Source organism: Gymnoscopelus microlampas (genome assembly GCF_963454915.1).
Source record: "Gymnoscopelus microlampas genome assembly, chromosome: 21".
NCBI classification, from domain to species: domain Eukaryota; kingdom Metazoa; phylum Chordata; class Actinopteri; order Myctophiformes; family Myctophidae; genus Gymnoscopelus; species Gymnoscopelus microlampas.
Window position 1 is genome coordinate 28,131,389 of NC_139958.1, and position 144,179 is coordinate 28,275,567.

Consider the following 144,179-nt stretch of genomic DNA (forward strand, 5'->3'; position numbering starts at 1 on the left):
ACTATTACTAATAAATATTAAAATGAGCATTTTCTGTTGAATAACCATTGGGAGAATAAGAAATTAATTGCATGTGCAACATTGAAAGAGCTGGAGCTAAGCTGTGGTACTGTAACTTGGATTTAAGGAGGCAATGCTCAGTTCTGGCCCAATTTAACCGATGCCCACAATGTCAGAATCAACTTTATTGTCACATCACAGGTTTACGGGTGTAAACAAAGTGGGTGAAAATTAGTTTTTGTGCAAGCTCCATCATGATTCATCATGATGAATTCATCATGACTCATCATGATGAGTCATGATGAGTCAATGTACACCCATTTATGTATTTCTTCTGCACAATATCACCATTCTAATACAGTACAGGGGTGCAACAGGTAATCTGCGATGCGAGAGTGTGGACTAGCCGACACCAACTCTAGACTCCTGGATCGCTGCCCTCCACACCCTCCTATCCAGCATCAGGGTATTTAGCTCTGCAGTGTTGCTAGCTCCGCTGTCACGCCGCAGTGTGTCTACGTAGGTGGTGCGCCTCTGTCCCCTCCTAGCTGCGCTTTGGGTTGGCTCCCACAGTCAGTTTGTTCACGACCAGTTCCGGGTGCCTGACGCAGTGCCCAGCCAGCCTCATCCTTCTGTCCCTGACCTTGTCTGTGACCAATACGGGAGGCCTCCGTAGATGTCCACATTTCTAATGTGGTCCGCTCATGTGACGTCCAGTGTTAATTCTGACAGCACATTTTGATTTAGTTTTAGTCTAGTTTTAGTCAACGAAATATCATAAGATTTTGGTCGACTAAATCTACAGTTGCTTTTGTCGACAAAAATGTATTTTAGCAGGCCTTGATGGTGTCGTAATGCCTGATTTTACACTTGGCTCACACTTGGTGAGCTTGTAGATCTGCTATTTTCAGCATGCAACACCCAAGCGCAACCAAACATAAAATAACTTGTCTTAGTTCTATTGAATCTCTTCTCCCCTAGTCCCTCCCTAACATTATAGCCTCGTTTTTATTTGTCGACGAAATTGTCAATATGTATTGTATCATAGCTTAGTTTTCATTTAGTTTTTATTTAGTTTTCATCAGTGAAAAAAGGTAGTCGACAAAACATTTTTCATCATAGTCTATGTCGACGAAATTAACACTGATGAGATCGTAGCATTTTGTGTAGACACCATCCACGCCTTTTCCTGCTGTACTGTGAGCGTCCATGTCTTGGCCCCAATGTCTCGGCCCCATACTACTGATTCTACTCTTCTCATCCCATACAAGGCATTCGAGGCAAGTGACCCTCAGAACTTTCAGATCCTGTTCCGTCAAGGCAGTCCAGGCACTGATATATTTATTTATATATAGTATATTTATATATGATATATATAGTCCTTGACTACCTCAAACACCGTCCCACTGGCAGTAGCAATGGTTCTGTCCTCCGTGTAAAATGCCATTACTTTCGTTTTCTTGGCATTGAGGTTGAGGCCGATTTAGCTGCACTCCATTTGAACTGCCAGTAGTAGTTCCCCTCCGTTCTGTGTTGTGACAGAGACTAGAGCAATGTCATCTGCTTAGACTCGCTGATCGTGACGGGATGTGCTCGCTGAGTCTTCCTATTGGGACCAGTGAGAAACCCAGTGTCTCCTCTCTGCCACTGATTGCGAGTCTCAGGGCATGGTCCATCGCCACAAAAAAACAGGAAGGGGGCCAGGGTATCACCCTGTAGGATTTAACACTATTGTGGACCAGAACAATGGCACGATTCTGTCTATAGTTCGCCACTATCATATGCACCACCCTCCAGTATCGTCCTCAGAGCCACTCTCCGCCTGACTGTTCGCTCAGGGCAAAAGCCATTCTGTGAGTTTATCAGCAGAGGGTCTAAGATGGGTAAATAAATCACCTCTAAGTGCATAATGAGCGTGGCATGGTGGGAGCTGTGCATACCTCCACCAAGGCATCACAAATGGCATGGGTCAGTCCCACTAGCAGGCCCCTTCCCCTCTGTTTGATAGCTCTGAGCTTTTGTTAAATAACAAGCGGTTCAGCAGTTATTAAGTGTGAATCACTGTTCAATGAGGAAACAGGGTGTGGCAAAGCTACACTAATATAAGCACTACATAGGGAGCAGTACCAAGTGACACCCATGGGAGCCTAACGCCATCTCCAAGGACCCACAGTCTCAAACCACCCAAATGACCAGTGAACCGAACAACTAACATTGCCATGCCTGGAGCATCCCCGGAGCAGGTCATGGGGTCATCAAATAGCAACAGCACAATTGGCATGATGATGACCTGTGAGTCCTGAATGGTGAGGAAAGGGCAGGCAATTATTAGAGATATTACTGTAGTTCACAAAAAGGTTACACACATCCATTTTAGCTCTGGGGCAGGATAAAACAATTGACAAGATCACCAACAAAAGTCTGCACAACAGTGGGCTGCTCCACCACATGCACACTGTGCAAAGCATACCATTTTGACTACACGTATCACATCCAATATTCGTGCCATTATCATCAGGCAGAGGCACTCTGGGGGTTTTCTTTTTTGCGCTCTGGACCATTAACATATGTTGAACAATCCTCCTCAAGGACCATCCCATCCCTCCTCCCCACAATATTTATAAGAAGGCATAACAGTCATTTCTATTTAATTTTTTATCAATATTTAACATTACTGATCTTACAGACAGATTTATACTAAGTTAGGCGCAGTGTCGTGCACCAAACATTGCCGACCTGCAAGCTCACAACGCGTTGCATCGCAATGCTTTGTGAGCTTGTAGATCTGCTATTTTCAGAGCGCATATATCAAGTATAATAGCTCTTATCAGTCAATATTTTATTTTAAGCTTAAAAAAGAAAAAGTCAATCTTCATAATTATTTATTTCTATTGTGTGTTGTGTCCGGGTAGCTCAGTCGGTGGAGCTCTCACCTTTAGACCACAAGGTCATGGGTTCGATCTCGGGCATTGCCAACTGAGCGTATGAGTAGCGCGGCTTGGGTGTGGTAAGTTGTGTGGTACTGGGAGCTGATGGTAGGTGTGGCGCTCCACCTCAGCAATCCATCTCTCAGGGTTCTAGAGCATTGTAACAGGGACAGACTCCTGCATGTTACTCGGCTGATACCGACAATAAGCCTCTCCCGACCTACTTACGTATTGTTGAATCAAACTGCAATGGGCCATGGTCAGAAATGCACAGATAATGTGTTTCCTCATTTTGTGTAATCAGTTTAAATACATTTTAATTTAATGTCACAAATTGACAAAATATTCACAAATTTGACAGTTACTTTAAATGATATTACTTTAAATAAAGATATGGTATTGCTAATACTAAAGGTTGTGACAGACAGGAAGCGGTCCACACGGGTGTTACCACTTGGATCAGCGGTGATCGCGCCGCCATCATTGTTGTTTTGTCCTCCTGCGCGATGCGGGGAAAAGAAAAGCTCACCACAATCCAGCTCTTGCCGCCCGCGTGCGAGTGCGCAAACGAGCATGTGCGCGAGAATTTCACGGGACCGCGCCCTGGTCTTAGACCACTTTCTGTGTGACATCTGTGTTTTTGTCCAGACTCATATACATGTAGTGAAGACTTTGAATGCATTTGACATGCTTTGTGAGGTAACAGTGAACTTGACCTTTGGTCACCTACTTCTGATCAGTACATCCTTGAGTGGACATTTGTGAGAAATGCCATGAAATTCCCTGATAAATGTATGGACGGATGTAAGGATGTGCATACATCCCGTACGTACTGTATACATGTACGGTCGGACGGACGGACAGACAGACGGATAAAATGCTTGACAGTTAATGGGTGTGATGGAAATGGACTCATATTTCATTATAAAGGACACAGGCTCTATTTTGCGTAATTATCTCTGCTAGGGCATAGGCTCCTCTCGCGTGTTTGTGTGTGTGTGTGTGTGTGTGCGTGTGCGTGTGCGTGTGCGCGTGCGTGCGTGCGTGCACGTCCGGAGCAAATATCACTGCTGGACTGCAGTTCTGATCAGAACGTTCTTGTGCACACTGCCTCTATGCCACATACGTTCATGCACAACACACCTTTTACACTTTTTGAAATATATTATTTAAAAAAAAGTTTTGTGGGAAAAAGGAAACAAAAATATAGTAATCATATAGGCTAGACCAGAGTGTCTCTCCAGCTCTTAATGTAAATAGAAAATACATTTTCAGGACAGGATACCAATTTCATACAGAATAAACAAGGAAGTGATGGAAGTGTAAATGATGACACAAAGAATAGACAAAATTGGGAGGGGCTATTTCTTACAAATATCACCATATGTCAATGCAACATCCAATCAACCCCAAATCATCAAAACCAAAAACATTTTCACTTCTGGGCACCACAAAATATAAATAGCAAAGTTGCACCATATGTCGTATATATGCTATTTCCAATCAACGGTAACGGTAGCAGATAAGAAATTCTACCTCTAGGAAGCTCCCTCCCAGTAGCTTCCTCGAATCCTGACAGCTGCAACCCACGATAGCCCTAGGTATAGGCGATCCCGCCTCGCAGAGATATGCACTCCACGGAGCGCCCCCTTCTAGTTTGATCAGATGAAGTTAAAGCCTTCAGGGGAAACCCGGTAGCCTAGCTAATAGATTCCCAAATGCCATTTTTATCGACATTTCCGCTTTACCTTAAGTTCTCTGTAACTGTGACAAATCAAGCTGAAAATACAAATCGCCATCAAAATGTAATAACTGCTTCCTTGACATGACATGTGACTCTTGTGCAGCAAAGTTGTTAAGAATCCATGCACTGTTTTGAGATATTTTCTTCACAAACCAAAGTATAGCCTCCATGGAGGAGGTTCTGTGAGCAAAGCCGTAAAAAAAAGGCAAGTGCATATTGCTAGCAAAGTGATAACTGTGTTACATCAGTCCTGAACAATCTCTGACTGATCACAACCTATTTAATATTCTTAATACTATGCGGTGTGTGTGAACAACCTCTTATGGTCAAGGACATTGGAACAGCTCCACAATGCTGCAGAATGAAGGACTGCTGTGGACAACTCGGCTACATGGAGATATATGGCTTATGCAATGGGAACAAAACGACAGTGCCCTAAGCAATGATATGGGAGTAATTGGGTGGAGCAGCAGGCTGGTTAGGTCAGTAATGAGATTTATGAAATGCTCTTTATGGGAAACCAATGGGGTCATTTGAAATGTAATGTAATGCTCACAACGCGTAACAATGCAATGTTAGCTTGTAGATCTGCAATTTTTGCTGTTTTTCTGATCTTTATGAATCTCACCCCTGACTTCCCCATATTACAATAAATAACCAAAACTAACACTAAAACAAATAAAAACTAAATTTAAGCATTTTCACAAAATAACTGAACTAAACTAGCAAACCCTTTTAAAAACGAATGAACTGAAATTGAAAACATGAGGTCAAAATGAACTGTAACTGTAAACTTGTAATTGTGCCCTTTAAGGTTCATTCTATGTCACAACATAGAGCAGGACACTTGCTAAGTGCATGGGAGGCCGAGAACACCAGAAGACAGGTACCTGGCTGCACATGCGTCATTCATGGCAAAACTCTACCTTATGCTACTTACCTAGCGAAGACAATGGAGACCTAAACATAAAAGCGTGTTTTAGAAATAAAGATTAAGCTGAGAAAGTGAAGGCTTCCAAAATAGTGAATTTCTTCAAGATGAAAGAGGAGATAGCAGCAAGGAGTAGATAGTCTGCAACAGAAGATTAACTTCTGCAAACCGACCGGTCGATATTTACAAAGATGGCATAACCTTTGCATTTGTTATGCAACCGTTGTCACTCTGTGGGTAGTAAAAAGAAAGTAAAGTAAATAGACTTGGGAACCAAGGGCTCCCGAGTCATGTGGCCCATACTTGTAGGTCACTCAGGACCTGTTTCTGTAGGCAGCTTGATGTACAAGTACACTCCCCAGACATGATGCTAGTATGTTTAAGAACTTACCCCCAATCCAGCCCTTGATACTGAGTGCCAAGCAGTGAGGCATTAGGTGCCATTGTTATAGTTTTAGGTATGACTCGGCCAGGAATTGAACTCCCTCTCAGTCTCAGGGCGGACGCTTTAACCACAAGGCCACTGATCTGGTCATTCCTTTGGCGCTTAAGAGTATCTTTTAAAGTGAAAACAGTTCAATAGCCCACAAAGATGCTGATTGCTGAGAACAACTGCATCACTGCACGTGGGAAGCCTGCATGGTTTTAATGATTTTCTTAATACCAGAGACAGTGGCATCTGCTGAATGTTCCTTTTCTAAATTAAAACTGATTAAAAGTGACACATTAAGGAATATAGGAGCACTGCATGGGTCTGTAATTATGTGCAACTGGAATCAGGTTCAATTTGAAGAGGGTTAAGCAATTAAAGATAAAGTTCCTTTCATTTGCACAGAAAAAGTGAAGTTAACAAAATGATCCAAACTAAACTAAAACAAAGGTAGTACAGGTAGTACACGTCACTATATAGCGACTGTCAATCATCATAAATGGGGGTGGGGGGGACAGCCACATCGGACGGCACCACCTCGCACACCAGCTCCGAGGTCCCTGTGGAGGACAAGGAAGTACGCCAGTCACAGATTGAAGGCAAGGCAACGGTTCTGTCTAGCTAGCACAAGTTCTGGGGACCACGAGTATTGGTGTCGATTAGAGACTTAACGGCGAGGCGTATGCTCTGTACTATGTTAATGACCAAAGGTGACAGAGCCTTTCAGTCTGTAGCACCTAGGCTCTGGAATGCCCTTCCTGGTGGCCTGAGAGCTGCAGTGTCTGTGGATATTTTTAAGAATCAGCTAAAAACACTACCGTTTCAACATACATTTGGGGAATGTCATTGAGCTTCTCCTCCAGGTGTGAAATGTGTCTGCTGTTTTGTTTTCTCTGAGATGTGAGTTGTGTTTTTTTCCCCCGTTTCTTATCATTTGAAAGTTTCTTGCTGTTTTTATTTCTGTTGTATGTAAAGCACTTTGTGAGTTCTCTCTGTGAAACGTGCTGTACAAATAAAATGTACATTACTTACTCTGCCATTGCGGTGATTACACAATGTGCAATTGGGATGTGCAATTCTAGATTATAATTCTTGTCTTATCGTTGAGTCTAGGGGTTCGAATCCTGCATGGTGTATCCAGATTTAGCGAGCGTCCATATGAACACAATTGGCCAGTGTTCGGGGGAGGGTGATTTTTGTCACTGCGTGTACTCCTACGGGCTGGGGCGGCACCTGTCAGCAGGGAGTGTTAGCCGGGAGGAGTAGGACAGAGGCTCACAATCCATCACTGGCAGGTGAGCCAGTAGGTTACAACAGCAGTGACAACTTACAAAAATGTGTGTGGGGAGGAATTAATTGGCATAATGACTAAATCGGGGAGAAAAAGGGGTAAAAAGTACCTAAACAAAATATGTTGAGTCATCTTGTCTTGTTATACTTTGAAAGCATTGACTTTGCTGTTGTCATACACATAGGATACATTTAAATTACACATGTAAATAACATTGTAACACAGCCATGGGAAGCCATTGTAACACCCAGGTTTCGAATGTTGTAAACAAAGCATCAGCCGCTCATACAAAGGCGAACCCATTACACTGGCAACAATATGGTGAGGCAATATTGCCTCACCATATTGAGGCAATATGCCGGAATAAGCCGGAATAAGGTGAAGGAATCAAATATAATCAAAAGGAGCTGGACTGCTCCAATACCGTTCATACTGGTTATTTTGCAGATGACTGTAGCAGAAATTACTGCTGACTGCAGTCGCAGCCCCAATACTGCACACCTTTAATTCCCCACTACTTCAATTTCCCCTATAAACAACAGTGCCTCAATTAATTTGCCTGAAAAATAGAATTATTATGGTGATTAAGTAGCTAACCCAGGGTAGTGGGCCGGTAAACAGTAATGGGAAATTTCTACTACATCGACGATGCTTTGGGCCATCAATTAAATGTGGCAAGGTACGCAACACTTCACTGCATACATTGTCCATAAAACATTTTCATCCTTTTTATTTCACATTTTCTCTCACTGCCATAGGGTTTCAAACTACACAGGTGACCTTTTGTGGAATCCATGCACTGAATCAAAAGACAAAAGACAAAATATTTCAAAACAATTGAAATATGTAAAAACAAAGAAAGGTATCCTCCACCTGTAGTTATGGGTTTTGAACAATAGGTGCAAACCCCCCGATCATTCCAGGAGCATGCGATTAATCGAATTCCGCTTTTCCACTGCATGACACCAGCTCGACTCGACTCGCTTTTGGTACCAGGTACAGTACTTAATTCTTCCCTGCAGATAAGCCAATATGGAAAATCAATGTAGCTCAGTGGAAGTCCAACCATGTGAGATCGCTTAAGAACAATGTAGCAGCATGTGGGAGCCTCCATGCATGCAGTATTAATAGGGTAGGCCAGTGTGACACAATGATGCTAGAAACGATTCTCTCTGACCAATCAATTGTCTGCAGTGTTCTCACTCAATTTTGGTATCGCCTCAGCTCTCTTGGAACCTGGATGCAGGTGATAATTTTTTTTTCCACCAGTTACCAGATACTACTTTTGTCTGATAGAAAACACAAAAAAGGCAAGTCGAGACAAGTTAAAGGACCACTTCACTCATTTTCAATGTATCTTCATATATTTGCTCCTCACTAATGCTCATGCAAAGATGGTAAAAAATAATTCAGTTAGGTCTGTGTCTCAAAGGAGGGCTGTGGACAGTCCAGAAACCAGCGTACCAGTGACAACATTGGTTTGGTAATTTCAAACAATTTATTTATATTAACTTTAAATATTTGCAAGAACAATTCTATTTCAGCATACTAACTTTCCGGGAAGAATAAGGCTGTAGTATCCCAATTGATGATGTCACTAGTAGGCAGCTGTCACAGCCCTCCTCTGAGACACAGAGTGAATAGACAGAAATTGTGCTATTTCATAATGAGCATTAATGAGTACCAATTATATGAAGATAGGTTGAAAGTGGATGAAGTAGTCCAGTTGGTACCATGCGGTGGTACAGGTATGTGTGGTATAGACACTGTGGGCCTGTGCCAGCGTACCTACTGCATAAGTCATTCTCACATCACAGTGTGAGGTGCAGTTGATTCTGCACCGTGTCTCACCTACCGCTGTAGTGTCAACCTCCATGACAGTTGCTTCAAAGACAGTCTTAATGCTTACAAGCAAGGCTGCGCCCACTCTCAATGCTTGTCGTGCCCCACCTCCTACGTTGCATACAGAAGCATGGACTGTGTTTTTTTTTTTGCAGCAGAGCACGCTTGCATTATGGGAAGTGGATTTAGGGCCTCGCACTATGAAATATTGCACCCAACATGAAAGAAATTCAGACTATTAGTCACATAACCCCATAATAGGCATTGTTTAAGAGAGGCTAAGAGGGAGAAAAGATAGACAGAGAGAGTGGGAGATTGAAATTGTGAAAGAAAGGGAGCGTGTACGGTAAATTAGGTGGCTTCCTGGCGCCTGTGTGTAGTGCACTGCCTGAGACATTTTAATTGAGGCAGATTTATATAAGTGACAGAACGGAGAAGAATGAGGTGCACTGAATGAGTTATTAATAAAACATGTTACAGCTGAGTTCACCCACACATCTCTTTCCTTTGGAGATGAAGGCTCTGTCTTTTAACATTCGTGCTACCTGGGTGCAAGAAAGAAAAGCTGGCTTCACTTATTGTGCTTTCTTGTAACTTGACTTTAATTACCCTGTCACTTTGAGACACACAATAAATATGAACTTGAAAGGATATTATGCATCACTGACCTTGGGTATATAGATTAAAATATTATGTGAGTGCCTTTTTTTAATGTTTTATGATTTGTACATTTGTTATGAAATACTTTGGAGAGAGAGAGAGAGAGAGAGAGAGAGAGAGACAGACAGACAGACAGACAGACAGACAGACTGGATGCATTATAGGAACAGGGCCATTAAATGATAATGGAATGAAAAGGGGATTTTCATGAGGGAAGTACATTATTTTTGGTCTTTATGCAATGCGGAGGTGATTAAGGGTGAACACATAATTAATTGCAGAATAATGCAGCTGTATTTAGGGCCTTGTGGCCACAACTTGAGAAACTTTAGAATTGTTTGTCCACACTTCACTTTAAGTACCATATGTTATGCTAAGCGCACTGGCATTAAAGCCCCGCAGTATCTCTGATACAAATATCTTACATGGCCTCAGGCTTGTACTCGGATAGTATAATATGCAAAACCGCAAACATAATTTAAAGATTTTTGACTTCCTTTTGCCAGTTGTTCATCTCAAAGACAACTTGAGAGTCCCACGCTGGAAAATAATGCGAAGGACATCTATGCTTGGCTTATCAATGATGAGCAAGGCACCACTTGCTGTTAAGGATGCAAAATAGTGGCAATTGTTTTTCAAGGAGCCAGGCTCATTATACATCATATAATTCACCTCTTGTTCAAAACAAAAACAAACACAAGTTCATGCCATACTGGTTATCAAACTATAAATTGTACAGTAAAGGGCACAGATTCACTTACGTATTAATACAGGTTATTGTATACAGTAGGTGGGGACCACATCACTGTCTATTTTCACTCTCAACCTAGAATTATATTCTCACTGTAAATTAGGTAAACACTCAGATTTGCCTGGGCAAGGCTATCATGATTATACATGATCACACAATATATCAGAACATTTGAGGTGTCCCGGTGGCTCAGTGAGTTAGAGCAAAGACCTTTTAACAAGACTATAATCCTTATCGCAACTGACCCTGGTTCAAATTCAACTCGAGGCCCTTGACTGATTTTTTTCTCTTCCCTTTCCTCTCTCTCTGCCTGTCTCTCTCTCACAAATCACCATTTCAGGATATCATCTTCTTGAGATTCTGTCTTATCCCGTTCACCGCATAAGCACGGAGATGAGGCTAAGAAAGCAAATGTGCGATACTATCTCCTAGTTTATCTTTGGGCTTCTAAATACTGCTTTAGTTTGCCAAAGTGCATCATTCTCAGTTGAACCTTGAACTACTAACAGAATGTTGGTGGAGGAGCCAGGGGCTCAAGTGTCTTGTTAAAATCATAGAGTTGAAAAATAATAGAGGGCACCGGATATCCCCTCCCATCCACTTGCATTGAGTTGCTCACCCAGCGCATGAAGCGAAATCACCCCTTCTTCCGGGTTGGAAATGTGATGGGCGAGGCCTACTTGGGGCTTCTGTTTTGCGCAAGCTCGTGAGACGAGCCCATTGGTCAAAACCGTTTTAACTTGTTCATGTACAGTGGCCCCAGCTGCAGTACCTGAATGAATGAATGGCCAGCATGTTCAATGCGCATCAATGCAACCACTGGGTTCTGGAGGCTTGGTTAAAATGCCAGCTATATATTCCCCTTATACACAGCAGTGGATATTTGGTGACTGGAACATTTAATTAGTAAACAGACCATGCGACATGTTTAGTCCAGAGGCAATAATTTGAACACCATCAACATTCACATGTTCATCGTTCCGTGCTTGAGTACAAAGGCATTTGAAATGACACGCGGCCCATTAACTTATTTGTGAGTGAGTGATCGCATAGTGACATTGACTCATTTCTAATGACTTAGCTGTCCATATCTGAGCAGTAGCGTACAGGAACAAGAGCCACAAACTGGAATCACAAGGAAGAACAACCCAAACAGATTTCGATTTGCTGGTGGGCATGGTGGGAGTCCATGCCTCTGCTCTGTTTTGATATCTGGTCATCTATTTTATCACCGGTATGTTGTCCCTGCTTCTGGTCAGACTGAATGAAATACATGCATTTCCTTTTGTTTTATTATGTCACAATTTTATAATTTAAGTTAAAATGTACGATATGTTAACCACATTATGACATTAACCCCATCATTCCTATTTTGGGGACATTTCTAAAGTAGTAAAATTTGTACACAATCAAAAAAGACGCAAAAATAGCACATCAACGACGATGTGAGCTTGTGAATCCGTTATTTAATCTATCTGTCGTACGATGAAGTATATAGGGCTTAAGTGGGAAAAAAAATGGTCAAACCCTGAACCCAATGGTGACAACTTTACTATATTAAAAAAGGTAATTATTTCATAAATTATTATGAATTATGAATGTGGCTATGACAGAGAGATCATGAATATAGACCAGTGCCGGAAATACTGTATGCAATATTTGCAACATAATGTAGAGCAAATGCCTTATGAGGCACTGTAATTTGTCTCATTTTAATTGATTCTTTGGTGTAGCAGTCCTGAAATGCATAACAATTAGCTGTGCTGATGGACAACCCTAACCCTAAATTATTTTCAATTTCATCATTCCCTTATGGTAAAAAACAACAACAACAACAACAACAGCCCAATAACATACAACATTGCGGCAGTTGCTTATTACAAAAATGTATTCCATGAAATTGTCATGTTTATGATTTGCTTGACTAACCCTGACGGGTATTTCATCTTCTCAGAAATTGGGATAAACAAATTGTATCTTAACCGCCTCTCTGTTTATATAGAAGACGGCGGTTATCCAGATTAACAGCTTTCATGCTGGCAAGCCTGGGAATGCAATGAAAAGATGTATGTAGGGTTTTGGTTTATACAAGGAGATATGTTGAACATGCTCGGTGTGATTGAAAAGGGTACTGTAAAAAACAAAGAAAGATAAGGCGTAGAGGGCATATTTCATTAAAGAAATGATAGAGAAAAATGGAACAGGAAATATCTGAATAACGTGTGAATACATTGCCTCTGCAATGTGTCTGTTTATGCCTGCAGTGAGCACTATAAGCAGTAGTTGCGCCTCTTTCCAAAGCACTCTCTACAACTTGGACATCTGTTTGCCTGGAAGGGTTAGGGAATGAGCGTAAAGTCAAGACATGTGGTCAGCTCAGCCCATAGAGTGTATGTCATATTAGTCATTTATAGCTTGTACCCTCCTGCTGGCTTGGGATCCATCCAACAGCAGCAAATCGAGGAACAAACCTTATTATATGAGGACAGGGTTCTCCTTTCAGGCAATGTCATGGGGCAAGAAATCAATGCACCCTTATCTTGTCTGCTGTCGCAAGACTGGAACAGCGGTTGAAAGTGGCTGGTACAGCAGTTGAAAGCGGTTGCTCTTCTTTACAGAGTCAGATACACAGGGTGGCAGGGAGTTTTATGTTGCTGTCTGGCCGAGGAATTCACTACGCCCCTGTACGTCTCTGAAGTATCACCGCACAACATGGTTTATACTTGGAAGCAAGAACACAGTTATTGCTATCCGTTCTCCAACTCAAAGGAAAAGACGTCTGTCTTTTCCTTTGAGTTGAACAACGGATGTAGCAATAACTGTGTGCTTGCTTCCAAGTATAAACCGCTGTCAAGCAAACATGAATGTTCAGCACTGAAAGTAATATAGAAGGGGCCAGATTCAGGTCAGGGTGACAGGTGTACTGTATGAGAGTTCCCTGCTTGATAGCCACCGAATGCCATTTCTCTAAAGCAGTGGTTCCCAAACGCTGTGCCGTGACACGCGTCCAGGTGTGCCCTTGGATTTTGTGACAACCACACATTGTACAAAAAGTTATGAGTTATGTTTTTATTTACTATGTCAGTACTTTGTGCACACTAATTTCCCATTACAGAAGCAAATTCTATAGCCTAAACATATATTTTAACCACTTTCAACATGGCTTCCCTTTTTTGGGCATGTCATTATAGGCATTACACTTTAAATGTATTTTTTTCTTTTATGTTTTCAAAACATGTCAATAATAGTGAAAACGCACTGCATCACGATATGTTGTGAGCAGTGTTGGGTAACGTTACTTTTAAAAGTAACTTGTTAAGTTACAGTATTACCGCCATTAAAAAGTATTCCGTTACATTACAGGATTACCATCTGAGACAAGTAACTCGTTTTGCGTTACCGATGATTAAAACCCACCTGCGAGGAAGTTTGATAAACATAAAATCAAGAGTGCAGCTGCAGGACCACATTGGAAACAAGTGTTTCCTTCTCCTTGTAATGAGGATAAGCTCATGCTTATCCTCATTGTGGTATATACTGGCTTTAAGTTAGTGTGAATGATTTTACTTGTATATCTTTTACCAAAATCAAATCAAATCAAAAGCAAGCCTACTTGAGTGACCACCAGTGTTGTGGAGCTGTGCTGGGCTTCACCATGGCTAATTGCATTGGTTCTCCTGCTTTCACCAATAAATCAAAAAATAGTGTGAATACTTCCACAGCCGTACTAAAGGGTAACCTCTCTGTCAATATCTGCCATGATGCTGGCCTGTGTGTTACACCAGAAGTTGTGACCCTTTGAGCAGAATGATTACGCAATCACCACAGCCTGCTGGCCCGGTCACCGATTTCTGTGTAACACCCGGGACCATGCAAGTCTCCCTTGACAGAGACGAGCTGTTCATTGATCAGGAAACAGTGCAAATGCGTCGGATGGATTTTCCTTTTCCTTTGTGGCAAGTCTGGCAACAAATATAGGTCTTAAATGTACAGTAACAAGTAAGTACTAACCAAGTACTCTAATTGCAAAACTAATGCGTTAGGATACTCCATTAATCCAAAAAGTATTCTGTTACAGTAACAGCGTTATTTCTAACGCCGTTACCCCAACACTGGTTGTGAGCTTGTACATTGGCTATTTTCACAATGATTACTGGTGTGCCTTGAGATTGTGACTTGCTCATTGGTGTGCCTTGGCCACAAAAAGTTTGAAAACCATTGCTCTAAGTACCAGCTATCTGCCACTCACCATACATATCACATTTGGAAGAATTTACTCTTATTTTCGCAAGCTATCTTCCCTCCGGCTGTAATTATTAGAGCATCACTTGTGCTCCCTCCCTCACGGGGCATGATATCAAACCAGAACATGAGCACACACACAGAGTTTCTGAACAAAAACCCTTTCACAATCAGATGAAGAAATCTTTATTGCTAATCCCGAAAACAGAAAATCTTATGCATACAGCAATGGCATCAGTGCAAATTATGTAAAGTACACATGCTTTCTCCCCCACCATTGTTTATTCCACTGCAGTGTTGTCTGTATTCCCTCAGTTACTCAGGTACTTACCGCATCGGATAGATATACTATTTGTAAATATGCAGATAAATAGTTGTTTTTTCTCTTTTCCCCTTGCCCCCCCTTCTTCTTCTTCGATGGAGCTTGCACAAAAACTACTTTCACCCACAATTTTACACCTGATGTGATAATAAAGTTGATTCAGTTGATTCTGATTCTGATTAGTAGTAGTGGGTTTGTGGTTATGCTTCAAAATCAGAAGGAGAGATGCTCTCTGTTGTGGTTATGCTTCAAAAGCAAAAAGGAGAGATCGATGCTCTCAGGGCAACAGAAGATGAATAGTGTGTCCCACTATGAAAAACACTGTTCAAATATGTGGCACACAGTCACTGCCAATTAAAATGCATCTCAAAGGGGTGAAATAATCTAGCAAAGTGCATCACAGTTCAGCATGTTGAAATAATAAATTGCTTCCTTAAGGCCCTTTCACACGGGAAGTGCCTGACGCGCCTAGTAATTCATTTTCAATGAGAGGGGAGCGTTCAGTTAGGGGAGACCAATCTGACAGGCGTTGCGGCAATCGGGCGTTCGGGCTCGTCTCGTGCACCTGCCCACCCACATCTAGAGTCGAATTGTGTTTAAACTTTTTTCTACGCGATATGTAGTAACGCATCCATTCACATGAGGAGTACAGTGTGACCCTGCATGGATCGAAGCAGGTACGTCAAAAAAACAAACAAACACTTTACCCTTTCTTAGATTATTAAATAGGCTAAGACTTGACTTGACTCTTAGATCAGTGATTCTCAAACTTTTTCATTTCACGGACCCCCATCTGAAAATAATACTACAAACTCACAACAAGTCACAACCTTGTGCGTTGTGAGCTTGTAGATCAGCTATTTTTCAATAGCCATTTGAAGTGGTGAAACTGATTTTGATGCTATCTTAAGTAATTTTGCTGGGGACCCCCTCCAACCCCCTCACGGACCCTGGGGGTCCCCGAACCAGAGAACCAGTGTCTTATTATTATGCTTATGCATGTCTATTGCTATCTGTAAAATGCAGTACATCTAAGATACTCATTATTGTGTGGAATTCAAGTTTGTTGTTTATTTGGATCCCCATAGGGCATCGCAGTTGCGGCCACTGCAAAATTCTCAATGCATTTTTCCCATTGACTTTTCCATACATTTTTATATCAATTAATTTAAGCCTAGCATCAAGCCATCCAGGCTCCTGGTGAATCATGACCATTAAACATTTTTTTTCTGTGATTTATTTTATTTTATATTTAATTATATGATATACTATATTTAATAAATACCCTTTGTTTTGCCTTTTTCAATTTTTTCACAGAATCAATCGTTTTATGGTCATGATTCACCAGGAGCCTGGATAGCTTGATTCTAGGCTTAAATGAATTGATATAAATATTTTTGGAAAAGTCAATGGGAAAAATGCATTGAGTATTTTGCAGTGGCAACAGGGAGTGGGCGGGAACTGCGATGCCCTATTGGCTATTACTTTAGCTACCTCAGCCACTCTTCCTGGTGAAAAGCAAGGTTTGCCACAAAACAATTATATTTATGTAAAAGCACCGCTGCTGTGCTCCATTAGGTCATACTTCTGTTCATATTTTGTTGTGTAGGCAAAAAAAGGAAAAAGTGAAAAAAAATGGCATTAATTCCTCCCTCCAGTAGTAAAAAAAAAATAATGAAAGCAGTCTAATGTTTTCCTTTGCCAACCTGTTGTGCTATTATGCTACATAGATTTCATTTGCACCATAGACCATTTTTGTCAAATAAGTGCATTTTGAGTACAAGGCCTTTAGTCAATGTGTTTTGATGATCACAATCGCATAGTCTTGAGACAAATGGATAGTTGTCAAATCTAGGGTCTATACCATCTTGGATTGTATTAAATTATATAGTTTAACTGCTTAAACCCTCTATACTTAAACTAATACTTTTCTCTGCAAAAATAGCCGATCTATTAGCTGACAAAATGTTGTGTTGCAACACAATTTGAGCGTGCTATATTTCTGTGAATGTTCACCCCAGAAAAGGGATGCTAGATTTAGTCTAGCAGTAAAAGAGCAATCTTCCACGCCAAAACCATGCTCTGAGACGCGCTTTCTGAGTGCACTTACATAGATTTGAAAATCAATATACAAGTAGCCCGCCTGGTTGCCATATTACGTCACATAAGATTTAAAACCTGGATGTGGTTTGGTTACAAATATTTGGATGGATAAACACAGCTGAATGGAATACCGTTAATTGCGGGTGTTTCATTTAAGTATTATTGTGTGCCGCGCCGGCCCGGTGTGAACAATTAACTCCTGTTCGTTTAACCTCATGCTGGTTCTCTAATGTTATCACCTTCAGTTGTGTTTACATGTCAAATTGCCTGCTGTCAAAGTGGACCATTAAGGTGAAACACAGGAGTAACATTGCCTGGAGGGGGCCCTTAATCATTTTATAGCCCTATACTTGGGGAGCAGTTAGGGGTTTAGTGTCTTGCTCAAAGTCCCTTGAAAAAAAAAAGATACATTTTTTGGGCTTTATTATGGATAGGACAGTAGGCTAACAGGAAATGGAGAGAGAGAGATGGGGAGTGACACGCAGCAAAGGCCGTTGGGATCGGGACTGGAACCGCTGTCAGGCTACATTGTAGCCTAGGTGCCCGGACCGCTACGCCAGTGATCCGGGCTTTGCTCAAAGACACTTTGACATGAAGCCACAGGGAGCCGGGTATTGAACCGTGAACCTTCTGATACCCAGGCGCCCACTCTACAGTATGGGGTGGCAGTGACTGCTTGGGAAATGTAATCTTCACGATGTGATCACCGGCTCCCCCTGGCCTTGTGCTGAAACGTCCTTGAGCAAGACACTAATTGCTCCTGATGAGCAGGTTGGTGATGACAATATGTCTGTGAATGGAATCGAATGGACGTTGAAAAGCACTTTGGAGAAAGGCGCAAAAACAATGGTAAATGGACTGCATTCATCATCTTTTCCAGTCTTTCCGACCACTCAAATGTGCTTTACAATGTATTACACATTACAGTATGTTCTTAATGGTACACATTCACACATCGATGGCAGAGGCAACCATTCAAGGAACATACATGCTCATCGTGAGCAGTTAGGGGTTGAGTGTCTTGCTCAAGGACACCTTTACCATGACACAAACCTTGAACATCAACACACAACCAGGAGAAGCCAGGGATTTGACAATCCTACTGTGATTCAATAAACAATAAAACAAATATATATAAAATCAGTCCAACCTGCAGCCAGTCCACATAATATGCTCACAGCCTGCAGAGGCTGTTGTGCCAATGTCTCCACATCATGGAAGAGAACCGATTAGAACTCTTCACAGGGTTGAAATCTCTATTAACACAGTTTTCAGACTCTTCTAAACGACACATGAATTTGTACATACAATTTCTTAAAAGGGATTGACAGGTAGGCACCCCCAAGTTAACAAACAGCTGGCTGGCACTGTGCCATCTTGGTATCCTCACCAGCAACCGCAAAGCATCATTGTATACAACATTAAGTTTTTGCGAGCTGCTAGCCCTGTAGTTACTCCACAGGTGAGCAGTATTCAACGGTGTACAAAATGCTTTAAAAAGTGAAACCTTCACATCAATTCAATTATATACTGTAGCTTGACATCTGAAGAGCACATCTGAAGAGCACATCTTAATGAATGAATGAATAAATGAATACATACATACATACATACATACATACATACATACATACATACATACATACATACATACATACATACATACATACATACATACATACATACATACATACATACGCTATTGCAACAGTAGTTCCTTTGTGATCACTACAGAAGAAAACTTACTGTATTTTACACCAGTGCAGCTAGGGGCATCAAGCAACCCAGGCAGGGAGGCAATGATCTAAAGCAGGGATTCCCTGCTTTAGATGCAACATCCATGCAACGTCTGCAGGCATACTTTAATTTACAATTTAGGTATTTAGTAGACGCTCTTAATCCAGAGCGATTTACAGTAAGCAAGGACAACACAAGGTAATACATCAAATGTGGGGAGTTCATTCCATAGTTTCGGAGCCAGAAGGGAGAAGAGTTTGGGACGTGTGGAGCGTTGTCCTGGATGTTTTAGCGAAGGTTCTGACAGCTTCCCTGTGTTAGCTGATCTGAGAGAGCGGGAGGGGTTGTAGGGTTGGATCAGGCTTTGAAGATATGGGGGTGCCATACCCTAGAGCGCATGAATGATACATCAGGCCGTGTTCCCCACCCAGGGCTATGTAAGTCGTGGGTTGCAAGTGTCAAGACAGACCCAAGGAAGCTGCATGGGGAAATAGCATTTTTATGACATACAGTATGGTTCAACTTTTTGTATTTAGCATGCTCCCTACGGTCAGAAGTGAACATGCTTGCAGATGTGTGCTCTATACAGGCCCCTCAATAAGTGATTCCAATTTGGCCCTTGATGTTGTGTTCATGATATATGATCTTTTTGGTAACGAACGAACGAACGAACGAACAAACGAATAAATAGGCCCAATAAATAGGGCGATGACTACATCATAAGCTCGACTTACAGTTTACAGTTTCCTACGTTGATAACCAGAAGGTTATCAACGTAGGACAAGTAGATAACCCTGGACCTTTCGGTTAACGAGTCAACCTGCATATCTTGCTGCACCTCAAACACTGAGATTGTAAGGTGAGGAGCTCATTTGAAAAATAAGCATGGCAGATTGTCATCTTTATCTAATTCCAGTGTCAACATCTACTGTTACCTACCAACATCTAGTCTTTGAAATATAGGCACTTGTGTCCTTGTTCTCTCTTTTGGAAATTGGAGCTGAGAGACGGCTATGTTGGCTATGTTGGCTGAGTGTCACATATGAAAATATTTTGCTTGTAAACAATTAATTCAATTATGTTCTGAAAGAGAAGGATAAGAGTACTGGTTTGTGTAAATACAAATATATTCTGTGGTTTGGTATTGCATTGTGTGTGTGTTCTCTTTGAGGTTATCGCTTATCAGAGTGCCATGTCTTGCAGTTCATTGCATCATGGGAATAGAGTCCTGCATGGGTCCTTTTTTTATTTCTTTAACTGCCCCACATTACATCAATTCCATCAGGACAAATTCTGTTCTAAAAGCTGCTCACCCTGCATAATGTAGATTCTTATGACATCGGAACTGATACCTGTTGGTTCAGGTATCAAACAAATCGGCATACAGTACATATACCTCTGTAGTCATGTGATGAAGATGTAGCCATTAGATGATCCGTATTCCATTCCAATTGGCTATGATAGACTTCCAAAGTTTGCAGGCCCTAGTTAGGCAACCCGGCCTGGCGGAGATCTGCATTCGGAAGAGGGCACTTTTCTAATCTATTTTCAAATGGCTTTTCACATATTCACATTTTTGGCTATAGAGATTAAGCTTGAAGAAGATGTTATTGTAATGTGTACCCCTAAAACACTAGACTGATGTGTGTGTATAGCTGCCAGAGGTAGGGAGGCCATCACCTGTGAGTGGCATCAGAAGCAATGGGGTGTAGCACTTTCTAGACAGGCAGATAGGCAGAAGTCAATGTTTGGGTCCTCACTAGCTGACACTGGTTACATGAGGGGATTGTTTGGTTGCAGTCCTGATTAATGGTAAGCCCACTTTATCATGTTTCTTGCTCATTTTAGCTTTTTGTTTAGTGATACGATGTGTACATCTGTACCATTGCTGTTGGTTAAGATGGTGTTAAGATGAGAGGAGATTAAGCCGTAGCTTCGTGGGTAGAGAATCCATCTGGTAAACAGAAGGTCACTGGGTTGCCTCATTGGTGCATTATAAGGTATCAAAAACTACACACACACACACACACACACACACACACACACACACACACCCATACACACACTGCTTTATTTATTTATACTAGACCATACCCGGTGAAGGGCGCCCTTCACCATACCCGGTGAAGGGCGCGCGTCCCCTCGTATATATATAAAAATTTGCTATATAAAAGAGCAAAATAGGCTTGCTATTTTCTGTTGCCCTGCAGCAGGCTTGAGTATATTTTTGATGGCATTTTACACCACTAACAACATTAATCAGAGAATCACACGTCTTTGTCACAACTCGTGTTTTGTCTTTTTTAACCAACACAGTACAAAGTACTGGACACACAGATGACACACAGGTCATAGATGACTCAGGTCATAAACCTGGAAATACAGGAAAATAAACATTGTATTACCATATATTCATAGCATATATGATTCACAATTAAACAGCAGGTAATGTAGCACAGTCTATCACAGTAGAACCGAAATAGCAGAAAATGACTACAATACCCATGAGGCATTCTGAACCATGAGCCAACAACGCGTCGCCCCAGCTACCATTAAGTTACAGTGTCCAAGTTACAATACACAAAATACACCAAAATAATACTTTTCAATTGACTACTTGGGTAGCACTGATAATATTAACCACAGTAAGGTTCATAAAGTGTGTTGATGAAACGTTTACATTGTTGATTAAGTCACGATGACGACGTTAGCATTAGCGTTAGCCGCATGCTAGCGCCAAACGTCCGTTAGCTTAGCATCACGCTAACGGCTCATAGTAACTTGGTTTGGCTAATAAACATTAATCCCAACTAACGCCAACACAGTAATGGATGTAAACATACACAGACATTCTTTGGACATTATTATCAGGTTGCATGTTGGTGGTATGGGGTTCGTTTGGTTTGGCCTCGTTTTCATAGACCTCGTTACTTGTTTCTCTCGCGAAACCTGTGGCCATGTTTCCCATTGAACCCGGAAAAAAACCCTACGTCCGCTGCCACTACTGCTCCCGGTTTGGCTACAATGGGAAACATGGCCACAGGCTGACTAAATAAGCGATTTAAACGGGTAGTTTCGCTGGCGACCTAAAATATTATGCAGCCGACCAAAACCTTAAACATCCGTGCGGTTTAGAATCTACCATTAGTTTTGGGATACGATGTATACAAAAGGGTAAACAGCGGAGCCTTGGCGGACGTTCGCCCGATCCTGGAAGAGAACGACATAGAACCGTTCTTTATGGAGCTAATGTGCATCGTGTGTGGGGGGAAAAAATCTGGAGTGTTGACTTTCAGCAGTAGAGAGTGGGCGGGGTCTATGGTGTAGCGTCGGCGTCGGTGTTGCCATGTCCGCCGATTGTAAGCGCTTTAGGGCCAATGTTGGTGTTATAGGGTTCGTTTGGTTTGGCCTCGTTTTCATAGACCTCGTTGCTTGTTTCTCTCGCGAAACCTGGCAACGACGCATGCGCAGTTTGATCGGAGACCCAAGACCCCATCCACCCACCCACCCACCGTCAGCTTACTAGAATTATAGTAGGATGTACATTAATGGGTTGAGAAAACATGTGACACTGACATATAACCTGTTGATGTGGTGTCATCTCATTAAACAACGGTTGGAGATGTTGTGGCTACTGCTGGTCGGCCTAACCCTAGTTTATGAGCAGTTTTTTGTATTGCTGTGTACGTACATTACAGTATGGCTTGGTTTTATCTATTTTGTATACTGTTTTTAATTGGCTCTGAAGAGGTGCAGTGTGACTATTGTGGTCAAGTGTTGTGTGATGGTTGAAGGTGTGATTCACATTGCTTGTGTTTGTATCCCCTTCTCTAATCCCGCCGTAAGACTGGAGCAGTAGTAGACAGAGTGGAGCCCAGGCCAGCTGGGAAATCAAGTTGCCAATCGTTGGAGGAAAAGTATTACTTGTCATAAAACCTTTTTGCTACTGATATTGTCCAAAACTCACAGAAATCATTACACACAATCTCTGGAGTCATGTGATGAACATTTTTGATATTGATATTCCATACCGACTGCCTATAATTGGCTTCCAATGTTTGCGGAGTGGCCTATGTTACACAACATGCCAAAAACCGTGAAAGCAGCATCTGATCAATCCCCAATTTGAATCACGTATTGACGGGCCTCTACACAATGATATGCCCCCCCCCCTTATTATTATTTTTTTTAATAAAGTGCTAAAGATCCTCCATAACTGGAATAATTCATTATAGGGTGGTCTATCTAAGAATAACCTGACATTGAATGATAGATGGTGCGGTCACTGAAATCATAATTTCATTTCGTTTCAGTAACCGCCCAAGACATGACCAGATACAGTGTGTTATCAATTCTCTCATCTACTTATCTACGCTGCTCATTTTTCATGGACAAGTCCTCAGTAGAAAGATTGGTGAGTCATAGGAGACTTTTTTTTATTCACAAATTGATCGCCAATTTAATAAGCTAGGAGAAAGTAAGTCCCAGTAAATGAGCAAACTTCCCGATACATTTGATAGAGAGAGCCAGGTAGGGACAGGGAACATTATGAGCACAGAGAGGCACAGGGCATATCTTTGCACCTCAAAAGTGACTTTCCATTACTCTGACTCTGATTCTGAGTGCTCCTTGAAAATGAATGGAAAGTAGTGCATTCTTTCACCAAGTTCCCTCATGAAAACAGCCATGGAAACCTTTTCTTTTCTTTCGAGACAATGTTTTGCACCCTGTCCGTCCGTGTGTGTGTGTGTGTGTGTGTGTGTCCATCCGTCCGTGGAAAGCTAATCTCCGGCACCGTTGGCCCGAACAACGTGAAACTGTGCACACACACTCCCTGAATGGCAGAGCAGAACCTCTGCCCAAAATGTTTCACATCGGCCTGTTATAGCGCAACCAGGAGGCTGATTTTGTCCAAACATCACGCAAATTGATACACAGTATCTCTATAGTCATGTGATCAAGACGGATCTGTCCGATTTTTTATATTCCATCCTCATTGGCTAAGATTGACTTCCAAAGTTTGCAGGAGTGGTTCGCTTTGAACAATATGCCTCAAATCATGAACACAGCTTGCGATTCCACTCACCTCTATAATGACTGAATTCCGAACGTTGCTGGCCCACAATAACCTACCTGGCCTGGCGAAGACCTGTGCTCCGAGGAGCACTTTTTCTAGTTTTAAAATGACATCACAATGCCTGGTCATTGCAAGCATATAGGCCATGTACCGTAGCTCATGTAACCTCGAAAACACTGAGGTTTGAATAGGGTTCAACACAGTAGTAGAGTTTGGATCTGTTGGTCATGATGAAAACAGCAGAATGGCACACAAGCCTATGGCAATTACTTTTGCATTCTCCATTCATAATAGAAGTCTATGGAAGTGTCATAATGATCTCTTTCAATGTCTCTGGCCTCCATGCTGAAAAATCTCTCAATCTTTACTTGGGTTTTTACTGTGTACCTTCTATTCCCTCTCTCGGTCGCCCACTTTCTCACTCCGATGGATGATGTACAGTAACATTGTGAGCACATGGTTGCCCCTCCATATTCACTCTCAGTGTGTGTGTGTGTGTGTGTGTGTGTGTGTGTGTGTGTGTGTGTGTGTGTGTGTGTGTGTGTGTGTGTGTGTGTGTGTGTGTGTGTGTGTGTGTGTGTGTGTGTGTGCGTGCGTGCGTGCGTGTGTGTGTATTAGACCTTATATTATATATTATATTTCAATTGAGTTTTTAGTTTGTACAATAGCCATATTTATATGATTAGTTGTTATGTATCATGAAATTTTGTTTTTTTGTTTTTTAAGATAAAAATAACATGTCAAAGACATTGCAAAGCCATTAGGTATAATCGTCTATGGAAGTGTCATAATGATCTCTTTCAATGTCTCTGGCCTCCATGCTGAAAAATCTCTCAATCTTTACTTGGGTTTTTACTGTGTACCTTCTATTCCCTCTCTCGGTCGCCCACTTTCTCACTCCGATGGATGATGTACAGTAACATTGTGAGCACATGGTTGCCCCTCCATATTCACTCTCAGTGTGTGTGTGTGTGTGTGTGTGTGTGTGTGTGTGTGTGTGTGTGTGTGTGTGTGTGTGTGTGTGTGTGTGTGTGTGTGTGTGTGTGTGTGTGTGTGTGTGTGTGTGTGTGTGTGTGCGTGCGTGCGTGTGTGTGTATTAGACCTTATATTATATATTATATTTCAATTGAGTTTTTAGTTTGTACAATAGCCATATTTATATGATTAGTTGTTATGTATCATGAAATTTTGTTTTTTTGTTTTTTAAGATAAAAATAACATGTCAAAGACATTGCAAAGCCATTAGGTATAATCATCGATGGTGGAATTGGCTGCAATGCCAAGCTAACATCTTGCTAAAATCTTGCTTTTGGCACTAAATTGGTCAGGGTCAATCTGAAGGTCTGGCTTTTGCTAGAATTACCTCGGGTAGCTTTTGATATTGCTATGTTGTTGCATGAACATAGACTCTCATGCAATTGCTCTAGCGCCTGGCTGTGGTTGGTGGACGTTGTTCTGAAGCCCCATGAGTAATTAAGGATATGCCAAAATGTTTACCCACACTGAACAATTGTTTGTGTTATAAATTTGGCCAGCAGCCAAATTTGTTACAAAAATGCAATTAAGGGAATTTGACACGCTAAATGTCTTGGCTACTCTAACTATAGCTTTGTTCAGGCTTGGGCAAATCTGATTTTGCCACTCAAATTTGACACTTACTTGAGGCAGAGCTTAAAGGACAACTTTGTTTTTTTACAACCAAGGTTTATGTTTTAGATTGTAATTAAAGTAAATAAAAGATGAGTGTTAAAATTTTTAAATTTACTGCTTTCTATAGTTTTAGCAATTTTCACAATCTTTTTTACAGTGTTTTCACAGTGGGCGGGGGCATTCTGTCCGGTGGCTAAATATGTATTTTTTTAACACATTAACCCGGCGTTTTCTTTATTATTATTTACAGTAGCTCTTCTAGCCCCCAATAACTCACATCTGGCCATCTCAGACAGCCGGACCTTTTTTATTGTGTAAAAAAGGCATATTTAGCCACCGGACAGAATGCCCCCGCCCACTGTAAAAAATATCGCAAAAAATGCTAAAACTATAGAAAGCAGTAAATGAAAAAAAAATTACACTCATCATTTATTTACTTTAATTACAAGCTAAAATATAAACCTTGGTTGTAAAAAAACAAAGTTGTCCTTTAAGGTACTTAACCGGCAATAATCACCTATAAATCCAATGCAAAAATCCAACTGACTTTTTCAATAGAACCAGGGAGGTGCTAACATCCTTCCAAATATAGAAATACATCATTCCTGGAACACTCTATACAAGACATGGTGATCAATTGTTCCTGTTTGATCGTGCCCAGGCAAGAGTTGGTATATTGAGGTTTGATGACTCCATTGAGTAAAGGTAACACAGTCAGCTTGCAGATTACAGTACTACCAGCAACAATGCAGTGAGAGCAGCAAGAGAATAAAATGTAAGAGATCATACTTCCTCTATATGCCATTTCTCCAATAAATTGGCCTTGGTTGGCCACTGATTCTGGGTTTGTTTTATAAAAAATAACTTGAATTTAACTTAATAGCTGTGCAAACTGCCTCGCTGTCTGTCCGCAACACCATCTTGATAATATTCTCCCACTCACACTAACACACCTGTTGAAAATATAATACTATAGGTACAATTCCATTCAATTATGTTCCATATCTATTACACTGTTCTGTAAAAGCCAGAATCATACTTTAGTTGTACCTTCGCCGAAAATAGCTGATCTACAAGCTCACAACATGTTGTGCTGCATCGCGTTGTGGCCTTTTAGATCAGCTATGCTCGGTGCGTGAGGAAGTATATCAAGCCCTTAACAGACATTATTTCCCACACTATTAGTTCAGACAGTTTCTTTATTATTTTAACATATTGTTTTATACATTTAACAAAAGTACAATATATCTTTTAACTTTTTAAAACGATTCCCCCATGGACCACTATTTGTCCGAGGACCACTGGTTGAGAAACAGTGCCGCAGAGCACCTCAACATCATTGGCAATGTAAGTGGGCAGCTGGTTAACTGTCGTCTCTATCTCTCGCTCTCTCTTATCCATCTCCACCAGGCCGTACGCCAGGGACAGAGATTACATATTTTCTGCCCTGTGTTTGAACCAATCAGTGCCAAACCTTTTGTGCACGCTGCCAGTATAGGCCAAGGAAGACACACAACACACACCCCTGCTGCACCTCTCCTCCGATATCGGTGCACTGCATGTCCCCAAAATAATCAAACATATCCCTGTGTAGAAAAACACGCCACTTCACCTCGGGAAATTGTCAAATTTGTCTGCTGCATGCCTCACACCAATCTGCCTGCCCCAAAATATTGGCCTTAAACTCATTGCTGGACAGTAATGAAGTGGATTTTCTTGAGTACTGTATACTTGTAAATGCTTTTATTGACATTTGTCCAGTGTATTAGTGGGTGAAATTGGTTCGAGTTGTTGCTTTCAATTGTCGAATCAAGTCATACAGCTGCCGAGCGTAAAGAAATAGTTATATGTGGGGTAAAGTCATTATTGCCAGATAATTTCCGTATTTTAATCCACCGGCCCCCACGCTGGTAAAGATTCCGGTGTCTTTTAACGATTGTAAAATAATTGCCCAGTAAGAAACAGGCCCAGGTTGTAGCAATGGTTAGTTGTCCTTTGGGTGGTTGTATTCCATTGACTAACCTTTTTTTATCGCAGTTCACAAATCTTGCTGCTGTGTTCGCACATTGTTGTATTTCTCCCAGTAGGTATGGGAGTTTTTGACGTTGGTCATGTTTTCAAACTCACTTTGGGTGTATGTAATCTGTGGGAAGTATGTGTAGTCTGATGTCTTGGTATAGTGGGCAGTTGGTGCCCACTATACCAAGTTTCCGCCACATTTTGTGTGCAATGGGTGCATAGTCTGTCTTCCCTTGAGAGCTGGGTCTGTCTGTGGTGGCCTTGCTCTATTGCAAGGCTGTGTTCACGAACATTTTGGGTCGTTCACCGTGCTTAGGTATTCTGCCAATGTATATTCTCTTTTTAGTGCTAGACAGCATTCCATTTTGCTTTGGTTTTGGGTTGTCTCTTTCCAGTATGTCATGTATAGCTTTCTTTTTGTTTTCTTATAATCTGGTTGTGTCCAATGGGTTTTCCGTCTGTTAGTTGTGCTTGCGTTTGTGCACTTAGTTTGTGGACCAGCTGACTGATTTCACTGACAAGTGTGTCCAGGTTTCGGTACCCAGCCAATGCCGGGTTGTTGCTCTCTCCCTCCCTCACTGTGTGTGTGTGTGTGTGTGTGTGTGTGTGTGTGTGTGTGTGTGTGTGTGTGTGTGTGTGTGTGTGTGTGTGTGTGTGTGTGTGTGTGTGTGTGTGTGTGTGTGTGTGTGTGTGTGTGTGTGTGTGTGTGTGTGTGTGTGTGTGTGTGTGTGTGTGTGTGTGTGCGCGCGCGCGCGCGTCTGTGTCTCTCTCTGGATTGATTAGACTTGAATACAAACATTGCACCACTGCTCAATTAAAGATCTGCTACTCTCTGGTTGCAAGCTGGTTCACATCAATCTGCTCTGCTACATGATCTGGACCCTTCAGCCTGGCAACTGAGTGATGCGGTTTACAGCATGGCTGAAACCCACTTAGTAGAAAACTAAATTAGTTGAAACAGCTTTTGATTAAGCTCACCCTAACTGTGGATTATGGCACAGTGATATCAGGGAGTGAGAATGTGATCCGAGTTGTTGAAGTGCAACCTCCCTTTTCAACTCAGTTCTTTAGCCTCAGCTAAACACCATTTACATTCGGTTCTGTGTTCTACTGTACTGTATGTCACTTTAACTTAAATTAAGCCAATCCTAGCACTACCATATGCATGCATGCATGAATGTAGAAAATCATCTCATGCATTGATAAATTAGATTTCTGTTTCTGTCGATCTGTCTCTCTCCACAGTACATCGTTCACATATGCACACAACATACACAGCTACATACAACACAATGCACACACAGCCAATATATATACTGTTTTGTATACATGCACACACACACATAAAATCACAGAACATAATGCATGCATGCATACACGCACAAACACATTCTGTACACACATATATAGTCTAAAGATTCTATTACGATTAACCTGTATGAAACTGCAGATCTCCATTTTTAGTTCAGAATACAGGATGCCCTGCTAGAGGTTTTCTTTTAATCAGTTCAAAGAGAAGGAGCTCTATTCTCCGACGATACACAGAAGGTTAGTGAAGCAGAGTGGCCGACTTGCCGGCTGTTTGGAACATCTACTGTATATAGTGCATTTGTTAACTGTAAAACATTTTTAGCTCTTTTTGCTGAAGTTGTTCCAGAATATATGGAAAGCCGTTTGTATTCCACCATTTAACAGAGGAGAGAGCATAAAAATGCCAGAACGGTTCACTCAGGTCTATAATGTTTGGATAAGATAGTAGAAACTTGATCTTAAGTTCTATTGTTTTAGCCAGAAACTGCATTTTGCTGGGGACCCCTTGGTACCCCCAAGGACCCCTGGGGGTCCCCGGACCCCACTTTGAGAACCAATGTTCTACATCATGGGTGGGGTGGCAACCCCTTTTCAGCTGATGTCTTTGAGAAAACTAAACTTTCTGCTAACTTTGGTAGGGACCTTCAATTACTAAGACTGACCTCAAAATTCGAGTCGGCACAAATTTAGAATTGTCCAGATATCAAACATCATAGCTTTAGGGAAGTAAAAAGCCGTTAAAACGTAATCAACAAGAGAATCGCATTTCGTTCATATATTGTGGTGTCCAATATTGGAGAACAATCATATATTTTAAAGTCACAGAGCGTAGTCACATGAGCAGTTTTATTCACATTCCACTGTTCTTCATGGATCTGTTCAGTTGCAGCTTCATATTAGCCACTCCTGAGGAGAGTTCCTACAGGTTCGTGAATTCTTTAGTTATGCTATCTTAAGGGTCCATTTGGTTAGAAGAACAGAAGACATTATTTGGGTCCATTTCGTTACAAGAACAGAAGACATTATAATGCATCTTTCTGTGTTCATAACTGTCCTATTGGGCGATAAGGCTAGACCATATTGTTTCGAGAATTAAGCCTAGAAGTTTATGATTCAGTGAGAAAGTGTCACTTTCTACCTGCCAGTTTTAACACTTTTTATGTGAAGAAAAATTAAATGCCTTTTTGAGGCATAATTTAAAAAAATAACAAAAAAACATGACAGTTAGCTTAAGAGTGCTGTGTGACTAAGATGCTCGAGTCATCTGGACAAACTGACTGTGCATCTATTAAATAAATTCCATAACATCACTGAAGCTGGCTCTACAAAACTTGTCTCAAGACCATTAGTTCCAGGATGCGAAGTAGGTGTGGTTTGCTGCAGAACCTATTATATATTACATATAATATATTAAATTGTGCACACACCTACATATTTCTCTGGCACATGAAACTTTGGATTAGTGAATTCAACAGTGGAATAGAGAATAGCAGAGAAATCCTCCAGGTCGGCACAGAACCACTGGCAGTGATAAAGTAGCATTGGAACTGTTTCGGCTGGAAAGCGGCATAAGAATATCTAGTTCTATTTTAGAGAGAAACGTACAGTATGCAGATAAGAACGTAAACGTTTTAAACACCAGCTTAAATTACAGACATAGGGAACTTAAGGGAAGATTGTGTGAAACTCAAGCTACTATACAAATTCAGGACTTGCCTGCGCAAATGGGCATTGTTCAGCAACAGTTTGTGCTGTGTGTGATGTCTGACCGAGTGTGGGTTGAAAAGACAGACATTGAGATATATTGATACGTTGAAAGTGATCGAGTGACAGAGCGAGAGAGGGAGTGAGCCAACGAGAGAGAGGGAGAAAGAGAGAGTGAGGGTAATTGTGTGAATGTATTTCAGTGGTGTAGAAGATGTTGAACACAGTTCGTACTGAAGTAGGCTGGGCTGATGGCTTTGCCCTACCCATTTTAAATGCTGAAAACAAAGCTTTGGAAGATGAGATTCAAAGGAAAGAAAGATTGGGGATACAGTTGGACTACGAACTTGGAGGATGGAAGGACAGAATACAAGCCATGTCTGAACACTTGAAAAACTTGGATCAAGCGCTGTCACAAACTCACGCTCTCCGCGTGGCTCGACAGAGAGGGGCAGATTCAGAGAAGCACGTCAGAGCCCTTGCAGAAAAAGAGGCGGGTCACCTGCGTCAGGAGATCGGACGGCTACAGATTGAGCTGAATTTCTTTAGGGAGAAGAAAAACTCGGAAGAGAATGACATCTTCAAGTCTAACCAGAAACTAGAGAAGCTCCGTAACCAGCTGAACTGGGACCATGAGACCCTGGAGGCCTGGCTGGACGACTCGGCACGCAAACATGAGGACACCATGGCCATCATCAAGTACGCCCAGCAAGATGAGAGCAGGATCAGGTTTCTCACAACAGCTATAGAAAATAAGTCACTGGAAGCTAATAAAAAGCATAAAATGCTGGACAATGCAGTGACTGAGACAATATCAGCACAATTCAGTTTCGACAACGCTGCAGAGCATTTCCGACAGGCTCACCTAGAGAGGCAGGAACTCATCTGTGGGTGGGAAAACACCATTGCACATATGAGGAAGCAAGATAGTGAGATGCAGCAGTGTTCACTGCAACTTGCCCAAATCAACCAACAGATTAGGGTGAGGAGCCATACAGTTGAAGAGAAGAAGACGTTTCTGGAGAACGAGATAGAGGACAGCAACAAAGTCCAGAGGAAGATAGTTTTGGCCAACCATCAGATGGAACAATTGGGACAACGATACCACGAGCAAGAGAACAAATGTGCCAGTGTGAAAGTCACATTGGAGACTCTCAAGCCCTCAGTGAGCAGAACTGCCACAGACGTGGAGTCTATGAGGTTGCAGATAACTAGTGAAAAGAAAAGTATCCAGGACAAAACCAGCAAGCTGAAGGAGGCCACGCTCCACAATGTTGCATTGGGGGAGAAAATGATGATGATAAGGGAAACGGCCCTCAGCATGGAGGAGCTGGCTGCCCAGATGGAGCAGCTCTCCAAAGATGAAGAGGAGGCCATGTATGAGTTGAAGGTCCAGATAGCACGCCAGGTGGAGGCGCTGGCCTGCGCTCGTGAGGACCTGCAGAATCTAAGGATGAAGGAGAAAGACCTGGTTGCCCTGCTGATAGCGAGCAGGGCAGCACTTTTGGGCCTGGACAGCGATCTCGGCAAACTGGACCAGGACCTCCTCCAGAAGGACACCATCATTTACAAGCAGGACTTCCAGATCCAGCAGTTGCAGGGGAAACTGGCTCAGCAGAAAGACGACAAGAGCAAGGAGGAGTTGATTTTGGTGAAGAAGACAATGGTGCTGGATGATGCTGTCAACAAGAGTAACAAAACAGCCAACATGCTGAAGGCTGAGCTTGGACAACTGGAGACCGGCATCCTCCACATGAGGAATGCATTAGAGAAGGCAGCAGCAGAGACGAGAGATCTCAACAGTACGATAGAGGAGCTCCGACATTTCATTGAAAAAAGAGACGTGGAGGTTGGGAGCATCACACGTGAGAAACAGGACATAATGGTGGATCACAAATTCATAAGTTTGCAAATCAAGCAGCTGAGGGCCCTGCTCTACGAAAACGAAGACGGAGTGCTGTCTCAGGAGACGAGGAGGCAGAAGATGAGAATGCTCATGAGGGAGAGAGAGAATGAGATCAGGGAGCGCAGGGAGATGCTCAGCAAGCAGGTCAAGATTAACGACCAGGAGAGGCAGATGGTCTGCATGAAGGTGAACGAGACACGGTCTAAGATTGACTTGATAAGGAAACGCTACGAGGTCCTGGCTTATTCTATGTACACTCCAGAAGGAGAGATGATGTCAGAGGCTTACTTTATCATGACAGCTGCCCAGGAGAGAGAGGAGCTCAAGCGAAAAGGAGACAGCCTGGACAGGGAAATCCACAAGAAGGAAATGGAGATAAGGGCATTCGAGAACTTACTGCACCTCGCACACAGCTGTAACTCCAGGTACCGCAAAGCTTTCACCAGTGTCACTGAGTGTAGGGCAGAAAACCTGAGCAAGCTGAAGTTGGAGGAGCAAGAGAAAGTTGCCAATGAGAAAGTCAAACACAAGAAAAGACACATCAAAGAGCTGCAGGAAGACATACAGCACATGGGCAATCCTGGCAGTCTTCTGCAAAACAACGTTTATGTGCAGAATGAACAGATAGAGCAGACCGAGGCACATATTGTTCACCTGAGAAAAGGGCTGGCCTCTCAGAATGAGAAACTGGTCAGGGTCACAAAACAGTGCTCCAGGCTGATCAAAGAGATCCGCTCATCCGGTATGACCACAGAGGAGACGTTTACGGAACGAGACATTAGCCTGAGGGAGCTGAGAGACTTCAATAAGACAGTCAACAACATGCTGCTCGAAGTTACGGATGAATACCCAGATCTTAAGTTGGCACTGCAGATGTACTTTCTCCAGGCCAAACTGCCCCTTCCATCTGCATCCGCATCCAGTAGAGGCTCTAGGACCAGCTCTGCCCGCAGCTCCATCTCTCTGATGTCTTCCATATCCTCAGCCAGCAGAAGTCCCATGACGTCTGTCATGTGATCCTCCACAGACAAGGCCATGGACCTGGGGCTGGGCCTCTCTGTGGCCCTACTGGACAACACCTCATGGACAAGATGGACATCCAGCGCTTCAAGTGGCCTCGCCAGCAGTGGCAGCAGTAGGCAGCAGAGCATAAGCTTAAAGCCCTGAATAGCTGAAAACTGAAGCAAAGCACATTTAAATACTATTATATATAATAATATAAATACCCAGCTATAGTTAGGTACAGTTGAGGTGATCCCGGCAGGATCTGATCCTCAACACACACTGCAGTGTCAGTATCGGGGCATCTGGGCATCCAGTCTCGTCTATAATAATTCAATAAATAATAAACCACGACGTGGTGTCTAATAATGGCGTGGTTTATGTGGATCTCGGGCTTCATTTGGCAAGTCTATATCCATGATGTATGACTGCGTAAGGTTTCAGCCCGATTTGACGGCCATTGACTACCATTATAAAATGTAAGCAAAGTAAAATATAAAATCAAAAGAAAATTCAAAAACAATATTCAAAAACAATATTCAAAAACAAAGAAAACAAAACAAGACGTTGGTGCTCTCATGTGCATCTCAGACTTAATGATTTATATTACATATCTAAGTATCTATGTAGACCCATTGATTTCCATTTAAAAATGAAAGTGAAATATTTTTAACAAATATAAATTCTTTAAAAATGCAAGAAGATAAATCCTTGGCCTTACTGACAGCATCCAAAACACTTGGCGCTGATCAGACAGACAGACAGACAGACAGACAGACAGACAGACAGACAGACAGACAGATTGGCGCTGATAAGACAGACAGACAGACAGACAGACAGACAGACGGGGAGACACAAGGAAGGGAAAACATTAACAATATAACACAAGCCACAAATACCACAATATTCCAAAGCATCATAATTATACCAAAATAAACCAAATACAAATATATAATAATAAATACTAATATGGCTGGCCTTAACACCCCCCTCCCTAAAGAAAACTTACCCCCAAAAGTTCTCTCCAGAAGGGGCTAAACGAGAGACGCATCGAACTCACCATCCTAATTTCAAATGAGGTCCCTCAACCTCCAAAGCTGTGAATATGCTCAAATCAGTGATTAGAATAAATGGCAAAACACATGAAGTACACATCGCTGTTTTCTGTAACATGGAGGATGTATTACAAAGCCTGAGTGAGATAATAGCATACAAAACCATCGGAATGATAAAAACAGGACTACAAGTGTATGTGAGGGTAAAAGGGGTCTGCCAAAACCTTTTTAATAAAAGAACCAAACAAAAAGAAGTTACTACGAAATGTCTGTGCATGTTCCCCTAAAGAAGGCTCTTTATCTTTTTTTTTTTTTAAACCAAAAATGTAAGCCCTTTAGGGGAATAAAGTGCAGGTGCAACAGACAAAACAGAGACAACGGCAGAGTTATTTCCAAAATCCTTTTTTTGCATATTTACAAACGAACGAAGTTCTCGAGTGGGAAAAATCGGGGGCGTTAAGGTCATGTGAACCCTGTGATTCTAATTTTCCTATAATCAGCAGAAGTGAGAGTGTCAATTCCTTGTGTCAATTGTGTTTATTTTTTTTTTCTCATTAATATTTTTATTAGAAGTTAGGTACAAGATCAGTTCACTTCTGTATTCAATTGTGTTTATATAAGATGATAGTCTATTCAAAGAATACAATTTGTGCTGCGCGCGATGCCATGCGCTCCAAATTACACACAACTTTTCACATTTGCGGCGCCCACTACGGGCATAAGTGAACCCTTTTGGAGGTGTGCTCTATTAGAGGCTGCTTAACTTGCAATTGCAGTTTGGGAATGATTGTTGGCTGTTACATTCATGATGCCGTTTTTGTGTAAGAAACCAGCTCCGCCCACACATTTTTTGAAGGCAATTACAGGCAAACAATAGCGAATATCAAAACCCTGTTTGTCGGGCGTTGTCACATGACTCACAAGACCATTTGTACCTAATTTGATGGGGGGGGGTCTACTTCTGTATCATTTATGGCACACATGGGTGTAAGTGAAATCACTTTTGGCATTGTGTTGTTTAGAGGACACTCAATGTGTGAATTAAATTTGGGCTAGATCTGACACTGCATTCATGATTTGTTTTTATTGTTGTAAAATAGGTCCCTCCCGCAAAATTTGGAAGGCATGGTTCAAGAGTTATAGGCTAAACTTTTTATAGCACTACCATGTTGCAGTTAGGGGGGTTAAGTGATATTTTTTGGTTAAAACAAGTTTTTTTTTCGTTAAAAAGTCTATATTCTGATAATAATCATTGCTATAGAGTGTTTGTTCAGTAACAGGGGTATCCCATCTCTCCATCGCTTTAATAAACAGACAATACATTTCGAGGTGGGTTGCCAATTGCCAGAGAATACCCATTATCAGCTTCAGTTTTATAGTGCTCCGGTAATATTATTATTATTATTATTATTATTACTCTCCGCCAGGAGAGTATTGTTATCACTGCGTTTTCACTTTCTAAACATGACACACCGATTGGTCAAGCCTCACGTGACACGTGAAATACTGTGATCTGATTGGCTAGTGACGCCACCGGGCCTATATATACATGGCATCACTCTGACAGTGTCTCCGCCACTGTCAGAGTGAGGTAAGACGGGAACCATGAAATGGCTGCATGGCTGATACATAATTGGCAGATAGGACAGATAGGACATTTATATAGACAGGAGGGATATGACATAGGACACTTATACAGACAGGAGGGATAGGACACTCACACAGACAGAACGGAAGAGGACACTTACCCAGACAGGTTGGATAGGACACTTACATATACAAGAGGGATAGCGACCTATAAATACATGTGTCACTGTGATAAGCCAGATTCCAATACCGAAAATCCGGCCACTAGCTCACTCCCAGACCTTCGAACCGGAAGTAGTCAAGTAGTCGCGGTCCAATTGTTCCTATCTGTCTTATTGGACAGATAGGACAGATAGGACACTTATATAGACAGGAGGGATATGACACTTACATAGACAGGACGGATAGGACAGGAGGGATAGGACACTTACACAGAATGAACGGAAGAGGACACTTACCCAGACAGGATGGATAGGACTCTTACATATACAAGAGGGATAGCGACCTTCGCGACCTTCGAACCAACACAAGTCTTCTGGCGGAGAGTTGTGCTCCGAGGAGCACTTTTTCTAGTTATTATTATTATTACTCTCCGCCATGAGATAATAATAATTTAATAATAATAACTAGAATAATAATAATAATAATAATAATAATTATTATTATTATTATTATTATTATTTATTGTATTATTAGATCACATCTTTGTCCCCTTCCAGCCCAGGGCCTTTGAAATCCTCCTATAATTTGACAAACCTCTGTAGTGGTGGTGTAGTGGTGAGGCCAAAGTTGGTTCTGCCCGGTTCTCAGTGGTTGGAGCTGTTGATCTGAATTTGCACACACGGAGGGGGGGTCGGGGGTTCGCGACGCGACGGGACGCGTGTGGGGGGTGGGGGGGGGTGGGGGGGTGGGGCTCATATCCCCCCACGGGTATGGACTAGTCTTAAATATTCACTTTTCACCCCTGTTTGGCATCATTGGATGTGACAGTGAGGTTTTCTGCACTAGTTGAAATAAACTTGGCTCGTGCTCAAGAGTGGCTCATGGCCAGATTTATTCATGAACTAAAACTGTTAATGCTAAGTCTACGCTAGTTTTTAACACATGCGTTCTTCTGACTCATTTTCAGTCCTATTAAAATAAATTGTCCTCTGTGAATTGAAAAGAGTGAGTTTGCTAAATAATTGTTTTGTTTTGAATGCCCACTGTGCATGGTAGAATGGCTGCTTAGGCCTATATTACTTTAAGAACCACACAGCACTGTGTGCCAAGGCCTGAATTCTGTCATTGACCTTCTACTGTGCCTCTGCTACGTTGTCTCCCTTTCAACTTTAATAGAAAAAGAAAAAAACACAAGACATAATTGACTACTCTCTGCCCTTTAAAAGTGTAGTTGACCCAAAAATGGAAATTCTGTCATTATCAACTAAGCCTCATGCCAAGTTGAAACTCAGATATTTCCTTATCCACACAAGGAATTTGCCAGCACAATTACATTGTAGCTTTCCCTAAAACAGTTTATGATTATAACACCGATTCTTTTTCATAGTTCCAAAAACTGCTCAAATAAATGGTATATTCCCTTGAGGGAGGGAAGCTCACGTCTGACAATGCGCTGGGCCGTCTACTCCACCATCTGTAGTGTGTTCCGGTCAAGGACGGTGCAGCTCCCATACCAGGTGGTGATGCTGCTCTCTCGATGGTGATTCTTTTGTAGAATGACCTCAGTATGCGGGGACTCACACTGGATTTTTCATGCGACTGAGGTAATACACAGCTGAGACTCTTGAGACTTTTTGACGAAGTGCGTGGCCTGTTTGTGGTCCTCGGCTATGCCCAGGGACTTCATATCACTGACCATCTCCACTGCAACACTGTCCATGTACAGTAGATAGGGGCCTCCTGTAGTCCGCATTCAGCGATCCTTGGTCTTTCTGGCGTTAAGAGTAGGGTTCGGTTGGGATCCTTTAGGATTATAACCATTCCGGTTCCTTAACGATTCCCTCTTTACGGCCCGATTCCTTAGCGGTTCCCTTTAACGATTCTTACAAGGGGTTCCAAATGAACACTTACAGGTCTGTAACGAGTGTGCATAAGGCCATTTGGTTCCATTTGCACACTCTCAGAGTTATGGCACGCTGGGCAAGACCTAGCCGATTGAGTGTCTAAACGGAAGTATCGCCCAAGGAAATGACGTTGACGCTTTACAAATCTGTTTACATTCTCCGAGAATGAAACGAGTGTTGTGATTGGTCGAAAAAGATCGTTTCCGGGGGAGCTACTTACGACGGAAGTCCCGCCCCTACAGACACTCTCTGCTTTAGGTCGTGACCAGGCTTTTCTCTTCGCAGATGAATAAGGCTGGCAACAAGGCTATAGGTCCTTGAAATTGTATAGCAGACGTGAAGTCCCCATAGCCGCTCTGACAGTGTGATAAAAAGCGGTTCCGGAAACGGCTCCAAATGTGATGGAACCGATTCCGGTTCCACACTGTTGGATCCGGTTCCTCCGGTTCCTTTGGTTCCGAATCCCAACCCTAGTTAAGAGCCTGGTTGTTCTCCTGACACCAAAGTCTCAGTGATCTGACCTCGTCCCTGTAGGCCGACTCATCGTCATTGACACTGCAGGCCCACCTGTAGATTAGCTACGTTCTAAATGAGTTGAATATGAAAATGAAGCTTTGCTTTATATAGGAAAAAAGCTGGCATACAAAAATACAGAAACAATCTCTTGGCATCACTTGGCATTCACGTGTGCTCTCTGGCAAGCTCACAATAACAACAATAGAATCCTGGGATTTTCTTACATCCGGTTTTAGCCGCAAAGCCTTATAGTACATGCAGTTTCTTAAGTTAACCCTTTGTTAGGCAATACAATAGAACATGTATGTCAAATCAATATCAATCAATATGATACAAATTAAATCAATATCAATGGACTGTATTAAATTAGATCAGTTATTTTAACTCTATTTTTAACTATACATAATGATATACTTTTTAGAAGCTTTCAAATAAATGATGCAAATGAAACCCATTAAGTTACACCACCACCACTGTCATGTCATCACCATACTTGATGATGAGGTTGGAGCTGTGGGTGGCTATGCAGTCGAATGTATACAGGGAGTTGAGGAGAGGCACGCAGCCCTGAGGGGCTCCTGTATTGAGGGTCAGAGGGTCTGGTGTGATGCTGCCCATTCTCATCACTTGGCGGCGGCTTGTCAGGAAGTCCTGTATCCAGTTGCACAGGCCTATAGGTCTCTGAGCTTTGTATTGAGCTGGGCATGAACTGTTGTGTTGAATGCTAAATTATTACTCAGCATGTCTGAGCATCTTTGAACATTGTGCAATCCTGAATGTTAATTTAACTCAATTTAACTTGAGTTACACGTGGATACATTATCGCTGAGGATTTGACTGTGTCTTTCTTGTTCCATTATACTCTGTTCGTACCACCTGCCATTCCAATTACAGATCACACGAATGAGCTTTAAGAGTTTAAAGGGAAAGAGTTTCAATTAGGTTCTTTGTGAGAGGACTTTAAAGTATCCCATCCTGTGGGAGGTGCCTCCATATTGTTTTGAAGTGCAGTAGGCATAGTTGAAAGACTGCATGGGTTGTAAAAGCTTTTTGATAAGATGAATTAATTGCGAATCAATTGGCGCTGGACACAGAGTGAAAGAAACACAGTTTAATTATCTATAATTTGGTGACTTCTGGTTTTAGCTTTGTTGTCAATACTATTGTGTAAGAGCCTAATAGCAACACTGAAACAGAGGTAGTTTCTTGTCTTGCCCTGCCCACTTTTATTTCAATGTTGTGTTGTCAGAAATTAGTACTAATTCCTGACATGTCTCATTTATTTTTCTTCACTTTGTCATTCTATACCTGAATATGAGTCATCCATACTGGCTATAATAAGCTGAATTGCTGAGCTGTATCGGAACTTGAAATGAAACTTGATTAAATACTGCACAGGGGAAATAAATCAAATATTTAAAAATCAAAATATGGGCTGTGGCTGAAATATGACAAGAACGTCTGCAAAGAACTGTAAACCTTCTCCCTGAAATACACACTGCACAAAAATGCATGTAAGAGCCGAGACTATGTTTTGCCCCCTGTCTGTCCGTCTGTGTGTCCGTCCGTCCGTCTGTGTACAGCTAATCTCCGGCACCGTTAGCTCGATCGGCGTGAAACTGTACACGCACACTCTCTGGAGGCCAGAGCAGAACCTCTGACCCAAAGTTTTCACATCGGCCTGTTAAAGCGCCACCAGGAGGAGGCCGATTTTTGCAAACACTCATTTTTTTATATTACTCCTACAGATTTCGTCCAAACATCACGCAAATCGGAGCACCTCATCTCTATAGTCATGTCATCAAGACGGACCTATCCAATTTGTCATATTTCATCCTGATTGGCTAAGATTGACATCTTAGATTGACTACTACCTGGCCTGGCGGAGACCTGTGCTCCGAAGAGCACTTTTTTCTAGTTTAGTATAGTCTTATGTAACAATACATGTATGTTCTGCAATATCTGTTATTGCCAACATCATCATGTGAGACGTACATGCAAGGCAATGGTAGTCCCTTGTTAACTGTGCCACTTTATGTTTTATCTTGTGTCTCTGCAGGGATGCCATAAATAATATTCCTTGTATGTTAATCTCATACATGATATTAAAGCATTTCTGAATTCGTAAAAAATAAGTAAAGACAGTAAAGGCCCTGACAGATAGAAAGCATCAGTGACGTTTGCCACATGAGGCCCCTTGCTCTTAATTTGAACCGCTCCGCATTGGCCCAAATGGAACGTGGGAAATACTGTAACACATGCATGCTCACACTGACTGGAATGGACTGTATTTATATAACGCTTTTCTCCAAGGCATTTACAATGTATTTTACATTTAATTATCATCAGACAGCTGCTTATGAAATGCAATTAGGAAGAAACACCACAGGGGCTTGGATACTGTACACATCTAGTCAGCTTCTATCATGTCACGTAACATGCCAGAAAAAAGTGATGCTCTTCATGACCTTTTTTCTCTGTTTACTGTGGATCATGTCTGACATGTGTCCTAATAATCAGTGCAACAGCTTGAAAATGATCCTGCGTGTCTCACCACAGGATAGATCCGAACATTTTGCCCTGAAAGGCTTGTCAGGCAGCATGCCGTCGCTCTAGCTACGGATGCAACCTGGAATCAGACCTAAAAATCCACAGCAGGCCTAATTATGCAACATGAGATCATGCTAGGTACCCACTAGAGTTGTGTCATCATGATCACTGCATAGCCCTCTGCATCTCCTGCTAAAGAAAACCCCACCTGCTAAATGTAACCATGAAAGTGGAAAACATCACAAAAGGAGAACCTGCCATTGGGTTTTCAAAGGCTACAACATAACGTGCTTATAGGCTTGGATAAACAACAGAAAGGGAAATCTAATCATAACCAGTTATGGCTGGCAGCAGCTGTTGTTAGCAACTGTACTGTCATCTCTGATTAATTGATTGAATACTTTATTAACAGTTTGCAAAAAAAGCACAGAAAGTACAGTTCTACACATAAGGATGCTAAAAGGATGAAACCCAAGAAAGCACTATGGCTAGTTTGCATTGGGGTCCTGTGTATTCAATTCATCGAATATTCTGTATTTTACATTTCTACCTCTTCTTTCACCTCATATATTCATATTCTCTCTCTCTCTCTCTCTCTCTCTCTCTCTCTCTCTCTCTCTCTCTCTCTCTCTCGCTCTCTCTCTCTCTCTCTCTCTCTCCAACACACACACACACACACACACACACACACACACACACACACACACACACACACACACACACACACACACACACACACACACACACACACACACACACACACACACACACACACACACACACACACACACGCCCGTTCCCCCCCACGAATTTGTGCGCGCACACGCAACCTGCTCACAAATGCACACAAGCCGTCACAGTGCCAGCTTGGTCCGGCGGCAAGCCTGCCTATCCAAGATAGATCGCAGCACTGCATGTACCCTCTCCTCTCCTCTCTGGATGTTTGCGCATAGAATGACCGTCCTGGCGTCAGTCACTACGATCAATTATTACTAATCAACATAGCTTTCTTTTAACTTTGACATGAGAGTAATGGGGATCATTTTCGCGCAGCTGCTCTTCTCCCCGTGAATGTTTTCGGTCGGATAATAATCCTTTCCAGGCATTTTTACTTCAAACTTGTCAATAGGATTATATATAGCCCTATTGCTATGCCATTTAGACATCTTCAAAGTTGTTTTGGTGTGTCTGGAACCAGGGGCACAAATTCGAATGTCAGGGACATGGATTTTTTTCCGTCATCGGTGCTTGAAATGTTAAATTAGGAGGATGAAGGCAGGTGAGTCAGCCTTCGTGTTTGTCTAAGCGACGCGCACTGATCATTAACGGTTAACGGTGCGTATTGCTGGAGAACAGAGTCGTGCATCTGTGCAGCGGATTGCGCCACGGAAAAACCCGGGGGAACGGACCGATGAGCCGACATGGGTAAGTGTATGGACTTTATATTACATAAACGATGGCCACGGCCCACGGAAGAGTATTATACTGACTACTGAGTCAGGTAATTTGACAAATTATCACCATCAGTCATACAGGAGCGCAGTTTGTGGTCTGCGCTTTACTGCACAAAATAGGTTGATTTTTTGGCACAAGTCCACCGTATAGCCCAGTGCTGGGTTGGGACCCATTTGTGGGTCGCAGACACATTTGTATTGGTCGCCGGTAAATATTTAAAAAGACCCCCCCCCCAAAAAAAAGAAGGGGAAGACAATCTATGATTTTATGAAGAAATTCCATGAAAAAAATACAATAACACCTGGAAGTAGGCTAATGAAAATAGCAGATCTACAAGCGTGTAGATCTGCTATTTTCACTAGTTTGGGTCCCGGCAAACGCCTATTTCTCTTTGGGGTCTTGAGCTAAAACGTTTGGGAACCCCTCTTATAGCCTAACTGGGTGTATACATAGCGGGGAGAACGACTTTTTTTTTTTTAAAGCACACTTATTTGCTCGATTCCCGGCTCTTTGATTCCCACTCTACCTTAAATAGAATAGGCTGCATCCTGATTATGTTTTCAAACTGTTCAGGATCTTTCTTTCCAAATGGAAAACTGCTTAAATGATGCTTTCCTATTTCGTATAGGCCTATTTGCATGTGCAAAACAACCCTCAAGACGGTTCCTGTTCCCTTTAGAAATGTTAAAAACACCTACAGGAATGCTGCAGATAGTTGTAGATTCTCTGTCTAGGCTATTCTTGAAATTCAGTGGACAGTGGACACCATATAGTGTTAAAACATACCACAGCATGGTAGACTTAAATTGCATAGAATCTAAAATGTTTAACTGTGTGGCCTGTTGCCCCCTCAGTCTCAGGCAAATGCATGCACTAATAAGGATGAATTGCCCACTCTGCTCAGTCAGATTATATTATCTCTTGTAATGATATGTATTATTATTATTCCTTTATAGTAGGCTATAATCACTCACAACTAGGCTACTTTCAGACAATCACAAGCTAATTCAGGGATTGAATAGTACAATTACAGTGAGATTTACATTCAAGCTATGGCCCATATGAAAACCCCTTCAGGCAGTTAAGCTGCCAGGCATCCCTATATAGGCTGTGCTTCCTCAACACGCCTCCACACCTCACCACCAGTTGGGCACCTCATGAGGAGGATTAAATTGAACCTACAGTTTTAGAGTTAAAACAACTCTCCAGATTTCACTGTGTTGGGTATCAAGCCAATCTACAATTAGACCCATTTGGCCCATGACGCCTTTGTAGGACAAACTATAAGTTAAACATTACAGTAAAAATGAGTTATTATTCAGGTCTCTCTCAATCTCCAACAGAATCAGAATCATCTTTATTGTCACATCATAGGTAAACCTTACAGGTGTAAAACAGTGGGTGAAATTCGTTTTTGTGCAAGCTCCATTGTTTTTTGTTGTTTTCAGAAAGAGAAAGACAAAAAGAAGGGGGTGCAGGGGGGAAAAGAAAAAACAAACAATATATATTTTTATACATCCATACAATATGAGGTTTACACACACACACACACACACACACACACACACACACACACACACACACACACACACACACACACACACACACACACACACACACACACACACCACACAGGTGAGTTGAACTGAAGAGCTGTCATGTAGTGTATATATAGGATATTTAGTTTGATATGTAGTCTGTGTACAAAGCTCATAATTCAGTGACAGGGCATCTCACTTGTTGGAGTGTTGTGGCTGCTTATTCTATGGTGATGGAAGAAGAGGGGGCACCATGCAGCCAGACGGATGCACATCCTCTGATTACAATTACTGCCATTATAATTATGGATGCAACTAACAATTATTTTCTCTAGCAATTCACTTGATGATTATTTTTCAGATTACAGTATTTGATGAATGACTTTGACTAAGATCATAAAATTATGGTGAAATAATCGGCAATAAAGTACAAAATTATGATAAATGCTTAATACATGATACTTAATGCACATAAATTGAATTTGATTAGTTCCACACACTAACTAATCAAACTAAGATTAGTTAGATTAATTTTCTCTCATCATTTCACCCCAATACTTACAGTTCAACTTGTTATAATTACTGTGCAAAACCTTGACACTGAAGCTACACATAAGTGTACTGTACCTTAACTCTTTTGAGAATATTGCAAACTTCAATGTTCCACCTATACCCACAGGTCAGAGGCTGGTTATGGCTTGTCTAGTCTTGCATAGTCAGAGGATCAAGAATTCCCACCTACTGATATGTCTGGGGAAATCTAACTTAAATTAAATACCATTTACTGCCTGGGCTAGAACAGTGTCCACTTACAAACCTACACCCACTGCCTGTAAAGAAAATCACCATAAGGAATGGCAGGAGAATGGCAATCATCATGTCTATGTTTGACAAAAGCTGAAAGCATTCAATAAGAATCATCCCATTCGCTGAATAGGCCTAGACATCAATTAAGTTTAATTTACACTTCCTCATTGGATGCTGTTGCGTACCAAAAATAGCCGACCTACAAGCTCACAACACTTCACGCTTATCTGTTTTTGTTTGGCACCGTACTCCGTCCGTATAAATCAGTGATTCTCAAAGTGGGGTCCAGGGACCCCCAGGATTCCTTGAAGGGGTTCCAAATGGACCCTTTCAGGTCTATAACTGATCAGAGTATAAATGGAACCAAAAGGACATGTAATGGGGGTTCATTGCCTCTAATGCATATCAAAGTGGGGGTCATTTAAATGATTATACCACTGGAATAAATTATAGTTGTGGATGCACCAACTACTGTATGCTACACAACTTCAGGTTCTCTGAATTGGGGCTTTTGGTCCTCCCACTTTCAATGATTATGGTAATTTGAATCTCTGAAGATTCATTTGCATCTATTTGTATCATTATGATAGCCTTTGATGTTGCTGTACAATATATCCAATCTGAATGCCATAATCACTGTACTAATAGAATAATAGCATTTTTAACAGCCGATACATAGCGTTTGTACTGCTTTTCAAATACATTGTGTGCAAAATAAAATTTGCCTCGCATTTTAGTAGGTTAGGGCTAGCATTAGGCCTATGGGGTTCATTTACCCTGTTTATAGCCTAAGCAAGATTCAAGGAGTTGTATTGTCATTCCATAACATACGGTTATGGAAGGACTAAGCTAGTACTATTCAATTATTAGTGTTACAACCTATCATTAATGAATTATGATTTGTAACATAAAACATGAATATTGCCTGTTGCTTGGCTTGTTCACTTAATCCAAGGCCAAAGGATTCCTCCCCTTCTCCTCTGATATGGGGAAGGACATTGACAGCAGTGTGGCTGGAAATTAGGAGATATCATTTTAAATTGGCACTGCCTTAGTAGAAGGCCTTGCGGCGAGGCCTTACATCCAGTTAATGGTTTATTTAATTTGTACTTATTCAGACTCAGTTTTAGCTTCTTCTTCCAAACCACATACAATTAAAACAAAATCTCCAAAACATCATATTTTCTTTTTAAATTAATTATATATCTGCATAAAAAACCTTTCCTGCACTGGAGTCCAGTGGCATTTCTGGCCATTCTAGCTCTTCTCATGATCCAACCGGCATCCCCCTTGCAGATGGCACCCTAGGACCTAGGGTGACCCCGCCTAGGTTGCCTTTGTCAAATTATTACAGTTTGAACAATGGTTAAGCCAGTGTTTTAGCTGTTACTATTTGTAATTCTTTTAAGGTGTCACCTGGATCAGGGTTTGCCGCTGCATCCCCTCCACCAAAGTAGACCAATCAAAGCTCATGCCACGACGTGCATGTCACAAAACTGTAACTGTAACTGATAGCTGAGAACAGACCATGAAATTGCACAAAACGTATTGATTAATTTGTGGACTGAAGGCCACATTGCAATTTTGGTGCAGCTTTGTTCACCAACTACAACTTGGACAGGGAGGCCGTATCTTCTGTATGTCTTGCTTTTACTTATAAATGAAGAATATTGTTATACAGAAACAGTTATTCAGTAACTAATGTGGATACTGGCAGCAGATGGGACATCATCATATGTAATCATGATAAGCAGATTACATGTATCTATGGCTCTTTGTTGAAACAATTGTAAAGTGTTGAAGACAAATGAAGACAAACATCGCTCAGCAATAGAGAAAGACAGATATGAAACTTGAAGACAGATGGGCCTATAGAAAATGCACCACTGGAGGGTAGACTGATTGCGATGTTGTTTCTGGATGAGGTCTGATAGCAGCAAAATACTTTATATTCAATAGTGTCTGAAAGATGTTCTGTTATTACTGCAAAGAAGTCTGAGCCCTGAATGATGTTCATGGTTCCTTATTCTGAACATTGCTGAATGCCCTCATGTGGGTTACTTTTCTTAGTTATGTCTTTATGGTAGTATCACATTCGCCACATTCTATTGATATGAAGTTTCAGTTCAACTTAAGAGAGACTTCACACCATAAGATGAATGCAATTATATTTATTGATAAATACAGATGATAATGACATGAATGCAGTTGTATGTTTATGAATAGTAATACAATTAATTTGATATGTTTGGCACAGGCTCCATCGTAGGAGAAGAATCAGATCAGATCTGTCCTGATCAGATCCTGCCTGCGGAAGGCAGGGGGCTCTTCAGGAGCCGGCCCCCTGTAGATAGGGCTAACCTGGTGATGCCTGCTGCTTGGGCGGTGTCGGGGAGGTGGTGGGTGACCTGAACAGACAGCATGAGTGAGACAAGGAAGGAGGAGGAGCCCTTTTAAAGGGACTCTGTCAATCAGCTCAACTGATCTGATTGGAGCAGGACCAGTGAGGTGATAGGAGAGGAATGTAAGGAATTACATTTTGCTCAGTCTCTCTGTTTAAGAGAAAAGCTTTGATTTATATAGGCTAAAAAAAGGTAGGATGAAAGAATGCATGACATCAAATATGATTTATAATTAATGTATTAATGCGTTATTGTTTATTAAAGGTCCAATATTCCATGAACCATTAACACTGCTCGACCCACAGTCTATCTGTCTGACTGTTCGCAGTCTCTTTCCTTGACTGGACCTTTTTGCGTTCTTCTCTGTGAGAGCTTCTCAGGTGAACTTTCAGATTAGTGTTTTTTTCCCCGTTTTAGCTGCATCCCACAAATGTCACCATCACTCTTCATCACAACACATTTATTTTTTGTTCACTACGGGGAAGTCAAGTCAGTCATATACTGTAGGACTGTGTTGATTTATGCCTACAGCTTTAGCTGTTTTCAGAAAGTCTCATTTGCCTGCATACTGCACAATCACACCAAAGCATGTTCCTTTTCTTCTTTGGTGGAGTTATACAGCACCTGGCATCCACTATGTTGCATTGCTGCCATCTTACTGTGTCATTATTTTATGAAAGCAATCAGTCCACCAGGTATAGTGACCACAGTGGAAATTGAGGAGGGTAAACTAAAACTAAGCTTTTTTTTTTACCTAATGTGGGTGTCTCTCCCCTTTTCAATGCGCTAGACCCGTGGGAGATGGATTGATGAGGTGGAGAGCAACACCTACAGTACCATCAGCTCCCAGTACTTTTACTGCGACTTACATGCTCAAGCCGTGCTACTCATGCACTGAGTTGGCGGTGCCCACAACCCACAACCTTGTGGTCCAAAGGCGGGGGCTCTACTAACTGAGCTACCTGGACCTGCAGTTTTATTCAGCTTTAGTTAGTTTTGCATTGTTCATTTTAATTTGAATTTAGTTTTCCTTTCAGTTTTTCTTTTATACTTTTTTTTTCAGTTAACAAAATTATGTCTCTCTCTTTTAGTTTTAGTCTTAGTTTTAGTTAACATAACTGTGGGAAGAGACAGACGTAGTGATTCTTATGAACCTGACCAATAGACCAATTATTTATTTACCTAACATTGAGACTGGATGCACAGGTGATTGTTTCATGCAATCAATTCTCAACCTGTTGTTTCGCACCCCAACCCCCTCATGTGTGTTGGCTAGTGAGGCGCGTCCTAGCGAGACCTGACAGAATGGGTTTCATTTGCAACCAGTATGACGCTTCCAACCAGTGTGACGTTGTCTGTTAAGGGGTCTATGAGACCAACACTATACTTCACCACAGCAATTGTTGGAGTAACTAAGACATTTGGTGGAAAATATCTTTTTTTTCGATACTTGGATTATCAACTGCGAGGCAAAAGTTGCATGCCTTCAGCTGAAGGGAGGAGGGAATTGCCATGTGTAGATCCCATACGGCAAACAGACAACTTGCGCCCCATTTGCTATTTATACTGCACAGCCTTGTAGACATGTATCCCAAAGCCTGGAGTCAGATTATGAATTCATCATTTTTTTTTAGTGAATTTCACAACATGCGGTATATAAGGTACACAGAGAGAATTTAAAATTCACAGTTTGAATGTCAGTGAAATGGGTAAGAGGAAAGACATATCTTAATGAATCACTGCCATGCTCCAACTCCTTAATACTTTAAGTGGAGGCAGGACATTACACGGCTGAACCCTTGGCTGACGAGTTGGCCTCTGCAGCCTGCGAGTCGGCGGATCATGTCGTTGTTGTCGGGACGAAAACCTAGTATCTCCATTCTCCATATTTCACCTTTTCATGCATTTTCTTACTTTAATCCCCTACTACAGCACGCAAAAGTAGAGGAAATAGCAGAAATTGTCTTTTTTCTTTTTAGTGAAAGTGGTTAAGTGTTTAGGGCTTGAGGGTTTTATAAATATTTAACCAATGAAAAGTAATAACAAGAGCTTGCTGCTAAAGTCGTTAATGCTGAATGATGTTTCATAATATAATAATTCATATCTGAAAAGTAGCTAGTAACTAAAGTTTTCAAATAATTGTAGTGGAGTAAAACAAGTACTGGAAACTAGAAAAAGTGCTCCTCGGAGCACAGGTGTCTGCCAGGTCAGGTAGGTTATTGTGGGCCAGCAATGTTCGGAATTTGCCAATTAGGATGGAATATAAAAAATCGGACGGAACCATCTTGATCACTTGACTATAGAGATAATGTGTATGGATTTGCATGATGTTTGGACAAAATGTGTATGAGTAATATAAAAAAGAAAATCGGCCTCCTGGTGGCGCTATAATAGGGCAATGTTTAAAGGGTGGCGTTTGTTCTTCAACGTAGTGTGAATGTGCGTGCAAAGTTCCACTGCAATCGGACGCTGCGTTCATGATTTGCGGCATTTTGTTGAAAACGGGCCACTCCTGCAAACTTTAGATGTCAATGTTAGCCAATCAGGATGGAATATGAAAAATCAAACGTATCCATCTTGATCACATGACTATAGAGATCATGTGTACCGATTTGCGTGAAATTTGGATAAAATGTGAAGGCGTAATCTAAAAAAAATGTTTTACATAAGTTGGCCTCCTGGTGGCGCTATAACAGGCTAATGTGAAAAATGCAGGGCAGATGATTTTCCTTGGCCTCTAGGGAGTATGTGTGCAAAGTTTCACACAGATCGGTGCAGTTGTAGTTAAAAATGCAAATCTGCCTTTTATAGCGGCAGGCTGATTTGAACATTTTCAAGTGGCATTTCTTCCTCGGCCTAGTGGGAATGTGTGTGTGAAATTTCACGGAAATCGCAAGCTGTGTTCATGATTTGAGGCATTTAGTTCAAAACGGACCAATCCTGCAAACTTTGGAAGCCAACCTTAGCCAATCAGGATGGAATATGGAAAATCAAACAGATCTGTGTTGATCACATGACTATAGAGATACTGTGTACTGATTTGCATGATGTTTGGATGAAATCTGTACGAGTAATATAAAAAAATGGGTTTTGCACAAATCGGCCTCCTGGTGGTGCTATAATAGCATGTAAAAAAATTGGGGCAGAGTTTCTGAATTGGCATCCAGGGACAGTTTTGCAGCGACCGGGCCAACGGTGCCGGAGATTAGCTGTTCACAGACAGATGGACACACGGACGGACGGACGGACGGACACACGGACGGACACGCGGGCGGACGGACACATGGACGGACGGACAGGGGGTAAAACATACTCTCTCGCCATGCCTTTCGGCCTGGCGGAGACAATTAAAAAGTACAAATACCTCAAAATTGTACTTAAGTACAGTACTTAAGTAAATGTACTTAGTTACTTTCCACCATTGGTACTGACTGAGAACAGTAGTCAGTTCTCTTGGTACATACATGGTTTCTATCTGGCATGTGCTTCAACCCCTGCACCTTCTTAGCCTGAATCCTAGCCGCTTGTGGGTCTTGGGGAAGAGGACGTATAGTAATGTGACCTTATTTACAATACTAGACCTGTGCCCATCGGGGGCACTGACTAACTAATCAAATGGCAGATGCGGGGAATTTGCCAAAACAAGCTAAGGCTGGGGTTGCCATGGCAATCAATTGGCTCATTTGGGCCACAGCCAGAGCCTTTTCTGGTGGTTCTGGACAACCGCCTATCCAACTGACTCAACACCGGGCACTGCACTCCCTCGGGTCGTCTGCCACGCATGTGTCGAATTTGAAGTCGGCCCGGGCGAACGGTTCTCGAGATACGTGGATTACAGACATGTATTGTAAGAAGATGCAGAAGATGTAACGTAGTCCTTACCGCTTTTGCACTGCTGTCTCAAAAAAGACAGCATTTTATGGTAGTAATAATAATGGAAGGAAGGTGAATGCTTGTCATTAGTTTCTGCCTACAGGCACATGTGACACTGCAATATGTGAACTGGAAACCGCAAGGTTCCCAGTTTGATCCCGGGCTGGGGGGCTCCCCCAGAGTTAGTGTCGAAGTGTCCTTGCGCAAGACGCTGAACCCCTAATTGCTCCCGATGCGCAGGCTGGTGCCTTGCATGGTTTCCTCCGCCATCGGCGCCCGCTCGCCGCTCCGCACTTCAGATTGTCCCGCCTCCCAACTAGTCGCCCGCCTCCCATTGAAAATGAATTATTAGGCATGTCAATCGCTCAGCGTCTTTAAAGCCTTAAAAGCTTTAAAAATACATTTGGTAATAACATATTTTAATATAGCTATACTGTATATAGTGGATGTGGCCTGCTCTGTATACTGTTATTATTTTGTCAACCACTGACTAAATAAATGCCAGTTTTCATTTGGATCATATTCATTTCGGCACAAGATCTAATACTATTTCATCAAATAAAGTTTTACTTTTTAATTAGTTAATTAATTTATTCAATAGGCTTAGATACTGTATACAGAGCTGACATACCAGACAGCTGAATTTGTTCTTGGCCAATGACAAGAAACTCATTACAGCAGACATCAAGCTGGTGGATGTTCTGGATCCCCCTTGACATCTGCTTGAGAGTCATGAAATACTGGCAACTTACTGGGGCTGTTGTCTGGTAGCGCACAGTAGAGAAAAGAACTGCTGTGTCCAATGAAATGAAGAATAGGCTTAGGCTGGCTGGGGAAAGAATGGGGAGTAACACTTCATATCAGAATGGGGAGTAACACTTCATATCAGAATGGGGAGTAACACTTCATATCAGAATGGGGAGTAACACTTCATATCAGAATGGGGAGTAACACTTCATATCAGAATGGGGAGTAACACTTCATATCAGAATGGGGAGTAACACTTCATATCAGAATGGGGAGTAACACTTCATATCAGAATGGGGAGTAACACTTCATATCAGAATGGGGAGTAACACTTCATATCAGAATGGGGAGTAACACTTCATATCAGAATGGGGAGTAACACTTCATATCAGAATGGGGAGTAACACTTCATATCAGAATAGGGAGTTACACTTCATATCAGAATAGGGAGTTACACTTCATATTGTCGCTGTCGGCTGGAAACCTTGTATGCCAAGGACCCCTAAACCGCCATCTGAAAATGTTTTGTGCCAGGGACCCCATAAGATAAGATTAGTGTTTAAAAATGATCAAAATTATTCAAAATCTTCCAAATATTTTTTTCGATATTTCTCAAATATTTTCAAAAAATAGCAGGTGTACCAGCTCGCAGTGCGGCACAAAGTGACGCGCTGTGAGCTTGTACACCTGCTATTTTTGAATAGCCAACATTTAAATGGAAAAATTGGTTAAAATGATTGTGATGCTATGTTAACTACTTTTGCTGGGGACCCCCTGGAACCCCCCCCCCCCCCCCAAGGACCCCATTTTGAGAACCAATATTCTAATGGCTTCGATGTAGTTATTATCTAGTCACAAGCTCTTGTTTATACTTTTCATTGGTTGAATATTAATCGACAGATAGACATTTTGACGTCACTTTCAAACATTTTCAAAAATAGCAAAAATAGCTCATCTACAAGCTCATTGCGCATCACGATGCGTCTTGTTGTCAGCTTGAAGATCGGCTATTTTTTGCGTCTTTAGCGCGACACTGTTGTACAACGAAGTAGGGCATTCATTTACGAAAAACACATAAAACCTTGAAATATGGAGATACCAGGTTTCTGCCCGAGAGCGACGATGTGAACTTTTTTTTTACAAAATTCCATGGTATCTTGTGGTTTCTCCTTTTGTCTGGTGGATCCCATTTGATGCTGACATCACGACTGATAGAGAAAAACATACAACTAGCAAGTTGCGGTTAACACACCATGATAAGATACTGCATTGAGGCATGGCTGTGTAGACAGTCATCTAAAAGAAGACACCTAGAACATTATGTATGTGAATGTATAGTAAATATTTATGAATATCAAATATTATATATTGTCACTGTTGGGCAGGAACATGTCCAAAAAGGAAATGTTTCAGTAAATGGAAACAAGATTCTGTGTTTCAATGGATCCAATTGTTATTTAGTCACACGCTTTTATTAATACTCGTTTTTGGTTACATATTTATAAAACCCACAGACTGACTTAACCAATGGGCATCTCATTATAGCGTAATTTGTAAAAAGAAAAGAAAAGTAAAAATAAAAACATTAAATGTGGAGATATGTTTCTGACAAACAGCGACAATATTGCGTTTGTTTTGTCCAGAATGTGTGTTTAATTTCCAGTACTTTTAAATTGTACTCTGTATTTATGTTAATCTGTCCCACGCTTACAAATCATTTGACACATCTGATCTGAGTCATTAGATCAAATGTATTCAAAGTCGCTTGAACCATGCAATTCATATTTGGCACTTGTAACACATGCAACAAATCAGTCACATGGATGATTAAGAACATGGATATTTTCTTAACAGCTATAAGCCTCTGTATTTAAGGATAATCTCACAGGAATAACATGATTTACAATGAGTTTAAGTAATACCAACCACTCTTCATGGGCACTTTAGTAATACACTTGCTGGGTCGATTTCATTTAAAGGCCATCGTTTAAAGTTGTTGATTTGTGGCTAAATTAGTATTCAATATGTAAGTTATTTTAAAGAAAACCATTTATCTCAGATCCATTAATCCCCTTGGATCTGAAATGCTAATGCCTATTGCATACGTCAATGCACATATTCATAGCATTTAATCTTGAATAACAAATTGTAAGGATTACATCATTCTAAAACAAAATAGACAGGGTTTTACAAATACATCTAGATAGGGAAAGGAATCATTGTCTCTGTCTGCCTGTAAATCTATCAGTGGTGGTCAGTACTGTACATACAGTCCATTTTTGGAGGTTTATTTTTGCAAGCACATGACTTTCTCACTTGAGTATATACTTTGTCCACCACTGAAATCTGTCTATCTGTCTAACTGTCTGTCTGTCTGTCTGTCTGCGATAATCTACAGTACAACTAAACTAGAATAGAATTAAACTGTAGCAAGTAAATCACTTCCCTAATGTCTGTCCATAATGTTGATGTCGAAATCTATGCATGACTTTCCCTCATACACTTTGTTTTAATATTTCTTCTGGGCACATCACCAGGCTTGTGTCACCCCTTCCTTTGGAGATATAGAATAATTGCTGTTACGACGTTTTGGCCTGCTTTCATTTAAATTATGAATTACCATTGTCTAATAATCTATGGCATATACTGTACCTCTCAAAATTACAGCTGTCGTCAGAGTAAGCAGCACAACTCAAAGGTACTCCTGTTATAGTCTATAGTATAGTATGCACTTAGGGCCCCTTCTTCTGTCACTGAATGTACTGTATACGGGTGCAGTTCTACTGCACAGCAGTTATAAAATAAGCTTTTATCATAAATCAGTCATTTTTATACGACTCCATGTTTCTTCTGTGAGTTAAACCTGCTACTCTCTCCAATTTTCAAATTAATGAGCATAAAATAATGGGTTTTAAGTGTGCAAAAGGTACTTCATTTCAATATTGCAATGCCAGTGTGTCTAATTAATCACTGTTGCATGATGGGGCTCGGGACTGGTAATATGTCACATACTTCTGTGGCCTGGAAGTATTTTTAATTTTATGTGCCTTAAATCTGAGTGAACACACTCAATAATGTAATATATCACTTGCACTGTAGTGCCCTAGAATTTTGCTTGCCTAAGCTCTATCACACATCACAGACACTTTAAAACCCTTGGCTCTCGTGTCAGAGGAAGACAGTAAAGAGGAAAGGTGGGGGGGGGGGGGGGGGGGGGGGCGGGTGAGGGAGCCTGCACTCAGTTCATATTTGAATCTTCCAAATCCCTAAGCCTTTAACATGTTTCAGGTATTCTCAGCACATCAGAAGTATGCTGATTAAAGCTGTATAAGTGGACTCTATCACTGGCAGCTTCTTTACATCAACCGTTCTGAGTTATCTTTATGTATCATTTACTGTGTGTGTGTGTGTGTGTGTGTGTGTGTGTGTGTGTGTGTGTGTGTGTGTGTGTGTGTGTGTGTGTGTGTGTGTGTGTGTGTGTGTGTGTGTGTGTGTGTGTGTGTGTGTGTGTGTGTGTGTGTGTGTGTGTGTGTGTGTGTGTGTGTGTGTGTGTGTCTGTCTAATATCTATGACAGCCCTATTTGATGATCAGACCTCTATATCATATACATGTGCTATAATTGATCCTACTGTATATGAAAAGATAGTTGGTATATTTTGTTTTCAAATGCACTTTTCATTTCTTTGAAGTGCTTCGCTGCCTCAGCCTTAGCAGTGTTGGTTACCCCACTTGGGCACTCTGGGTAATAGCCTTTGCGTCAGTGTTCCAGAGCGGCATGCATTCAAATGAAATATCAACTTGTCGCTCCGCCAGGGAAGACGATGGCTGACTCTGCTGTGCCTGCCAGAATTCAGTCTTAGAGGATTTCGAGACAGGTTGCTTTGAAATAACCTTAGTTAGTAAAGTTGATGCTATTGTGAAGGAATGCCAGTGATTGTTGTACTTTTGAAAGTGCTTTTTGGCTCTGGGCACTCTATGTGCGAAACGACAACAGCCTAACATGATAATATATAAATAAATAAAAATAACAATGAATACATTTAAGTACAGTACACTAAAGTCATTTCAGTGTTTTTCCCGTACAGTAGGAGATGATGGAAAACAGAAAAAAACAAGTTTAATGGACATTTGATGTTTTTTGCAAGCCTAGCGGTTTCCCAACAATTAACATTTGTTATCTGCTTCTTTTCAGAGTGTATGTGGACAAATAAACCCCAGAGCGTTTACATAATTATGCCTTCTGCACTAATCACAATTGGAATTGAACTACAACATGCACCTGGGATGTGATACATTCATACATAGAGTTTTTTGTCATTACTGTGTATTTAATTTAATGTATTTAAAATGCATGTGTGTATGTGGGTGCACAGAAGGTGAATACACACAGTTAGCCTCATAGCATAATTAGGTAGGCAATATGGCACAATGATGCAGCAGTGTTAGGAGAGTTGAGCTAGGCAAAAATGTCAATTTGACCTAAAAGTGACTTAGGCAATTATGCTACAGTAGTTGGTCAGTGACTTTGACCAGTTTCACTTTCAAAACCTTTGCATTATGCATGTCACACAAACAGAATGCGGCACACAACACCAATGGTTTGGATTATGTGGATTGTGGAGGTTAAATGGTGGATTTGTGGAAAGGACTCTATGTGAAAAAAACTTGTTATGTCAACAAAACGCATCGCATTCTGTTTGTGTGACATGCATTATGCAAAGGTTTTGAAAGTGAAACTGGTCAAAGTCACCGGCCACCAACTGCACGAGGCTAATGACATGTGTCTGTCTATGCTGTACGTGTGCATGAATCCCCGTGTTTGTGTGAACATGTTTGGATGATAAGTAGTTGGTTGTCTTTCTCGTGTTTGTTCCTATCCCATTAGACATCCTAAAGAGACAGATTGTATCCTAACGATTGGTTTAACTCCATTCGTCTTTGAAGTGCTGTTGATACATCACTGCCAAAGACACATGTCTGGAGACCATTAAGCCACCTCGGCAGTGAGGTCTGTTGGAGGTCCCCAAAGGGTCTGATGCATGATATAGGAGAGAATTGAGTACGGCCCGTGCAGCCTGCCACGTCTAACGACCAGTAATGAACGGGTGATCAATCTGAAACACAATCCGATGCCTCCCTTCACTGTAGTCCATAAAGGCCCCCCCAGGACTCTGATATAGATACGACAAATAGGTTTTCATCGCTCTGGGTCTGCAGAGATCTATGCCGACACTATGCACACTAATTAAAGTGGCTGGCTGTCCTGCGGAGACCTCAATGAGGCAGTAGCAGAGTGTTGAGATTTTCATTCATATCGCTATTTAGCCAGGGGCTTTTTTTTTACGCTGAAATATGCCTGAATCACTGTTGAAAAATCCGCCCTCCTTTTTTCATTTTCTTTTTCTTTTTTCAAAGGATTGTGTATGAACAGACGTCACGGAATGTGGCTTAAGTGACCTCAGCGGTTGAGGGCTCTCTGGAGTCTCGCTGAGGGCCGCCCTAACTGCTCCAATGGGATTACCATTTAGGTGAAACTGATGACTCTGTAGATTGCGGAGGATGTCGGCCATCTAACATGGCGTTCCCCTAATGGAGGTGATGGGAGTGGATGTGCATACTGTATCACTATGAAGATTTAAGCCTTAAAACCACAGGAACCCTAGCAGTCCCTTTTCTGGGTATGTCATAATAGGCTTAACGTTTGGTGAAAATAGCTGATCTGTAAGCGCACAACACCTTGCATTTTAACATGTTGTGAGCTTGTAGATCAGCTATTGTCAGCAAGGTATTTGGTCTAGAGCAGTCCTCAAACCTTTTAATTCGGGAGCGTACAAATGGAACCGAATGGACCCTTACGCTCTCAGAGTTACATACTGTACCTTTACGGGTCCATAAGGAACCCTCTCAAGGAACCCTGAGGGTCCCTGGACCCCACTTTAAGAACCATTGGTGTATATATATATATATATAGTGGCATTTGCCGTGGTGTAAAGTTAAATGGATGCAAGTATGGCAGTATTTTTATGAGTCAAGTACTTTAACTTTAACCGTATTTATAAAAATGACTATTGAATCCAGTAATTGATGAGCTTTGAACAAGTATAGTGGGTCATGGAAGCATACAGATAGGGATTGTAGGCCTTCAGATTTGTATCATCAAGAAATAATGCCTACTGCCACCCAGTGTACTGGATTAATATTTACCTACAGTGGCTAGGAGTGCGCCCAAATCCATAAGTTATTCAGGAACATTCGGGAATTTGTAATGAATAATGAGCCAGATTTACTAGGATCAGAAACGCTATGCAAATTGCAAGCTGGTGTTTTGCAGTAATCTGAAAGTCATGAAAAAGACTTCCAAAACTGTTGAATTGACAATGACTTTAACTATTTGAAGGCATAAAAAGGTAGCTGAATTATGTTGATTCTGGACTGTCACTAACTAACTGCTTGCCATTTTAGCTACTTGATAACAAGGTATGTTATGTTACGTTAATTGCTGCCTAGACTTGGAATTGGCTGATGAGATGAAGTTGAATTATCTTAAACCTAGTTTCTGAGACCATCAGAAGTTCAACCTATGGAAATTCAGTGTAGTCATACTTTGTCATAGATGTCATTGGAAAGGTCTTGATCCAGAGTAACAATCAGAAGAATAAAGAGTGGTTAAGCTGTGGTGACAGATTGATATTTTAACCATGAACCAGGCCCAGAACAAGTCTTATTAAAGAACCATACTGGTGGCCTACATGTTTAGCCCACTGTCTATGCCTTGCAGTTGGTCTTTCATAGACAAATGACCATATCCGCCTACCAATATGGCTGGTGACATCTAAATTCAATGTACTAGATCTGGGTGTAAACAATTCAGAGATTAAAAAAAAAAGTGCAGTAGGCGTAGGTCTCATGTTCTTGCAACTACATTGAATTTAGATGTTAATTTGGAGGTAAGTTCTGTAATATTTTAATCAAACTCTAAAGTTAAAGCCATTATGGTAGAAGCTGTTAATAGACTATCTACTGATGCGGGCATGGTCCTCTAATGAGCAACTGAAGGATCTACTCTAGATAGATGGGGCAAGATGTTCTAGAAAGCTTTTGAGCTCTACCACCATCGTTTTGTCTAACTTAGTCTTTACTGTGTAACGTTTTCAAGTAAACAAAAGTTATTTTTGATATAATCTTTCAATGGTATATTTTTCACAATAACCATTCCATTCCACATGAATGTTCTTTTTTTGGCAACCTCTCTGTTTGCCCCCGACACTCGTGCCAAAAGGACATAGACAATGACATATAAAAAAAATTGTTTACTACATCAAAGCTATTTCCTTTTTTTTAACCTATGCTATCTCAGTGATTTATAAAGGAAGTCAAACAGAGTGTCTGCTCACACTGCTCCGAAACCAATCAGGCAACAAAAACAATAAAAAAATAAACAACCACCAAAAAACATATGCTCCACATAATGAAAGCAGGTGTTCAGAGTGTGTGTTCATCTATGCGTGTGCAAGCGTGTGTGTGCGTGCACGTTTGTGTATGTGGGTGTGTGATCTTTCTCTCCATGGAAACTAGTTTCTGCCACTGCATATCCGAATATCCTGGATTGAGTATCTATAGGCTGGACCACGATCTTTCTCACAAGATGTGATTGTTCACTCCAGCACAACCTTTTCCCTTTTTTCTATGGAAAGACGGTTTCTCTGTGCCCAGAAAATGTATTTTCCTACACTGAAGTGAAGGTTGACATGTCATTCACAAGCTTGCATGTCTGTATTCCCCTGCAGCAGACAAGTTGCAGACATCAGCCCAAGGATCGGTCCTGTAGGTGACGACGATATAGAAGTGCTTCTGTCGGCTACACCAAAAATGTTAAATGAGGAACAGTTTAAAACATATTTTTTTATTTGAAATTAGCAGATCTACGGGCTCACAACACGCTACGACGTGCTGTTGAGCTTGTAGATCTGATATTTTTCACAAATCTTGACAAATCAGTTACGGTGGTCTCTGGCATGCGATCCTTTCAGATGGGGGTCCGGGGCCAAACACATTAACAATTTGGGGGTCCTTGACATGAAACTGTCTGAGAACCACTGGGCTACACATAGAGGTCCGTGTGGACACACAAATCAAATATTTTCAGAGTAAATTAAATAATTAATAGGAAAATTAAGGATTACAGGAACAAGAGATAAGCATAGTAAATTCCAGGTTATATAACATGGAGCCCCACGGTTTAATTTCAGTCTCTCTGATTGGACGTGTGTGTGTGTGTGTGTGTGTGTGTGTGTGTGTGTGTGTGTGTGTGTGTGTGTGTGTGTGTGTGTGTGTGTGTGTGTGTGTGTGTGTGTGTGTGTGTGTGTGTGTGTGTGTGTGTGTGTGTGTGTGTGTGTGTGTGTGTGCCCTGCGTGGGACTGTTTTCTTAATCCCGCCCACTCTCGCTGCATGGATTTCGGACCATTACAGCCTGTTTTCAACTTGTTTCGCCCACAGTTTGTTTTCCACCGCGCTCTCCTGCCCTCAGCACAGTTTAAGTATACTGCCTGCTCCCGCAATATTTACTTTGCTTCTCAGTCTACCTACAGTATGTGAAAAGGCCGGTGTGTGAACTTCCCTTCCTGCTGTTATTCGCTGAGCACTTTCCAATCAGCAATGGTGTGCCTACGTAACAGGTGACATCAAAAATCAGGCTCAAATGGAAGACTGCAAGACTGAGAAGCGAAGTGAAAAAAAAACGCTTAATGAGCGCCTGAGAGAAAGGGAGCAGGATTTGACCATTTCAGCACCACAGAGGCATGGACAGAGACACAGTGGACTGGGTTAAAGCCTAGTTTATGCTTCGTCACACAACAGTGTCGCGCGAACACCATGGTGCGATGTAGCATAAATTAGGTCTAACTATTAACACTGCTGAGCAGCGTTAATAGGTCGATGCCTATTTAGATTACCTATTTAGGTAACATTACGTTCTGCTCCCGAGACTGTCACTAATTGACAAATGTAATGGACCCGTAAGGGTCCCTTTGGTTCCATTTGTACACTTGCGCCGGCAGCCCATACTGCTCAAACTGCCCAGTGAGAAACTTGTAGGTGTAGGGAGCTACTTATTTTGGAAGGGAGCTTTTAGTGTAGCTCAGTTACATTGTTTTACACAAATCCTTGGTGTCTAGTACTGATACAAGAGGTTGTGATGTCATGACAGGTAGTGTCACAGAGGGGAGATGCATTCCCTCCTGGTGGCAGCAACACGGACTACAAAAGTCTACAAAACCCATAGTCAGCATCAGCAAGGCATTCAGGACAATGGTTGCTTCCCAGCTAAACTATAAGCTGATTGCCCTAGTGAGGGAGCTGAAATGGAAGGGAAACAGTGTAGGAAGAGAGGATACATGACTGGGGCCAACAGAGGAACAGGGATTTCATTGTGTTGCCTATAAGACCGCAAACTAGAATTTTGATTTAAATACCTCTTTTAGTTTTGTTTAGCTTCCGTCTGCAAGAATTAAGTTGACCGGTGAAGATTGAATACACTTTATTTAAGTTGGAAAAGCAACACTTCACTGTTTCCATTATCTGCACCCGTACACCTCAAAAGCTCCTAGAGAAAATCTCCTTACCTTTTAAGACATCCCAAGGTTTAATCAGAGAGTCTTGTTTCCAGGTGTGAAAAGGTTTGTACAAATATGGAGGCCATACGAATTGATAAAGCAGCACTATGCAATGAGCTGAGAATAAGAATGGGTTGAATGTTTTGGAATATTTTAAAACCTCCATTCCAAACTGTTTTTGTTAAGTCAGAGCAGTCCTGTTAGTCAACGCATATGACAATTAATATTGTCATTTTGGACAGACTGATTTGTCTCTTACATACAGTCTGCAGTACTTGGATCAATTCTGGCTCAAAGGTCAACACTCACCTGGAATTATGTGTTGCTATTTTAGTCAAAATGAAATGTCACTATTTTTCTCTTGCTGCGGCAAGTGAAAAATACTTCTGTTATTGCCTGTCTGCTTTTTTTTTTGTAATGAGTAATGTGCTGTAGTGTATATTACGTTTTTTTTTTCATAGTAACAACATTCACTGCTTATGAATTCATTTCGCACACAATAATAGGTTAGTTTAATGTCTAAGGATAAGCTCAAGGCACAACAATCCCTGTCCCTTGCAGATATTTTTTCATCTAACTTTCCTTATATAATCTGTCATAACATTTTCTCTCATGATTAAAATTCCAAGCACAGTGAGAGTGCATCACAAGTTAATATTTGGAATCTCAGTGTAGCTTGCTAAGCAAACAACTTGTTGACGGTTCTGGGCAGTCTGCAGTGAGTGAGGATGACCAGAGAGGAGGCGCAGAGGCAAGCTGTGTCTGAATAGTCTCTCTCTCAGATTAATGATGGCTCTTGCATTGGCTTTGCACTTGAGTATAACTACTCCCTTTATTTCCCCGCCTGAGGTTGGCACGAGAGGAAAGCCATGGGGTCACCAAAGTCAGTAGAGACCATCATCTGTGGAGCCTGAAGCTGCACAGAAAACCACATGGCAATCCAGTAGTCTTGTTTTAAAATGTGTGCATGAGGAAATGTTGACCTACGGCATTAGAGGAAAGCCCATGGGCACCCACGGTTTTGGTTATGTCTCCAAAATCAGGAGGGTTCATTCTCTGAACCCAGAAAATGTCATGGCAATCCAGCTAGTAATCAGTGTAATGTCAAATGTGTGCGCTGTATGCTGCAGCAGGGGGCACCAACATTAAGAAGGTTGCTGTACACTTACACCAATTCAAACAAATTATAGCTATTAGTATTGGGTAGCACGGTAGAGTAGGGCAATCAATATACAGTATGCGGCGAACCTAGTCACCTGCTGTCTATTCTGCTGTCTCTGGATCCGGATTTTTTTTGTGTGTGTGTATATATACTGTATATATACAGTATATATATATATATATATATATATATATATATATATATATATATATATATATATATATATATATATATATATATATATATATATATATATATACGCGCACGCACGCGCACGCGCACACACACACACACACACACACACACACACACACACACACACACACACACACACACACACACACACACACACACACACACACACACACACACACACACACACACACACACACACACACACACACACACACACACACACACAGTACTGTATCTGTCTCTCTCAATCTCACACTGTCTGTCTCTCTCTCTCTGTGTCTACAGGTCCATTGCTGTGTGATGGACAACTGGCGCTCATCCTCTTCCCCCTCCTTCTTCTGTTGCAACCTCCACTGTTGTTCAGCTTTGGTGAGCGCACCTGTCCTAACAACTGTCGCTGCGAGGGGAAGATTGTCCACTGTGAGTCAGCCGGCTTTTTAGATGTCCCCGAGAACATCTCTGTGGGTTGCCAGGGCCTTTCACTGCGCTACAATGACCTGCACACCTTGCTTCCCTATCAGTTTGCTCATCTCAACCAGCTGCTTTGGATATACCTGGACCACAACCAGATCTCTGCCCTGGACAGCCGAGCTTTCCAGGGTGTCCGCAGGTTAAAAGAGTTAATCCTGAGCTCCAACAAGATCACATCGCTGCACAATGCAACGTTCCATGGGATTCCCAATCTTCGCAGTCTAGACTTGTCATATAACAAACTGGAGATGCTGCAGCCTGGTCAGTTCCATGGTCTACGAAAGCTGCAAAATCTGCACCTTCGCTCAAATGGCCTCACCAACATCCCCATTCGAGCATTCCTAGAGTGTCGCAGTTTGGAGTTTCTTGATCTGGGCTACAACCGAATCAAGGCTCTGACTCGCACCACCTTCTTGGGGCTGCAGAAGCTGATGGAGCTGCATCTGGAGCACAACCAGTTCTCCCGGATCAACTTCTTTCTGTTCCCACGCTTAGCCAACCTGAGGTCACTCTACCTGCAGTGGAATCGCATCAGAGCGGTCAATCAAGGTCTTCCATGGACCTGGTACACCCTGCAAAAGTTGGACCTCTCTGGAAATGAAATTCAGACCCTGGATCCAGCTGTTTTCCACTGCCTGCCCAATCTGCAGATACTCAACCTGGAATCGAACAAATTATCCAATGTGTCTCAGGAGGCTGTGTCAGCCTGGATCTCACTGACCTCCATCAGCTTGGCCGGGAACATGTGGGACTGTGGAACAGGCATATGCCCTCTTGTGGCCTGGTTGAGGAATTTCCGGGGAACTAAAGACACTACTATGATCTGCAGCAGCCCGAAGCATCTGCAGGGGGAGAAAATCATGGAGGCCACAAGGAACCATGGCATTTGTGAGGAGAATGACTATTTTCAGACTGAAACACCCTCACCGACCTCGGACCTAGTCTCTGAAACGACCCCAGACCCAACGTTTACCCCTACTAGCCAACCACCACCCTTGCCCCCGCCCACAACCTTTGGACCTCATATCTCCCCGGGCAGACCTCGACCCCTCCCCCACCCAAACGTCCCCAACCACGTGAGCCTAGACCCAAAAGACACTGCTCCTCGCACGCGGCCCACACTAAACAGTCTGCTAATCACGCCGCCCCCGGAGATAGAGCACATGACTCTGCACAAGGTTGTGGTGGGCAGCGTGGCGCTCTTCTTAACTACGTCTCTCATCCTGACCATTATCTATGTGTTGTGGCGGCGCTACCCAGGCGCGGCCAGGCTTCTGCAGCAGCGGTCCATGGTGGGACGCAAGCGGCGGAAAAAGAGCCCGGAGCCAGAGCAGAACTTGAGCTCCCAGCTGCAAGAGTATTACATGAGCTACAACCCCGCTGCCACCCCGGAGGCACTGGAGGTACTGGGCAACGGCACTGGTTCCTGCACTTGCACAATCTCTGGCTCCAGGGAGTGTGAGGTATGACGCATCGCATCAAGCTAAAACAAACAAAACAGAGAGATTCCCCCCCACAAAAATCTAAACACAAAGGCTCAACAGAGAGGTAAATCCTTCATCAGATATGCACTGTAGAGAAACAGATGCCTTTGAATGAGAGATAAGCACCCCTGTCTCTTGGTTCATAACACGCTTGACTTCAAATCTTCAAAGTTTCCAGTTATTTGGGACTTTTGAATTAAACCGCAGATTGGAAAATAGAAATGATGGTGTGAACCAGGGGACAGTGGTCCAATGCTTAGCTTCAGAGCACAGCATTATTACACTCAGTAATTTCTCACAATTTGTCAGTAGTCACTTGAATATGGATATCCAATTTACAACAGTAATTAAGCAATGAATGAGTTTTTGCATCACATTATTTATCACATCTTTTTTATCTATTGTTTGTTTTTCATCACAAATTCTATCATTTTAAAGGCACACTTTACACCTGATGAAAAGCTTGCCTCAAAAAAACCTTAACAGTTTCAGTGTACAGCATCTCTTATACAACTGTCTACACGTACAGGACCATGGCATGCCTCACAGAATGTTTTAAGATATTATCAGACATGGCATTTTAGGTACATTATGTTGGAATTAATAATGTTTTTAAATGCATATACAGTAATACAAAGTGTGTGTGTGTGTGTGTGTGTGTGTGTGTGTGTGTGTGTGTGTGTGTGTGTGTGTGTGTGTGTGTGTGTGTATGTGTGTGTGTGTGTGTGTGTGTGTGTGTGCGCACGCACACGTGTGAGAGAACACGGAGAATTGCCCTGTTGGTGGCCTCTCAGATAGTTTTTTCATGCCATGAGCACCTTTTAAGTCTATGTCCATGCCTGTCTCTATCGATCAATCACATGGGTAGAGTACTTCTTGGTGTTGTAGCATAGTACAACATCAATCATTGCAAAAATCACAGCAGGAATTGATCAAGCAGTATTGATTAGCCACAGTTGGATACCAAATTACACAGTGCAAGAAGCTGCTTGGCAGCTCATTAAAGCAACTAATAGAAAAATATCAGAGGCACACATCAACATGGTCACTCTGTGCAAGGTTGAATGCCCATTATTGGCTTCTATGGTTGGCTGAGTTTTACTATCTACATGGGCTTTCCGCCCACCATACCTCTGTAACTTACCGTCTGCCTTTTAGTGGTAATTCAGACCGCTGCTGATTTTTCTCCAGTACATTCTAATTGTTTAACTTGCGCTCTGTTGTACGCTGGTTTCGCTCACCGGTAATGGCTGATGTACAAGCTCACAAAGCACTGCATCCTCGGTGCATTGTGAGCTTATTTTACAACATTGTAGTATTATTCAGGCTTAAACGGTTTCGTTTCATCATAAATCTTTGGCCTGTGCTAGGCTTTAGTGTTGAAGCTTTTTGGGTGGGTGGCTAGGGGGGCAAAACAGTCAGTACTTTGGTTGTTAAGAGATTCGTGGTAATCTGTAAAGAGGCGAGGCAGTACAGGTACTGTAATCCCAAAGCTTATGGTTTATATACGGATCTCTTGACGATGATAAGGAGCATATTTATATCCTTCCTTACCAGGGTAATTACGATCACCTGCCTGAAAGTTCAGAATTGCAGGACGTTTGATCTCAGGATGCACGCTTCAGTGCATATGTAGCCCTTCAAATCAAAGGATGCACAACTTGAGTGAGCTGACTTAAAGAGATTATTCAAGGTGTGTGTGTGTGTGTGTGTGTGTGTGTGTGTGTGTGTGTGTGTGTGTGTGTGTGTGTGTGTGTGTGTGTGTGTGTGTGTGTGTGTGTGTGTGTGTGTGCGCCCGTGCGCGCATTTGTTATACTGTATGTTGTGAGGTGATCTATTTATAAGCTTAACTGGAGGGAATCAAATATCAGAGGAAACCCCTACTGAGATTGTGCAAATGATTAGTCTTAAGAAATAAATAAATACATAAAGCAAAGAAAAATGAACACCCCTTCCAATGGTGAAGAATTTCATCTCAAAATATTTTGTCATTTCTCCCCAATACCAGCTCTATTTTCAATCCACTCTTGTGATTTCCACCTCCCTCCACTGTGCATCACCAGCAAGTGAACCTAAGCGCCATTAGTTTTCATAACAAATCTGGCATTTATCTGAGCTGTGAATACCTGTGACACTGTAGGAAATATCCTGTCTAGTACCTCTCCCTGTGTGAGCTGTTGCTGGGACGGCAACAAAGCACCTATAGGCACCCAAGATGTTCATTAAAATTCTTCTTCTAGCTAAGCTCTTACATGGCAGAGAGCGTGACTAATGCTTTTGCACTCTATCAATGCTTTATGCCCTTAATCCTTTCAGATACAGAAACTAATTATTACCTGTAATATGATTTAAGTGCCGCAGCACTGAATTTGATATATGTTTTTGCATCCTCTCCTGACACACACACACACACACACACACACACACACACACACACACACACACACACACACACACACACACACACACACACACGTTTTAGTTCATTTTGTGAAGACACGATACAGTTACAGTTTTTTGATGCCTTTACGCTCCACCGGTGACAGCCATGGCCTGAGGCATTATGTTTCCAGATTGTCCGTCCATCTGCACGTCCGTATGTTCGTTTGTACGCCTGTCTGTCCATCCAACCATCCCAACATTGTGAACGCGATATCTCAGGAACGCCTTGAGGGAATTTAATGACATTTGACACAAACATCCACTTGGAGTCAAAGATGAATTGATTACAAGTAGGTGGTCAAAGGTTAAGGTCATTGTGTTCTCATGTCTGTTCCATATTATTTGTGTGGACGTGATATCCTTGAGGAACTGTCATGCCATTTGGCACAAATGTCCGCTTGGACTGATGATTGAAACGATTAGAAGTAGGTGGTCAAAGGTCACTTTGTGAGGTCAAAGGTCACTTTGACCTCACAAAACATGTTCATTAAATCCCTTCGAAGTCTTCTTTTACTGCTTATACTGTATGAGTCTGGGCAGGCACGGATGTAAAGGACAACACAATGTGGTATTTTTAGTTTGTAATGCCTAATATTTTCACATCTAGTTTTCGTTATTCCGTTAGCCTATATTAACACATCGGGTGCCAGCATTTTTTCATAACAACTTACGTTGGGTGCCAGCATTCTCCCCATTGACTGCGCTTTGCTGTTTAAAGCTTTAGACTCCATGACGAGCAAATCCACGTAAAAAAAAGCATCCATTCATGTTGACCCTGGCTACAGCCTGGAACCATAACATTTCACTCGACAGTTACAACGGGGGGGGGATCGCGCATCGCGCATGACCGGTTTTCACCACCGGAAACGGATTCGGAGATATAGGCGTTTTAAAGAAGGAAATAGACAGGAAGCGGATGGAAGCCATGTTTTTGTTTCCGGTGATCTATCTGGCCCTTCCTTCTCAAGATCACAATGGGTACTCCCAGAGCTGCTCTAGCCCCGCCCGTGCGGAGAAAAACTAAAAAAACAAAAAGACTGAAAACACGGTTCAGACCGTGAGCGGCAACAGAGCGCTACTATGTAAACACACGGTTCAGACCGTGATCGGCACCCGATGTGTTAAAGGTAGGGTAAGTGATTTTCTTTGGTTAAATAAGTGTTAAAGGGACTACACCATGAATTTAAAAAATAATAATAATATTTAATATCATATTGTTTATGTCCCTGAAACGTTTTTCAAAAGATTTAAGGAATACTCATTCCAACTAACTTCTCTCTGGCTTATAAAGCACTTTCACCTGCAATACCACATTGTCCTGTTTGGCATGGGGCGCTATTGAGCCAGTTTGTATGCATGTTATCTCCTGGTTCTGTGTGGAAAAAGTTAAGAAAAAAAAAAAGATTGGTTGGAACTGAAAAACGGGAGGGATTGTACCGTGACGTGACGTCACATCAGGGACCAAATTAGTTTGGCCTGTTTTGAGACCAATTTACAGAAAACCCCAGATTTGCTGTGAAAGCCTGAGTGTTCAAACTGGGGTATTTTTGGGGATAGATGAGAGGTAGGGGAGACCAAAAACACACAAAAAAGAAGAAAAAGTTAAAATTCATGGTGTAGTCCCTTTAAATAGCTCTATATTCTGATATAGCTCTATACTCTCATTGCTATAGAGTGTTTGTTCAGTAACAGGAGTCTCCATGTCTCTCCAGCTCTTTATTAAACAGAGAATTAATTTTCAGGTCGGGATACCAATTTCATCCAATCAGGATAGAGAACTCAGTCAGGATACAGATTAAACAAGTGAATTTGGAAGTGATGACACAAAGAAATGAGCAGACAAAATTGGACCTGGAACACTATAAAAATGAAGCTGATAAATGGGTACTCTCTCCTGATTGGCTGAAATTTTGTCACCTACCTGAAAATGCATTTTCTGTTTATTAAAGAGCTGGAGAGACGGGGAGACCCCTGTTACTGAGCAAACACGCTATCGCACTGGTTACTATCAGAATCAGAATATAGTGCTTTAACCTTTTAACAAAAAAAAACAACATTTTTTTTTAACCAAAAAATATCACTTACCCTACCTTTAAGTCAATGTAGAATATATATGTATTTCTTAAAATAAAATATAAGCGATGGTATATGTATGTGTGTGTATACTAGATTTTCAGCCCGCTGGCCGCTACGCGGCCTTCAAACCTAGTCCTATGTTGCACTGTCATATCTGTACTTCCGGGTTACACCATTGAACTCCACACCCCTCAGAGAGTGTGTGGGAGAAGTTTCAAAGTAATGGAAATCTACTATAAAAACTGGCAAATCAGGCAGCTCTCATGCACATCCTGGTGGAGGTGCTGGTAGGCAAGACAATGTATAAGAAGACAAAAAAACTCCCACTGCTTCTCTCATGAAGGGACCGCACACTCCTAAGACAATGGACAGGATTCATCTTTTATTTAGCATGACGCGTTTCGCCGTGTTGGCTTTGTCAGGTGCTATATGTTATAGCAAACAAACTGAACGTAAAGGAGAAGGATAATAGATAATAACCGTTTCATCTTGCATAAGGGGATTATCTACATTAGACTACAATCGCACAGTTTGTGTCTGTGGCTGCTTGCATAATATCTATATTTCTTTACAGTGATCAGTGTTATCTGGGTGCACTATAACAAAGTATGTGTAGTTTCATTATTCTATCATTTTTTCTATTTTAATGGCCATCATTTCTTACCCTTTTCTCCCCTACAAGGACATATTTTAACAAATGATTGGATTCATTTGAATATAGAAAGTGCACTAAGATTTTGTACTGTGTACAGTTTGTGTGTGTGTTTAGCACAACAGCATCTACATTAATTTACTTCTGACCATAGTCAAAGTATTTTCCTAACAAATTAACCTTGGCTGTCCCAACATGGCTGTTGGGCCAATAGCCCGAAAACAATAGAGCACCGAAGTCTGACGTAATTTACGCATCCTACCTGGGTCACTTTATTTGTCCCCATTCTGAATTCCCATAGACGTGTTTAATATCGCGTCATATAAGAACTGTGTTCCAAAAAGAAACAAATGATCCCGGCGGTTTGACTGGCTGATATTCCATACATTGTACATATTTCATTTACATCCACAGAACTCAATGCAGTTATCTCCATGGAATTTTTATTTATTGCACATGTGTACTTATCAAAGGATGAATTGCTGCGAGTGGTGGTCAGCTCTTGTCATAGCTTATTCCTTCGAAGGTTCTGGCAGAGACGGTGTATTTAGTCAAATATCTAAATTTTCCCATGAGATTCAACAGGAGATGTGACAGGATGACATTCACAGCAGAACTAAACATGCAAATTCCTTCAATGAGCACATACAGTATGTAATAAAAAAACACCAGGTGTAATTATAATTACCCCACATTGCACCAACCACAATGCACCTGTCAGAAGCATGATATTGATGATTTGAATGATATTTATTTGAATATTTTTGTGGTGTTGTGTAAATTGAAAAGACATCGTCCTGGTGATGTCTAGGTCATCCTAGACAACACTCTTATCAACAGTTTAATGGACCATTTTGTCTTCAGCGATGTTGAAAGGGGAACTGTCACCAAGCTCCGAAAATGTGAAATCAGCGTGTCTGTCTTGCTTTGCCAATTTTGTTGTGTTCATTTTCCGTGTTCATTTCTCTGTGGCATTGCTTGTGGAATCACTTGTATATTTTCTTTCCTTGTTAATTTGACTCAAACTAAGTATTTACAAAGAGCAGCAGTCCTGCTGTATCACAGAATGCAATTGGGGCAAAAAACATGTGTCCATCTCATGGCTATACCCTTGGGATGGCACACATGTCACACATGTGGAATCTACTCTATATCCACTTTCTGAACTTGATCACATTTGACCGTGGGGTCAGGCCTGTTCTCCAGTAACTAGGTTTTCTTTGGATATTGTCGTGGGCCATTACAATTGTATGCCTACAATCGTATTTGCTACATTAACCTCCAATTTAGAATGCTTTATTTATTACTATGAGAGCTAATTAAATCATTAACATTAGGGTTGTTGGAAAAAAACGATTCATCTAAGAATCGCGATTCTTATTATCAACGATTCAAAATTGATTCACAATTTCCAGTGAGTTTTTAACTATTTGGTTTTGGTGTTTGTGATATGATATGTAAGCTTACCATAATCACAGTAAACATTATCATGTCTTCAGTCATATTCAAGGGCTTTTTTAAAACTAACTCCTCCAGTCACTTTCAGTTCAGCACAGCTGAGGTGTGTGTCATTGTCCAGCTGACGCTCGTTGTCACTTGTTAATGTTAGTTGCATCGAGGCAATTATGTTGTGTTTCTGCATCAAACAGAACTACACCTAATCTAAGATTCCATCAAAACCAAGAATTTTTACACAACCCTCTCTGGTATTATATCATTTTTCATTTTGAATCGAAAAAATCGGAAAGAATCTGAATCGAATCGAGAATCGTTTTGATTTGGAAAAATATTTATTTTATCGAATCGTGACCCCAAGAATCGTTATCGAATTTTTCAAGTATTAGTTGAATAACAGAAGTGGCGGAGTCTGAGTAAATATGGTGAATACTAGATATTGCTTTGTGAAAGCTATTCTGTTCATCAACAAACAGGCTCGCAACCTTTCAAGATGATCTATAATTCTATTATTTAAGAGAGAGGAATATAGTTTATATACATTACTGATAAGACGTCATTGCTGTCAGGCTTGTATCTCCATATTTCAACTTTTTGAAAGTTTTGAAAGTGAATGTTTGTGTGGCTTTAAGACATATTTAACCAATGAAAAGTATTAACAAGAAAAAGTTACAGTTTTGTACATACAAGGTTTCCACCCGACAGTGACGTTATGCTTCTGTAATTAAGGTGAAGTTTGGGGTTCTTTTTTAAAGACTATAGGCTTTATGATAGTCATACCGCTGAGAAGGAACAATACTGCTGTCGAGACAGGATTTAAACAACTCAAGCAGGATTTTAATGAACTGATGATCTGATTTCAATACCTCATTGGCAATGTCGTCAATTCCAGTAGCTTTTCCAATGTTTAATCTATATACCGTCCTATGACAGTGTCGCACAATGAAAATACTACATCTGTAAGCTCACAAGGTGTTGTGAGCTTATAGGTCTACTATTTTTGTTGCGCAACACTGGTATGCAACACCGGTATGCAAATTATAAATAATGACATTTTTACTGCCTCCCAGTGCCGCCGTTATGCACATGCACACCACACACTGTGACACACATCATAGACTAATAATTGTCTCCGCCAGGCCGAAAGGCATGGCGAGAGAGTATGTTTTACCCCCTGTCCGTCCGTCCGTGTGTCCGTGTGTCCGTCCGTGTGTCCGTCCGTCATTCGATCTGTCTGTGTACAGCTAATCTCCGGCACCGTTGGCTTACTCGCAGCCAAACTGTGCACACACAGTCCCTGGATACCAGAGCAGAACCTCTGCCCCAAATTTTTCACAGGGACCTGTTATAGCGCCACCAGGAGGCCGATTTGTGCAAAACACATTTTTTGACAGTACTCCTACAGATTTTGTCCAAAAATCCCGCAAATCGGTACACAGTATCTGTACAGTCATTAAACGAAACGGGTCTTTCAGATTTCTCATATTCCATCCTGATTGGCTAAAAATGTCTTCCAAAGTTTGCAGGAGTGCTCCGTTTTGAACAAAATGGCTCAAATCATGAACACAGCATGCGATTTCCGTGAAATTTTGCACGCGCATTCCCATTAGGCCGAGGAAGAACTACCATTTGAAAATGTTCAAATCAGCCTCATGGTGGCGCTATAACAGGCCGATTCGTGTTTTTACCTATAATTGCACCGATCTGTGTAAAACTTTGTATGCACACTCCCTATAGGTCAAGGAAAAACCTTAGCCCTGCATTTTTCACATCTGCCTTTTATAGCGCCACCAGGAGGCCGACTTGTGTAAAACACATTTTTTTATACTACTCCTTCCAATTGTATCCAAATTTCACGCAAATCGGTACACATGATCTCTATAGTCATGTGATCAAGACGGATGTGTTTGATTTTTCATACTCCATACTGATTGGCTAAGATTGACATCTAAAGTTTGCATTATTGGCTTGTTTTGAACAAAATTCTGCAAATCATGAACGCACCGTCCAATTGCGCTCAAACTTTGCACGCACATTCACACTATGTTGAGGAACAAATGCCACCCTTTTAACATTGGCCTGTTATAGCGCCACCAACAGGTCAATTCAGCAAAACACATGTTTTTGACAAAATGCCTCAAATCATGAATGCAGTCAGTGTCCGATTGTCGTGCAAGGCCTAAGAAGAAATGGCACCCTTTTCACGTTGGCCTATTATAGCGCCACCAGGAGGCCACAGTAGCCTACCTGACCTGGCGGAGACCTGTGCTCCGAGGAGCACTTTTTCTAGTTATAAATGAGTTGATAATCATAGACCAGCTATTTAAATTTAAGATGAAGAAGTCCTGTACAACCTACGAAAATCACCATTAGACCAGGTAATATAAGATCGGGCTTACCCTGTATGTCTGCTCAAAATATTGAATGAACATGGTGCGTCATGTGTGGTGCATGCGTGTCATGTAGGCATTATGTATCATGTGCTGTAGTAGGAGCATGCATGCCCTGGGCTCTCCTCCCCGTTCTTGTGATTATAGTGTATCCCACTATTCCCTCCGTATTGCGGAAAGAACAGGAAAGAAGAAGAAGGCAGAAGACAGTTGTTAACGAGATACGCACTCACATTAGCAGTCCCTCCCGTGACACGTGTATTTATTTATTTGGGCATGTGTGCATTCGTGTGTATGTATTATTATGTGCTTGGTTGTGTCTGGACTAGAGCACCAACTTGGCTGATAAACAGGGTCGGGACTGAGGTTGTGTGTGTTTGTGTGTATGAATACCTAATTTTACCAATTAATGGGCTCTTTTTGTTGCAGTTTTCATCACTCTAATCACTTGTTTTATGTTAAAGAATATTAGATATTGCACTTGCATCAATTACATGGCCTTGTTTAACTCTGAAACATTAAAGGACCACTTCACCCATTTTCACATAATGGTCCTCACTAATGTTCATTATATGATGGCACCATTTCTGTCTACTCACTTTGTCTTGAGAAAACTGCCTAACAGTGACATCATCGGTAGGCAGGTTTGGTCATTTCAAGCAAGATTTGAACCTTTTATTAAAACGTATTTTTCAATGAATGTAAGAGAAATCTTTCTATGCTCTTGCATTAATACAAACAAATCTGAACTGTTCACAGACAAACCAAATAGACAGAAATTATGTCATCTTATGATGAGCATTAGTGACATGATTATGTCAAGTCCTGATATGAAGATAGGTTGAAAATGGGGGAAGTGGTACTTTAAACACTCTAAACATTATTATTATTGTTATAGCTAATGTATTATTGTCTCCGCCAGGCGGAAAGGCATGGCGAGAGAGTATGTTTTACCCCCTGTCCGTCCGTCCGTGTGTCCGTGTGTCCGTCCGTCATTCGATCTGTCTGTGTACAGCTAATCTCCGGCACCGTTGGCATGCTCGCAGCCAAACTGTGCGCACACAGTCCCTGGATACCAGAGCAGAACCTCTGCCCCAAATTTTTCACAGGGGCCTGTTATAGCGCCACCAGGAGGCCGATTTGTGCAAAACACATTTTTTGACAGTACTCCTACAGATTTTGTCCAAAAATCCCACAAATCGGTACACAGTATCTCTATAGTCATTAAACGAAACGGGTCTTTCAGATTTCTCATATTCCATCCTGATTGGCTAAAAATGTCTTCCAAAGTTTGCAGGAGTGCTCCGTTTTGAACAAAATGCCTCAAATCATGAACACAGCATGCACTTTCCGAGAAATTTTGCAAGCACATTCCCATTAGGCCGAGGAAGAACTACCATTTGAACATTTTTAAATCAGCCTCATGGTGGCGCTATAACAGGCCGATTCGTGTTTTTACCTATAATTGCACCGATCTGTGTAAAACTTTGTATGCACACTCCCTATAGGTCAAGGAAAAACCTTTGCCCTGCATTTTTCACATCTGCCTTTTATAGCGCCACCAGGAGGCCGACTTGTGTAAAACACATTTTTTTATACTACTCCTTCCAATTGTATCCAAATTTCACGCAAATCGGTACACATGATCTCTATAGTCATGTGATCACGACGGATGTGTTTGATTTTTCATATTCCATACTGATTGGCTAAGATTGACATCTAAAGTTTGCATTATTGGCTTGTTTTGAAAAAATTCTGCAAATCATGAACGCACCGTCCAATTGCGCTCAAACTTTGCACGCACATTCACACTATGTTGAGGAACAAATGCCACCCTTTTAACATTGGCCTGTTATAGCGCCACCAACAGGTCTAATTCAGCAAAACACATGTTTTTGACAAAATGCCTCAAATCATGAATGCAGTCAGTGTCCGATTGTCGTGCAAGGCCTAAGAAGAAATGGCACCCTTTTCACGTTGGCCTATTATAGCGCCACCAGGAGGCCACAGTAGCCTACCTGACCTGGCGGAGACCTGTGCTCCGAGGAGCACTTTTTCTAGTTAATTCATGTGTTTGTTTATAGGGGGTGGGGGGAGCAATGGTATTAAACTTGAGGCACCACAAAGATATGCATAGGGCACCCCGATGGTCAGCTGCGGCACTGCTGCCTACATAGTGAAATTAACATTCAAATGAGAAATGCAATTACTGGTATCTGTACTCATTTCATTCTCCATTTCCTCCTTTAAGCTGGTCACTTCAAGAAAAAAAACCTCATCAAATGAAGAATGGTTACATATTGAAAACAAACCTGTGAAATCCTTTTCCCTTTTTTGAAATACTATCCCTATATCGGAGCCACACTCCCCATTCTACAATTTAACCTCCATAGAGATTTCTTTCATCATCCTGAGACCCAATTTATTAATTTAATTCAAGAATTCTGGGGATTATGACTTTGCAGTTGCTCGGTATGAGTCATTGGTTACATTTACACTTCATGGCACGTAACCTTTTATATATTCATTTCTCAGCTCCACTCTCACTTCTATGTTTCCACTCTGCTCTTTTTGCTCATTTCTGCTGCTCTTAGTGATCCCACAACATGTGCAAGTCTTGATTCCAGTAAGGTTTACATAATCTTCTTGCCTCATTTGGATTATTGTTTTCAACACATGTATCCAATTCTGCGTATTAGCAATCACAACATTTATCATTACCACACATCCGTTTGGAATTTGTCTACTCTTATTTCCTCCAGCTGACCAGTAAGCTCCAATAAGGCGCTATCACATAGATTAGTCTACAAAAAAATTCAGGAAGTCGTCTTATTTGATATCTATCATTATTAGGATGTTGCTTACAGTATAAAAGATATAAACTTCATCATGAGTGACAGTCTTGATGAAGGTCCAGAGGGACCCAAACGTCATGTCAATTTGAATAAAACTGATGCTGCTGAGCAAGAGCAGAGTGCAGGATTTTTGTTCATGATTTTTTGTTCATGATTGCTTCATCTACTGTAGTTTGAAATGCTAACATCAGTTTAGAATGATCAGGAATTCTGCATACTGTATATCTATCTCCTACTAAAGAAATACCATCTGACCCTAGTCCCTCCATTTGGGAAACTGTGATTATTTACTGTAAGCAACAATAATGTAGTCCAGGTAAAGTCCTATATGTATCCGTCCAAATTGCAGTAAGTGAAGTGATGATTGAGGGGGTGATCGGTGTCTTTTGCTGTTGGCATTTGATGGATGAGAGTTTTGGGGTGAGAAGACCAGTGATTTTAGAGGCAATATGTATGATGCTGCTCAGTTTGTTTTTGTTGGAGAGGGTCATGTTGAAGAAGCATGGAGAACAGTGCAACAGGATACAGTAGGTGTTATTATGCTTTTGTACTGTACAGTAACATGAAGTGGTGGGGGGCATACAGATTACATGTCTCTGCTGTGATGGTTTATGGGCAGAAGTGATGTGTTTATCAAAACTGAGTTTAGAGTCCATGGTGAGTCCCAAGATATTTGAAGTTGTTTACCTGTTCCACCGTCTTTTGATGGATGCACTGTAATCCTACTACTCTCCAGATTGTTGCTGAAACAGTCTGCTCACATCCTGCATTGACATTCTCTGTCACCTGTCATCAGAATAATTGCTCTTCTGTTTTTCCTTTCACACCAATGCACAAGCATCACACAGTCATTGAATATTAGCTTTTAACCCCAATCTCAGACCAGATTTACTGATGTCTTCCCCATAGATCGAAATGCAGATGTCACTTTTCCTACTGAAACCCTAGCCAGCTCCTGTCATCCAATGCCCCAACAACGGACCTTTATTTAATAGTCACTTTAATCTCTTTTCCTCTTGTCATCTTTTTTACATGTCAAGAGCATTCTCGAATGTTATTTGCTTTGTTGTGTCATCAAGTCATGAAGTACACCTTTCTGGTTTGTTTCTCTACTCATTTATTGTGTGTGTGTGTGTGTGTGTGTGTGTGTGTGTGTGTGTGTGTGTGTGTGTGTGTGTGTGTGTGTGTGTGTGTGTGTGTGTGTGTGTGTGTGTGTGTGTGTGTGTGTGTGTGTGTGTGTGTGTGTGTCATGGCATTCTGTTCCATTCAAACTACATGTAGTTGTCAGTGGATCGGTTCCAGCTTTCACCATGTTGTAATATAGTGAATGTTTGCTGTAAGGCTCCCACATTCAGCTCTGTTCCTTTTTCTGATGACAGTATTGTCCTCACTGTCAGGTGAGAGCACAAGAGCAGTGGCAACACAGACAGGTGTGGAGGACATAATTGGGATACTGGCAAATTGGGAGAAAAAAGTGCTAAAAAATAATTGGCTATTCTAAATTTATATATTAGAAAAATGTGATGGAATGCACCAGCAAACTTGTCTTTTTCTTTCTTTTTAATTGCAGCCCTTTCACATTTATTTTGGTTAGTAGCACATACTTTTGTGAAGAAGGCCGATGCACACCTCAAAGGTTGGTGACAGGTGCTTAAGTCAAAAAATGCATAATTAAAAAGGAGATCTCTGATGGTGAAATCAAAGAAAAGGATCTGCACACTGTCAGAAACGTGCAAAAAAAATGTAGCTCTTTATTTCAACGTTTCGGTCGTTAGACCTTCATCAGGACAGACAATTGTCTGTCCTGATGAAGGTCTAACGACCGAAACGTCGAGTTTCTGACAGTGTGTGGGTCCTTTTCTTTGATTTCACCATCAGAGATCTCCTTTTCAGTTAGTAGTACATACAAATACAGCTTATACTGAGCATTGAGAAATACCTGTACTACTGGTCTCTACACAATATACAGTATATATACGTTTCATCTCCCTGCATGTGCACATATACCTTTCATATTACAAATACCAAGAAATTGTAGTGGGAAGCATAAAACTTGACCTTTATTTTGAATGTGTGCATCAAATTCCAAGTTAGGTCCAGAGAAGTTAGACCCAACTTATGACTTTCATGTAATCATTTGTATTACATTTGTATTAATTAATAACTGCAGTCGAGTCACAGAGTTAAGCACTGACATTGTCAAAATTCAAAGCAAAACATCAGACAGCCAGCAAGCTGTTTAAAAAACCTATTGTGCTTTTATGAACATGTCCATAAGCTTGTGAGGGAAAAAAATCACGCCTTAGTGTATATGTACAGTGAATTCCAGTGTTTTTTTTATGATTACTATCATATTCACACTGAGTTTAACAAAAGAAAATCACTCACGGCACCTTTAGAATACATCTACATGAGAGTTACAAACTACAGGGCTATAGTTAGATTTCCAATTGTGAGTGATGAATTAATGTACAGCTTTGTCTACAGTACACACTGATACCTGTTCTCTTCTGAACACTCTTCTGATTGCCCTTGATTGCAATGGATCGCATAATCATTATCTGTTGTTCACTCACTTCTAAAACTCTAAAAGTTTATACCCAGCGTATGATTTGAAAGGCTGTCATTGTCTGTTCTTTCCAGCCCCCCCCCCCCCCCCCCCAAGGCCATGACAATGTACTGTTTGCCTGCAATATAACCCAAATAAACCCAAATCTCATAATTTCAAACACAATCTTCTCCCTCGCCTATTGCAAATCACTGAAGGGTGACTGCAGTAGCTAGAGTCTCTTTTCAACACTGTTGCTCGTTTCAGGCAGCATTTAATAATTGAGAAGCTGGCGTCAGCTCGGTTTAGCTTGATGAAAGCACCATCTTGGCGGCTGGCTCGGCAGGTTGTTGTGCCTCTCATTACGGCTCTGTGCGGTGCACACAGTCCCAGTGGATGGGGTCGCGCACACTGGAGAGCGGCAGCTAATGCACACTTTCCCTGCTCTGTCTGTGATGCAATAAGGGAACGTCAAGGCCATAGGAAGGAATGTTATGAGGTCAATCCCAGCAATACACCAGGGAAAAGAGAATTTTAAAGTCCCTTGTAGCTATTTGTTCTGTGCCTTGACTATCAAATACTTCCGGGCTGAAAAAGCCAACCTGAAATATTCATGTTTGGTTCTATTACTTTACAGTACGTTGTATTTACAACTAGTGCAATTTTAAGGGGTCTATAATTGGGTCCCCTCCTTTTTTCCCTCTACACCAAATCTCTTTGCCGAATGTTCACTTGTTATGCCCAGAATGGAGACGCAAGGGTTCGTGGGCTTAATAACCACTTAAGCCCTATTTACTTAATCAGCACAAAGAATAGCTGCAATTGCAGCAAACCTCACTACTCGTCGATGTCAAGATTCTCTTGAAATCTTTCTACATGTTTGGAAATGTTTTGCCTATAGCCTAATGACATGCCCAAAAGAGAGATGCCAGGGTAAAAGTGGTTAAACTGTGAAAGTCAGAGCACATACAGCAGACAGAACCCGAAACGATAAGGCAATTAATTTTAATACCATGAGAGAAGTGAAGTAAGAGGGTATTCTGAGTTGGAGGACTTTATAGATATAGTATTATCAACAGGCTCTGTGCTTGTAGCTGTGTTTTACTGCTCTTGAACTCGTTAAAAGATCACAAATTAACTTCAGTTGAATTTTCATACTTGATGAACATGATTCATGCAATGGGCACAAGGCATAATTAATTAAATACTATGAGCTTGTAGATTGACAGATTCACAGCTTTCACCTTAGACACACAAGAAGCGCGGAGCCATGCATGTATCTAGAGGTAGACAATTTCTTCTCCCTATTAACTCATTTCAAATCATTCTGCTGCTAGCCAGAGTTGACATTTAAAGAAATACTCCAGTAGCAGGCAATGTTTGCTGATAATGAGAGTTTGGGTAAGTGATATTAAACTTGGAAAAAATTGAAAATGGTACAGGATGAATATATACATGGTATTGATAGTGATTTCTTTGGTTAATTCTGACCAGAAATAGAAACATAAATGCTGCTTTTTAGATTGCATCAGCTGAGAAAGAATTGAGAAAATAAACCTACAGGTTTTACAATTCAAGCTAATGTCATCAAGTACTGTGCATACAGTATAAAATGTAAGTTAAGTCAGCATCATCAAAATCATTGTTATTATTACATTTACTTTATTATTATTCATTTATTACACATTTGTCATTGTCACAATGTCAACTGGCACTCATCATCAACCATAGTTTGGAAAATCATAATATGCTGCGATCACACACAACCTTGAATTCATTTGTATGTTGATGAATATTGATGAGAACATTATTTCAAAGATTCTCAGTGATAATTTAATTCAGAGAGTATAAAACTTGAGTTAAAGGTACTTGAGTACTTGATTAAAAACCAAGTGTACTCCAGGAGATAGGCTACTTATGTGAAAATAGTGTAGGCCTATTAAGTGGTTTGGCCATTTTGGGAGTTGTTTGTCTTGAATGTCTCTCATGCAATATGGTGCGTGTTCGTGGAAGGAAAAATGCATCACTCCAACCAAACAGTGTTTTAAAAGATATACCGTCTTTCCCCGCGTAATGGGAGGGGGGGGGGGGGGGGGGGAAACATTCCTCTTTGAAAAGGGCTTTGTTAACCACTATAGGAAAGCCAATAAAACCCTTGAGGATGCTGCATCACGATTGGACCCGCAGTTGTAGAAAGGAACACAGTAAAATCCTCTGTGTTCATTTAACTCTGAGAGTGTACAAATGGTACCATTTGTACACTCTGAGTTACAGACCCCTGTTTCGTTCGATTTTAATTAACACTTATTCTTACTATGAATACTTGCTATGCCAATTCCAGATCAATGGTCTTTTCTTCCTTTTGAAAGGAGCATAATGTGCATTATGTTTTTGTCCAAACAAAAATAATGCCGACATGAACATACATTTCATCTTCTATTGATGATAGTCTGGCAGTCACTCACAAATCAATATGAGTGACAAAGAGGGAAGTACTGAAGCACACCGTTATGTGCAGAATATATTGTATATTATGACTTTAATTATGAGTATTAAGTCTCACATATACACAAATCCACGGAGCGCTGCCCTGTAGGTGGCACCGCCATTGCTGCGGTGTCAGACTCGATCAGCTGCTGCTGCACGGTGTCAGTCAGCTGCAGTCGCTGACTGCTCACGTTACTCTTTTACCTGCTTTTTACTAACTTTTAATAACACTAACTTTACAAAGGTGTAGAGAAAATCGGGATGAACGTGTGTAGTTTATGGCTGCTCCAACAGCCAAGTAGGTAAAGAGTAACGTGAACAGACGGACAGAACCGCAGCAGCAGCTGACTGAGTATGACACCGCAGCAATGGCGGCGCCACCTACAGGGCAGCGCTCCGTGGATTTGTGCATACAGAATCACAGACAGACCCATTTCTAGACCTAGCCTCCTACAGAGCCATGCTATAAATATCATCCAACATCTGTCACAGACGCTATCATCCCCAATTGTCAGAACTTTAGATAATAGTCGACTATCCATTCAAAGGTAAAAGAGACAGGAGAACGACTCCTATCTCTCTCTTGTTAGTCAGAACATAAGTGAGTCAGGCATTATTACCAAGAAGATACCTGAGTTAACTGCGTGATCACCGTCAATCAACTGTTGTATAAAGACATACACAGACGGGAGTGATTGCAAAACCCTGCCACACGCGTATGCAGGGGTAAAAATCAGTAGCTGAGGTTATGGTTTAACAGTCTATTGTTGCTAGGAGACAAAACCATGTTGGAGCTTAGCTCGCTACATTAACAGATGTTTCTCTGATAGTTTACATCATTTTCCAGGCTAACAGTTACCATTTGGATGTTCACAAAGGTTGGAATGTTCAGGTCAGCCGTGTTATTGTTTACAGCTTGACACGGTCTCTATACAAAGAGTAAGAATGATTTCTTCACTCTGCCCGGTGTTCCGTCCAGGCTGCCCTGCCGCCCCGAGATACAGCTGTTGGCCTCCCATCCTCTTCATCCAGGCAGCTTTGAAGAGAGAGATGGGGGTTAGTCATACAGCCAGCCACATTTTGCATATGTCCCCTGGCTAATTCCCCCCTCAGGCGCCGTTCCACTTGACAGGCATTCTTATAAAGACCATTTAGAAGAACGCTCTCATTCACTGCCAACTTTCCCTCTACCTTGCAACAGCTTAATGGAGCAACCATTAGAAGCTTAGCCTCAGAGCTGAGGGACCTGGGTGAATATTCAATCCATATTTTACATTTGAGATTCCACTTCAATAATTTGCCAATTTCGCAAATCGCCTCTGCCATTAAAAGGGATCCTCCAACTGAAACGGCCTTGTCTAATGAGTCCATCATCAAATTCTGAAGTTATTGCCAAATATTATTTAGCATTTTATTTTGGCGATTGGAGGCCATGGCAGTGTTTCCAAAGATGGGGGGTGTGTGTGTGTGTGTGTGTGTGTGTGTGTGTGTGTGTGTGTGTGTGTGTGTGTGTGTGTGTGTGTGTGTGTGTGTGTGTGTGTGTGTGTGTGTGTGTGTGTGTGTGTGTGTGTGTGTGTGTGTGTGTGTGTGTGTGTGTGTGTGCGTGCGTGCGTATATGGAGTGTGTCTGTGTATATATATATATGCAGCACACCTCTTTCATCCAGCATATTAAAAAAATTAATAGAATGAGAGTGTGAATTACAGATCAAACCAGTTGAAGCGCAACAGACACACTCATGGTAAGGGTTATTTTTAGTTATCCAATATACAAAACAGCCTCTTAACCGTCTAGTGGGTGCAATTTCATGCCCCTTTGCCTTGATTGCAGGGTCACCCTTAAAATGATTTTTCTCTGCAGAGGACGTGCTAGATGCTGCTGCAGTCACTAATATGTAGCAAATGAAGCTTTGTACCCCAGGCCTACACACACACACACACACACACACACACACACACACACACACACACTGCAATGGTGTTTCTGCACACACGTACACAGGCATTCTCATCACAATTCCAAATGAGCAGCATATTAATAGCAGCATCTGGAGCCAGGCTCACCCCTGAAGCTAAGATAAATAGCGTTCTTCAGTTTTCACAATGACAGACAGAGGAAATATCCTATAGCAGATTGTGTGTGCGTGTGCATGTGCGCGTGTGTGTGTGTGTGTGTGTGTGTGTGTGTGTGTGTGTGTGTGTGTGTGTGTGTGTGTGTGTGTGTGTGTGTGTGTGTGTGTGTGTGTGTGTGTGTGTGTGTGTGTGTGTGTGTGTGTGTGTCATACTGTACCAAAAAGGTTGAAAAGCCTCAGTGACACTTTATATAAAAGATCCACCCCCTCCATTGCCCCAAATTGAATTTTGTAATCTTCTACCTGCAGGCTTTGGCAGACACTATATACTTCATCTCAGATAACTGTAGCACCAACCCACCCACCCTCATTCTCTCACAGGACACAAACATCTTAATCTGCTACAGTATACGCGTCATACTGTAGCTACAAATACGTGCTTGCGTGTGTGCGCACACACACACACATACAACTGTACGAATGCATGCACACTGTATAAGTCGGGAGTATGACACGGTCAAGCTGCTATTTAATGGTACAGAACACGTACACGCACATGATGTACAGTAGGGAAGCAAATGTCTTACTTTGCTTATTCCAAGCAATACTGAGTGTGGAATATTTTGCTTTCAGTATTGCCTGAGTACATCCACACAGTAAAATCCTCAGTGTTAATTTGCGTCAGCATTTGGATCTTGAACAGTCTTTTTGGTAAATGTTTACACTCAGTTAACAATGAGGATTTTACTATGCCCACTATGACAACCCCAGGTCTCTTCTTGATTAAGATTATGCCTTTTTGGCCCAGACTGCTGGCGTAGCGGTCCAGGCATCTAGGGCATGTTGCGGATTTGAGTCCCGATCCCGACGTCAGCCTACTGTCCTATCAATAAAGGCATAAAAAGCTCCCCCCAAAAAATCTTGTATCCCAGTTTATACTTTGTTGTACGATGTCGTCGCGCACGGAAATAGCCAATCTAAAGCTCACAACGCATCGTCAAGGAACACGTTGCGAGCTTGTAGATCGGCTACTTCTGTGCACTAAGCCCTCGTACGATGGAGTGTCTCATAATGGACAAATAAACAGTACACGTGTTGTCTCATCATGGACACATAAACACTACACATGTTGTCTCATAATGGACACATAAACAGTACACATGTTGTCTCATAATGGACACATAAACAGTACACAGGTTGTCTCATAATGTACACATAAACACTACACATGTTATAAATTAAGGGCTTTTCACACGGTCAGTGAAACAACAGCTGTGTTCTCGCTTTGATCCCTAGTGGACATCCACTGTACTCCTCATGTGAACTGGTGCGTTTCAGCGTGTCTAATATGTAGCAAATGTTGTCCTTTATTATCCACATGGGAAAATAATTTTTGCTCGTGTCAATGCATACATTCAAGACAATAAATAAATATACACCACAAACAAACAACAAACACCCAGTAACCAACAATAAAGACAGGAAGTACAGTCAATTCTGTAAAAGGTATGCCTAATTCTAAATTTAAAAGGGTCTTTAAAAGGAAGCAATGTCCTCTCCACACTCGTGGAGCACCCATAATGTGTCTGTGTATGCTTTCATGTGTGTGCATGTATGCATGTCCATGAGCACACCAAGTCCAGCTCATCCAGGTTCATGCCTTCGTGCGCGTGTGTACGGATTCATGGGGGGGCATTAGCAATCAAGTCCAGTTCCACCGGGTGAGGTGGATCAGGAATAAGGAGGTTTGTGTTTATTAGGGAGCCTAATGGCAGAGGGGATGGACCTGGCACTGCCCTTTGTCTTCTTGAATAGAGGGGCAGCATATCTCCTACCCGAGGACAGGCCCTTGAAGCAGGTGCTGAGTTCATGAGTTGGGTCTCTCACGATCTTTCCTGCCTCTGAAGGGTAGAGTACTGCACCCCACAGAGCTTAGACCCCAAGGTGGTTAGGTTACCCTCCGCAGCTTAGCTTTGTTGGGCTCTGAGAGCCCCCTGTACCAAGCCAGGAAAGAAAAGGTAAGGAGGCTTTCTGTATGGCAGATGTAAAAACTGTGAAAGATGGGAGGGGCAACATCCATACGTCTCAGCCTCTGTAGGAGGTAGGTCCACTGGTGGCATTACCTGGCATGTAGAAAAACTGTCCCAACACATTTGTACTCATTGACGCAGGTGGGCGTGTGTGTAACATAAGACAATTTAACAGGATCACGCCCGCTTGTCGCTACGCCTGTTAGATTGCCCGCACCTCCCTGACTGAACGCTCTCTTCTCATTGAAAATGACACGGCAGTCGTTTCCTGTGTGAAAGGTCCTTTAGTCTCCATTTACATACCTGTTTTCACTGCTGTCTGTGTGCAAGGAGGGTCAGTGAAGCTTAAGCAATGAGGGGGTAAAGAAACGGAACAGAACGTGCTCAGGATGAAGCTGTAGCACACCGGGTTCTATTTATATCACAATGAGGCAGGATCATAATAATGTGCAATCAGCCAGCGAATGGCATGATATCAACACTCAGAATGGAAACATGGAAACAGCTACTTACAGAGGCTTACTCACTCACACATCCATGCTTCCATTGAAGTATTGAGAAAGAGGCGAGCTGTCTTTTTCAGAATGCAGGCAAATCCGATTTGTTTCTCAAATACACCATCTGCATTGGTTGCTGTGACAACGGTGTAACGCCATAGGCATGAGTAATACTTAACTTACAGCCTGTAGCACGATGGTGTCACTCGCTGAAAATAACCGACTGGCTATTTTCGTCAAGCAATACCGTCATATGGCAAAGTATGGCAAAGTATAAATCAGGCTTTGATGTCAAATGTCCAGACTGATGATCTTTCAAGCCACCTATTAATGTGGTTCAAATCTATTAATTATTTTGCTGTTCAGACTTGATCAAACCAATCTGATTCCACTAAGGATAACAAAATCTGACTTATGAGCCAGAGAACGATAATAGGCACACATAGTCCAGACTCCAGACATTATATCTCATCATGCCATTCAACATATTGCTTAAATGGTAAATACTGTAACTTTGGATTGTCATGTGTTACTGCATTTCCAAATGAATGTTGGCAGGATGCTATTCTAATTGGGGAAAAAGCCTCAATGCATAGATTGTAAAAGTCTCTGGAATTCTACTGGAGGGATAGAGCACTATTCTAATAAAAAAAGACATCTAAAGATCGGGTTGCTTTGCGGCCCTTACAGCTACGTTGCACCAGTTATCCAACTGCTATGGCCATTAATGGAGATCTCTGTATCTGTCAGTCCTTCTCCCTTTTATGGGCATATATGGAGATCTCTGTGTCTGTCAGATGTTGTATATATGCTGGGACATATAGCCTGCAACAAATTATGTCGCCTCTTTATAATTAATAATCAGTCCGATTATCCATATAGCTGATACAGTCTAAGGTTGTTATGACAGCTTGCCTATCGCGGCTGCATACTGTATATACTGGAGCCCTGAAGTATAGGTGAAGTGAATGGGCTCTGGCTGTCCCCTAACAGGTCATTATTTCATTTGGATGCCTTACTCTCTTTGCTTGCAAGAAATTGCGCTGCGTAATGTTGGTTGCTTCACCGTTGCATCCCTCTCTCTCTGCTCTGCTGTGTGTGTGTGTGTGTGTGTGTGTGTGTGTGTGTGTGTGTGTGTGTGTGTGTGTGTGTGTGTGTGTGTGTGTGTGTGTGTGTGTGTGTGTGTGTGTGTGTGTGCGTGCGTGCGTGCGTGCGTGCGTGCGTGCGTGTCACTTCGAACGCACCAAATATGCGTTCCCAAACAGGTCATTATTTCATTTGGATGCCTTACTGTCTTTACTTGCAAGAAATTGCGCTGCGTAATGTTGATTACTTCACTGTTGCATCTCTCTCTCTCTCTGTGTGTGTGTGTGTGTGAGTGTGTGTCACTTCGCACGCGTGTTCTCGCCAAACCTGGCCGCAGCATAGAGTCATAATATATCCACACACACACACACACACACACACACACAAACCGTACATTAGGAACGAAGCCAAGGGGGGGTCTGTGTTATTTCACACACACACACAGCGAGAGAGATGTGCGCATACACACACAGCAAAGGTTTTTTGCATGGTCCCATGGACAGACCACGGTAGAAGCTGAAGTTGTGTCCGTGACGTTATGTGTCCATGTCCAGCATATGTTTGCACATTAGATAGACCCTCCATAAAAACGTGGGCAAAAATTCTGCTGGCTAAAATCCTTGATTTTGCTCAGATGCGCATATTATGCGATGCGATGTGATGCAGCCTTTTAGAAAAATAATTACCCCCGCATAAGTATGTGCCATTTTGCTGATTATGCGGTAAATTATGCGATCGCATTTTTCTGAAGGGTATAATTAGACCATAAACTGCCATTTATTCTGTCCGTGTCCGGCCGTGTTGTTGTGTTGTTTGGGAACAACGTTGTGTCAGTCTGTGTACAGTGACTGCGGGTACAGAGCTCAGCAGTAAGATGAAATTACTAAGAAGCATGAGGAAAAAGAACAGATCTTCAAGCTAACAACGCGTCGACGCATTGTTAGCTTGTAGATCTGTTCTCCAAAATCCGTAAATCGCATCAGACCACTTCTGGCGCTAGAGCCACCTAGTGGCCAAAACGCTTGAGCAATAATGGAGTAATATACAAACTGTACATAATGTACAGTAAAGCAGCTCATGATATAGCCAGAATACTGAGCAATATTGGTGCAAAGTATGGAGTTATTTGGAGCACGCGTCTGCTGTGAGACCCTCCCCAACACTGAGTCTGAACTCCATGGTCATCCTCAATTCTGGTAGACAGACATTCCCTCTTTTGGTTTTGATCATTTTCAGTGACCCTGCCCTCTAAGGGGACAAGTGGAGCCATCCCAGCAAAATGCCCACCACAGCATAATAGCACCACTCTCTCTCTGAAGGGGTCAAGCATTCTTGGTGTACGCCACACATGCACACACCCACTTGTGGACAATGTGGCGAAGGATGCCTAATTGTCTCCGCCAGGCCGAAAGGCATGGCGAGAGAGTATGTTTTACCCCCTGTCCGTCCGTCCGTCCGTCCGTCCGTGTGTCCGTGTGTCCGTCATTCAATCTGTCTGTGTACAGCTAATCTCCGGCACTGTTGGCTTGCTCGCAGCCAAACTGTGCACACACAGTCCCTGGATACCAGAGCAGAACCTCTGGTAAATTTCTCACAGGGGCCTGTTATAGCGCCACCAGGAGGCCGATTTGTGCAAAACATATTTTTTGACAGTACTCCTACAGATTTTGTCCAAAAATCCCACAAATCGGTACACAGTATCTCTATAGTCATTAAACGAAACGGGTCTTTCAGATTTCTCATATTCCATCCTGATTGGCTAAAAATGCCTTCCAAAGTTTGCAGGAGTGCACCGTTTTGAACAAAATGCCTCAAATCATGAACACAGCATGCAATTTCCTTGAAATTTTGCACGCTCATTTCCATTAGGCCAAGGAAGAACTAACATTTGAAAAAATTCAAATCAGCCTCATGGTGGCGCTATAACAGGCCGATTCGTGTTTTAACCTATAAGTGCACCAATCTGTGTAAAACTTTGTATGCACACTCCCTATAGGTCAAGGAAAAACCTTTGACCTGCCTTTTTCACATCTGCCTTTTATAGCGCCACCAGGAGGCCGACTTGTGTAAAACACATTTTTTTATACTACTCCTTCCAATTTTATCCAAATTTCACGCAAATCGGTACACATGATCTCTATAGTCATGTGATCACGACGGATGTGTTTGATTTTTCATATTCCATACTGATTGGCTAAGATTGACATCTAAAGTTTGCATTATTGGCTTGTTTTGAACAAAATTCTGCAAATCATGAACGCACCGTCCAATTGCGCTCAAACTTTGCTCGCACATTCACACTATGTTAAGGAACAAATGCCAACCTTTTAACATTGGCCTGTTATAGCGCCACCAACAGGTCTAATTTAGCGAAACACATGTTTTTAACAAAATTTCTCAAATCATGAATGCAGTCAGTGTCCGATTGTCGTGCAAGGCCTAAGAAGAAATGGCACCCTTTTCACGTTGGCCTATTATAGCGCCACCAGGAAGCCACAATAGCCTACCTGACCTGGCGGAGACCTGTGCTCCGAGGAGCACTTTTTCTAGTTTATATAACTTTTGGTTTTAGCAACACTGAATTCTCAAACTTTCAAATGTGCGTTTGTCTTTAAAAAATATATTTAATGTAAATACAGGTGACCTTCCGCAGAGCTTGTCAGAAAGGGACCGCACACTCCAAAAAAAGATGATGGACGACTTCTTAATGCGTCATCAAACTTTATTAAATTGCACGACGTGTTTCGCCTTGCACACCTGACGAAGCGCGAGGCGAAACGCGTTGTGCAATTTAATAAAGTTTGATGAAGCATTGAGAAGTCGCCCATCTACTTTTTTGGAGTGTGCAGGCCGGACTAGCTCTGAGGAAGGTTTAATGTCACCCAAATGTAAGGGTTTTGGATGTGCACAAGTGCTCCGTCGTTTTATATATATATATATATATATATATATATATATATATATATATATATATATATACACACACACACACACACACACACAGCTTACTTAGTTGCAAATTGTTTCTTTTTATGTATGTTTTATGCACTGTGTTTCTTCTTTTTTTTCTCTTGTCAAATGGACATAATTCATGAGGTTTAGGCTTTTTTTTCCCCTTTGCAAATGTTTGAATTATTAAAGGGTGGTTTCCAGGGGGAGCAGAGATAGTTGTGGATATCACATATTTTTTAATGGTGCCCTATAGGCATAATGTTCGTTGCCTGCATCATGCAGGGGCTGCAGCTTCTCACAGAAGTCATCTCTTCCTAAAGTTGACTTTCTACTTAGATTGGCCCTTGGTAGTTTGAAACGGGTATATTTTGTTCCCTCTTTGATGAAAGATGGTACTTGTTTTAACCCATTGAGACCTGAAGCCGATTCTACATGTCTCCTAAATCTCAACAGTTTTCTGAAAAACGTATGTTTCTATATCAGTGGTGCTCAAAAATTTTCATGTCAAGGACCCCCAAAAATTATATGTATTTGTCCACCGACCCACATCAAAATATGTTGTTTCAGGGACCCCCCAGAAGCAAAGATTTGAGTTAAAAATGTTCGCTTTAAAAAAGATATATATTCAAAGATTTGCACACATTTTCACGATTTTTCAAAAATAGCAGATCTACAAGCTCATAGTGCGGCACTCGGTGCCGCGCTATGAGCTTGTATATCTGCTATTTTTGAATAGCCCAAAGTGTAAAATAATGCTTTTTAGCTCAAATCTAAAAATGACACAGTTCCAGGTCTTAATGGGTTAATTCATTTATTTTCTTTCTTTCTTTTTTTGTTTTGTTTTACAAAGTTGTGATAATTAGTTGGATGAGCATTCTCTTTAAGCAAAGTTATACGAAGAGTCATTCCAGGAGTGCGCTGGTAGCTGGCTGGTGGATCACAACCATTCCCAATTCAATTCTAGCCGGACTCCAGAGCTGTGCTCTATTCTTAGAGAAACAGATCTGAGTTGCAACTGTACTTGGACCACTTTTTCTACATCAAATCTCTTTGCCCAAAAATAGCCGATTAACAAGCTCACAACGCGTTACCTTGTACATCTCTATTTTTGGCGAGCGTTCAACTGGTTAAAATCAGAATCAAATTCTGACTGGAATGTATTCCGCATTCCACCCGTTATTCATCCTTGCTATTGTATTATCTAGGCAGCATCTGATAAGCCTGTTGGTTGAAGCTCAGGCAATGACAAAAGCCGGTGATAATTTGTTTACCACACAACAATAGCCTTTATTTATTTACAATGCCAACGCAAAAAATGAATTTGATATTTGAAGTTGATAGTTAAACATTACAGTCAACAAGGAACTGCCCAGCAAACAAAATGGTATAGTCCAGCTGGGATTCCCCAACATTATGGGCACTGGGCAGAGAGTTGGCTCAGAACACGGAGGGTGTGTTTTTGGCCTGCCTCACCTAAGGTTGTTAGGAAGTCATTGAACCACCAAAGTAGGGCTGGGCAATATATCAGTATTATATTGATACTGTGATATGAGACTAGATATAGTGTAAAATATGGTCTAAGTGTTTAAACTGATTGCGATGCTATATTAACCCATTAAGACCTGGAACTGTGTCATTTTTAGATTTGAGCTAAAAAGCATTATTTTACACTTTGGGCTATTAAAAAATAGCAGATATACAAGCTCGTAGCGCGGCACCGAGTGCCGTGCTACGAGCTTGTAAATCTGCTATTTTTTTTAAATCGTGAAAATGTGTGCAAATCTTTGAATATAATATATTTTTACAGCGAACATTTTTAACTCAAATCTTTGCTTCTGGGGGTCCCTGGAATAAAATATTTTGATGGGGGTCCGCGGCCAAATACATTTTGGGGGTCCTTGACATGAAAAAGATTGAGCACCACTGATATAGAAACATAAGTTTTTCAGAATACTGTTGAGATTTAGGAGACATGTAGAATCGGCTTCAGGTCTTAATGGGTTAACTCATTTTGCTGGGGACCCCCTGGAACGCCCTCAAGGACCCCTAGGTCGGAGAATCGGTGGTTTAAAGTAGATGGACTTGAGAGAGAGCGATCAGTTTTTGAATGAGAGCCTGCGTGTCTGTCAAGTGGTGATTCTTTATGGCATCTACAGTTTAACCACACATAAATGAGAAACTGTGGTATCTCATATGTACAGTGTTGTCACAAAAAAATCATATATGGGCCAGCTCGGAAAATCTGGTCGTGGATGCTTACCGATTAGTCTCAAGGGACCAGTGATATACCCCCCTCTTTCAGCACATACTGTAGCCACGTTTCATGGACAGGCAAGGCAACTGCCTTGGGCCCTGAACATTGAATTTTAATTGTAATTTATTGTGCGATGACATCTCAATAGGTAACCTCCCTTAAGGCACCCTATCTCCGCCATGTCTCCCTGTGGGTTATCTGTCGGGAAGTGAAGAAAGAAAGAGAAAAAGCGAGTGCTATTTTTTACATGATGTCAGGTAGCCTAGCTAATTGGTTCATTCAGCTAGTATTGAACTTTGCTCAGAAGGGCCCAAGGGATTCGCTGCCTCGGGCCCCAACAGACTTTAACATCAGGTCAAGGTTCTGTCTACTGTACATACGTGCAATTCTGGCTTGGGCCCTATGTCTTATGTCACTCCCTCTTTCTGCCACGAGTTAGCTGTCTCTCTTCGATGTTCGATCAGAGAAGCTCAAAAGGGTCCGCAACCCCCCAGAGAAAGTATGTATAATAATAACCTAAGGAAAAGAACAAGTAAAAACAAGAATAGCTATATTTCCATGATTTCAGAGACTGTCATCTATTCCATGACACCTTTAAATGAATCTCCCTCAGAAATAGTTCATTAAGAAAAGTCTCTCTTGAGAATGGTCTCTATAGGGAATTACACAGTATGCAGAACCTTGCCCCAGTCATAGTACACAAGAATCTTTGCAGCTTTTTTAAACAACGTTTATAGTAAATCTAAGCTCATTGGAAAAAGTAAATTTGTTCTGTACATTGAAAGTCAGTCTTTCATTGATTATACCTGCGCCCAGTGGAGCGGCTGTATCGTAATTTTGCCCGATGTCTTTTTGTTTTTCTGACACAGCAATAACTTAGATATTTTTTCTTTCTTTTTCAAATCGGTCAAGGTCACAGTGCAAGGTCAAAGTTTAGCCCTGTGCTTCTACCGTACATGGATCATATTTACAGTAGGAAAAAGACAGAAAACATGCACATCCCAAACCTACTAGGTTGGTAGCTGGATCAAAACTTCAACATGTAATGAAAATGGATAAAATCCACGCACCAGTATTTTCCCTTTTTAAATTTGATTTAGGTATGTGTTTTGAGCCACAGGCTCTTCCTCAGACTTTACAATGAGTAGACCAAATGTAGACCAGTGGTTCTCCAAAGTGGGGTCCAGGGACCCTCAGGGTTCCAAATAGACCCTTTCAGGTCTATATCTCATAGAGTGTACAAAAAGGAATCGAATGGGCCCGAGTGCCGCTATGAGCTTGTAGATCTGCTATTTTTGTGTAAAATGTGTGCAAATCTTTGAATATGTATATTTTTTAAGCAAACATTTTTAACTCAAATCTCAAAAAAGTCAAATCTTTGCTTCTGGGGGTCCCTGGAACAAAACATTCTCAGATGGGGGCCAAATACATATACTTTTGGAGGTCTTTCACATGAAAAAGTTTGAGATCCACTAATATAGCAACATATGTTTTTCAGAAGTTTTTTCTACATTTTGTAGAATCGGAACCTCAGGCCCTAATGGGTTAATGTGGAATGATGACAGTCTGAAGATGTATTTTCCTGTCATTCTCCAGTATTCCGAGCCGTCATTAAGGTGGAAAGTACACAGCCCTGGTACAGTTTCATCTTTGTACTTATGCTGTACCGGGATGACTTCCACACATTGCTCAGCATTGTGATGGTGTTTCTAGCCTTGCTGAGTAGACTTTGGATACCTCTGCCTGCTCGTCCATCATTCTGTTGCATCATACTTTACATTCTGACAGTGCCGCCCACGTATGTGAATTCTTCAGTCGAGGGTAGGTCTTCTCCAGCTACCTGTAGTGGTGATACAGGTAGCAGGCTGTCTCCCCCTTGCATGTGGTGGACATGGGAGGCCGGTGCCAAGTCATCTGCAAAGTCAAGGTCCTATATCAACACCCCCAATCTACACTGTAATCAGTGTTAATTTAACTCTGAGAGTGTACAAAATGGATCCAAATGGACCCGTTAGGGTCCATTTGGTTCCATTTGTACACTCTCAGAGTTACAGACACATAAGGGTCCATCTGGTTCCTAACTACCTGTCATTTTGCTGGGGACCCCCTGGAACCCCCTCAAGGACCACTGGCGGTCCCCGGACCACTGGTTGAGAACCACTGTCCTATATTGTTGAGAAGAGCATCCGTCTGATGCCTCTGGGTTGGTCTCCAGTTCTTCACATCACCCAGTCTATATGAACGTGTTGGAAAGTAGTGCTGAGTGCTGCTGACATCACACAACCTTGCCTCATTCTTGTCTCCACTTCAAAACTATAGTCACCGTTTCCTACTTGGCAGGTAAAGTTGGTGTGAAAGCTCTTGATCATTAATAACAAGCTGCAGTGGGATCCGATATATATGCATGGAGTATGTGCCATAAACTATCCCTGTGAATGCTAAAGGCCTTCTCACAAAGTTCACAAAGTCGATGTAGAGCTTTCTTTGCCATTTTGCGCATTGATCAACGGCGTGGCACAGAGTCAATATCTGGTCAACACATCCTGTCCCTTTCCTAAAACCTGCTTGTTCTTTCCCTGAGTTGTTTTTTCGACTCCATCTGGGATTCTGAGGCATTTAGCAGATGCTCTTATCCAGAACGATTTGCAACGGGATTCAATTGGATTAAATGGCATGAACCCTATTCAACAATGGAAAGGTAAATGCAAATGGTCAGGTTAGTAGAGTGCAAAGAAAAGCAATTTAGTGCTACAAATTAAGTAGGATAGAAGGTATAAACATTAAATGTATAGGATCAACCATAGTGGAAAGAAAAAGTACTTCTTACAGCATTAGATCAGTATAATTGTTATTACATCAGCCTTCTTGTTCTTGAGTCAGGTACAGTAAAGTGTTGTATTTATCAAGTCTGAGCGGATATTTGCAGCAACGGCACTGCTAACAGTAGATGAAGCATTTTATCCTACAAAGGCCAACAAAGCACTGCCGAATTGTTTGTTTGAGTGTATCAGACATCTAAAATTAAATTTATTGTGCACTACATCATAGTTTAAAAAGAGAAAGGGAGATAGAAAGAGAGGGAGGGAGAATGTGAGGGGGCAGGGCTGGGAAAATAGCTGCTGCCCCTAATGTGGTCGTCCATCACAAGCATAAATCATAATCACTAAATCATAACACTCATACGGACACTCGCACACACGCAGAAAGGCACACAAACAAACATACACACGCACACACACGTGTGCGCACACAAATAAACACACACACACACACACACACACACACACACACACACACACACACACACACACACACACACACACACAGACACACACACAGACACACGCACGCACGCACGCACGCACACACACACACATACACATACACATTTCATCAGGGACATGCTCGGTTTGCTCCCAGCTACAACTCACTCATTGCATCAAATTTCCTCAGGGAGATCTTTGAGCTCTACTTTAAGATCATGGATTGCATTTCTCGCTTGTTAATGCATACAGACGTGATCTCTCAAAACGTACGACGCCAGTTAAACGACATTCTACATACTCTCTCTCTCTCTCTCTCTCTCTCTCACTCCTCACACTCTCCTCTCTGTACTATATATATACATATATATATATATATATATATATATATATATATATATATATATATATATATATATATATATATATATATATATATATATATATATATATATATATATATATATATATATATATATATATATATATATATATTCATTGTACTGTATGGCCTATTTATGTTAATTATGCATGTATGCACTGTATATACTATATTCATAGTCCATTGTGTGTGTGTGTGTGTGTGTGTGTGTGTGTGTGTGTGTGTGTGTGTGTGTGTGTGTGTGTGTGTGTGTGTGTGTGTGTGTGTGTGTGTGTTAAAAACAATATGATGTACAAAAACAGGAGTGGAGGGGGGGCATTCTCTGAACCACTTTGGCACACTAGCGAAGATATCCGATTTACAAGCACACGAGTCGTAATGCAATGTTTTATTTTTCTTTTACGTAATTATTTTTATTAAATTGTAAAAATGTGACATTATCAAACATCTGTCTAATGAATGTATTTTATTCAGTCTGACCAGAGGCAGGCATAAAACATATCCCCACCGGCGATGAAAAATGAATCACCAGAGGGGTCTCTCAAGGCAGTTTTCAAATGGTTCCATTCAACAGTCTGTACAACAGAGGGCCTGAAAAGGCTTAGAACCTACAGAGGATGACCCCCCCCCCCCCCCACCTCCTGAAGCGTATAGGTTGGTGCTTAGCATAAATGGATATTCAAAGATTGTGGAATAGCTGTCTAGCTTGAGAGACTGGGGCCGTGGTTCTCAAACATTTTCATGTCAAGGACGCCTAAATTAATGTGTATTTTGCCACGGATCCCCATCTGAAAACATTCTGTGCCAGCGACCACAGTATACATTTTTACACGTATAAAAAAATATATATATGTATCAATAAATAGTTTCTATAAAGCACAAAGATGTTTTGAAGACTAAACAAGACCCAATGCCTTCTTCCAACTTGCCTTCGTCCTGAAACGTCACCACAAGATTTTTGTTAAAATGTTTCAAATGTATTTAGAATTTTTCACATTTTATTCAAGATTAGTATTATGTGTTGTGAGCTTGTAGATCAGCTATTTTCAAATAACTGATGTGTATATAGGGTTCAAGTAGTTAAACCGATTGTGACGCTACATTAACTAATTTTGTTGGGGACCCCCTGGAACCCCCTCAAGGACCCCTGGGGGTCCCCGGACCCCACTTTGAGAACCACTGGACTAGGGGGTATCAAAAGCAGAGGCATGGATTCCCTCCCATAGGGGAGCGTGCATATTTTACCCATCATCTTACTTCCATTTTGCAGCCTATAGAAGTCACTGTACAGTCAGTGACTTAAGGCATCTTGTGCCGTATAATAATAGACATTTGGTGTCACCACTACCTTTGTTGGCTGCATGCCTTTATTATCAGTCTCTGATAGATTTGTGGACCCTGTCAGTGTGAAGTTTGCATTTCTAGCTTCAGCTATAATGTGCGTCTTCAGGCAAAAATACTGCACTTGCCATCAAGATTTATGAATTCATGCCTTCATGCACTCAGCACTACCATTAATCTGGGCGTTTATGCATTGTGTTCCTTAAATAGAAACGAGGATACATTTTCAAGATAAGACAGTATATTATATTTGCAATCTATGTTACGAGTCGTTTGATCTAACTTTGATCTTTTACTAGAAAATCCATGTAAATAACCGTAAAGAGTAAAGATAAGAAACTTGGCCTGATGAGATAATGGCATTCGCTTATGTAGTTGTATTTTAGTTTTTAGGATTGAACTTAAAGGTAGAGCAACATAATTGACAACTTCAGATCTACATACTACAACATATAGATGACAGTATCAATTACATTTTATATAATAAATAATTATATAATTGTATGGAAAGGAGAAGAACATTGCTGGGGCGGCCAATGTATATTGATAATAGTGTTACTGTATTTGTACAACGTTGTTGTACTACGGTGATGAATCGGGAAACATCTGACCAAGCATCAAACATTTGATATGACAGTTTGCATTGCCCTCCTTTCACTCCTGTTTTTTATTTTATTCATTGAAAATTCATAAAATTATTTAGACTGTTTGACTGTATACTGAAATGCTGCTGCTATTGCCTGGTGCTGCCACCTGTGTTGTCTTAGTTGTTACATGGTTGTTTTTTTAATATTGTAATTGTTATGTTTTTTTCGAGGACCACAGTGGAAATAAGCCATAGGGCTTTATTGTGTTTTTATCCTCGGTGTAGGTAAGGTGTTATCATGGAAGTGCTGATGTGCTCTCTTCTTTTTATCACCAAATAAATTCAATCAATCATGTAACATGTTGATGAGACGACATGAGTTATGATTCCAATCCTATCGGTATGCAACACGAACGGCAGAACTGGACATTGTACCGCTCGGCATGGGCACTCGATCACGTCCGCTTCTGGCGATGCGCTTGCTTTGTTTTAAATTTACTGACACGTCAACCTACTACATGTTGAGAGTCAGAACGCACGTCATTGTCAGTCATGACTGTGACGTGGTGGGACTACTGGGAACATTGAAACGCGTGTGTCATCGCTGCAGCAGTAGATGTTGGCCAACTTGTCACTATACCTGGGACTGAGAACGTGTACAGTAGATTTGTCGAGCAGCAGCACTCCTGAAGAAATGTTGGGGGTGGGCTGGATGTAACTGTTCAAACATTAATTAATTAGAATTATAACATATGTACTGTATTTTTAACATTAGTTGAACTTCCAGCATTTAAAATTATAGCTGAAAGACGACCTTGTCCAACAACTAGGGTGAGATGAAAACAAATTGGAGCAACTTTTCATGTTGACAGACAGAAGCTAGAATTCCATTGTTTCTTTTTACTTCCAGAGGACGTTTTTCGAGAGGATGTTTTGCTGTCAAAGCCAAGGACCCTATCTTTTGCAAAGTTAGCTCCTTCTAGCATTATGGATGGGTTTATTCACTGGGGCTTTTTTTTATGTTGCTTTGAGATTTGTTTAATGATTTATAGATAAAAGCTGAGCTATGAATTACTTTGATCTGCTCCCCTTTGTATCTATCGAGTGAGAAGATTAGAGAAATCCCATGTCCATCCTGTGGGGGAATCATGACACATACAGTATAAATCCACAGCCACAGGAGTACACACACAAACACACACACACGGTTTGCGAGCGCATACAAATAGGCACAATCATACAAGTTTACGCGCACGCACGACAATCACCTCCAAACCAATGTTCTATCAGGAGCATTGTGTTCCACTTGTCTTTCCCCGTGATTAATTTGCTATTGCTTTTTACAATGAAATGACATTGAAATCGTTTACGATTCTCTGCCTAGCCTTCCGTGCTCTTTGATGGGGAAAGAGAGGATAGCATGCGGCTTCACACTAGAGTACAGGCAATGGGTGGGGAGAATACAATAGGATAATTGGAGCCCTGAGTGGAGAAAGAGCCTTGTGATCCTGTGGAGAGGGACTGGAATTATATCTGTGTTAGTTCCAGCTCCCCTGACACAGAGCAAACTAATTACATCATGTTTGCATTGGACTAATTACTGCTCTAATTAAAAGCTCATCAGGACAATTGAGAAAGCGGATGAAAGAGAGGGCAGCGTTGCACCTTCCCTGGAGACCATGTAACCTGTTTCTTGAAAAGAGCAGGGATTAGTCTCAAGCTAAGCTTGAATTTATGTTTCATGGAATGGCGGTGTCGGACGCTGAAAATAGCCCGTCTACAAGCTCACGACGTGTCACATCCATGACGCGTTGTGAGCTTCTAGATCTGCCATTTGCTGCGCATGACACCATCATACGGCGGAGCAAAGATTGGGTGTTAGAAGTTGGCACTCTTTCATGGGGGACAATTTGTCTGATGGCTGCAGTAGGGAGCTGAAGCTTTTGTTGTGTGACCTTCAGCTAGGATTGGTGTTTCCACAGCTCTTCCAAGTTGTATTATTTTTGCTGTGCTAAAATACGTTTAGCGCGCAAGGGTGCAACACATTTAAAATGAGCAACTCCCCTGTCAATACACACACACACACACACACACACACACACACACACACACACACACACACACACACACACACACACACACACACACACACACACACACACACACACACACACACACACACACACACACACACACACACACACACACACACACACACACACACACACACACACACACACACACACAAGAAAGAAACAAGAACCCTCGTTCGTTCGTGTGTGTGTGTGTGTGTGTGTGTGTGTGTGTGTGTGTGTGTGTGTGTGTGTGTGTGTGTGTGTGTGTGAGTGAGTGAGTGAGTGCAGCAATTAAAGAGTTGTTAGTCACAGCTCTCTGTGTTCTTTTGAAACTATCTAAGGTTGATTACAGTGTATGCTGTCTCCAGCTCTCTCCACCTGAGAGGTAGACAGAAGGTTAAGTGAAGGCTAAGTGAAGGCTTCTCAGCCTGTTTCATAACCGTTAAATCAAAGTTCTGCTCAGGGCGTGCTAGTTCTGCCATTCATATATCTAGCTCAGCTTTGGCAGCTGAAAGTTGGATAATTTCAAGCAAACTCTGAAAGCTCTGGAAAATGCTTAAGCAAGCAAAACCCAATGCATGTTGATGATTTGCACATGTGGCTATTAAGGAAATGTGGATAAACCTGAAGCCAATCCCTAAATAGGCTATTTAAAGGTTAAGTCATACACTAGAGGGTTTAAGAGGGAAAATGTATAGAGGCACCCTTGGATATGCTGGATGGCTGGGTGTGCCAGCTGATCTTGGCATGGAGATTAATTCATAGTCTACGGCTCTCAAACGAGGCCAAACTGTCACGCTTTTGCTCACTACACTATAGCAGTCATGAATGGAACTGGAGGAGGTCTGCTGGCATTTAACCATTTGGACCGCTTTTTACTCCTTCTACACCAAATTTCTTTGCCAAAAATAGTAGATCTACAAGCTCACGCCACGCAACACAACACATTGTGAGCTTGTAGAGTGGCTATTTTTGGCAAAGAAATTTGGTTAATCTTGTTCACCTTCAAATCAGCTGTGCCTTAGTCCAGTGAAATATAATAAAGTCTCAAAGTTACGTAAAGCCTGAATGTATTTCAAAGTTAGAAGTACATTTCTACATGCAATTTGAGGAATAAGTTCAGCCAGATCTTTTCTTCTATGAATTTTAACAATACAGTTTCACGTTCAGAAGTCACAATCACATGATTCTCATTGGCAGACAATTCAAATGGTCTGGACCTTCAGAGTGGAGGCATACCAGAGGGTAGATCTAGTCTACATCCTAGTGTAGGTCACCAGTCTCCTTATGCAGAGTAGTGACCTACTCGACATAAGATCTCTGACATGATTATACATGATAGATAACTTTAACAAAACACGAGACATAGCCGTAGTATTGTTAAAGGAAGCAGTAGCCTACTGTTCTGTTGGATTAGCCCCTTAATGCCAACACATTGGTAGGCAATAAAATAGGATACTAATTATTAACCTGACTCTGCCAGATGGGGGCGGTAAGCTGTGAAACAAATGTGTGTGTGAAGCAAGCTTCTTCCATCTGGCGGAGTCAGGTTAACTAATTATAGCCACAGGCAAATGTTGTTGCCATGCTATTCATTTGCTTTTCCTGTTCTAAGTCATTTACAAAGGGTTTTGGCATCTTCAGATACTCAATGCAACGCAAAAGCAAACTCTACCGGTTTGATACAAATATGCCGATATATCGTCCCGCAATATATCGTATCGGCACACCCCTACACCCTAGTGTGAAATAGTCAAACAATTATGATGTTGACAGTTTGGCTGTAATGTGTCACACTCCTAGACAGACGTGACTTATTCAAGACTTAATGCTATTACATTGAGACTTACAGTAGGGCCCTATATTCAAACCTCTCTATGGCACAAGCGCATGCGGGTGTGTCCAACTCCATTTTTTCTACTGTACTTAAAATAGTGCATAATCTGAGTGCAGTTAATCATAGTTTTTTGGGGGGACGCATCATGAATTAAACCAACCAGAGTGTCATCTCCCCTTGCCTTTAGGGACCCAGTATGCCTGCAACTGCAGCATTCGGCAAGTCAGATGAGAAGTTGACAGTTTTCTGCTGATGTATCGGTGTGTTTCAGCGCAGTAACAATGCACAACAAAAGGGGACTGTGATATACAACTGTAGTTGATCGAAATGATCCATATTTTATGTATAGTTGCAAGGAGCTTGATTAAGTTGAAGGTCATCTTGCATTTCTTTAATTATTTTGTGACTGCTACTTTTGAAAATGTTTAGCTTGAGCGTGCGTGCGTGTGTGCGTGCCATCCACGCTATCAACAGCTTGCACCTCAAGGATTTATTATGATACGAAGCTACAGAATATTATTTTGGATACAGGCCTGTTATATATTAGTGCCTCTATTTGTATTGTACCTACATTATAGTTGTCTCCGCCAGGCCGAAAGGCATGGCGAGAGAGTATGTTTTGCACCCCGTCCGTCCGTCCGCCGGTCTGTCTGTCTGTCCGTCCGTCTGTCTGTGACCAGCTAATCTCTGGCACCATTGGCTTGATCGCAGCAAAACTGTGCACACACACTCCCTGGATGCCAATTCAGAACCGCTGCCACAATTTTTTTACATGGGCCTGTTATAGCGCCACCAGGAGGCCGCTTTTTGCAAAACACATTTTTTGACATTTTTTGCAATTTCCGTTTGCCGTTTCCGTTGCACACACATTCCCACTAGGCCAAGGAAGAAATGCCACTTGAAAATTTTCAAATCAGCCTCATGGTGGCGCTATAACAGGCCGATTTGTGTTTTTACCTATAATTGCACCGATCTGTGTAAAACTTTGTATGTGCACTCCCTAGAGGCCAAGGAAACGCGTTTGCCCTGCATTTTCACATCTGCCTTTTATAGCGCCACCAGGAGGCTGACTTATGTAAAACACATTTTTGGATATTACTCCTTCAGATTGTATCCAAATCTCACACAAATCGGTACACATGATCTCTATAGTCATGTGATCAAGATGGATCTGTTAGATTTTTCATATTCCATCCTGATTGGCTAAGATTGATCTAAAGCTTACAGGAGTGGCCCGTTTTCAACAAAATGCCTCAAATCATGAACGCAGGGTCCGATTGCAGTGAAACATGCACAAACATTTGCACTACAGTGAGGAAGAAATGCCACCCTTCCACATTGCCCTGTTATAGCGCCACCAGCAGGTCTAATTTAGCAAAACACATTTTTGGAACAAAATGCCTCAAATCATGAATGCAGTGTCCGATTGCCATCAAAGGCCTAAGAAGAAATGCCACCCTTTTCACATTATAGCGCCACCAGGAGGCCACGATAACCACCTGACCTGGCGGAGACCTGTGCTCCGAGGAGAACTTTTTCTAGTTTTATATAAATTAACAGGCAATTAGAAGTTTATTAGTGCATGTCCTGAAGACTACAATATACAGTATATCGACAATAACAAGATGTTTTGAAAATGCCAATCAACTGCAGTGGAAAATGCACATGCATTTTCCTACAGTACGAAACTGTCTGCCCAACACACTAATTAAACCTACTATAGGACTAACGTCTCGAGCTGAGCATGCTCTCCTGACAGTAGTAAAAAAAGTAAAGCAAGGACGGCTGCAGACTCACAGCAAACAGTCTTAAAGAACTGTCCGCACTCACTGAAGCAATTTTAGCGTTTTTAATTTACCGCAGCAGCAGTCTGACGAACACAGCAGTCTGACAGCAGTCTGACAAACTGCCGTCTCACAAACGGACACGTCTCGTCTCCTCGGGCCTTCATCAACGCTGATGAAAGCCTCAAGATCAAGACACAGAGATTACTATATTTTACCAAAAATAAAAAACCTTATGGGAAGTCTATCTTTTATCTTTATCTTTACTAAAACTAGGATGGCTTTTTATTGATTGATTTACTATTATTTTGGTTTCTTTTGTTTTCAGTTCTTTCTATTAGATTGTTGTACTGTCAGTCGGCTATAGATGTTGGTAGTAGTATAGCCATGTAGATTGCTATGTGTGTCGGATATGAGCAGGTGTGTGCTTGCATGCGTGCAAAGTTGTATTTTGATGTGTACGCTGTAATACTTGTTTTTATCATTATTGTATGCTGTAATGTTTGTTTGTATGTGGACTGGACTCTTGGAAGATTAGCCGATATAGGTTAAAAAAGTCAAAATAAAATGAAATCAAAACTGCTAAAATTGCTTCTGTGAGTGCGGACAGTTCCAACACACTAAACCCAGTACAGTTTGCTTACGGACAAAACGGGTCAACGAACGATGCCATTACTCTCACCCCCCACAATGCCCTCTTCTATCTGGAACTGAGGAACACATAGTGAGAATGTTTTTCACTACACTTCAGCAGTCAACACCATTGTATCCTCCAAGGCTGTCACCAGGCTCAGAGATCTAGGACACAACAGTTGTGCAGTTGGATCCTGGACTTCCTGACAGACAAACACATCCATATTTTATGTATAGTTGCAAGGAGCTTGATTAAGTTGAATGTCATCTTGCATTTCTTACAAGAATTATTGTGTGACTGCTACTTTTGAAAATGTATAGCTTGGGAGTTGAAAGTGTGTGCGTGCGCGCGCCGATATGGGCTAAAAGAGATCCAAATAAAATGTAATCAAAACTGCTACAGTACATTAAAAACACTAAAATTGCCTCTGTGAGTGCGGACATTTCCAACACACTAAACCCAGTACAGTTTGCTTATGGACAAAACAGGTCCACGAACGATGCCATTGCTCTCACCCTCCACAATGTCCTCTCCCACCTGAAACAAAGGAACACATAGTGAGAATGCTGTTCACTACACTTCAGCAGTCAACACCATTGTATCCTCCAAGGCTGTCACCATGCTCAGAGTTCTAGGACACAACAGTATGTGCAGTTGGGTCCTGGACTTCCTGACAGACAAACACCAGGTGGTGTGGATTGGCACCAGTGGCTGCTTTACATTGACTTAGCTCTGGGGCCCCCCAGGGCTGTGTGCTCAGCCCACTCCTGTACTCTCTGTATACGGGGTGACTGTGAGGCCACACGTAACTCAAACTCTGTCATACAGTTGGCTGACAACACCACTGTCATTGGCCTCATTACAGACAACAAAGAGACAGCTTACAGAGAGAGGATGTGGGGGTTTCAGGACACAGGACAACAACCACCATCTCAACGTCAGCAAAACGAAGGGATGTGATTGTGGACTAAAGGCCACTACTACATACTCCAAATGACATCAATCTTTTTTTCGACTTTGGATTCCAGAACCGAAGAAAGTTTGGCAAAGACAAACATGCTTTTTACTTGCTTAGCTCAGTTCTAGACGTCTAGACCCCGCCCACTCAATAGTATACCTACTGTAGCAACAGCGCGGCTCGCTCCATTGCTCGAGCCACTGAAGCATTGTGTACAGTGCTGAAACCAGTGGTATTACCACCTGGATCTCCCTCTGACACACTGTGGCATATGTGTCACAGAGATTTTGCTATTTCTTACAACAGGTTGTGTTTATGGTCACTCAAATAGGGATTACAGAGGTGTTTGTACTAGTAGGCCTGCTAACCGCCTCACGAAATGTGTCTAAATGATAGCTGCTTTCGCTGCTGGCAGAATCAAGCCTTGGGCAGAATGTAGAAACAAAAATAAAATACACGTCCCCTTGAACTTCTTATGAGGTGTTCTTATTGACCTGCGAAAGCAGAACAAAGTTTGTGTTTGTTTGGGGCCCTAAAGGAGTCTGCAGGGAGCACACCCCCCCATTCACATAAACTGGACTGCAGTGGAGAGAGAGAGCAGCTTCAAGTTCCTCAGGGTTCACATTATAGCAAGGACCATGGGCTGGTCACATCATGGGGGCACCTTCAGCCCTTTAATGGCCTGTTCACTCAGTTACCATCTGGCAAATGGTATCGGAGCATCAGGGCACTATGTGTCAGGCTCGGCAGCAGGTTCTGCAATCCATAAGAGTATTGAACTCAAAACAGTGACATTGACTATATAGGACTGTAACCCCCAGACACAGTCTCACATACTGGAAAACCGCTCCACAGTATTCAGTTCCCTAACTTTTCCATAGCCAAGGACTCCCAAATGGCCATAGTCATAGACTCTGGCTGTCGCAATGCGACACGTTGTGAGCTTGTAGATCTGCTATGTTTTGGGGAAAGAATAAACATTTTTAAATGTTTGAAAAGGAAATTGACAGTAATGACATGCCCAAATAGTAAGTGGTGGCAGGTTGAAAGTGGTTAAACTGGCACAATAATGTTATGACTTTAATTTGAATTGGGGAAGAAGGAAAAAGTGTATACATTTGTTTTGTTTTCTTCATTTGCCTTTTCCTTTCCAATCCTGGTGGACCCCCTGGTGGCCACGGCACCCACTTTGAAAACCTGTGGTCTAGACAGATTTGTTTAATTACCTTGGCATCTCCTACTTTACGTTAAGCTATTTGTTCACAGTGATAAACTACTTCTAAGAAGTAGTTCACGACAGGCCGGATCAACAGACTTTTTAAGCTTTATAAGATTTTTTTTTGTAACCAAGCAATTATTCTCCAATTACAATGGCACAACAACAACTTACATGATATTCATTCTAATTTATCTTTTATGTGACTTATCCCTAAAATGTCTTGTCATAGAAGAAAGCTAAGACCTACAGTATGAACTGTGGCCACCAAATCAAATAATAAGCCACTGCTTTAGCTGTGAGTTAATAGCATGGCCCATACCAGGACTGTATTTAAACCAAACATCCTAAAGATTATTAAACTGCTTGTATTAGTGCAAGACACAGCAACACTTATGCATCATTAATCTCAATTTAAATGCAGACTGTGATGAATTGTAGCTCGATGAAAAGCAATTTCTTTGAATGGGAGTCTACGGGCTATAGTCTCTGTCTTCCCCCAAAGGGAACATGTATCTTTTTGATGACACAGAGCTGAAGGTAATAATAATTCCAATTCCATCCAGTTCCATTAACATGGATTGCATTTCTAACACAGTCTGCTAACACACTTTGATTAAAGTACCTGTGCCAAATTAGTCAGCAGCCCTTCGTTCTGCGTGCTGTGCAAAACTTTTCAAAAGATTCTGCAGCATAAATAACTAACAGAACCAGCCACCAAATAATGTTGCAGTAACGCAGTTGTCAATGGAATGTTTGGATGTAGTTATCTATTATAGCAATGAATCCATTCATCCATAAACACACGCACGCACACACACACATTTTTAAATCTGAAATGACCAACTGGGGCCTGTTCCGACTGCAGGTGTGAATGAACATCTTAGTCTATTCTAGTCTACAGAATCTGTAGTTTGATCTCTAGGAGTTTTGGTGATGTACTGTACGTATTTATCTACTATAGACAGTATACTGTACGTATATATTTTATGGTCATATATGATCCCTGTCAAAAGCAACAAATTCCACCTGTGATTTGATAAAAGGAATATTTATAGTTATCCAGGCTTCTGTGGAGGCAATTCATCAAGTGACTCTCATCCACAGAAAACTAGAGGAACTGCATGTCGCGGCGGTGATCTATTCTAGACTTTCAGGGTGAAAGTCTTATGTCTAGTCCAGTCAGAATTCAAATCTAGTCAAGGAAAGTCTAACGAAAGTCTAGTCTAGTAGAAGGAATGGACAGTAAGTGATGATGTGTGAGTTTTGAGCAGGCAGACATTTGAGCTGTGTACTGAGCTCTGTTGACTTCACCACAAAAGATCTATTCAAATGAAAATAATAAATAAAGTCTTGGCCACATAGGGGATTTTAGCCCCAGTCAACAAGGGGGGGGCAAGATGTTGCCATGAGGGAAAGAAAAAGAAAAAAAAACACCATGTAACCTCTTTCTTTATAATGGTATGGGTTGATACCGTTTAGCTTAATGGTTGGTACATACAGTATGGAAATTATCTACTGGTCACAGAATTATAATTGTACGAGAGAGTTATTTAAACTAAGGAACTGGGTTGAGCATATAGTATTGCATGGTGATAACAGGCATAAGTTTGTGTGCGAAATATATCTATGGCAAAAATAAAACGGTAAAGCCGTCTACAAAGTACTTAAGCCAGACAGCAGACAGGCGAAAGTAGGGTAAACAAGCAATTTAACATATTTCCATGTAAGTGACTGTGTTTGTTACCCTATGTCCTTCACACATCAGGGGTTGACAGTCCTTATTTTTGTACTTTGATAGATTTTCACGGGAGGAATAAACAATGCTTGTTAACTCCTGCAGAGTTGGTCAGAGCTGTGTGTGAGATCAGAAAGAGTGAACTTTGTGCATGATGTCATCTTATTAACAGCTTAAGTATACCGGGCAGGCTTTTAAATAGACCCGATCTATTTACATTAATGCCACTTCTATGCTAAATCCGTTTAAGAATTACATAAATACATAGATGAATCAATTAATCAATAGAAAATAAATAAATACAAATTTGATTTAAAAAAATCTATTAATCAATTATAGACCAGATGGGTTGGCCAATCGGGGGGGGGGGGGGGGGGGGGGGCATTAAAATGTCAGGCCATGGGGGAGAGAATACTTGTACTGTATCTCCATCTCATCTTTTTATATGTTTTCATAAATTAATGCCATGTGTAAACTTCACCATACGAAAGTGTCTTGCAAACATAGTGAAAATTGCCAATTTACAACCTCACAACCCGTCCTGATTTGTTGTGAGCTAGTATATCGGCAATTTTTGGAAGATTTTCACCAAAATGCCGAAATAGGGATGCCAGGTTGAGAGTGGTGAAGTCTCTATGTGGTTTTATAAATATTTAACTAATGTAAAGTATTACCTATAGAGCTTGTGACTAAATAATAATTACATTGGGTCCACTGGAACACAGGCACCAGACAGCGACGATATGCATCATCTGTCCTCAAGAGTATAGTTACTCCAAACCCATTAATTTCACAATGGGCATAGCTAGGCTACCCTATAACAATAACATTTATCATAGGCGGGTAAATGTAGTGCAACGTGCAGAAACACTTATGTATAGAATGATCAATGCTATTACTTGTTTTAACGTGTGTGTGGAGTGTAAAGCCTAATTCATACTTCATCGCATGGTGGTGTCGCGTCGGACGGACGGACGGGCGGGTGGTCGGGAGGGGGGTGAAAACATAAACATGCCTTTGGCCTGGCGGAGACAATAATAATAATTAACATTTAATAAAGGCCTTTTACCTACAAAATCCACCTTTGAGTGCCTGGACCAGGATTTTTTTTAAAGCCTTTTTGGCATATTTTCCCCCTCTCTAGAACATTATTCTCTTCCATGAGCACCGGTGGTCTGAGGGATACCAGTAGCACTCCTGTAACTTCTTTTTCTGTAACTTTTTTATTGATTTGATGATTTAGCAAAAACTGTTTAGCAATTTTTAAGCTTTTTTTTTTGTAACAAAGCACTTCACACAGCATCACATAAATATAAAGATTGTAAAAAAGATCATTAGATTTGTACGACTAATCAGGTAGTACTGTAAAAGCTGAGGAAGTAAAATGTTGTCCTGTAATGGCTGCTGAAGTCAATGGTGACATTCAGCGGAGCCATTTCTCTGCTGTGGCATAGCTGAAAACCTAACTACAATTTTCCAAATAGGTTGTTGGTGTTCGAGTAGTCACTGTTTAGGTCTAAATAGCTAAGAACTGAGGGGTCTAGATTTTTTCCCCTTCTTTTTTTTAAGAAGTAGTTGGATGAGGACACACTCAAAGTCAGGTGGCACAGAACCAGTGGTGAGGGAACTATTTATAATGGACAGAATGCCAGGGAAAACTGAAACCATGACTTATTTAATCAGTCTTGTGGGGACAGTATACCTAGGGGGCAAACAGAGGATTTCATGTGTAAAATAATGTCTCTAAGGGTTTCTGTAGCCCCATCTGTGACCTCCCCTTTCGCTGTAGCTCTCGGACACAGTCACATAGCATTGCCATCCAGAATTGGGGTGTTTGTCGGACGAAATTGTGCATTTTTGACCTATTTACCAACGTTGTATGAAATATGTAAAGGTAGTCTAAAGTTCCACAGTGAAATAACTGTCTAAACAGGCTTGTTTGACAACCATACAACACCTTATCTACTGCTCATTAGGAACATGCCTCTGCGTTAAATATCTATTTAATTGTTTGTTAAAATAGCAAAACTTTGTATTAGGTGCGTATTTCAGTGATAATTCCGATGTGTTGTTATAGCCCCCCTACTGCACTAAAGGGCAATTGAGACAGCAATCATTGCATTTCCATTAAGACTTTGCAAGAATGCCCAATGTGTCTAAATGTTATGGCAAGCAAGTTCAATTGAAGACAATTGAGAATTCTAATTAATTACCTCAGCTTTAATTAACATTTTCAAAGGGAACGCTGAAAATGTTATTCAAATTTTAAATAAACATTGGTATTATTGAGCTGTACTTGTATTGTATTGTATTGACACACACACACACACACACACACACACACACACACACACACACACACGCACGCGCGCGCGCGCGCGCGCGCGCGTGACATTAGGAAAAGTCACCGTACTTAAACCTTCTAAGCTATCCAAGTGGGGGGGAATTTTATCACCTGCTTAATTGCTCAACCTAATTTGCTTTGCTGGCATTGTCACAGCCCCATTGTGTTGTCAGAGTCTTAATTAACTCCATGTTGTAACCACCACTTTTGTCATTGGCTTGAGCCAACTGACAAACAAGGTTTAATGGCATTGTCTTTATTCTTCTCTTACAGAATGAGTACACATGTCCAAGGCCTCTACCTGGAGCCTGGCTGAGAGATGTGTCTACCATCCATTAACTAGAGACGAACTGTTTTGAATGGACCAGGAATTGGCACTAAACGGAAAAAGAAAACCAATAAACAGGGACACAGAAAGACAGATGACCCAGATGGACTCTTTCTTCTCTTACACCTTATTCGTCAGAGTCGAGTTAAAGGAATCCTCCAGACTAACAAAGCGAAAACCTTGGACACAAAGGGAGTGTGAGAAATAATCTTTGTTTCCTTTTTCCCTTAAGGTTTTATAATGTACTTTTGGCCTGTGGTCCTTACGTGTCAGCTTTGCTACATTCCGTCACTCTTCATCACTACACGTTGAACACAGCGTTGCCATGATTACCATATCAAATAGCCGGTTTGTTTTGCGGAACTGAAGTTTGACAGACAGTTGCCCAGCCCTTAAAGAGGGCTCGTGGATGCTAATGGATGGTTTGCTGACTGCATCGGCTAATTGACGTGGTGAGGATAACATGGCTTTGTTTAACCACGGACTAAAGACTGAACAAAATCCAGAGGCTTTAAAAAGTGTGTTGACTGAACAATGAATCATTAATGAACGTTCTTCGAAACAAGTAGCTCTGACTTCTCTGCTAACGAAGCTGTGTATAATTTCAAGTAGGTTGACATTTTCACTTCCTACGTGGGTATCGACCTTTCATCTCAATGGATTTTTTTTTTTTTTTTAAAGGAAGGTGTAAACATTATGCCGTCCTTGGAGCTGCGAAGATTCACCAATAGACTTTTTTTTACAGTGTAGATTTCAGATGTCAGTTCAGTAGTGTTTGAGTTAACCTAATCCCTGGAGAGGAAATGAAATCAATAACTGTAGCTAGAGGAGTGTCTGAAGTGTATGAGAGCAAACCAACCTATTGCCAATTAAACAGGGAGTTTTAATTTATTTTTTATCATTAGTATTACTACTATTACCAGTCTTTTAACAGCTGTTCCCTGGTTTCATTTGTGGGGGGACTGTTAGGAGAAAGGCATTCGATTGAGTTTCCACAAAGGGTAAAGTGTAATATTCTGCAATTATGAAGCTGTTGATATGTTGTACTTTATGATTATTGCCTTTCTACCGTCTCCAACACCAAATACCAAACAGTCAAATAGGCCTTTGGCTGCTTGGCTCTCCTACTCATGGGTCTTGAGAACAACATTCTGTCCAAATTGTCTAGCTCTGTTACACTTAAGCCCCTTGCACACAGAGTGAACTTTTTTTCATACAAGGAAAACAAACACATGACCTCTTGGATACTTACTCCAAAATTGCCATCCGAAGAGTGGCTGCGGTGGTGCATTATATAATATTTCTTTCAATCTAACCTATTCTTTATTCCTGCAGGGATTTTCTTTTTTCCCAAATTGTACTGATTGACCAATAGCTAATCACATCGGACTCTGTGTGCAAGGGCCTTTACAGCAAGGGGATGTAGTGGATACTTCGTGGTACGATGCCGTCATGCACTGAAAATAGACTGTCTACATCTACAAGCTCACAATGTGTCGCACCGTGGCACGTTTTCAAGCTTGTATATTTTTGGAGCAAGCCAGCATCGTACAACAGAGTATAGGCTAAGACAGGTTTCTGCCTTCCTTAAAATAAATAACACATATTGTTGAAGCCTCAACTCCTCTTATATCCTGCAGTGCTCCATTGCCAGATCAGCTTTCTTATGTGTAATATACTGTACATGTGTCCTCGTGAAAAATTGATCTTGCAATGACAAATAGAGGAAGATTATGTCGATATGAAACAGATGCAAGCACTGCTGACTTTTTTATGACTCATGTTGAACACACACTTTGCTCTTCTTATGAACAATTCAATCTATGGACTATGAAAGAAACAAACATCTTTGCAAGAAGATTGCCTATTGCTTTTTGAATTTTATTATTTTCCCTTTGTAGATGATCAAATATGTCTTATGTTTACCTGCACCGATGTTTACCTGACCTGGTGGAGGGCAAAAACAATGGAGTCTGAGGGGTACTCAAAATGTTTACCACCATTATTTCATCTCACTAGTGGTCTTGCAATGTCTACACTTGCTTCACATTTATGAACAAACTGATTCATGAGCAACTTGGTCTAATAGTCTTGGTTAAGTTCGTAAGTAGAGGAGCAAGTGTTACATGCTTTGTCTACAAAGGATGTGGCTAATTTAAACGCAAATATTGCTGTGCGTACCCGCGCGTGCTTGTGTGTTTAATCTGTAATCAATTCTTAATTATATTACAGAAGCATTGAGTTGTGAATTGTTGGTCTCGTCTTAAAACGCTTATGTTAGATTTCTACACTGGGAAAAAGGTAATTTTATATTGTACATTTCTGCTTTCCCCCCTAAACTTATTGATATTTAGTAATCAACTGTATTATTTGTTCACTGTTTTATAAAGAAAATGACTTTATTGGTGAGCAATATGAATCAGTCTAATTAAAATATTCATGAATCATTTTTTTTTCTATTCTATTTCAATGGGAGCCATCTACATTTGTAAAGATGCTGAACTGCAGCATATGGATTTCCAGGGTATACATGAAATAAAATCAATCGACATGTGAGCATGAGCACATTCCCTTTAATGAGCGAGCGTGTTCAAATGTCTGAGAGCTCTCATGTGTTGATGTAGTGGTGCGCGTGCATTTATGCATGCCGTCGTGACTCGGACATGTACATATGTTCCATGTCTACAGACAAAGACTTGATCCCCTTCCCGGCAACAACAGATCTTCGGCAATGAGGCCGTCATGTCGACATTAGCCTCATTAATTCATAGAGAGAAAACATTGATCTCGGTTCGACTATTCTGTTCCTGGGGACACTGTGGGCACTGTTCTGCTTTCCACCAGCTCTCTAATTATGCGGCCTGTTATAATGACTTGCATATCTGAGAGGGGTGGGATGGTGGATTTGATCTGCGTTGTTCGCTGCACTTGGAATGTGTCAAGCTGTCAGCTCAGGGGGACAGATGGCCAATCTGCCTGGCTCTCCCTTTGGTGTTTTTACACCACCCCCCGCCCCCCCCCTTCCCCTCTGCATCTCTCCATTTTCTCTTCCTCTGTCTAACCCTTCAGTGCCTCTCTCTTAGTTTTCATCTTTCTCTTTTAATACAACCTGTCCCCATCTCTCTCTCTCTCTCTATCTCTCTCTCTCCGTCTCGGTGTCTCTACTGTCTCTATCTATCTTCATCTCTCTTTCCCACCCACATCTGTCTTCTTGCGTCTACAGCTCACTTTCTGGCTGGTTTCTTTTCCTTTCCATCTTTCTGTAGTCTCTTTTATTTTCCCCAAGTTAACTGTCTCTCTCTGTGTTTTTGTTTGTTTGTTGTATGTTGTTTGTTTGTTTGTTTGTTTGCTTGTTCTTTCTTTCTTTCTCTCTGTGTAAGTGACTGCCCATACATATACGATAGATAAGATAGGTAAGATAGATGAGATAACTACTTAACCCTATACTTAGTTGACCGGAGCCCCCCAGCTCTCTATACTAGGCGCTCACTTGTTTTCGCTGTACACTAAATATCATCACCAAAAATAGCCTTCGGCAGTCTACCAGCTCGTACATCGGCTATCTCCGCCGTTTGCCCCAGGGGTGTATGTAGTTAATTAATAAAACAAATTATTTTCTGTCTTTGCTCTCTGTGGATCTTAGTCCTTCCTGTTCTCAAGGATCTCTCTCAGCCTCCCTCCATCATTGGGACTGTGTGTGCGCAACACAGACAGGGCTGTATCCTTGCGAGCGGCCGCCATGCATTATTCATGCAGTTCAAGCTTCATGTTGACCAGAGTCCAGAGAGTTTCCAGTCCGTGACACTTCCTCTGAAGGGCCCTAGATAGACGATAAGCTACAGATAAATGTACTACTGTACTGTGTTCTTTTTATCAACCCACCATCATGACGTTATAAATAAGTCATTGTCACCTGTCACATGTACACCTCTTTCTCACTCGCTCGCTCACTCACTCACACTCTCACACACTCACATACGCACGCGCGCGCACACACACACACACACACACACACACACACACACACACACACACACACACACACACACACACACACACACACACACACACGGTATACACACACACGGTTTACACACTTATTTACTTCACCCTCAGAAGTACATTTGCTGCTTCAAGGTAATTTGCCGCTTCAAGGTAATAGGTGTGTGTGTGTGTGTGTGTGTGTGTGTGTGTGTGTGTGTGTGTGTGTGTGTGTGTGTGTGTGTGTGTGTGTGTGTGTGTGTGTGTGTGTGTGTGTGTGTGTGTGTGTGTGAGAGAGAGAGAGAGATTATGTCAAAGGTATCGCCATGGTTACACCATCTCCCATAGATTACAACTATTACATTATGCTTGGCACCTTTTTATTTTTTTTGGGTGGTGATTGCGGATTTTGAAGGACATGACATTATATATTATCTGCAGGGGTGTAGTGCTACTTTGAGAAGTGGGGGAGTGCATCTATACCAGTTTTCCTTAACAGAAATAGCCGATCTAAGCTCACAACGCATTGCAGCGCGACACGTTGTGAGCGTGAAGATCGGCTATTTTGGGCTAACATTCCCCCTAGAATATGGATGGTTTTTTCAAAGTATATATAAATAATATATATATATATATATAAATAAATAGGAAATTACTGAATGTACACCTATTTGTGACACAACAGCACTCATGTGTTCATGTACAGTAGCTCACATGTATGTCAATTAATCAAATAAGCATAATTATGTAAAATAAATTCATTAAGTGAATTTGAAATTCATAACATTTCATTTAAAAATCTCTCATAATTCAATGTTGCAAAAATGTGTCTATTTAACATCTTTGCAACTGCCATGAACCCATGGGGAGGGTATGGTTGTACAGAGGTCTGACAGTTTTTATCACTATAGAACTGTTATGTGTATTTAGAAAACTGTCATGTGTATTTGGCCCTGGCAGCTCTCCCTCACGCGGTTATCTGCGCATCAACCCAAGTTTAACTGACACTCATCATCTGGGCAGGCTCCTTTTTATAGGGAGTGAGACATACCAAAAACACAGAACAGCAATTGGTAATTCAATTAACTCACAATACGAGCCACCGTAAACACCAGGCCTATGAGTTAACTTACACAATTACTGAAGGTTTTACCATCAACTTCACATGAATTTCCAGGCGCCCATTCATACACAAACTCCTTTAAAATAAGATTGCTCTTAACCATGAATCAAACACCCCTCCTCCTCTACAGTACTTGGCACCTTCCCAATCAACAGGATTGCGAGGGGAGAGAGGTGACCCACACAACCAATTCAACTTCAGTTCAATAAATCAACATGTTTAAAACCATGAGTAGTACATGTGTTCTTTAGCAATGATGTTACGGTACCAATGATAAAACACAAATACACAAATACAATTACACAACTTGACCCCACACTTCCAAGCCGGCTGGATGGTTTTTAATTGGAAGCAGATGTTTAGTCAAGTGTGTGCAATGTCCCTGATCATTGTCTATGTGTATAGGGCACGCACAGGCTGCGCCGCTGCCCCATAGCATACATATACATTGATTATGATGGTGAAATAGGTGGGCAAGCACACTGTATTTTTAACATTTTCTCCAGCTTTTAAGTAACAGTTCCACTTCCAGCAGGTTACGAAATATAGCCTACCGGTCTACACCTATTTGCCAGTTGTAAGTAACCTAATGAAACTTGGCTAAGTCTACCCATTTACAGGAGAATACAATTCAATTCACTGCATAATCCAAATCACTGAAAAATTAAACTAAATATTTACTTACTGACAGCCACAACAGAAGAAACAAGAAAAAGTGCTCCTGGGAGCACAGGTCTCCGCCAGGTCAGGTAGATTATTGTGGGCCAGCAATGTTCGGAATTCACCAATTAGGATGGAATGTGAAAAGTCGGACGGATCCGTCTTGATCTCTTGACTATAGAGATAATGTGTACCGATTTGTGTGATGTTTGGACATCATTATTTGTAGGAGTAATATAACAAAAAATGTTTTACATAAGCCGGCCTCCTGGTGGTGCGCAGATGTGGAAAATGCAGGGCAAAGGGTTTTTCCTTGGCCTCTAGGGAGTGTGCATACAAAGTTCTACACAGATTGGTGCAGTTAAAAAACCCGAATCAGTCTGTTGTAGCGCCACCATGAGTCTAATTTGAAAGTTTTCAAGTGGGATTTCAAGTGGCATTTATTTTAAATTTTAAAATTTCACGGAAATTATGATTTTTGAGGCATTATGTTCAAAACGAACATTATGTGCAAACTTTGGAAGCCAACCTTAGCCAATCAGGATGGAATATGAAAAATCGGAAAGACCAGTTTGTTTAATGATGTATAGAGATACTGTGTACCGATTTGCATGATGTTTGGACAAAATCGGTAGGAGTACTGTCAAATAAATTGTTTTTCAAAAACCGGCCTCCTGGTGGCGCTTTGACAGGCCGATGTGAAACATTTGGTGCAGAGGTTCTGCTCTGGCATCCAGGGAGTGTGTGTGCACAGTTTCGCTGCGATCAACCAACACGGCGGACACTACAAACGATCAGAGGGGATTTCTAAGCCTGCATGTTCTCAATCAACCTATCTACATCCTGCTTGATGGAGTTACCATGTGACTACGACACAACATAAAAGTCTTAAGATTCAAAACCCCAATCATCAGATTTGTGAAGCATCTCCATTTTCTCTTGTGCTGCCAGGCCTTTCCCATCGATGAGATGTTTTGGGGCATATGTTGAAGGGAGAGGTGGCAGGTCAAAAGATGAAAATCTACAGCACACAACATTCTCCCTGACAGAATGGGTGTGTAGTGCTACTTTTAGAAGTGGGGAGCGCATCCATACCGCTTGTTTCCCTCTACACCAAATCTCTTTGCCACAAATAGCCGATCTACAAGCTCAGAATGTGTTGCAGCTCATTTTAGAAGCGGGGGAGCGGTGCCCCACTATCCGTAATAGAAATCCAAGAACACATGTCTATTAAAATCAGATAAAATTAAACCACAACATGGCAATGCAGTCCAAGCTGAAAACTGTTTACGCTAGCCAGAGTCAGGCTGTGCATGAGGAATTGACTTGGGTGCGAGTGTTCTTCGAGTGAAGGAAGGGTGACGGTTGTTTGAAGCGTGAAGTCAGCCATCTGTAATCATAACATCCTCAAGGGAAGTCATTTTTCTCCATTGAAGGGTTGTTTGTATGGCTGATAATGAGCTCACACTTGGCCTCACACAAAAATGGACCCTTACGGGTCAACAGTGGCAGAATCCGCTTTATTTGTTTGTTTGTGTGAAGTGTGACTTTGAGATCTGTTTCACCATGCATGCAATATAGGTCAATGGGGATTGTCAAGTTTTTTTTTTATCTACAAAGCAACTATTGAAGATCTCTTGTCATTATTTGGAGTTACCTCATGGCAAAGTGTAATTGTGCTTTAACACAGGATAATTTTTGCCTCTCACGTCACACAGTCCCTCGCGCTGCAGGCTAGTCGGCAGTAACATAAGGTTAGGACAAAAAGTGAATAAATAAATTCAAAACTAAATAATTAAGCAAAGTATAGGCTCTAATATTGTTAGAGTGGTGTTGGCGCTGTGTGGTCGAGATAGTTCAACATACTGTACACAATAAATCCTGTGTTCAATTAAAGGTAGGGTAAGTGATATTCTTTGGCTAGTAATGATTGCTATAGATTGTTTGTTGTGACGGGACTCACCCTGTCTCTCCAACTCTTTAAAAAAACTGAAATTACATTTTCAGGTGGGTTGTAAACTTTCAGCTCATCAGATGAGAGTACCCATTTATCAGCTTCATTTTCATAGTGTTCCAGTTCCAATTTTGTCTGCTCATTTGTTTCATCACTTCCAAATTCGCTTGTTTAATCTGTATCCTGTCTGAGCTCTCTATCCTGATAAAATGATAACATTGGTATCCCGACTTGAAAAGCAATTTCTGTTTAAAGGGATAGTTCACCCACAAACTGACATTTTTTCTAGCGATTAGTCACCCCATGGAGACTTCAATTCATGGATATTTAAAATTTTGTCTCATCCCTAAGCTAATAATTTGATGACCGGCAGCGGTTCAGGTAGGAGACACAAAGAGTCTCCTTTGCGTCTCCTACCGGAACCGCAGCCTACCGGTCCGCCGGTCATCAAATTATTGGCTTAGGAATGCGACAAAAACAAAACAATATCCATGAATTCAAGTCTCCATGGGGTGACTAATCGATACAACAAAAGTATTTTTTGGGGTGAACTATCCCTTTAATAAAGAGCTGGAGAGACATGGAGACAGAATATAGACATACACATATTTTAACACCCATAAGTGTCAAGGTTCAACATCGGTCTTAACCATGTTCAAATCCCAGTCGTCCCATACTTTAACGTTGTAGTACTTTGACATTTTCAAGGCCAAAATACAAAAGAGCAACTCAAAAGCACTAGAAGACACCTGTTGAGGGCCTAAAGGTTCGTTGGCGCAGTGATAGGGTTCGTTTTATCTTGGCGTCAATTGGGTATGGCAGGGTATTGCAGCTGCCATACCCTGGCTCCAGGGGGAAAAAAATAAAATGTGCTTTTAAAAATAAATCCACGAATGTCTCTGTCTATCTGCGTTATCAGCCTATAATGCAGATGTAAGACCATATTGTTATAGATATAATAATGCATAGTTTTCTATGCATTTTGGGAGTGTTTCGGCGGGTTTGACCCCCAAAAGGTTTTTTAAACCGCACGGCCAAAAAACAGTTCACAGACAGTTCACCCTGCTGGGTGACCATATGTCCCGTTTTGTGCGGGACAGTCCCGCATTTCAGTGACTTTTCAAGCGTCCCGCAAATTGAGACGCTGTCCCGCATTTTGATTGAAAGATTAGATAAAGGTGCAAAAGTCAGGTAAAAGTTGGAAAGACATCAAGGTCGGATTTGAACCAGGAACCTACTGGTTACAAGCCCTGTATCTAAACCACTGCACCACATTGGTTCTTACTCATTCTGTTCACTTACGTGGGGTTCACTGAAAGATTATATAAAGGTGCAAGAGTCAGGTAAAAGTTGGAAAAACGTCAAGGTCAGATTTGAACCAGGAACCTTCTGGTTACAAGCCCTGCATCTAAACCACTGCACCACAGTGGTTCTTACTCATTCTGTTCACTTGCGTGGCCTTCACTGAACGATTAGATAAAGGTGCAAGAGTCAGGTAAAAGTTGGAAAAACATCAAGGTCGGATTTGAACCGGGAACCTTCTGGTTACAAGCGCTGTATCTAAACCACTGCACCACAGTGGTTCTTAATCATTCGGTCCACTTTTGTGGCCTTCACTGAAAGATTAGATAAAGGTAAAAGCGCCAGGTAAAAGTTGGAAAGAATTCCTTGCTGGTTTTGAACTCAGGACCTTTTGTGCTTAACCATGTTCAAATCCCAGTCGTCCCATACTTCAATGTTGTAGTACTTTGACATTTTCAAGGCCAAAATACAAAAGAGAAACTCAAAATCACTAGAAGACACCTGTTGAGGGCCCAAAGGTGCGTTGGCGCAGTGGTAGGATTCGGTTTATCATGATCTTGACCTTGATCGGTTGCCTCTGCTACAGACAGTTGGCAGGTTCAAGTCCCATGCCATCAATGTACATGGAGGACTATATCATAAACTACAAAACATTTCAAAGTAAAATGTTCAAGCATTTGTGTCTGCAGTAAGATGAATTATAAAATGTGTGAATGGTGTTTTTGGATGAAAGTGTTTCTTGACAGGTGACAGTTAACCTACTTTAACCTATAAACTTGATTCACAATTAAAATATTCCACCTTACTGTGGACATGTATGCTTCATATTTTATAATACAGCTTTTATGAAACCGATTCATCGATAATCCTGGCTAAATTAAGCCAGGATAGGTGTTAAATCCAAGCTTAACCCCTAATTCTTCTTTCATGAAATAGGCCCCAGGTCAGATATATTTTACATTTTTACCAAACGTGTGGAAGCAATGTCATTGGGCATCCAGGTGTCAATCAAATCTAGTCAACATAGCAGGTTCTGACAGGGGGTGGGACTAAAACAAGCAGGAAGGAAGACAGTCAGAGAGTGAGAGAAACAGGTGAAAACAGAGATGTCTGTAAAATCTGGAAAATGAAGAGCTAGGGATTAATATCAGTGTGGATATATCAGCATGTTTGTGTGTTTGTAGCTGTGTTTTCACCTAGTATTTCTACCATAACCAGCTGACAATAATAACAAGTTGCGCTGTGGCTGGTCAACTAACACACTAGCCTGGAGGAGAAGAGATTGTGTGAGACATTTCAACATGTTTCTGAGTGAGTATGGACGCTATCTGAGAACCTTTATAGTCCTAGAAGGCTGTGATACATTTAATTGACACAGGAGGGCATAGGAGTGATCTATGACTTTGTATATGGAATACATCGGGTTAATGTAATATCACAGCCATTGCAGGACTAGGACCTTCAATAGTGTTGTGGTGTTTTGGATAGTGTGCTTCAGGACCTGCTACCAAAGCTGTTACAGTAGAGGTGCTCAGGACTTGTCACTGCATACCAGAGGATCCAAGTGGACACAGACAGACAGGTGCGGTACGGGGTTATCCAGCACACAGACAGACAGGTGCGGTACTGTACTGGGTTCTTCAGCACACAGACATAGGGTTGGGTACCGAAATAGAATATTTTTTTTTTGAAATCATTTGTAGTTTTGGAGATATTTAACTTTAAGCGCCCCATTCATTGTCGATGCGGCAATGGACATTTAAAGGCAGGCTTACAACTACATACTTACGCCTAGTAACCTCATTCATACTTTAAAATGTTCATCTTACTGTGGACATGTTTGCCTGAAAAGGAATCTTTGAAATGTTGCATAGTTTTAGAATTGTACTCCTTTAAAAGTTCAGAGATTTATAATGGACGCGGATGGAAGGTTTTGGGACCTCAAAAAAACACTTTCACCTAGAAACTCCATTCACAGTTCAAAAATTCCACCTTACTGTGGACATGCATGCTTGAGATTTTTTTTTTTTAAATCATTTGTAGTTTTTGAGATATTTAACTTTAAGCGCCCCATTCATTGTCGATGCGGCAATGGACATTTAAAGGCAGGCTTACAACTACATACTTACGCCTAGTAACCTCATTCATACTTTAAAATGTTCATCTTACTCTGGACATGTTTGCCTGAAAAGGAATCTTTGAAATGTTGCATAGTTTTAGAATTGTACTCCTTTAAAAGTTCAGAGATTTAGAATGGAGGCGGATGGAAGGTTAGGGTTAGGGTATAGGGACCTCAAAAAAACACGTTCACCTAGAAACTCCATTCACAGTTCAAAAATTCCACCTTACTGTGGACATGCATGCTTGAGATTTTTTCTTTTGAAATCATTTGTAGTTTTGGAGATATTTAACTTTAAGCACCCCATTCATTGTCGATGCGGCAATGGACATTTAAAGGCAGGCTTACAACTACATACTTACGCCTAGTAACCTCATTCATACTTTAAAATGTTCATCTTACTGTGGACATGTTTGCCTGAAAAGGAATCTTTGAAATGTTGCATAGTTTTAGAATTGTACTCCTTTAAAAGTTCAGAGATTTATAATGGACGCGGATGGAAGGTTTTGGGACCTCAAAAAAACACTTTCACCTAGAAACTCCATTCACAGTTCAAAAATTCCACCTTACTGTGGACATGCATGCTTGAGATTTTTTTTTTTTTTTAAATCATTTGTAGTTTTGGAGATATTTAACTTTAAGCGCCCCATTCATTGTCGATGCGGCAATGGACATTTAAAGGCAGGCTTACAACTACATACTTACGCCTAGTAACCTCATTCATACTTTAAAATGTTCATCTTACTCTGGACATGTTTGCCTGAAAAGGAATCTTTGAAATGTTGCATAGTTTTAGAATTGTACTCCTTTAAAAGTTCAGAGATTTAGAATGGAGGCGGATGGAAGGTTTTGGGACCTCAAAAAAACACTTTCACCTAGAAACTCCATTCACAGTTCAAAAATTCCACCTTACTGTGGACATGCATGCTTGAGATTTTTTTTTTTTTAAATCATTTGTAGTTTTGGAGATATTTAACTTTAAGCGCCCCATTCATTGTCGATGCGGCAATGGACATTTAAAGGCAGGCTTACAACTACATACTTACGCCTAGTAACCTCATTCATACTTTAAAATGTTCATCTTACTCTGGACATGTTTGCCTGAAAAGGAATCTTTGAAATGTTGCATAGTTTTATAATTGTACTCCTTTAAAAGTTCAGAGATTTAGAATGGAGGCGGATGGAAGGTTAGGGTTAGGGTATAGGGACCTCAAAAAAACACGTTCACCTAGAAACTCCATTCACAGTTCAAAAATTCCACCTTACTGTGGACATGCATGCTTGAGATTTTTTCTTTTGAAATCATTTGTAGTTTTGGAGATATTAACTTTAAGCGCCCCATTCATTGTCGATGCGGCAATGGACATTTAAAGGCAGGCTTACAACTACATACTTACGCCTAGTAACCTCATTCATACTTTAAAATGTTCATCTTACTCTGGACATGTTTGCCTGAAAAGGAATCTTTGAAATGTTGCATAGTTTTAGAATTGTACTCCTTTAAAAGTTCAGAGATTTAGAATGGAGGCGGATGGAAGGTTAGGGTTAGGGTATAGGGACCTCAAAAAAACACGTTCACCTAGAAACTCCATTCACAGTTCAAAGATTCCACCTTACTGTGGACATGCATGCTTGAGATTTTTTCTTTTGAAATCATTTGTAGTTTTGGAGATATTTAACTTCAAGCGCCCCATTCATTGTCGATGCGGCAATGGACATTTAAAGGCAGGCTTACAACTACATACTTACGCCTAGTAACCTCATTCATACTTTAAAATGTTCATCTTACTCTGGACATGTTTGCCTGAAAAGGAATCTTTGAAATGTTGCATAGTTTTAGAATTGTACTCCTTTAAAAGTTCAGAGATTTAGAATGGAGACGGATGGAAGGTTTTGGGACCTCAAAAAAACACGTTCACCTAGAAACTCCATTCACAGTTCAAAAATTCCACCTTACTGTGGACATGCATGCTTGAGATTTTTTCTTTTGAAATCATTTGTAGTTTTGGAGATATTTAACTTTAAGCGCCCCATTCATTGTCGATGCGGCAATGGACATTTAAAGGCAGGCTTACAACTACATACTTACGCCTAGTAACCTCCTTCATACTTTAAAATGTTCATCTTACTCTGGACATGTTTGCCTGAAAAGGAATCTTTGAAATGTTGCATAGTTTTAGAATTGTACTCCTTTAAAAGTTCAGAGATTTAGAATGGAGGCGGATGGAAGGTTTTGGGACCTCAAAAAAACACTTTCACCTAGAAACTCCATTCACAGTTCAAAAATCCCCCCTTACTGTGGACATGCATCCTTGAGATGTTTTACTTTGAAATGATTTGTAGTTTTTGAAATATTTAACTTTAAGCGCCTAATGCATTGTCAATGGCAATGGATATTTAAAGGGAAAAGGGTACAAAGTTTTCAAGGCTAAGTTAACAGAACAAGTCAGAACCTCTCTGGTGCAGTGGTTTAGATACAGGACCTGCAACCGGAAGGTTACGTGTTCAAATCCAACCAGGACAGGTTTCCAACAAATACCTGACTCTTGCACCTTTATCTGATCTTTCACTGAACAGCGTGTAAAACACCATAGAAAGCACCGGCTTCGAATGCTATCAATGCGTTGAATGGGAGATTATCACGTTTTATCAGACCATTGAATGGGCGAAGTAGGGGCGGCAGTGGCTCAGGGGTAGAGTGGCCGGGTAGTGTGAACTGGAAAACCGCAAGGTTCCCAGTTCGATCCCGGGCTGGGGCGCTCCTCTAGAGTTAGTGTCGAGCAAGACACTGAACCCCTAATTGCTCCCGATGAGCAGGTTGGTGCCTTGCATGGTTTCCTCCGCCATCGGTGTATGAATGTGTGTGTGAATGGGTTAATGGCACAATCAATGTAAAGCGCTTCGGATAGAAGCGCTATATAAATGCACCATTTACCATTTATTTTACCATTTACTGTCTACCCCGCGATTTGTCAGACCATTCATTGGGCGTAATCAGGAGCTACTGACCTACCGACGGAGGCGGAGCAGTCCCCACAACAATATTTACGATTCTGTGCGTATCGGTACATAACTCGAACGGCGCTGAGTAGGCACAGGCGAGCGTCGCACCGCTCCGGACGGCAAATCGGTCGCTTTAGCTCCCTCGGTGGCCTGTCGCGGGGCTCCAGCTCGCCTGAGACTGCGCGCCTCCGTCATGGTCCGAAACCAAAACAACCAAAACCAAAACCGAAACTGAAATATTTAAGTCATCTCCGTCGGTAGGTCAGTAGCTCCTGATTACGCCCAATGAATGGTCTGATAAATCGCGGGGTAGCTAGTAGGTCGCCTACTTCGCCCATTCAATGGTTTGATAGAACGTGATAATCTCCCATTCTATGCATTGATACCATCCGAATCAGGTGCAGAAAGTATGTACCATGATGGAGCAGTGGTTAAGATTCAGGCCTTACACACTGAAGGTCCTGAGTTCAAATCTCGCAAGGACATCTTTCTAACTTTTACCTGGGGCTTTTACCTTTATATAATCTTTCAGACAAATTCCACGCAAGTCAACAGAACATGTAAGGACCTCTGTGGTGCAGTGGTTTAGATACAGGACTTGCAAACAGAAGATTCCTGGTTCAAATCCAACTGGCACACTTCTTTTTTCTTTCCCAAGACTCAAGACCCAAAAGAGTCTTGAGTCGAACCAATTACTCCCGCGGAGACATCAAATTTCTCTTTTGGGCCATGAGTCCCAAGACTCAAGGCCCAAAAGAGAAATTTGATGTCTCCGCGGGAGTAATTGGTTCGACTCAAGACCCAAAAGAAGGTGAACTGACTGTAATGATTCAAAATGTCATATATAGAATAGAAACCCCATTCAAACTTTAAAATGTTCATCTTACTGTGGACATGTTTGCCTGAAAGGGAATCTTTGAAATGTTTAATAGTTTTAGAATTGTACTCCTTTAAAAGTTCAGAGATTTAGAATGGAGGCGGATGGAAGGTTAGGGTTAGGGTATAGGGACCTCAAAAAAACACGTTCACCTAGAAACTCCATTCACAGTTCAAAAATTCCACCTTACTGTGGACATGCATGCTTGAGATTTTTTCTTTTGAAATCATTTGTAGTTTTGGAGATATTTAACTTTAAGCGCCCCATTCATTGTCGATGCGGCAATGGACATTTAAAGGCAGGCTTACAACTACATACTTACGCCTAGTAACCTCATTCATACTTTAAAATGTTCATCTTACTCTGGACATGTTTGCCTGAAAAGGAATCTTTGAAATGTTGCATAGTTTTATAATTGTACTCCTTTAAAAGTTCAGAGATTTAGAATGGAGGCGGATGGAAGGTTAGGGTTAGGGTATAGGGACCTCAAAAAAACACGTTCACCTAGAAACTCCATTCACAGTTCAAAAATTCCACCTTACTGTGGACATGCATGCTTGAGATTTTTTCTTTTGAAATCATTTGTAGTTTTGGAGATATTTAACTTTAAGCGCCCCATTCATTGTCGATGCGGCAATGGACATTTAAAGGCAGGCTTACAACTACATACTTACGCCTAGTAACCTCATTCATACTTTAAAATGTTCATCTTACTCTGGACATGTTTGCCTGAAAAGGAATCTTTGAAATGTTGCATAGTTTTAGAATTGTACTCCTTTAAAAGTTCAGAGATTTAGAATGGAGGCGGATGGAAGGTTAGGGTTAGGGTATAGCGACCTCAAAAAAACACGTTCACCTAGAAACTCCATTCACAGTTCAAAAATTCCACCTTACTGTGGACATGCATGCTTGAGATTTTTTCTTTTGAAATCATTTGTAGTTTTGGAGATATTTAACTTTAAGCGCCCCATTCATTGTCGATGCGGCAATGGACATTTAAAGGCAGGCTTACAACTACATACTTACGCCTAGTAACCTCATTCATACTTTAAAATGTTCATCTTACTCTGGACATGTTTGCCTGAAAAGGAATCTTTGAAATGTTGCATAGTTTTAGAATTGTACTCCTTTAAAAGTTCAGAGATTTAGAATGGAGGCGGATGGAAGGTTAGGGTTAGGGTATAGCGACCTAAAAAAAACACGTTCACCTAGAAACTCCATTCACAGTTCGAAAATTCCACCTTACTGTGGACATGCATGCTTGAGATTTTTTCTTTTGAAATCATTTGTAGTTTTGGAGATATTTAACTTTAAGCGCCCCATTCATTGTCGATGCGGCAATGGACATTTAAAGGCAGGCTTACAACTACATACTTACGCCTAGTAACCTCATTCATACTTTAAAATGTTCATCTTACTCTGGACATGTTTGCCTAAAAAGGAATCTTTGAAATGTTGCATAGTTTTAGAATTGTACTCCTTTAAAAGTTCAAAGATTTAGAATGGAGAGGGATGGAAGGTTAGGGTTAGGGTATAGGGACCTCAAAAAAACACTTTCACCTAGAAACTCCAAAGTGTTTTTTTGAGGTCCCAAATTCGTCCATCGACCTCCATTCTAAATCTCTGAACTTTTAAAGGAGTACAATTCTAAAACTATTAAACATTTCAAAGATTCCCTTTCAGGCAAACATGTCCACAGTAAGATGAACATTTTAAAGTTTGAATTGGGTTTCTATTCTATATATGACATTTTGAATCATTACAGTCAGTTCACCTTCTTTTGGGTCTTGAGTCGAACCAATTACTCCCGCGGAGACATCAAATTTCTCTTTTGGGCCTTGAGTCTTGGGACTCATGGCCCAAAAGAGAAATTTGATGTCTCCGCGGGAGTAATTGGTTCGACTCAAGACTCTTTTGGGTCTTGAGTCTTGGGAAAGAAAAAAAAGTGTGCCAGTTGGATTTGAACCAGGAATCTTCTGGTTGCAAGTCCTGTATCTAAACCACTGCACCACAGAGGTCCTTACATGTTCTGTTGACTTGCGTGGAATTTGTCTGAAAGATTATATAAAGGTAAAAGCCCCAGGTAAAAGTTAGAAAGATGTCCTTGCGAGATTTGAACTCAGGACCTTCAGTGTGTAAGGCCTGAATCTTAACCACTGCTCCATCATGGTACATATTTTCGATGGTGTCTTACACGCTGTTCAGTGAAAGATCAGATAAAGGTGCAAGGATCAGGTATTTGTTGGAGACCTGTCCTGGTTGGATTTGAACCGGTAACCTTCTGGTTGCAGGTTCTGTATCTAAACCACTGCACCACAGAGGTTCTGACTTATTCTGTTAACTTAGCCTTGAAAACTTTGTACCCTTTTCCCTTTAAATATCCATTGCCATTGACAATGCATTAGGCGCTTAAAGTTAAATATTTCAAAAACTACAAATCATTTCAAAGTAAAACATCTCAAGGATGCATGTCCACAGAAGGGGGAATTTTTGAACTGTGAATGGAGTTTCTAGGTGAAAGTGTTTTTTTGAGGTCCCAAAACCTTCCATCCGCCAACATTCAAAAACTCTGAACTTTTAAAGGAGTACAATTCTAAAACTATGCAACATTTCAAAGATTCCTTTTCAGGCAAACATGTCCAGAGTAAGATGAACATTTTAAAGTATGAATGAGGTTACTAGGCGTAAGTATGTAGTTGTAAGCCTGCCTTTAAATGTCCATTGCCGCATCGACAATGAATGAAACCAGGTTTCCTGGTGGAACTTTTAAAGGAGTACAATTCTAAAACTATGCAACATTTCAAAGATTCCTTTTCAGGCAAACATGTCCAGAGTAAGATGAACATTTTAAAGTATGAATGAGGTTACTAGGCGTAAGTATGTACTTGGGGCAACGGATAAATTGACTGATATCCGTAGAATAACTTGTAGGAGTGTCCTGGTTCAAATCCAGTCACCACCTTAGTAACTGAAACCGAATCTGGCCAATTCGGTCTCTTCGGACAGACGCTCTACCAGTTTAGCTATGCTGTTGGCTGAGAGTTACAGGTTTCCTGGTGGAACTTTTAAAGGAGTACAATTCTAAAACTATGCAACATTTCAAAGATTCCTTTTCAGGCAAACATGTCCAGAGTAAGACGAACATTTTAAAGTATGAATGAGGTTACTAGGCGTAAGTATGTAGTTGTAAGCCTGCCTTTAAATGTCCATTGCCGCATCGACAATGAATGGGGCGCTTAAAGTTAAATATCTCCAAAACTACAAATGATTTCAAAAGAAAAAATCTCAAGCATGCATGTCCACAGTAAGGTGGAATCTTTGAACTGTGAATGGAGTTTCTAGGTGAACGTGTTTTTTTGAGGTCCCTATAGCCTAACCCTAACCTTCCATCCGCCTCCATTCTAAATCTCTGAACTTTTAAAGGAGTACAATTCTAAAACTATGCAACATTTCAAAGATTCCTTTTCAGGCAAACATGTCCAGAGTAAGACGAACATGTTAAAGTATGAATGAGGTTACTAGGCGTAAGTATGTAGTTGTAAGCCTGCCTTTAAATGTCCATTGCCGCATCGACAATGAATGGGGTGCTTAAAGTTAAATATCTCCAAAACTACAAATGATTTCAAAAGAAAAAATCTCAAGCATGCATGTCCACAGTAAGGTGGAATTTTTGAACTGTGAATGGAGTTTCTAGGTGAACGTGTTTTTTTGAGGTCCCTATAGCCTAACCCTAACCTTCCATCCGCCTCCATTCTAAATCTCTGAACTTTTAAAGGAGTACAATTCTAAAACTATGCAACATTTCAAAGATTCCTTTTCAGGCAAACATGTCCAGAGTAAGACGAACATTTTAAAGTATGAATGAGGTTACTAGGCGTAAGTATGTAGTTGTAAGCCTGCCTTTAAATGTCCATTGCCGCATCGACAATGAATGGGGCGCTTAAAGTTAAATATCTCCAAAACTACAAATGATTTCAAAAGAAAAAATCTCAAGCATGCATGTCCACAGTAAGGTGGAATTTTTGAACTGTGAATGGAGTTTCTAGGTGAACGTGTTTTTTTGAGGTCCCTATAGCCTAACCCTAACCTTCCATCCGCCTCCATTCTAAATCTCTGAACTTTTAAAGGAGTACAATTCTAAAACTATGCAACATTTCAAAGATTCCTTTTCAGGCAAACATGTCCAGAGTAAGACGAACATTTTAAAGTATGAATGAGGTTACTAGGCGTAAGTATGTAGTTGTAAGCCTGCCTTTAAATGTCCATTGCCGCATCGACAATGAATGGGGTGCTTAAAGTTAAATATCTCCAAAACTACAAATGATTTCAAAAGAAAAAATCTCAAGCATGCATGTCCACAGTAAGGTGGAATTTTTGAACTGTGAATGGAGTTTCTAGGTGAACGTGTTTTTTTTGAGGTCCCTATAGCCTAACCCTAACCTTCCATCCGCCTCCATTCTAAATCTCTGAACTTTTAAAGGAGTACAATTCTAAAACTATGCAACATTTCAAAGATTCCTTTTCAGGCAAACATGTCCACAGTAAGACGAACATTTTAAAGTATGAATGAGGTTACTAGGCGTAAGTATGTAGTTGTAAGCCTGCCTTTAAATGTCCATTGCCGCATCGACAATGAATGGGGCGCTTAAAGTTAAATATCTCCAAAACTACAAATGATTTCAAAAGAAAAAATCTCAAGCATGCATGTCCAAAGTAAGGTGAAATTTTTGAACTGTGAATGGAGTTTCTAGGTGAAAGTGTTTTTTTGAGGTCCCAAATTCGTCCATCGACCTCCATTCTAAATCTCTGAACTTTTAAAGGAGTACAATTCTAAAACTATTAAACATTTCAAAGATTCCCTTTCAGGCAAACATGTCCACAGTAAGATGAACATTTTAAAGTTTGAATGGGGTTTCTATTCTATATATGACATTTTGAATCATTACAGTCAGTTCACCTTCTTTTGGGTCTTGAGTCGAACCAATTACTCCCGCGGAGACATCAAATTTCTCTTTTGGGCCTTGAGTCTTGGGACTCATGGCCCAAAAGAGAAATTTGATGTCTCCGCGGGAGTAATTGGTTCGACTCAAGACTCTTTTGGGTCTTGAGTCTTGGGAAAGAAAAAAAAGTGTGCCAGTTGGATTTGAACCAGGAATCTTCTGGTTGCAAGTCCTGTATCTAAACCACTGCACCACAGAGGTCCTTACATGTTCTGTTGACTTGCGTGGAATTTGTCTGAAAGATTATATAAAGGTAAAAGCCCCAGGTAAAAGTTAGAAAGATGTCCTTGCGAGATTTGAACTCAGGACCTTCAGTGTGTAAGGCCTGAATCTTAACCACTGCTCCATCATGGTACATACTTTCGATGGTGTCTTACACGCTGTTCAGTGAAAGATCAGATAAAGGTGCAAGGATCAGGTATTTGTTGGAGACCTGTCCTGGTTGGATTTGAACCGGTAACCTTCTGGTTGCAGGTCCTGTATCTAAACCACTGCACCACAGAGGTTCTGACTTATTCTGTTAACTTAGCCTTGAAAACTTTGTACCCTTTTCCCTTTAAATATCCATTGCCATTGACAATGCATTAGGCGCTTAAAGTTAAATATTTCAAAAACTACAAATCATTTCAAAGTAAAACATCTCAAGGATGCATGTCCACAGAAGGGGGAATTTTTGAACTGTGAATGGAGTTTCTAGGTGAAAGTGTTTTTTTGAGGTCCCAAAACCTTCCATCCGCCAACATTCAAAAACTCTGAACTTTTAAAGGAGTACAATTCTAAAACTATGCAACATTTCAAAGATTCCTTTTCAGGCAAACATGTCCAGAGTAAGATGAACATTTTAAAGTATGAATGAGGTTACTAGGCGTAAGTATGTAGTTGTAAGCCTGCCTTTAAATGTCCATTGCCGCATCGACAATGAATGAAACCAGGTTTCCTGGTGGAACTTTTAAAGGAGTACAATTCTAAAACTATGCAACATTTCAAAGATTCCTTTTCAGGCAAACATGTCCAGAGTAAGATGAACATTTTAAAGTATGAATGAGGTTACTAGGCGTAAGTATGTACTTGGGGCAACGGATAAATTGACTGATATCCGTAGAATAACTTGTAGGAGTGTCCTGGTTCAAATCCAGTCACCACCTTAGTAACTGAAACCGAATCTGGCCAATTCGGTCTCTTCGGACAGACGCTCTACCAGTTTAGCTATGCTGTTGGCTGAGAGTTACAGGTTTCCTGGTGGAACTTTTAAAGGAGTACAATTCTAAAACTATGCAACATTTCAAAGATTCCTTTTCAGGCAAACATGTCCAGAGTAAGACGAACATTTTAAAGTATGAATGAGGTTACTAGGCGTAAGTATGTAGTTGTAAGCCTGCCTTTAAATGTCCATTGCCGCATCGACAATGAATGGGGCGCTTAAAGTTAAATATCTCCAAAACTACAAATGATTTCAAAAGAAAAAATCTCAAGCATGCATGTCCACAGTAAGGTGGAATCTTTGAACTGTGAATGGAGTTTCTAGGTGAACGTGTTTTTTTGAGGTCCCTATAGCCTAACCCTAACCTTCCATCCGCCTCCATTCTAAATCTCTGAACTTTTAAAGGAGTACAATTCTAAAACTATGCAACATTTCAAAGATTCCTTTTCAGGCAAACATGTCCAGAGTAAGACGAACATGTTAAAGTATGAATGAGGTTACTAGGCGTAAGTATGTAGTTGTAAGCCTGCCTTTAAATGTCCATTGCCGCATCGACAATGAATGGGGTGCTTAAAGTTAAATATCTCCAAAACTACAAAGATTTCAAAAGAAAAAATCTCAAGCATGCATGTCCACAGTAAGGTGGAATTTTTGAACTGTGAATGGAGTTTCTAGGTGAACGTGTTTTTTTGAGGTCCCTATAGCCTAACCCTAACCTTCCATCCGCCTCCATTCTAAATCTCTGAACTTTTAAAGGAGTACAATTCTAAAACTATGCAACATTTCAAAGATTCCTTTTCAGGCAAACATGTCCAGAGTAAGACGAACATTTTAAAGTATGAATGAGGTTACTAGGCGTAAGTATGTAGTTGTAAGCCTGCCTTTAAATGTCCATTGCCGCATCGACAATGAATGGGGCGCTTAAAGTTAAATATCTCCAAAACTACAAATGATTTCAAAAGAAAAAATCTCAAGCATGCATGTCCACAGTAAGGTGGAATCTTTGAACTGTGAATGGAGTTTCTAGGTGAACGTGTTTTTTTGAGGTCCCTATAGCCTAACCCTAACCTTCCATCCGCCTCCATTCTAAATCTCTGAACTTTTAAAGGAGTACAATTCTAAAACTATGCAACATTTCAAAGATTCCTTTTCAGGCAAACATGTCCAGAGTAAGACGAACATGTTAAAGTATGAATGAGGTTACTAGGCGTAAGTATGTAGTTGTAAGCCTGCCTTTAAATGTCCATTGCCGCATCGACAATGAATGGGGTGCTTAAAGTTAAATATCTCCAAAACTACAAAGATTTCAAAAGAAAAAATCTCAAGCATGCATGTCCACAGTAAGGTGGAATTTTTGAACTGTGAATGGAGTTTCTAGGTGAACGTGTTTTTTTGAGGTCCCTATAGCCTAACCCTAACCTTCCATCCGCCTCCATTCTAAATCTCTGAACTTTTAAAGGAGTACAATTCTAAAACTATGCAACATTTCAAAGATTCCTTTTCAGGCAAACATGTCCAGAGTAAGACGAACATTTTAAAGTATGAATGAGGTTACTAGGCGTAAGTATGTAGTTGTAAGCCTGCCTTTAAATGTCCATTGCCGCATCGACAATGAATGGGGCGCTTAAAGTTAAATATCTCCAAAACTACAAATGATTTCAAAAGAAAAAATCTCAAGCATGCATGTCCACAGTAAGGTGGAATTTTTGAACTGTGAATGGAGTTTCTAGGTGAACGTGTTTTTTTGAGGTCCCTATAGCCTAACCCTAACCTTCCATCCGCCTCCATTCTAAATCTCTGAACTTTTAAAGGAGTACAATTCTAAAACTATGCAACATTTCAAAGATTCCTTTTCAGGCAAACATGTCCAGAGTAAGACGAACATTTTAAAGTATGAATGAGGTTACTAGGCGTAAGTATGTAGTTGTAAGCCTGCCTTTAAATGTCCATTGCCGCATCGACAATGAATGGGGTGCTTAAAGTTAAATATCTCCAAAACTACAAATGATTTCAAAAGAAAAAATCTCAAGCATGCATGTCCACAGTAAGGTGGAATTTTTGAACTGTGAATGGAGTTTCTAGGTGAACGTGTTTTTTTGAGGTCCCTATAGCCTAACCCTAACCTTCCATCCGCCTCCATTCTAAATCTCTGAACTTTTAAAGGAGTACAATTCTAAAACTATGCAACATTTCAAAGATTCCTTTTCAGGCAAACATGTCCAGAGTAAGACGAACATTTTAAAGTATGAATGAGGTTACTAGGCGTAAGTATGTAGTTGTAAGCCTGCCTTTAAATGTCCATTGCCGCATCGACAATGAATGGGGCGCTTAAAGTTAAATATCTCCAAAACTACAAATGATTTCAAAAGAAAAAATCTCAAGCATGCATGTCCAAAGTAAGGTGAAATTTTTGAACTGTGAATGGAGTTTCTAGGTGAAAGTGTTTTTTTGAGGTCCCAAATTCGTCCATCGACCTCCATTCTAAATCTCTGAACTTTTAAAGGAGTACAATTCTAAAACTATTAAACATTTCAAAGATTCCCTTTCAGGCAAACATGTCCACAGTAAGATGAACATTTTAAAGTTTGAATGGGGTTTCTATTCTATATATGACATTTTGAATCATTACAGTCAGTTCACCTTCTTTTGGGTCTTGAGTCGAACCAATTACTCCCGCGGAGACATCAAATTTCTCTTTTGGGCCTTGAGTCTTGGGACTCATGGCCCAAAAGAGAAATTTGATGTCTCCGCGGGAGTAATTGGTTCGACTCAAGACTCTTTTGGGTCTTGAGTCTTGGGAAAGAAAAAAAAGTGTGCCAGTTGGATTTGAACCAGGAATCTTCTGGTTGCAAGTCCTGTATCTAAACCACTGCACCACAGAGGTCCTTACATGTTCTGTTGACTTGCGTGGAATTTGTCTGAAAGATTATATAAAGGTAAAAGCCCCAGGTAAAAGTTAGAAAGATGTCCTTGCGAGATTTGAACTCAGGACCTTCAGTGTGTAAGGCCTGAATCTTAACCACTGCTCCATCATGGTACATACTTTCGATGGTGTCTTACACGCTGTTCAGTGAAAGATCAGATAAAGGTGCAAGGATCAGGTATTTGTTGGAGACCTGTCCTGGTTGGATTTGAACCGGTAACCTTCTGGTTGCAGGTCCTGTATCTAAACCACTGCACCACAGAGGTTCTGACTTATTCTGTTAACTTAGCCTTGAAAACTTTGTACCCTTTTCCCTTTAAATATCCATTGCCATTGACAATGCATTAGGCGCTTAAAGTTAAATATTTCAAAAACTACAAATCATTTCAAAGTAAAACATCTCAAGGATGCATGTCCACAGAAGGGGGAATTTTTGAACTGTGAATGGAGTTTCTAGGTGAAAGTGTTTTTTTGAGGTCCCAAAACCTTCCATCCGCCAACATTCAAAAACTCTGAACTTTTAAAGGAGTACAATTCTAAAACTATGCAACATTTCAAAGATTCCTTTTCAGGCAAACATGTCCAGAGTAAGATGAACATTTTAAAGTATGAATGAGGTTACTAGGCGTAAGTATGTAGTTGTAAGCCTGCCTTTAAATGTCCATTGCCGCATCGACAATGAATGAAACCAGGTTTCCTGGTGGAACTTTTAAAGGAGTACAATTCTAAAACTATGCAACATTTCAAAGATTCCTTTTCAGGCAAACATGTCCAGAGTAAGATGAACATTTTAAAGTATGAATGAGGTTACTAGGCGTAAGTATGTACTTGGGGCAACGGATAAATTGACTGATATCCGTAGAATAACTTGTAGGAGTGTCCTGGTTCAAATCCAGTCACCACCTTAGTAACTGAAACCGAATCTGGCCAATTCGGTCTCTTCGGACAGACGCTCTACCAGTTTAGCTATGCTGTTGGCTGAGAGTTACAGGTTTCCTGGTGGAACTTTTAAAGGAGTACAATTCTAAAACTATGCAACATTTCAAAGATTCCTTTTCAGGCAAACATGTCCAGAGTAAGACGAACATTTTAAAGTATGAATGAGGTTACTAGGCGTAAGTATGTAGTTGTAAGCCTGCCTTTAAATGTCCATTGCCGCATCGACAATGAATGGGGCGCTTAAAGTTAAATATCTCCAAAACTACAAATGATTTCAAAAGAAAAAATCTCAAGCATGCATGTCCACAGTAAGGTGGAATCTTTGAACTGTGAATGGAGTTTCTAGGTGAACGTGTTTTTTTGAGGTCCCTATAGCCTAACCCTAACCTTCCATCCGCCTCCATTCTAAATCTCTGAACTTTTAAAGGAGTACAATTCTAAAACTATGCAACATTTCAAAGATTCCTTTTCAGGCAAACATGTCCAGAGTAAGACGAACATGTTAAAGTATGAATGAGGTTACTAGGCGTAAGTATGTAGTTGTAAGCCTGCCTTTAAATGTCCATTGCCGCATCGACAATGAATGGGGTGCTTAAAGTTAAATATCTCCAAAACTACAAAGATTTCAAAAGAAAAAATCTCAAGCATGCATGTCCACAGTAAGGTGGAATTTTTGAACTGTGAATGGAGTTTCTAGGTGAACGTGTTTTTTTGAGGTCCCTATAGCCTAACCCTAACCTTCCATCCGCCTCCATTCTAAATCTCTGAACTTTTAAAGGAGTACAATTCTAAAACTATGCAACATTTCAAAGATTCCTTTTCAGGCAAACATGTCCAGAGTAAGACGAACATTTTAAAGTATGAATGAGGTTACTAGGCGTAAGTATGTAGTTGTAAGCCTGCCTTTAAATGTCCATTGCCGCATCGACAATGAATGGGGCGCTTAAAGTTAAATATCTCCAAAACTACAAATGATTTCAAAAGAAAAAATCTCAAGCATGCATGTCCACAGTAAGGTGGAATTTTTGAACTGTGAATGGAGTTTCTAGGTGAACGTGTTTTTTTGAGGTCCCTATAGCCTAACCCTAACCTTCCATCCGCCTCCATTCTAAATCTCTGAACTTTTAAAGGAGTACAATTCTAAAACTATGCAACATTTCAAAGATTCCTTTTCAGGCAAACATGTCCAGAGTAAGACGAACATTTTAAAGTATGAATGAGGTTACTAGGCGTAAGTATGTAGTTGTAAGCCTGCCTTTAAATGTCCATTGCCGCATCGACAATGAATGGGGTGCTTAAAGTTAAATATCTCCAAAACTACAAATGATTTCAAAAGAAAAAATCTCAAGCATGCATGTCCACAGTAAGGTGGAATTTTTGAACTGTGAATGGAGTTTCTAGGTGAACGTGTTTTTTTGAGGTCCCTATAGCCTAACCCTAACCTTCCATCCGCCTCCATTCTAAATCTCTGAACTTTTAAAGGAGTACAATTCTAAAACTATGCAACATTTCAAAGATTCCTTTTCAGGCAAACATGTCCAGAGTAAGACGAACATTTTAAAGTATGAATGAGGTTACTAGGCGTAAGTATGTAGTTGTAAGCCTGCCTTTAAATGTCCATTGCCGCATCGACAATGAATGGGGCGCTTAAAGTTAAATATCTCCAAAACTACAAATGATTTCAAAAGAAAAAATCTCAAGCATGCATGTCCAAAGTAAGGTGAAATTTTTGAACTGTGAATGGAGTTTCTAGGTGAAAGTGTTTTTTTGAGGTCCCAAATTCGTCCATCGACCTCCATTCTAAATCTCTGAACTTTTAAAGGAGTACAATTCTAAAACTATTAAACATTTCAAAGATTCCCTTTCAGGCAAACATGTCCACAGTAAGATGAACATTTTAAAGTTTGAATGGGGTTTCTATTCTATATATGACATTTTGAATCATTACAGTCAGTTCACCTTCTTTTGGGTCTTGAGTCGAACCAATTACTCCCGCGGAGACATCAAATTTCTCTTTTGGGACTTGAGTCTTGGGACTCATGGCCCAAAAGAGAAATTTGATGTCTCCGCGGGAGTAATTGGTTCGACTCAAGACTCTTTTGGGTCTTGAGTCTTGGGAAAGAAAAAAAAGTGTGCCAGTTGGATTTGAACCAGGAATCTTCTGGTTGCAAGTCCTGTATCTAAACCACTGCACCACAGAGGTCCTTACATGTTCTGTTGACTTGCGTGGAATTTGTCTGAAAGATTATATAAAGGTAAAAGCCCCAGGTAAAAGTTAGAAAGATGTCCTTGCGAGATTTGAACTCAGGACCTTCAGTGTGTAAGGCCTGAATCTTAACCACTGCTCCATCATGGTACATACTTTCGATGGTGTCTTACACGCTGTTCAGTGAAAGATCAGATAAAGGTGCAAGGATCAGGTATTTGTTGGAGACCTGTCCTGGTTGGATTTGAACCGGTAACCTTCTGGTTGCAGGTCCTGTATCTAAACCACTGCACCACAGAGGTTCTGACTTATTCTGTTAACTTAGCCTTGAAAACTTTGTACCCTTTTCCCTTTAAATATCCATTGCCATTGACAATGCATTAGGCGCTTAAAGTTAAATATTTCAAAAACTACAAATCATTTCAAAGTAAAACATCTCAAGGATGCATGTCCACAGAAGGGGGAATTTTTGAACTGTGAATGGAGTTTCTAGGTGAAAGTGTTTTTTTGAGGTCCCAAAACCTTCCATCCGCCAACATTCAAAAACTCTGAACTTTTAAAGGAGTACAATTCTAAAACTATGCAACATTTCAAAGATTCCTTTTCAGGCAAACATGTCCAGAGTAAGATGAACATTTTAAAGTATGAATGAGGTTACTAGGCGTAAGTATGTAGTTGTAAGCCTGCCTTTAAATGTCCATTGCCGCATCGACAATGAATGAAACCAGGTTTCCTGGTGGAACTTTTAAAGGAGTACAATTCTAAAACTATGCAACATTTCAAAGATTCCTTTTCAGGCAAACATGTCCAGAGTAAGATGAACATTTTAAAGTATGAATGAGGTTACTAGGCGTAAGTATGTACTTGGGGCAACGGATAAATTGACTGATATCCGTAGAATAACTTGTAGGAGTGTCCTGGTTCAAATCCAGTCACCACCTTAGTAACTGAAACCGAATCTGGCCAATTCGGTCTCTTCGGACAGACGCTCTACCAGTTTAGCTATGCTGTTGGCTGAGAGTTACAGGTTTCCTGGTGGAACTTTTAAAGGAGTACAATTCTAAAACTATGCAACATTTCAAAGATTCCTTTTCAGGCAAACATGTCCAGAGTAAGACGAACATTTTAAAGTATGAATGAGGTTACTAGGCGTAAGTATGTAGTTGTAAGCCTGCCTTTAAATGTCCATTGCCGCATCGACAATGAATGGGGCGCTTAAAGTTAAATATCTCCAAAACTACAAATGATTTCAAAAGAAAAAATCTCAAGCATGCATGTCCACAGTAAGGTGGAATTTTTGAACTGTGAATGGAGTTTCTAGGTGAACGTGTTTTTTTGAGGTCCCTATAGCCTAACCCTAACCTTCCATCCGCCTCCATTCTAAATCTCTGAACTTTTAAAGGAGTACAATTCTAAAACTATGCAACATTTCAAAGATTCCTTTTCAGGCAAACATGTCCAGAGTAAGACGAACATGTTAAAGTATGAATGAGGTTACTAGGCGTAAGTATGTAGTTGTAAGCCTGCCTTTAAATGTCCATTGCCGCATCGACAATGAATGGGGTGCTTAAAGTTAAATATCTCCAAAACTACAAATGATTTCAAAAGAAAAAATCTCAAGCATGCATGTCCACAGTAAGGTGGAATTTTTGAACTGTGAATGGAGTTTCTAGGTGAACGTGTTTTTTTGAGGTCCCTATAGCCTAACCCTAACCTTCCTTCCGCCTCCATTCTAAATCTCTGAACTTTTAAAGGAGTACAATTCTAAAACTATGCAACATTTCAAAGATTCCTTTTCAGGCAAACATGTCCACAGTAAGACGAACATTTTAAAGTATGAATGAGGTTACTAGGCGTAATTATGTAGTTGTAAGCCTGCCTTTAAATGTCCATTGCCGCATCGACAATGAATGGGGCGCTTAAAGTTAAATATCTCCAAAACTACAAATGATTTCAAAAGAAAAAATCTCAAGCATGCATGTCCAAAGTAAGGTGAAATTTTTGAACTGTGAATGGAGTTTCTAGGTGAAAGTGTTTTTTTGAGGTCCCAAATTCGTCCATCGACCTCCATTCTAAATCTCTGAACTTTTAAAGGAGTACAATTCTAAAACTATTAAACATTTCAAAGATTCCCTTTCAGGCAAACATGTCCACAGTAAGATGAACATTTTAAAGTTTGAATGGGGTTTCTATTCTATATATGACATTTTGAATCATTACAGTCAGTTCACCTTCTTTTGGGTCTTGAGTCGAACCAATTACTCCCGCGGAGACATCAAATTTCTCTTTTGGGCCTTGAGTCTTGGGACTCATGGCCCAAAAGAGAAATTTGATGTCTCCGCGGGAGTAATTGGTTCGACTCAAGACTCTTTTGGGTCTTGAGTCTTGGGAAAGAAAAAAAAGTGTGCCAGTTGGATTTGAACCAGGAATCTTCTGGTTGCAAGTCCTGTATCTAAACCACTGCACCACAGAGGTCCTTACATGTTCTGTTGACTTGCGTGGAATTTGTCTGAAAGATTATATAAAGGTAAAAGCCCCAGGTAAAAGTTAGAAAGATGTCCTTGCGAGATTTGAACTCAGGACCTTCAGTGTGTAAGGCCTGAATCTTAACCACTGCTCCATCATGGTACATACTTTCTATGGTGTCTTACACGCTGTTCAGTGAAAGATCAGATAAAGGTGCAAGGATCAGGTATTTGTTGGAGACCTGTCCTGGTTGGATTTGAACCGGTAACCTTCTGGTTGCAGGTCCTGTATCTAAACCACTGCACCACAGAGGTTCTGACTTATTCTGTTAACTTAGCCTTGAAAACTTTGTACCCTTTTCCCTTTAAATATCCATTGCCATTGACAATGCATTAGGCGCTTAAAGTTAAATATTTCAAAAACTACAAATCATTTCAAAGTAAAACATCTCAAGGATGCATGTCCACAGAAGGGGGAATTTTTGAACTGTGAATGGAGTTTCTAGGTGAAAGTGTTTTTTTGAGGTCCCAAATTCGTCCATCGACCTCCATTCTAAATCTCTGAACTTTTAAAGGAGTACAATTCTAAAACTATTAAACATTTCAAAGATTCCCTTTCAGGCAAACATGTCCACAGTAAGATGAACATTTTAAAGTTTGAATGGGGTTTCTATTCTATATATGACATTTTGAATCATTACAGTCAGTTCACCTTCTTTTGGGTCTTGAGTCGAACCAATTACTCCCGCGGAGACATCAAATTTCTCTTTTGGGCCTTGAGTCTTGGGACTCATGGCCCAAAAGAGAAATTTGATGTCTCCGCGGGAGTAATTGGTTCGACTCAAGACTCTTTTGGGTCTTGAGTCTTGGGAAAGAAAAAAAAGTGTGCCAGTTGGATTTGAACCAGGAATCTTCTGGTTGCAAGTCCTGTATGTAAACCACTGCACCACAGAGGTCCTTACATGTTCTGTTGACTTGCGTGGAATTTGTCTGAAAGATTATATAAAGGTAAAAGCCCCAGGTAAAAGTTAGAAAGATGTCCTTGCGAGATTTGAACTCAGGACCTTCAGTGTGTAAGGCCTGAATCTTAACCACTGCTCCATCATGGTACATACTTTCTATGGTGTCTTACACGCTGTTCAGTGAAAGATCAGATAAAGGTGCAAGAGTCAGGTATTTGTTGGAGACCTGTCCTGGTTGGATTTGAACCGGTAACCTTCTGGTTGCAGGTCCTGTATCTAAACCACTGCACCACAGAGGTTCTGACTTATTCTGTTAACTTAGCCTTGAAAACTTTGTACCCTTTTCCCTTTAAATATCCATTGCCATTGACAATGCATTAGGCGCTTAAAGTTAAATATTTCAAAAACTACAAATCATTTCAAAGTAAAACATCTCAGAAGGGGGAATTTTTGAACTGTGAATGGAGTTTCTAGGTGAAAGTGTTTTTTTGAGGTCCCAAAACCTTCCATCCGCCAACATTCAAAAACTCTGAACTTTTAAAGGAGTACAATTCTAAAAATATGCAACATTTCAAAGATTCCTTTTCAGGCAAACATGTCCAGAGTAAGATGAACATTTTAAAGTATGAATGAGGTTACTAGGCGTAAGTATGTAGTTGTAAGCCTGCCTTTAAATGTCCATTGCCGCATCGACAATGAATGAAACCAGGTTTCCTGGTGGAACTTTTAAAGGAGTACAATTCTAAAACTATGCAACATTTCAAAGATTCCTTTTCAGGCAAACATGTCCAGAGTAAGATGAACATTTTAAAGTATGAATGAGGTTACTAGGCGTAAGTATGTACTTGGGGCAACGGATAAATTGACTGATATCCGTAGAAAAACTTGTAGGAGTGTCCTGGTTCAAATCCAGTCACCACCTTAGTAACTGAAACCGAATCTGGCCAATTCGGTCTCTTCGGACAGACGCTCTACCAGTTTAGCTATGCTGTTGGCTGAGAGTTACAGGTTTCCTGGTGGAACTTTTAAAGGAGTACAATTCTAAAACTATGCAACATTTCAAAGATTCCTTTTCAGGCAAGCATGTCCAGAGTAAGACGAACATTTTAAAGTATGAATGAGGTTACTAGGCGTAAGTATGTAGTTGTAAGCCTGCCTTTAAATGTCCATTGCCGCATCGACAATGAATGGGGTGCTTAAAGTTAAATATCTCCAAAACTACAAATGATTTCAAAAGAAAAAATCTCAAGCATGCATGTCCACAGTAAGGTGGAATTTTTGAACTGTGAATGGAGTTTCTAGGTGAACGTGTTTTTTTGAGGTCCCTATAGCCTAACCCTAACCTTCCATCCGCCTCCATTCTAAATCTCTGAACTTTTAAAGGAGTACAATTCTAAAACTATGCAACATTTCAAAGATTCCTTTTCAGGCAAACATGTCCAGAGTAAAGATCAGATAAAGGTGCAAGGATCAGGTATTTGTTGGAGACCTGTCCTGGTTGGATTTGAACCGGTAACCTTCTGGTTGCAGGTCCTGTATCTAAACCACTGCACCACAGAGGTTCTGACTTATTCTGTTAACTTAGCCTTGAAAACTTTGTACCCTTTTCCCTTTAAATATCCATTGCCATTGACAATGCATTAGGCGCTTAAAGTTAAATATTTCAAAAACTACAAATCATTTCAAAGTAAAACATCTCAAGGATGCATGTCCACAGAAGGGGGAATTTTTGAACTGTGAATGGAGTTTCTAGGTGAAAGTGTTTTTTTGAGGTCCCAAAACCTTCCATCCGCCAACATTCAAAAACTCTGAACTTTTAAAGGAGTACAATTCTAAAAATATGCAACATTTCAAAGATTCCTTTTCAGGCAAACATGTCCAGAGTAAGATGAACATTTTAAAGTATGAATGAGGTTACTAGGCGTAAGTATGTAGTTGTAAGCCTGCCTTTAAATGTCCATTGCCGCATCGACAATGAATGAAACCAGGTTTCCTGGTGGAACTTTTAAAGGAG

At 41.0% G+C, this 144,179-nt stretch overlaps 2 protein-coding genes across 2 annotated transcripts; both read left to right on the forward strand.

Annotated features, from left to right (window-relative positions):
- Positions 1-30,955: 30,955 nt before the first annotated feature.
- On the forward strand, positions 30,956-33,664 carry LOC311037888 (coiled-coil domain-containing protein 39-like; the record flags this gene model as incomplete). The annotated part of the gene is made up of 1 exon (XM_084047180.1): positions 30,956-33,664. The coding sequence occupies one exon, from the start codon at positions 30,956-30,958 to the stop codon at positions 33,662-33,664; it is 2,709 nt and encodes a 902-aa protein (XP_083903306.1).
- A 9,180-nt stretch (positions 33,665-42,844) lies between these two features.
- On the forward strand, positions 42,845-111,461 carry lrrtm4l1 (leucine rich repeat transmembrane neuronal 4 like 1; the record flags this gene model as incomplete). The annotated part of the gene is made up of 3 exons (XM_084047181.1): positions 42,845-42,848; positions 63,500-65,148; positions 111,396-111,461. 3 exons carry the CDS (start codon positions 42,845-42,847, stop codon positions 111,459-111,461), a joined length of 1,719 nt encoding a protein of 572 aa, XP_083903307.1.
- Positions 111,462-144,179: the final 32,718 nt, after the last annotated feature.